The sequence below is a fragment of the Lissotriton vulgaris genome, chromosome 7 (genome assembly GCF_964263255.1).
Source record: "Lissotriton vulgaris chromosome 7, aLisVul1.2, whole genome shotgun sequence".
Taxonomy (NCBI): Eukaryota; Metazoa; Chordata; class Amphibia; order Caudata; family Salamandridae; genus Lissotriton; species Lissotriton vulgaris.
The window spans coordinates 34475478-34619656 of record NC_141695.1 but is presented as its reverse complement, the minus strand read 5'-3'; the positions used below and the strand labels follow the sequence as shown (position 1 = coordinate 34619656).

Here is a 144179-nt window from a genome sequence, read left to right as displayed (position 1 = left end):
TAGAGCATCCAGGCTTAGGGTTGCCTTGAATTGTCCATAGGGATGTGATATTTAGTGGGGTGAATTTATACGGCATGTGGCAGTCATGGCAGTTCCAATTGGTAGCACAACCTGCAGTGGGCTCCTGAATACCAACTTGCGCCCTGGGTCCTATTAATTTACAAATTAAGCCCTGAGCTTCTCCGATGGACAGTCTTTGATGGTATAACATTCAAAAAGAACTGTTCTCTTATTCCGCACCCTTGATTGTAGCAGGACTTATAACTTCATTTGAGATCCTTCAATAGTAAAGTAAGTGTGGCAAGAGTCATAGTCATAGTGCAAAAATGGAAATTGGGTACCGGCACCCCTCTGTGGGATCATAATAGACTACCGGTCCTAGGATGCTTGAGTCCAGGGAAGACATGGTTTGGCAGTTCAGGCTGGACTGTTCCCATGAGGCACAGGGTCAGACTGATTTGCATATGGCCATGTCTGAACTGGGATGGCTTGGTGAGCAAAATAACAATGGATTAAACCCAGATCTGTGACTGGGGGTGAATGTTTTGCCATTGTGCAACATTCCGTCCATCATCTTGTGTGTTTTGCTGTTCACACTATGTGGGAAGGGTATGCCCAGACGGGGGTCCCGTGCTCACTACGCCACTGGAGTCAAGATATCCTGGCTGAAGACGGCTGATAGCCAGAAACCGGGCCTAGGATGCTTGATTCCGGTCCCGGGAAGACATGGCTTGGCAGTTCAGGCTGGACTGTTCCCATGAGACACAGGGCCAAGATTGATTTGCATATTGCCATGTCTGAACTGGGATGGCTTGGTGAGCAAAATAACAATGGATTAAACCCAGATCTGTGACTGGGGTGAATGTTTTGCCATTGTGCAACATTCTGTCCATCATCTTGTGTGTTTTGAGGATCATAATAGACTGCCATAATTGAGTTCTAATGTGCTCCTCACACCATTGGTGGCCTGGTACCCCTGTAGAAGTCACATTAGTGATAGCTATGCTTTTGGGGGCCTTTAACGTCTGGTACAACCGTTTACAGAAGGATGTAATGCTGTAGTCAGAGTGGACTGCTCTAATTTGAGTAATTAGGGGAGTACATATTGGGCTACAATAGCCTCTTGTCACATTTCCAATTCCAAACAGTGAAGAAAAACATTTTAATACCTATCGTTTTTTAAAATATTTATGATTGGATGTTTAAAACAATATTTGTGTATCTTTAGGATTCAGAGAATGGTCATACAGTTTGATTCCCAAGGAAGAATATCTATTGTATCTCATCCAAGATTGCAGCAATTCATGACATTGTCTTTTTTCTGATTGACAATGGTTTGCAGCAATGTATACATATATCACTTCAAATCATTACATCTCTAAGAAAGTCAGTTAAACCTGTCTACTTTAATTTAGTGGTAGCAGATCAGTGACAACATGAGGGTGTATTGATAATCAATTTATCAAGGATACTTTGTGATCACATAACTACAGGACATGTTGTTCCAGATCAAATAAAGGAATCAACAACTTGCTGTTCTTCCTCTACTTTATCAATCACAGCAAGGGGATTGAAGTTAAGGCACCAGATACAAGGATTCCTCATTCAATGTGGATAAAAACAATCTCAAATCAATGCAACATCTTTAAAATGTATTTTTGAGCAAGCAGGCAATGCAATGCAATGCAATGCAACCAAAGATAAGGGAGGACAGAATAATCACCGTTATTCAAGGCTAGTAAGTTAATGCCTCTGATTTCATAAAAATAATGACAGACATCCTGATTCTAGAAATATGTTTTATTTTGTTTCTCTTAGTTTTTTAAATATTTTAAGACACCAACTGCAAAATGTAACAATCAACTTTAGTGTTGACTATGAAATCCTGAGCCCCTTATCATCAACCTCATCACCTCGCATTGCTATCATGTCAGAATATTATTAGAGTTGCTATGTAGTCAGAATTTTGTCCCCATCAACCAAGACACCTTGGGGCTAATCTTTATGCTGAGTCTGTTTAGTATTTAGGCATGCACACATCTCCACTATCCAAGAATCTACACAACCAAATTATAGCCCATTAATTGCAAAATTAAAAAACTGTTTGAGCAATGGAACAGTTTTCCCCTATGCCTTATTGGGAGAAATAAAATAATGAAGAGGTTGATTCTTCCAAAATATTTGTGTTTATGTTTACAGCACTACTGTTATACCTACACGCTATTTTCTTTCGCAAAGTAGAGAGCTCTTAAAGCAAGATTATTTCGCAATATAAATATCACGGATGCTCAATTTCCTTACTCCAACTACAATAACCTTAATAACACAGTCCTAAGCAAATAGAAAATGTAAGTGCCAGTATCATGTATAATCATTAAACATCAGATTTTCTTTAGTAGTTTTATGTTCAGACTTCTAGCCCGTTTTTTTTAGCCAACACGCGTTTTGCCTCATTGGGCGTCCAGCTCTGTGACTTTATTAGGGCAAAAAACTAAAAGACAGAAATTATCTCTATTGTAAGAAAAACTACAGTACAAATGTATGGCACACAACAATGTTATGGTGACATATGTGTATTTAAATTGCACTGAAGCTTAGATTGTGGCATGCAAGTGGAAACCCATGTATATTAGTTTCTAAAAGATTAGAACAATCAAATTTCAGAATGCCAAATATACAAATGTAGTTACTTGTATATCAATGTCACCATCTCATATTAAGATGCGCTGTACAGAATACAAATATGACTAGAGTACAATGCAAAGGACATTCATGGATAGAGTCACTGTATCATGCACTATTCAGCTACCAATCACACCTAGGGGCCAGTAAAAATACAGACAAATTGCCAAACCATGAATTTATTGTAAAGAGTGGCATCTTAAAAACACTTCAATTGCTCTCCCTTAGAAAACAGGCATCTAACACATCAAGTGTTGTTCCCAGTAATAGCACCAAAAATGCTTGTCAGTGCCCACAGTTATATAAATTTCTCTCCAAAACTAAAGAATATGTAATAAATCCAAATGTACACTTGATAGTGCCCACAGCTAAGTTCATCGATGCTATATTACGCATTTCCTACCTAATAATTGACATTTTGGACCCAGAGTATATGAATACATTATTAGCACCATTCCATCCAAATCGAAATAAATAAAAAGGATGCACATAAGGTCCTATTGTAAGTGTTGCTTATCAGTGTTTCACACAGAGTCTTGGCCATAGGTGTATAGATTGTTTTTTCAGAATATATGAGGGAATATACACTTATATGCCCCCAATCTACGGTAGTATTATCAGGTACTCATATTATACCAAAAATTGAATCTACCCATACACAAAAAAATAACCTATCAATCCACCCGAATCTGGGTGAAGACTCATCCAAAGAATACAAATAAAAAGTAAAATTAACAGAGCAAAGTCGCCCGTTCTCTGTGTAGCCACTCTGAAGTTTTCCATGTCTCAGTCATGTGCGGAATAATGCTCAAAATGTCCAAGTCCATCAAAGGACCCCATTAACCATTACGTATATAAACGAGAAAGTCGGCTGAGTAAAAAATGTGAGGTGTCTTGAAGTAAAAGCAAACGGAACAGTCACACACACACCATGTAATCACTCTAAAAAAACTTCCCAGTGTCAAAGTTGTGCACACTGACACCCAAACAAAAGTCCACCCATGGACGCCATTAGTCGTTACATGCATAACCAGCACTTGATACACCTAAATATGTAAATGTAAATTGATATGTAAATTGATACTTGTATAGCGCACTACTTACCCACAAGGGTCTCAAGGCGCTTGTACGAATACCGCTGTGGAACCCATCCTGGCTTTCCCTGTGAGGCGTCCACTCCTGGGCACCCCCAAGGTGGAAACCAGGCATCCTTAGCGTTGTGCGGGCCATTGTGGAGATTATGCAAGCTATTGCCCAGAGTTGCAGAGTGGGACTCCATGATTGGAATAGGCACCGAGGCAAGAAATATCAGGTCCATGGAATTTAGAGCCCAAGACCCGCCGAGGCGGGGAATTGAACCCTGGTCCCAGGCTAGACCTCTGCATCAGGGTCTGCCGCTCCAACCATTGAGCCACACTTCTCCACTAAATATGAGGATATGAACCCGATAAGAAACAAAAGGCCAGAGAATATATTGTGATAAATGTGAAAAAGTGACGCCCTAGCATCCGGGCTTGGTCACATCATGATGGTCCCGAAATCCATAAGCATTATAACCTGTAGTTTGCATGTGTGTTATGTAGTGATGTCTTGCCACATCTCAAAATCAATCAATGATTTGTTTTTAAAACAAAAAAAATATATAATGGGAAATAAGCCGAAAGTCATAGGCACTAGATTAAGAATACCAATTACATGATGAAGAAATAAACTGAAGCTTTCACAATGTAAGCCAATCTTAAGGGTGATTATTCTACAAAAAAGTACTAAAAATCGTGATCTATATTCAAACCTTCCTCTACTGCTTTTAAGCGCATAATCCACATTGCCTTCTTTCTTCTCAGAGTCAAATCTCTTTTACCTCCCTCGCGGTCCCTGCACTATTAATCAATCCCATACATTTTGAAGCATTTGTGTTGCCCTTGTGCAGCGCAATTCATGAAATGAACTACTATGGGAAAAATATCTCATCACCTTGTTTAAATGCCCACATGTGTTCATCCACACTCTTTCCAAGCTCTTATAGTGCTCTATACATAAACGAGATCACCTTGCATACCATAATCATGTTTACTTTGTCCTTTCCAAGCCATTTGTGTCTTGTCCAAGGCCTATTTGCACATTCCACAATGGCTGCATTTGAAAAATCTTAAAGCATGGTGCCTCATCTAATTTTTATGAGGATTTGGTGTAGGATAACAGGGGCTCAGAAGGGCTCTCAACCACTTACCCCTATGGAAAGTTATCTCTGTTCTACTTAAGGCAAAATCTTCCAGTGTACATCAGCCTGTACAATACACAAGGGTTCTTGCATACTTTTCTGTAACACAGCAGACATCCAGGTAAAGTCAGGCACTAGTCTGACATTTTCTGATTTATCTTTTTTATTTATCATTTTCTTCACCATGTCTCTTCTGTTTACCTTTAGAATTCTAATTCATGCTGCTCTAATGACCTCTATCCCATAACCTCTTTGCCCAAATCTCACTCCCATATCACATATGCAATCTTGAAAAGCTAATTTATCACTTCAATGGTGCCTTGCATGCATCATTTCACCTTATGGGATTGCTCTGATCTGGCAGTTGGGGTGTGCACTAGATGCATGTATAATAGAAGTACAAAATATTGGTTTACGGTATAGTCTTCTATGTATAGTGCTATCCTTAATTAACAATTACACATCCAAAAACAAAATCGTCTCCCCACTGTATTGAAATGTGAATCTAATATTTGAATTGATTATATTAAGATAATCACAAAATATAGAAAGGTGAGCATTCAAAAAACAATATTTAGAGAATCTTCTACCTAATAGAGCAAAATGCTAATAAATCAAAATATGTTTTTGGAGTGACAAGCCTCCTTATTGTTAAACAGCATTTCAGAATTCGCTAATTAAGAGTATGAGCTCCAAGAAGAATACAGAGACTGAAAAGGTGTCAATTTGGCTTCTTTTGTTTTTTCTTTTTTAATAACCTTCAGTATTAGAGAGACTTCAGGAATTGTGAATATCTGTCTCCACTTACAGATGTTAATTGAGAGCCCCCGCAATGAAATAATGATAATCGGTTACAGCCCCATTTCTCATGATAGCTAAAAGAGACTTAACGGCTACAGATATAGAATTATAGGTATGTTATTTAGTATGAAAAATATTTTAATTTGGGTCAGTTAATTTTCTTAGTGGCCCAGATTGCTAACCTGTTATATATTAGTGGGTGATTAGAATGGTAGAGCAAACCTGTAAGCCTAGAGATACCATGTAACACTGTAAATCATTTAGAAAACCCTTTTTTAGTTTTTGATTTATTATATGGGGATGTACTAAGTGTCAATTAGAATATCTTAATTCCCCTTTAATATCTTGACTTATGAGAAATAATTGTAATATGTGCTGCTTAAACATATTCCTGCCTCTGTGAATAAACTTCTTGAATAGAGAATAAGAAATGTTTATGTGTCTAATAAAGTTGTTTTTTATTTAGAAATAACACTCAATACTTGTCCTGAAGAAGGTGACGAATCATAGTAAGCACCAAAGCACCGCATCAACAGTTTTCTCTTTTTTACTTTGTATTTTGTGATGTGATTATAAATTGCAAAACTTTTTTAAAATGTGTGTAACACAATGTGATTTTATGAAACTGATTCAGGTAAATCTTGTGAATGGATTGTAACTGTTATCTAATAAATATATGTTTTTATATAAAATTTCTTTAATATCTTTATGACAATTTTATTGTTTGGGTTCAGAGGATTATATTGTGAGCATAGTAACTTATGTTACTTTTTGTGTTAAGTGATTGATTCTCAGTAATTTTGATCACAGTTTCATTATATCTGGCGTGTTTTTGGTTTGCTAAAAGTACTAGTGACATAGTTAGATTGATGAGAAAGGGGAACTTGGTGTGCTGTTGTTGACTAAAGTTGTCTTTACCCCTGCGCTGATGTGACCAAACCCTCTTGCTAAGTCTATCCAGGTCCCCACAAATGAGTTTGTAGAATTTGTTTATGTTGATACCGCTAGTGAGGTTGGGAATCCATTGTAATTTACTTTTACGTCCATTTGTAATATTCGTATCTGTATATACATTCAGGTAATCTAGTACTCTGGCTTCAAAGTCTAAGATGGATAGTAGTGTCACCCTGTCCGGTATATCCTGCATTGATAATTTACTGGACACCACATCCAATGTAATCAATGCTGGTCCTTTATTATCTTGAGGATTCAATTTAAAGAATTTCTTCAGTATCAGACGTCTGATATATTTAAAAGGATTTTTTAAAATCTAAAATGTTCACCACTTTACCCCTACAGGCAAAATCCCATATCTTTTTTAAGGAGTGACTTAATATCTGTAGTTAATGCTTCATTCGATATTTTGATTATTGATACTTCCTTATCAGGGCCTGAACCAGGGTCTTAGTGTACCATGACTTTGTTTTCATGCCTTTCCTCTCTACTTGTGCTCCCTCCTTTTTTTCCCATTTTTTTCTATCTTCTTACTTGCTCCTAATTTTCAAGTTTTATTCTTCAATCAATCAATCAATCAATACACTTGTAGAGCGCGCTACTCACCCATGGGAGTCTCAAGGTGCTGGGGGGGGGGGAATGGGGAGTGCCGCTACTGCTCGATGAGCCAGGTCTTGAGGTGTTTCCTGAATGTGAGGTGGTCCTGGGTCAGACGTAGGTGGGCGGGGAGGGAGTTCCACGTTTTCGCCATCAGGTAGGAGAATGATCTTTCTCTGGCGGTGGTTCTGCGGATCCGTGGGACGGTGGCGAGGGCGAGGCTGGCAGAGCGGAATTTGCATGTTGGGAGTGTAGAACGTGAGGCGGTTGTTGAGGTATTCAGGGCCTATGTCGTGGAGTGCTTTGTGTGCGTGGGTGAGGAGCCTGAACGTGATCCTTTTGTTGACGGGGAGCCAGTGCTGGTTTCTCAGATGGGCTCATATGTGGCTGTGGCGGGGGATGTCGAGGATGAGTCATGTGGATGCGTTCTGTATGCGTTGGAGTCTTTTCTGAAGTTTGGCTGTGGTTCCTGCGTATAGGGCGTTCCCGTAATCCACTCGGCTGGTTCGGAGGACCTGGGTACCCGTCTTTCTAGTTCCGGTAGGGATCCATCGGAAGATCTTATGGAGCATGCGCAGTGTGTTGAAGCATGAAGATGAGATGGTGTTGGCTTGTTTGGTCATCGTGAGAAAGGAGTCAAGGATGAATCCCAGGTTGTGTACGTGGTCAGTGTGTGTCGGTGGGGTGCCCAGTTCTGTGGGCCACCAGGAGTCATTCCAGGCGGATGGCCATGGTCCGAGGATGAGGACCTCTGTGTTGTCTGAGTTCAGTTTCAGACGGCTGATTTTCATCCATTCAGCAACATTTTTCATTCCTTCCTGGAAGATGAGTTTGGCGGTAGCTGGGTCTTTGGTGAGGGAGAGGATCAGCTCGGTGTCATTGGCGTATGAGATGATGTTGAGGTTGTGATTGCGTGCCATGGTGGCGAGGGGGCTCATGTAGATATTGAAGAGGGTTGGGCTGAGCGATGAGCCTTGGGGCACGCCGCAGATGATCTCAGTGGCCATGGAGTGGAAGGGAGGGAGGCGGACTCTCTGGGTTCTGTCGGAGAGGAACAAGGTGATCCAGTCCAGGGCTTTGCCTGGCGTTGTGGAGGCGGGTTATTAGGGTGCGGTGGCAGACTGTATCAAAGGTGGCTGAGAGGTCTAGGAGGATAAGGGTGGTGGTTTCCCCGTTGTCGAGTAGGGTCCTGATGTCGTCGGTGGCTGCAATGAGGGTGGTCTCGGTGCTGTGGTTAGCTCAAAATCCGGACTGTGATGGGTTGAGGGATCCGTTGGCCTCGCGGAATGCGGTCAGCTGTTTATTGACGATCTTCTACATCACTTTCGCCGGGAAGGGAAGGAGAGAGATGGGGAGGAAGTTTTCAAGGTTTTTAGGGTCCGCTGTGGGTTTCTTCAGTGGGGCGTTGATCTCTGTGTGCTTCCAACTCTCTGGGAAGGTGGCGGATGTGAGGGAGTTGTTTGTGACGTTCCGTAGGTGGGGAGCGATGATGGTGTCGGCTTTGTTGAAGATTTGGTGAGGGCATGGGTCAGATGGAGAGCCGGAGTGGATGGTGTTCATACCGTGGGCGGTGTTTTCGGTGCTGATGGGGGTCCAAACGCTGAGAGTGGTTGTAGGGGGCGTTGGTTCTGTGGCTGGGGGTGGAGTCTGGGAGTCAAAGGTGTTGTGGATATCGGCGATCTTGCGGTGAAAGACTGGGGTGAGGGAGTTGCAGAGGTCTGGCGACGGTGTGATGTCGTTGCTGTTGGCGTTGGGGCTGGAGAGCTCTTTTACAATGCTGAAGAGTTCCTTGCTGTTGTGTGTGTTGTTGTCCAGCTGTTCTTTGAACAAAGTCTTTTTGGTGGTGCGGATCAGCTGGTGGTGCTTGCGGGTGGCATTCTTGAGGCTTGTCATGTTTTCTGTAGTCTGCTCATGGCGCCAGGTTTTCTTGAGGGTTCGGCAGGATTTCTTCGATTCTTTGAGGTCGTCGGTGAACCATATTGTTATCCTGTTGCCGCAGGGCTTGCATGGAGTGTTCTTCAGTGGTGCAAAGGTGTTGGCGCAATTGATGATCCACTGTGTGAGGTTGCGGTCTGCGTCGTTGGCGTCAGTGCTGGTGATACGTGGGTTCTGGCTCAGTGATGTGGTTAGCTGGTCTGCGATGACTTTGCTCCAGAATTTACCGGGATCTTTTGTGGGCAGTGGTGGGATGTGATCTTCTTAAAGGTGAAGTGGATGCAGCTGTGGTCGGTCCAGTGTAGTCCGGTGGAGTGGCTGAAGGCAATGTGGCTGCTGGCAGAGAATATGGACTGTATAAACATTATTCAGATTTATTAAAAAAATAGTAATAAGACAATCAACACACTGTAAATTAATCAAAATGAGTAAATAATACAATTTATACATTTCGGTAACAGTGCCCCAAAGGAAAAGAAGTGAAATAGCGTGATGCTGTGAAAAAGGAAGGGAAGATTGAGAAATGATAATAGTCGTGACAAATAAGTATATCCAATTTCTTGAGATTTAAACACAATAATTGGCTTCAGGTCTCTGAGACAAAGAAAGGGTTCATAACATATCCCATTATTTATAAAAATTGTCTATATTGACACTGGTATGTAAATATCCAAAGAAATGCGGGCGGTGTAAACTGAGGAAAAAAGGGAGGTAGCCGTTGACGTTTCGACCCCACACTACAGCAGTAGGCGTACTTGTGGCCTTACATCGGGGTCTTCATCAGGACATGGGTGTAAACGGGGTGCACAACAATTTCTGTAGAAATGTAAATAATATAATATAAGTGAGAGATCCCATTTGAATTTAGGGAAAAGCGATAATAAATATCAAAGACCGTAGTGAACGGTAGAGATTATTAGACGCCTCTTGTGCCTTACCTGCAGGTATGTCTTCTGATTATCTGACGAATGCCACATGTGAGCTCTATTAGATCTTGATTCATGACGAATGCCACACGAGAGTCTTATTAGTTCTTAATTTATTGCGATATACGTCCACAAGGATTAGAGACAGGAGGTTCCGATTGTTCTTTAACCAACAGGGTCCGATGTATTTCCTGGTTTGAGCACCATCCAGTATAGAGTCATTTGCCGAGTAACACCTTCGGAAACCGTACTCATCATAGTTTGGTGCATTGCACGGTATATAATTCTTCCTACTCATTATGCCCTAAATATGACATTCATGACCATAAGTATTGGCTAAGATAGAAATTTGGTTTCTCCTGGTCCAAGCAGGAGTGTGTGTGTGTTTTTTGATGTTGGTAAGACCTTACTGATAGAGAGATGCTATATAATCGCATTTTCTTAACTATGATGTGGTATAACAGCACTTAGCAAATGATTGTTCATTTTCTAGATTTTGATGAATGAAAAGTGGATTCCTTCAATTGATTACCATATGAAAATACCTCTACGTACCATGGTAATTTCTGAATCAGTTACTCTACCGTTCACTACGGTCTTGGATATTTATTATCGCTTTTCCCTAAATTCAAATGGGATCTCTCACTTATATTATATTATTTACATTTCTACAGAAATTGTAGTGCACCCCGTTTACACCCTTGTCCTGATGAAGACCCCGATGTAAGGCCACAAGTACGCCTACTGCTGTAGCGTGGGGTCGAAACGTCGACTGGTACCTCCCTTTTTTCCTCAGTTGACACCACCCGCATTTCTTTGGATATTTACATACCAGTGTCAATATAGACAATTTTTATAAATAATGGGGTGCCGCTCGAGTTGAGGAGTTTGTTCTGCTGCTTTGCTCGCCACAGGAGTGGCTGGGAGCCAACGCCCACTTGGGGGAACGTTACTTGCAAAGTCCGGCCGCAGCGGAGGTGAGAGGCGCAGGCGAGCGGGACTGCGAGGACCAGCATCCCATCTGTCATCGCCAGCTGGTTCCTCTTCCCGCCGCGCCGCGCCCCCTCCCAGTGCCACGCCCCCCTGCCTGGAAGTGTACTTTACTCCTCGCGGCCCCCGCTTCGCGGGAGCCGCTCGAGTTGAGGAGTTTGTTCTGCTGCTTTGCTCGCCACAGGAGTGGCTGGGAGCCAACGCCCACTTGGGGGAACGTTACTTGCAAAGTCCGGCCGCAGCGGAGTTGAGAGGCGCAGGCGAGCGGGACTGCGAGGACCAGCATCCCATCTGTCATCGCCAGCTGGTTCCTCTTCCCGCCGCGCCGCGCCCCCTCCCAGTGCCACGCCCCCCTGCCTGGAAGTGTACTTTACTCCTAGCGGCCCCCGCTTCGCGGGTGCCGCTCGAGTTGAGGAGTTTGTTCTGCTGCTTTGCTCGCCACAGGAGTGGCTGGGAGCCAACGCCCACTTGGGGGAACGTTACTTGCAAAGTCCGGCCGCAGCGGAGGTGAGAGGCGCAGGCGAGCGGGACTGCGAGGACCAGCATCCCATCTGTCATCGCCAGCTGGTTCCTCTTCCCGCCGCGCCGCGCCCCCTCCCAGTGCCACGCCCCATTGTCATACTTAGGAGAACCCGCTCACGCGCATCGCGGGACGCGCGCGGGGCGGTCACCGGGGCGAAGACCGGGCAAAGAGCGGGCCGTTTGAGGCCGTTCGAGGACTGAGCGGACTGGACTGGCCCATCCTCTTTTGCCCCGCATAGTATCTTAAGCTCCAATCCAGGACTACAAACCACTGCGACCCCTTCTCCCTCCCACTCCTAGCGTTACTAGTTTTCTCCTTTCCCTTAAGGTATGAGTTCCAGGATGACTAGGAGCAAAGCCTCCAAAAGTGGCCATCCGATTAGTGGCCCCATGGATGACTTCATTACCCGCACCAACTTCGCTATAGATCAGGAAATATCGAAACTTCAAGCCCGGGTATCCCTAGAGTTGGGCGCTGCTAGAAGACTGTCGGAAATTATTGCTACTTCCAAAAAATCTTCCCTAGGCTCCATAGCTGTAGCTATTACCCCAGAGCGAACTACCATTTCCAGATGTGTAGTCACACAGGTCGAGGTCCATCCGACCCCGCTCCCTCCGACTCCCACTCCACCCCCCGCCCAACTACCCAATCCAAACGAAGTGAGTGTACCCGCCACTTCTTGCATTCAGAATGCTAGCGCTAAATTTCCATCTCCGGTGACATTTAATGCCCCTGGCGCTATCTTACCTAAACGGAAACATCGTTCTCGTTCCGCTTACTCGCGGAAGAAGGCGAAGATTGCGGTCTCACATGATTTGGTAAGACTAGGTGACGTAGCCAGCACCACTCAAGGTGTACAGGTCCCTGTGGTACAGCCCGTAATGGAGGGGGGGGGGGGTTTGGGTTAATCACCAAGCCAGCCACTGAGCAGGCCAACTTGATTTCTGAAGTTGAGGGCCCGCGGGTGGATGGGTTTGCCAATAACGATAGAGAATTCATTGATCTAGTGTGGGAAACTTTAAAAAAACTCCTCTCCCCTCTAGACCTCAGACTCTCACGGATCGAAAATAATTTACTTGAAATGGAAAAGAGCATTATTGCTCTTGCCACTCTCGGCCTGAGAAGTCTTGAGAATAAGGATGTTCCTGGCACTAACATAGTACCTTTAGTACCAACACCACAAGCTCCTCAACCTCTCCCTATTATCCCTACCACTCGCCCGGTCCCCAAACCAAGGACAGTGCCTGTGGATCAAATTTCAACTGTTACAAATCCCAAGGCCCCTAAACGCGCCCCTTCACACCACCCTGCAAATCCCAAACCTGGAGTCACCCCCAAAATTCATCCCGGTGACAAGGGCTACCAGCCTACCCAGGATCCCCCAGTCAAGAGCAACTTTAGAGGGGGTTACATTGACCTCCCACCGGAGGCTAATGATTTTGTGGTTGTCTTGACGGGTGTTCCCCAGATTGGTAACGACCAATATGAGAATCATTGGTCCTTGAAAAATAAAATAATGCATTGGCTTAATGTCAATAGACCAATTCCCAATGGCCATAGAAGTAGAGTCTTGATGGTGCGTAGAACTCCATGGGTGGGGCCAACGAGAAAGAGCAACCCTGGGGATTGTATAGTTGTAACATTTGACGATCCTCACACAGCGCAGCATATATGCTCGTGGCCCTGTAGTGAAGGATCTTCTGTCATCCCCAGGCCATTGTCCTTTTTCTATCCTCCACGCCCTACATATAACCAATTAAACAACTGGTCATTTGTTAACTACCAAGCTAGGAGAAGCCGCCCTAACAATCGTGTGGATCCCTACTCAAACTGGAATGGTTTCCCTACTTCAAACAGATTTGGAGGCCTTGAGGAAGTAGACTGACTCCCCAGGGTCCTGGGTTTCCATACATTGAGGAATGGACAACCATTGGAAGCTGAAGGGCCCCCTGATTTTCCTTGTGGTGGTAGGGATTCCCTAGTTATCGACCTCCCTTCTGACCTGGCCAGAACACCAAGCAGCCCATCCCGGGAGGGTGGGCCGATAACTACGAGCAAGGTAGTTCCAGCCGATCTGACTCCAGGTGTTTTTTGCCCAGGTGGTAGGGAGGTCCAGTTGGCTCCCTCACATACTTCACCTATGCCTCCAACCCAAGCCATGCCAGCGCTAAACTATGCGTTGGAGGATACTATGACCTCTAACATCCTTCAAAACGAGCCCCTAGATAGTCTTCCTTCAGAGGCTGTGTTTTCCACATTCGAACCTGCCCACTCCGCTGTTCATTCTCCTATAGAGGCACCACTGTTAAAGATTGTAAGCTGGAATGTGGCAGGGCTTGTCCGCAACCTTGATAATCCAGAATGGAATGCGTTTCTTGAGCCTTATAACATCTGTATCCTGCAAGAAACATGGACTCAGGAACCAAAACATAGGGTAGGCTTTGCAACCTACTTTGTTCCAGCTCTTCAGCAAAGTGGATCCAAGGGCCGTCCGTCGGGAGGCCTTTTAATATGGATCAGCATTGCTTTGGGCCTAAAAGTAAGTTCTAGGCCCACTAAATCTTCTCACCTACAGAGAATCTCAATCCACTGCGAAGGGGGGAGGACGTTAGAGGTTTTTAACCTTTACCTGAGAGGCGCCAGGAATGGGTCATCAAATTTACCATCGACAGGCCTAAGTAACGACCTGGCTGTTTGCAAAATTGACTCCTATGTTCTCCTTGCAGGCGATTTCAACTGCTGTTTCGAACCATTGGCAAAGGAGGACATTTTGGAATCTTTCGATGAGGACACAAAAAGAGGAATTCCGATATTGACTCTCGATCCAATCCCAAAATGGACGCAAAGTGCGATAGACATAAATGCACTTTGCATGGAGCACAATTTGCGCTCGACGAATGGTCGTTCCAAATCGGATCCTGGAGGTGCCCATACTTACAACAGGACGGGCCACACCTCCAGAATTGATTTCATCATGCTGAATTACAATCTTTGGCCTCTCCATAAAGACATGGAGGTTATTGTGTCTACTGACAGCGACCACAACCCCCTCTCTCTAACCCTTACTTCCCCGTGGCAGACAAAGAAACAGGATAAGCCCCTTCATATCTGGAAATCATCTTATAATGTTGCACCGACAAACTGTAGCAGGCGCTTGAAGTGGGCTAAAGTCAAAGCAGACGAGGGTAGACTGATGCAAGCTGGGGCCATTCTGTCTGTGGTGGAGTCCCAGCTTGATGTCCTATGCTTATCCAGCCTAAACGTGTTACCTTTATTTACAGAGACCATAGCAGTGCTGAGCGAGCTGTTTGTTATCCCTCAACCTAAGGTCAGGACTGCTGCTAATAGTGTCCCTAAGGCTAAAGATAAATGGTGCTCTGCCAAATGTAGAGCTGCGAAGAGGGAGCTCATCTCTGCAGTAAAAAATAGGGACCCAGCGACTATCAGCTCCGCAAGGAAATCTTATAAAAAAGCGGTGACTGAGGCGAAGGAGATTCATGAAAATCACTTTTGGCGGGAGCTAACTGAGGCAAGTAATAGGAAGGACTCAAAGGGGTTCTGGGATCTCTTGAGAGCAAGAAACAAGCCCATTGATCAGCAGTTAACCTGCAACATTCCCGGCGATGTCTGGTTTGCCCATTTCTCCAAATTATACTCTGTTACACCGGGGGAAACTCCTTCTCAAGGCACCATGATCTGCCCAACAACTATTCCTCTAGTCATCGACGACCCTTTTACCACTCAGGAAGTCGAAAGGGCAATTGGAGGTATTGTTTCCAACAAGGCTCCAGGTCCCGACGGGATTCCTGGTGACCTGCTGAAGTCCCACCCAGCAGTATGGGGCAGATTAATTGCCACACTCTTAAACGAGGTTCTACTGGGAGGCTCCTTTCCTGACTCTTGGAGAGGCGCTGAAGTAGTGCCAATCTTTAAGAAAGGCAGCAGGGATGATCCAGCCAATTATCGCCCCATCAGTTTGCTGGATTCAACCCAAAAGGTGGCAGGAAAGGTGGTACTGGGCAGGATTTTGCAGTGGATCGACGAGGAAAAGATTCTGTCTGACTTCCAGGCAGGATTTAGATCAGGGACAGGCACCATCGAGCAGACATTCCGTCTCCTAATGCTATACTGGAAAGTAGTGGTGCTGGGAGGGGGCAGTTGTATTTAGTCTTTATAGACTTGCGTACTGCCTTCGACCTGGTCCCAGGGGCACTACTTTGGAATGTCCTCGATGGTCTAGGCTTACCCCCCTACCTGCTGTCACTGCTCAGAAAATTCCATGAGGATAATTTCGCCCAGATCAGATGGGGTGTCCAGGGAGAAAAAACATCTCGAATCCCAGTAGACAGGGGCGTCCGCCAGGGATGCGTGCTCGCCCCCACTCTGTTTTCTCTTTATGTCAACGGAGTGGTGGAGCACCTGCTACAACATCCTGCAGATGCACCTACCCTGGCGGGCATAAAAGTTCCCACGCTCCTGTTTGCGGACGACACCCTTCTGATATCCAAATCACCAGCGGGCATCCAGAAACTGCTCACTTCCTTTAAATCCTTCTGCGACTTCAAGGGACTTGCAATAAACATAGGCAAGACAAAATTCCTTGTCCTCAACCCCCCCAAGAAATCCGTTACTCCTCCTGTCTTAGACTCTATCCCTCTGGAAAGAGTCAAAGAATTCGACTACTTAGGAATACGTCTCAGCGATACCATGACCTGGAAAGCACACCACCAGAAGGTATTCCTGACTCACAAAAGGGCTACTGGAGCCTTGCTTAAAGAACAGCGAGCCTCATCTCTAAAATCAATTGGGGCACTGATTGATATCTATAGAGCAAGGGTTGTGAGCGCAGCCCTGTACGGGGCTGAACTGTGGGGCTTGCAGAGAGTTGATACCCTGGCCCATCTCGAAAACAACTTTCATAAAGACCTGATGAGGCTACCCCACAGTACCCCTACAATCCCTCTCTTGTTAGATACAGGCACACGTCCAATCTGTGAGCAAGCAAAATTGCGTCCCTTGCTACTCTGGTCTCGGATATGGAATGTCCCTGAACTCTGTAGCTATGCTGATGCCTTAAGAGATCTTCTGTCGCTTCCAGGCTGTAATAAGGTACCCTGGTTGAGGGAAGTCAAACTCCTGCTCTATGAGCTGGGTTTGGGAGATGCCTGGGTCAACAAAACTGCACCTCCCAAGCAGCTACTTAAGAAGGTGTATTGGCTCTGGGTAGATAATAAGCGAATGTCCAACCCCAACCACTGTAAATCTGTCGTCCAGTTCTTGCTAGTTAAGGAGTAACCTTATAGGGAACCCTATCTGGACCAAATTCATAAGTCTGGAGACAGATCGCTGTATTTTAAATTTAGGGTGGGTGTGCTCCCTTTAGGACTGTTTACTTCCTCTTGGAACCCTCCGCTCCAAACGCTTCCTTACTGCCCGTTCTGTGTCACAAAGGTTGAGTCTGTCGCCCACTTTTTGTTTGAGTGTAAAATTTATGCAGCGCCAAGATCGAAATGGCTAAAGCCCTTGTGTAAGACTTTGGGAACAAGGTCACATGTTGAAGCCCTACGTATATTGCGCTCAGATGCACGTCCGTTTTTTGCATGTTGCATGGCGAAATTCTTAGGTTGGGCTTGGCGCTTAAGAACCTCAAGGATGTTGCTGCTCCAGTAAAGTGTCCCTTGATAAAACCGAATTTCAAGCTGGTGTATATATGGAAAAGGATATTATTATCTGCACACTTGTTTTCATCGCTTTTATTCTTCGAATCTTAAAGTACTATATTGTATATTCTGTACTGTTTTTAATTGATGTTGTACTGCTTTTTATGATACGTACTGTATCGAAATAAAGTTACTACTACTACAAAATAAATAATGGGATATGTTATGAACCCTTTCTTTGGCTCAGGGACCTGAAGCCGATTATTGTGTTTAAATCTCAAGAAATTGGATATACTTATTTGTCACGACTATTATCATTTCTCAATCTTCCTTTCCTTTTTCACAACATCACGCTATTTCACTTCTTTTCCTTTGGGGCACTGTTACCGAAATTTATAAATTGTATTATTTACTCATTGTGATTAATTTACAGTGTGTTGAATGTCTCATTACTATTGCTTTAATAAATGTGAATAATGTTTATACAGTTCACACAGACCCTCATTTTGTACACTACATAGCACCCAGGTCCCTTGTGGATTTTCTTGGGTAAACCCCCCCCTTTTATTAATTAGGCAGAGAATATGGGGTCAAGCATGTGGCCGGAGTGGTGGGTGGGGGTGTTCACCAGTTGCTTGAGTCCGAGTTTGTCGAGGTTGTCAAGCAGGGTGGTGGTGCTTTTGTTGTTGTTGTCATTGTTGTTCTCTAGGTGGAAGTTCAGGTCCCCTAGGAGGATGTAGTCTGATGAGGCGAGAGAATGTGGGCTGATGAAGTCGGCAAAGGCTTCACTGAATTGTGTACGTGGGCCCGGTGGTCTGTAGACGAGGGTTCCTCCGATGGTGGTCTTGGGGTCGGTGTGGATTAGAAAGTGTAGGTGTTCGGCGGTGGTGAGGGCATCTTCGGAGTTGGGGATAGGGTCGTCATAAAACCCGTCCCTATCCTGTGCAACCATCACTACTGTATATGTGCCCTACAACCAATATAGTTAACGTGATACAATGTGTTACGTGAATTAGGATTTAGACATATATTATGTAAAGGTGCATGTTACCTCTATATTCACTTGTATATCGGATCACGCACTCTTGGCTCTCCTAACTTCAATCTCATACTTTGTTATTGGTGCGCTAAAAAGGGTCTCACTCTTTGATCATAGATTGTATTTGGAAATATTCATGAAGCAGCGTTCCCCATTTGGTGTCTGTCCCCTTAAGCACTGCTAAGTGTCCCTATGACATGGGAATATTATCTTCCTTCAGATAAAGTCACTTTTCGTCTTGCTTCATTTATGGTATTGTATTAAGTCAAGGTGGTATTCAATTTTTCGTCATCCCACCTAGTTAATAATCATGAATCTTCATGAGGTACTTTTCTTTGTGACGTTAGTTTCCACAATAGAAATATTACATTGTCATCCCATCCCAATGCATTTCGGGCCCACGAGGCCCTTTGTCAGGGGATATCAATTCTGAAAGACATGTATATACAAACCATGAAGAGATAACAAGTCTCAGCCAACTTCTGGCTGTTTCATATACATACATAAGGGTGTGTACAATACATACACCAACTACTGTCCAGTACGAAACCTATTGCATATCACCTGTGTGAAACAAGGTATCAACGTACATTATTTGCCAGGTGAGTGTCACCATTCCAAGCAAACGGAGTGTCGATTCACAAGTGTGCCCAGCTGTGGCTGCTGCAGGTAAGAGCGGTGAGGCCGTGGGGCTAGGTGAGGGTTTTTTTTAGAGAACCGCAAGGGGAAATACATTATTTATTTAATTTTCCCTTGTGGTCGTCTCTCGAAATCCACCCTCACCTGGCCCCACTGCTCTTACCTGCAGTGTGCATCCAAGCACATCATAACTCTTATCTGTAACCGCTTGTGTCAAAGTAACCAAATATCAAATAAAGGCAAACACAAGAGTCAAACCCTGTGAATGTTTCAGTGAGCAAAAATGTTATAGCCGGTTCTGATGCGTGGAAACGGGGTGAAAGTTAATGGCCGCACTGAAAAAAACAAAGAAAATCCACTCATATTTTACGCGCATCTCCAAGTGGTGCAAATTGAATCCAAGTGTTTCCCGACAGATTGAAAACAACGCCTATGAGAGCGTGTTCTGAACGCTTCCTTTTAATGATAGACAACAACGGTCTAGTGTGAAATTAAAGGGGCAATGTTGGCTGGTGGTGACAAGAGTCAAGACAGTAGAATCCTAACAAGGGTTCAAGTTAACACATTACTTGCATCAAATTGTAAGCCAAAAAATCTAAAAACGTAAAGAAAATTTTACAATTTCAAAAATATGGAATATTATACCAATGAAGACACAGAAAAGGAAAAAGGAAAAAGAGAATGGATGAAAAAATAGAAAACCCATGTTTAAATATCTACAATTCATAGAAAAAGTTTTATTAACAATGGTAAATAGTTCAATCTTAAAACATATAAGACAACAGGAGCTCAAAACAATACACAAACACAGACCTATAAACAGTGCAATGTGTAAACGGACAAGTGGCTGAGGAAAAAAGGTTTACAAAAATCTGAAGTTTAGGACAAAACTGATATAACACAAAGCACACAATGTGTCCTCTTCAATTTTGACCACATATGTGCGTCGATGCTGTTTTGACCATAGTGAAACTAAATGGTCATCATCAGGACAGATGGTCATTATATGAGCATCCGTACAAGTTGTGTTAACTTGAACCCTTGTTCGGATTCTAGTATTGTTTGCCCCTGGTTCAGGTTTTCATGGCTGCCCTTTTGTTGATAACTTGTGGGCTCATTATGATGACTCCCATTCCCTTCGGCCACATTAGGATGGCGGGGGGAATCGCTTTGTGACCGCAGTGGTCGCAAAGACCGCCCTCCACGCTTCTGCCACGGGAAATCATCACGATTGCCTGGCAAAGCATGGGTGAAATGGCGGCAGTGCCTAGCAGGCACCGCTCAGCAGATTACAATGCTGGCATTAGCCAGCCTTTCCATGGCGGTGGAACTGCCATGAAAAGGCTGGCGGAGGCTGGGTTCGGGGGCCAGTTGCGGGCCACCTCTGTGTGGGGGAGGATGTATGTGCTTTTGGGGCTACTAACATTTCCGTGCACAAGGTGGCAGGCACCGTGGTGTGCCTGCCATGTTGTGCATGGAAATGCACAAAATGCAATTTCCAACAGTGCGGCGGTGCTGCAGCCAGCAGCACCATCTGCAATGTAAAATTGCAGGATGCGACCGCCACGGTGGTGGTTGGATCGTGATTTGGAGTGCAAGACGGTGGCCTTACAGGCGGGTGGTCCTTTAGCCGCTACCATGGCAGGAGGTCTGAAGTCCCCCATTGGAATCGTCCCCCAAGAGTCAAGATAGTGGGAGCCGTCTTGTAAGTGTCAAAGAATACAAGAGTAGGGGACTTTATTTGGAAAAGGTGCCAGAGTGATATTCCTAATACTCGCGGGTGCAGTGTAATCAGAATATACTGACCTTTAGTGACAACCCAGGGAGAGCGTATAAAATTCAGAGATGGTGAAGTGAACACACTCCCCATCGGGGAAAATGGGGGCCATTTTGGAATGTATGCATGGCAAACCAATTGGTAAATTGTTGATACCAATGTAGGACTGTAGGCCTCCCTAATCACAGGTAGCAAATGAATTCCACCCTGTCATTTAGACCTTTGCGCCAAGTGTCCAATCGTTTTATTGGAAAGTTCTCTCTTTGTAATAAATATCTGTTAATATCTTATCCTTCTTTTCCTTCCACTACTTCCAGAATAATTTTTTTTAACTGGCAAATGTTATGGCCATGTTCCAAAAAGGGGCTAGCAATGCCAGATTTCATGTTTTTAGTCTGACTGTTACTCTTATGCTCATCGAACCTGGTCTTCATTTTTTATTCAGTCTTTCCAATATAAACTAACCTGCATGGGCATTTCGAAAGATAAATTACATTTGTGTTGTCACAATTGGCTGGGACATTTTGGTATAAGACGTTTTGGTATGTTACCGTCATACCATACGAGTAATAGGCAAAAGCACATTTGTACTTCATTTGCTTGTTAGCGTGCACAGAACATAGCAACAGTCTGTCTGTGCAACCAAGCGTTTGGTTTTATAAAACATGCGTTCAAATCGCTCACTTGCAGTTTGTTCGTGCTTCGCCTGCTCCTCTATCCAATGACGTAATGACAACATGGACAAATGTGCGGGACGCGTAAACAATGCGTCAGAACGTTTAGCAGCCATGTCGGGTGTTACACCACTGTTTAATGCCACACCCGCTTACCTGACTAGGAGGGGATCCTGTTCTCTTGCTGCCTGGATCTGATGTTGCAGTAAGACAGACTCTGCTATTTCTTCTTCTGGCAAGGAACCTGAAAGAGGAAAGCATTGTATGTTAATCCGACTTGGTACCCAGCTCAAGTAAGATTATACAAACTATTTAATTATAAGGAACAATTTTTGGAACTGCTGCAAGCATACAACTTTAAGCGCTTGGCGTTCACAATGTTTGTGATCCAAGTGAATTGTAACATGTGAGAATCCAACACAACCTTGTAAAGGAACCGGGTTAAGTATTTATGTTACCATTCAGCTTCAGTTTGTGATCTCAACCACTCAAGATTACTTAGTTTTCTATAAAGAATCACCCCAAGGTCACCAAGAACACAGAATGGAATAAATAAAATGTGAGTATACTAAAACGTGAGTATACTAATAGTGTGAGAGCTCTATTAATAGTGGGGAGTGGGAAGAGTGATAGAAGATAGGATATCTATACTACTAATAAAAAGAGCAGGTAAGCTCAGGAACTACAGCACCAATCACAACACCCAATACAGCATTGGAAAGGACAGTTGCAGCAGATGGACATAGGCTATACAGCAGCCCACCATATACATTAGGGGGGAAAGAACGTTAGGGAAAGAGTAGTCAGTTGGGGGCATGATGGGCGTCTGCATTCAGGGATATGGGCGCGGTGTTGGGCTGATGAGCGTCTGCATACAGCGATGGGCGCGGCGTTCAGATTATAACGCTTGCGAGAGGCGTACTAGCGTTCCAAGAGTGGGCGGGTTATGCAATGGCGTGTGGGCGCGGCATTCGGTAAAAGATTATGACGCTTGCAAGAGGGGTACTAGCGTTACAATACCAGTGGGCATTGCATTTACTATTGTTGGGGGCGTTGGCCGTTGGCGCAATGTGGGGCCTCTAAGTGGCGTCATGTGGAGCGCACAAACACCTTCGCCGACATCTTCACAAATTTCATGAAAGAAACGGCCTCTGAGTGCACACATTCATCAGCAGGTGCTGAGGCGGGTGCAGAGGCGAGTCAGCGTCGCAGCGGCGTGAACACACATTACACGGACTGCTCATTTGGGCACGATGTGGGGCCTCTAAGTGGCGTCACGTGGAGAAAACAATCGGCTCCGCGGCTGGAGCACAGACCTTACAGTATTGCATCAAACACACAGCCTCGGAGTGCACGCATTCACGTTACCGTCTATGCACACCTCAACTGGACATGTAAATAACGACGTCCCATATTTGCTAAGTGAGGAGTGTTATTCATCAGACTAAAACAAGAAATGTTGTATACTGTGAGGTTTTACAATAAATTAGCATTGCCTATTCCAAACATTGCACACATTCTATTTCATTCACGGACAACGTCGGGATGTGCTGCCAGTATATATATATATATATATATATATATATATATATATATATTCACTGAAAAAACCATAAGTTTCACACCAGTTATAGTTAGCTGGAAATTTTACTGACATAAAATCAATGAAATTCCACGTTATAGTTAGTTGGACTCACTATAACTTGCGCGTGTAAATCACTGCTGATGACATCACTTATTACATCACTCATGACATGGTCAGTGACATCACTCATGACATCATTTGGGGGGATTCGTCAAGTGGGGCCGAGATAAAAGGGGGGTCCCAAACGTGTTTTCCCCATGTTAATTTCCTTAGGGCGGTCGAACTCACTTTTAGCCCGAACGGATGAATGGATTTCCACCAAACTTGGCAAAATTGTAGGGACTGGTAGCCCGATGTGCCTTTGCTATGTCTCAAGATATGTGCTCCAGTGGATTTTGAGTAATTTGGGTTCAAAAAAATATATATATCTATGGCCGCGCCCCGGTACGCGCACCGGGGAGCGCAGCGGGCGTGACACGCGAGGTGCGCACGCAAAGCTGATTGGCTCTCGGGTGTCTGTAAACATTCGAAACATGCCGGACCGGCCGACATCTTGTGTCTCGGTAGGATAGAGACACAAGAGGTGGAAAAAAAAAGGGGGAAATGACCATAAGGGGGCTGGGTAGACCCCCCCTGACTCCCTAGGTTTGATGTGGGGGCTATAAAAGGGCCCAGCGGTGCAAAATATATATATATATCCGCGCGGGAGAAGCGCCCGGGGAGCGGACCGGGGAGCGGCCCATGGGGAAAGAAGAACGACAGAGTTATTAAAAAATGTAGCCTTTTTTTTATAAATTGCAGGTAGTTCTAAAAATAACTGTTTTTCTTCTTCTTTTTGTTGTTTTATATTTTTTTTTTGGGACATTTTGTTCTTTTTTTGGCTTTTATGAACTATTTTATTTTTTTTGGTATTTTATGGGGATAAACGAAAAAACAGGGAATTGACAATGGCTCAATTGGAGCAGAAAAAAAAAAAGAAAACATTTGGGTTTTTTGGGGCATTTGTGGTTGTCCCCAGCAAGGACGATGAGCTTTATGCTCAGTTCACCATAGGAGATGGTCTTACCACAATGTATACATGTTATACGGAAATTCCCAAACCGTGGCTAAATGCAAGGGATCGTCTCCCTTGCCTCTGGTCCTGTTGGAGTGGGTTGATTTCTTTGGGAGGTGGAGCTTGAAGATTGGGGAAGGTTACTGGCAAGTTCCCTCATCTCTGCAGCAGAATAGTTGATTGGATGCCTGCGCTGCATGTGGGGAATCATGGTGTTGTTTCCAAAAGAGTATTTCTTATTAGGGTTTCCCCTGGAAAGTTCCATGCCACAGATTAGGCAAGTCACCTTGGCCGCATTTACTTTTTTCTTGCCCTCTGGGATCGAAAAAAACTCCCATACAATGTGGTATGAGGTATTGTGTTCTTGCAGCCATCTTCTCCTCCCCTCCTCCTCCTCCTCCGCCTCCTCCTCCTCCTCCTCCTCTTGTTGACCACCAATGTAATCTTGTGGTGGTCCTCTTGGTGGTTGTGGTGGTGGTGGTGGTGCAGATGCTCCAGCTGCTGCTGTTATTGAAGCCATTTCAAAGTACAAAATATACCTCAAAGATTGCAAAACAGGTCTTCCTAAGTCAAAGGACAAAGTCAGAATAAGGAAAAAAAGTAGAGTCTTTCATCATTTGGAAAAAAAAAAGGCCTAAACCAATGAGAAGTGTTATTTTCAGGTCACATGACCGACCCGCTTACGCGGCGCAACCCCAGGCGCGCCCGGGGGCGCGCCCCCTGGTGCGGCACGTAAGCGCGTCACATGTTTATGTTGCGAGATCGTATTCGCTCGAGTGCTTCCGGGTGCGCTTACGCCGTGCGTATCACGTGGACCCGGCTACGCGATACGTCCTGATGATGTTTTCGTTCGCGGCAATAGCGCTAACGGGACGCTCTCCGGAGCGCACCCTGGGGCGCTTCAAAAGACTACGCTTTCCGGGGCGCTCACCGGGGCGTGCCCCGGGAGTGCTCCAGGGTAAAAAAATAAAAATATATATATACATTGAAAAAATTGTTTTAAATACAAATAAAATATAGGATTCATTCTTTTTCAAAAATATTACATTTTATAGCTATAGACATTTGCTATTAACAAAATTTTGAAATTCAAAGAAAAAATATAGGTTTGGGGCCTTATATATAGTTAGGAATTAGCATTTAAAAAACCTATGAAATTCAGTGAAAAAACCATATGTTTCACATCCGTTATAGTTAGGAATTAGCATTTAAAAAACCTATGAAATTCACTGAAAAAACCATAGGTTTCACACCAGTTATAGTTAGGAATTAGCATTTAAAAAACCTATTAAATTCACTGAAAAAAACCATAGGTTTCACACCAGTTATAGTTAGCTGGAAATTTTACTGACATAAAACCATTGAAATTCCATGTTATAGTTAGTTGGACTCACTATAACTTGCGCGTCTAATGCACTGCTGATGACGTCACATATTACATCACTCTTGACATGGTCAGTGACATCACTCATGACATCACTGATGACACCATCCAGTGAATGTGTGCCTTTCTGAAAAATAAATATGTTTTATATATGTATATGTAAAGGTCAATGGAAGAATACATGTTTAAATAAGTGTCTTAATGGATGTTTTAAAAAAAACAAAATTAAGTGTATTTTAGTGAATACATATTATAGTTATGAAGTATTCCCATTGGGGGATGTAAACGTAGCATTGGACGGGGTGACCAGAGGTAGGGCTCCAGGAATTGATGGAATACCGGCAGATGTATTTTTATCTGACCGGGCTAACTGGTGCCAATATTTTGTTTGGCTTGCAAACTCCATCGCTCAAGGAGCCGTGCTACCAGTTTCATGGAAGGGCGCGGAGATCATTCCAGTTTTTAAAAAAGGGGACAAGGCTTTACCAAGTAATTATAGACCCATCAGCCTTATCGACTCAGCACAAAAACTGATGGGTAGAATGATACAAAATAAAATACAAGCCTGGATAGATGGTAAGGATATCCTCTCCCCGTACCAAGCTGGCTTCCGCCCCCTAACTAGCTCTGTCGACCAGGTATTCCATTTTTTAACCCTTTACTGGAAAAACGTGACCTTGACAAATGGCCCATTATATGCCGTCTTTGTCAACTTTAAGTCAGCATTTGACTTAGTACCTCGTCAAAAACTATGGATTGTTCTTAGCGAGCTTGTAATTAGCCCCGAATTATTGACATTGTTAGTGCGTATGCACGAAAACAACTACGCCAGGATTAGGTGGGGTGCACAGGGGGACGTCACAGATTCTTTCCCCGTGGAGTGTGGGGTGAGACAGGGATGCGTCCTGGCCCCCGCCTTATTCTCCCTTTATATCAACAGCGTAGTAGACTATTTAAAGAAATCACCAACTGATGCCCCTATGCTAGATGGTGAGCGGGTTCCAGTATTAATGTTTGCTGACGACACTCTACTGATCTCGCGGACCCCTAGCGAATTACAAAAGACAATTGATGCATTTGGAGATTTCTGTCGGATTCGGGGCCTGGAATTAAACACTACAAAGACCAAGTTCATGAACTTGAATCCTGCTAAGCAATTCAAGGGCAAAATACATTTTAATGGGTCTGTTTTGGAAGAGGTGAATGCTTTCACTTACCTTGGTATTTCCTTGCAGGGCAGTATGAATTGGAAATCTCACATTGATTCTGTGGTTTTAAAGTTCCATCAGCTGGCTGGGGCCATAGCACGAAAATATAAATCTTCGTTAACAAAACCCATCCAGCCTCTTATGGAGATTTATAGTATGAAAGTGCTGGGTGCCTGTCTTTATGGATCAGAGCTATGGGGCTTCGCCAATCTGAGTGTCTTGGCTATTGCAGAGAACAAATTTCTTCGCCGGTTGGTTGGTGTCCCGCAGAGCACTCCATCGATCCCACTCCTATATGATCTAGGGAGGAAAAAGATCGAGGACATGGCTCGATTGCGCCCACTTCTATATTGGAGGCGCATAAAGACAACACCTGAACTGGGCCATTATGCATCTGCTCTTATGGACATTATTAGCTCTGACCGGTTCCATAAAATAGCTTGGCTCAAAGAAATCAGGAACCTGCTACAAAAACTGCATTTAGACCACTTATGGAATACTACCGACCCTTCCGCCTTTCCATCTAAGGTGTTGTTGAAAAAAATGTATTGGGACATGGTACACCAATCTGTTTTAATTTCCAATCAACCCTCTATGTTGACATCCCAGTATTTGGAGTCCAAACTAGCCCCAAATTGCGAACAGTACTGGGATCTGATCACAAAACCCTTGGACAGAAAGCTGTATTTCCAGTTCTGAGTTGGCTGCCTACCTCTAAATGCTTTTACTTTAAAATGGTCACCAAGCAATGTTAATACATGTTGCTACTGCAAGGTCCACGTTGAGGATATTCCACATTTTTTGTTTGTATGCCCCTTGTATGCTGCTCCAAGAAGTAGATGGCTAAAACCAGTGTGCAAGAACTTGGGGATAAGAAAATACCTAGAAGCACTAAGAATATTAAGATCAAATTGTGCCCCCAATCTTGCAATTGCCCTAGCCAAATATTTGGGTTGGGCCTGGCTTATCCGCACTCGCACTTTAACTGCGATTAATCATGAATGATGAAAAGTATTTCGTTTTAAGCTAGACTCATTCTTTATGTATTAGGCATAGTGACCCTGTATTTTTAAACTGTATAAATTCTTTTTAGTGGAAAGAATTCGCCAGCATTCTGTATTTAATGCGTATCTTAAATTGATCTTAAATTTAGTATAGTATTTATTTATGTTTAGAACAGGGATAAAATGCTTTTATGACAATGCTGTCGAATAAAGTATTGAAACTTGACTTGAAATATATATATATGTGTATATGTGTGCATGTAGAGAGAGGTAGAGAGGTAGAGGTGTAGAGGTAGAGAGGTAGAGGTAGAGAGGTAGCGGTAGAGAGGTAGAGACTAGTAGAGAGAGAAGTAGAGAGAGGTAGAGAGTAGAGAGTGAGTAATAGAGAGTAGAGAGTGAGTAGTAGAGAGCAGTAGAGAGAGTATCAGAGAGTGAGTAGTAGAGTGAATAGTAGAGTGAGTAGTAGAGAGTAGTAGAGAGTGAGTAGTAGAGAGTTGAGTAGTAGAGAGTAGTAGAGAGTAAGTAGTAGAGTGAGTAGTAGAGAGCAGTAGAGAGTGAGTAGTAGAGAGTAGTAAAGAGTGAGTAGTAGAGAGTAGTAGAGAGTGAGTAGTAGAGAGTGAGTCGTAGAGAGCAGTAGAGAGTGAGTAGCAGAGATAGAATAGTAGAGAGTAGTAGAGAGTGAGTAGTAGAGTGAGTAGTCGAGACTAGTATAGAGAGAGTAATAGAGAGTAGTAGAGAGTGAGTAGTAGAGTGAGTAGTAGAGAGTGAGTAGTAGAGAGAGAGTAGTAGAGAGTGAGTAGTAGAGAGTAGTAGAGAGTGAGAAGTAGAGAGTGAGTAGTAGAGAGTAGTAGAAAGTGAGTAGTAAAGAGTGAGTAGTAGAGAGAGTAGTAGAGAGTGAGTAGTTGATAGTGAGTAGTAGGGAGTGAGTAGTAGAGAGAGAGGAGTAGAGAGTAGTAGAGTAGTAGAGAATGAGTAGTAGAGAGTGAGTATTTGAGAGTAGTGGAGTAGGAGAGAGTAAGTAGTAGAGAGTAGTGGAGAATATTCCAAAGTTTGGCACAGCACCACTTGCACAATAAGTCCAATCAAATCATATCACTTAGAGTCCTTATTGAAGCGCTGAATCTTGGTGTATATTCAAATGCTTTTATTTTCCTTAAGTTTATGTACCACAGCCAGCCGAAACCGTTAGTTCTGTACAACAGAACTTCTTCAGGGCGTTCTTATTTCCTTCAAGTTATGTCGGTATCCTGTTGTCATATAACTAGATATTTCTTCCAAATGTTAGACGAGACATAAGTACATTCTTATTCAAAGTGACTAGGTATCAATTTTACCCACACAATTCGGGCAGACTTGAGTAATTTATAGCATCCTCAAAGTCAGTCTTTCAAAAATTACAAAGTATAGGACATGGTAATCCAAATGTTTCTCAAGCAAAGTCATTTTCAATTGTTTGGAATATCGGTGTTTGGACAGATATGACCCAGGGACCCCCAGTATGCAAGGGGAATTAGTCCCCCTCTGCAAACGCGGCAGGGGGCTGCATTGCAGAGAGGTGTAACAAGGGGCATAGCCTCATTACACCTCTGCAATGCAGCCCCCTGGCGCATACTGGAGGTTCCAGGTGGGCTAGTTGGCCCCCAGGGGCCCCCAGTATGCAAGGGGAATTAGTTCCCCCTCTTCAAACATGCATGGGGGCTGCGTTGCAGAGAGGTGTAAAAAGGGGCGTGGCTTCATTACACCTCTCTGCAATGCAGTCCCCTGGCACATACTGCAGATTCATGGTGGGCTTTCAGGTCTTATATAGTTAGGAATTAGCATTAAAAAAACCTTGCAAATTCACTGAAAAAAACATAGTTTCAGGCCTTATATAGTTAGGAATTAGCATTTAAAAAACCTTTGAAATTCACTGAAAAAAAACCATAGGTTTCAGGCCTTATATAGTTAGGAATTAGCATTTTAAAAACCTTTAAAATTCACTCAAAAAACTATACATTTTAGGGGTGTTATAGTTAGCTGGATATTTAACTCATACAAAACTATTGGAATTGCGCCTATATAGTTAGTTGTACTAACTATATTTCGCGCTTATATCGTATGCACTCGGGTGCTTCCGGGTGCGCTTACGCTGCGCGTATCACGCGGACACGGCTACGCGATACGTCACGATGATGTTTTCGTTTCAGGCAATAGCGCAAACGAGACGCTCACCGGTACGCGCACTGTGGCGCGCTGCAAGACTGCGCTTTCCGTTGCGCACACCGGTACGCGCACCAGGAGCGCTCCAGGGCAAAAAATAAAAAAATATGAAGAATATACATAAAAAAAAATAGTATTACATGAATATACAATATAGGATTCATTATAAAAAATAATATATTTGATAGCAATAGAAATTTGCTATAAAACACCTTTGAAATTCACTGAAAAAAACATAGGTTTGAGGCACTATATATAGTTAGGAATTAGCATTTACAAAACCTATGAAATTCACAGAAAAAAACATAGGTTTCACACCAGTTATAGTTAGGAATTAGCATTTAAAAAACCTATTAAATTCACTGAAAAAACTATAGGTTTGACACCAGTTATAATTAGCTGGAAATTTTACTGACATAAAACCATTGAAATTCCCACGTTATAGTTAGTTGGACTCACTATAACTTGCGCGCCTGCAATGCACTGCTGATGACGTCACATATTACATCACTCATGACATGGTCAGTGACATTACTCATGACATCACTGATGACACCATCCTTGTGTCAGACCTCCTTTCAGTGTAATGTAACCCTTGAAACACATATTCAAAAATAGAAACTAAAATTTTCAAAAAAATAGAGATACCCATACCAGTTACAACAACCAATTCAGTGATACCACCATCTATATACACATCCACTCATTCACCAACAGTTCTATAAAGTCACTCATACATATATTCACTCATCATATGTAGTGAAACACCTATACATCCTGGACAGTCATGCAAAAGTTACTCACACACATAATCACACATGCACATAAACTATTGAACATCCATTTATTTGCATATACAGCTATACACACACTACCACCTTACTTCTAAGGAAACTTACACATACTTACTCTCTTAAACAATCACTTATAGAAACACATACTTATTTAAACAAGAACTCTTTTAATCTCTCACTCTCCCATATACTCACTTATATACATCAATACTCACATATACTAGATTAAAACATATGTAGTAACTGATAAAGACACTGGAGAGACAGTCATGCACTCACTAACACACACATTTACACACTCATCCACCCATATAGTCCTGCACATATGCTGTCTTCAAATCACATACAAACAGTGAGTCAGTCATTGATGCATCTATGTGCTAAGTAACACCCCCACCAAACCATACAGACACTCATACTGATACTAAAAAAAACATCTAATAACCCATATACACACACATGTAGCTACTCACCAACCTATGCAGCCACTTATACACAAAGTGAAACACTGATACAAACATTTAAATATTTAAACAATACTCGCTAATATATAAGCCAGTTAACCAATCAATTTACTTTAAAAAAAACATCCATTAAGACACGTATTTAAACTTTTATTCTTCCATCGACCTTTACATATACATATATAAAACATATTTATTTTTCAGAAAGACACTCATTCACTGGATTGTGTCATCAGTGATGTCATGAGTGATGTCACTGACCATGTCATGAGTGATGTAATATGTGACGTCATCAGCAGTGCATTGCAGGCACGCAAGTTATAGTGAGTCCAACTAACTATAACGTGGCAATTTCAATGGTTTTATGTCAGTAAAATTTCCAGGTAACTATAACTGGTATCAAACCTATGGTTTTTTCAGTGAATTTAATAGGTTTTTTAAATGCTAATTCCTAAATATAACTGGTGTTGAAACCTATGGTTTTTTCTGTGTATATATATATATATATATAAACTTCAACCAAAGTGTGTCCCAAGCTCGGGGATGCACTCCATCACAGGCAGATTAATCAAAATCCTTGCATTCAGGGGAGCCAGCATTCGCATTGCTGAGTTAGTTGTCGCCTTTGTCGCCTTTGAGAAAGGAGCCCCCAGCTCCTTTCTCAAAGGCCTTACCCAGCCCCACAACAAAACAAAATGCACTTGTTTTTTCCCCTTTTCTTAAATACCTTTTAGTAGGAAACAGCTGAGTCATTTTGCTGAGGATTCTGGTATCCATAGTGCATTGTGAATTATTTTCAACCCTCCAGTGGGTGTTGTGTGGCTGAGGAGATTGTCAATAGTTTCAAACCCTCCGGTGGGCCTCAGTTCCTCAACTGCGGACGCATTTCAAAGCGCTGTGATGTCGCAAACAGGTAACAGTTCAGTCTTCACCTTGCGCCCCATTCACTTTCTTGGGTGGTGCTGTCCCCCACGGCTTGGACTGCTGTGTAATTACTTCAACCAAAGTGTGTCCCGAGCTCGGGGATGCACTCCATCACAGGCAGATTAATCAGAATCCTTGCATTCAGTTGCATTTGAGAAAGGAGCTGGGGGCTCTGAAACATGTTAGGTGACAACTAACTTCAGATACCTAATAAACCTTATTAGGTATCTGAAGGAATGTACAGTTAGCAAAGTTTTGTACTCTGTTTAGTTTTCAGCACCTGAAGAAGGGCCCGTTCGGGCTCGAAATGCATTGGGCATTGTTTAGATTCAACAAAAAATGTTGTTAATTTTATTTATGTATCTATGAGATTTGTAATTGTTATATGTGATGATTTCACTGAAATAACCAGGATAAAAATTGAATTCCGAAGCAATTTTGTGGAATGAATAATAATTTCAGTTTGTAATTTTTGTTTGTGATTTAAAGATTGTTCTTTCAATAAACAATTGAATAAGTTGTACATGAACAAATCATAAAGTTGATTTAACAAAGCTAGAAAAACACTTCAGCAACAGTGCACAGAGGTCGACAGTGACTATCTCGAGTTAGGAAGGTTTCAGAAGAGGCACGGTTCAGGACAAACGTGCTACCTCTGAGCACGCTTAGAATAAAACTACATTACTATTCAGAAAATAAGAAAAGTAGGGAGTGCTTCTCCGATTTACTTAAAATAACAGTAACCATGAGCACAAATACAGACACATTAGAGATACATGCTAGAAAGGATAAGATTCAACATCTATAAAAGACAACATTATATATAATAAAACATGTACATTCCTGAAGTATTAAAAGGACTGATGATGAAATACTGAAGTTAGGATGCTAGAAGCTAATATCTAGATGGTTTTAATACTCATTTTTAGAATTACAAAGATTCTTCTCCTGCACGCTAAGATGAGGCCTAGCATATATCTCATAGTGCTACTCTTACTTTGCCAAGCCTAAGGGCAATTTTATTAGACTATATATAATTTAGTCAAAAAAACATTACATAATAACAAGGATGAAAATGGGGATGTGTGACAAGAAACATACCCGAACCCTGTCAGTAATAAATAAAGTGGATAAACAGGACCTGTTATTTAGTCTGTAAGCACTATTTACTTTATTGAATTGAATTTCTTTTACTGCAGGCCGGACATGAACTGCTTCAGCTGAAACCGCTTGTGTTTTTTAAGGAGCACAGCCACCCCGTAACACGAGCGCCGTCTTTCAATCAATTGAACGCTGCATTGTCTAATGTCTGTTTCAACCCCCACCCCCAAGTAAAATGGATTTAGAAATGATTAGCAAATTAAGTCATGTGGATACAGGTAGCACATAATACTGTGCTAATGGGCGGAAGCTGACAACAGCACATCTGTGTTACATGTCATCTGTACTAAAGCCACCTGAAGGGATGTTTTCAAAAGCTTATTTTATTAACTATAACAACACCACCACCACCACCTATACCACCGCCAATACCACCACCAATACGACCACCACCTCCAATACCACCAGCAATACCACCACCCTGGCCAATACCACCACCACCCTGGCCAACACCACCAATCCCACCACCAATACCACCATCAGAAATACCACCAACTCCACCACTACGAATACCACCACCACCAATACCACCACCAATACCACCACCACCAATACCAACATCACCACCATCAATCCCACCACCTTCACAACCAATACCATCACCAATACCACCACTACCAAGACCACCAATACCACCACCAATACCACCACCACCCCCAATACCACCACCACCAATACCACCACCACCAATACCAATACCACCACCATTACCACGACTACCAATACCACCAACACCAATACCACCACCAAATACCAATACCACCAAGACCACCAATACCACCACCACCAATAACCCCACAACTGGTACCACCACCAATACCACCACTAATACCACCACCTCCATTATACCCACCATCAACAATACCACCACCAATGCCACTCATACCACCACCAATCCCACCACCACCAATACAACCACAATACCACCACCACCTATACTACCACCTATACAACCACTACAATACCACTATCAATACCACCACCACAATACCACTACCGCCAGCAACAATACCATCCCCACCAATACAACCTCCACAACCACCAAAAAAACCACCAATACCAATAACACCACTACCACCAATACCACCACCACCACCACCAATACCACCAACACCATCAATACCATGACCTCCACCACCACCACCACCACCAATACCACCACCAATACCACCATCAATACCACCAACAATATCACCACCAACAATACCGACACCATTACCAATACCAATTCCACTACCACCACTAATACCACCGCCACCAATACTACCACCAATGCCACCACACCACCTATACCACCACAACCAATATCAATACCACCGATACCAAGACTAATACCACAACCCCCAATACCACAACTACCATCAATACCACCACCACCACCAATACCACAACCACCAATTCCACTAATACCACCACTGCCAATACCACCACAACCAATGCCACCACCACCAATACCACCACCACCAATACCACCATCAACAACACCACCAATACCACCACCACCAATACCACAACCAATACCACCACCACCAATAGGCGATGAGTCTTGCTTGAACATTCTTGTTATTTTGTTCACAAGTCTGTTGTTTTTCCCTTGCATAATCTTCTGACCGTTGGAAAGGTAGTTGAGGATGTTTGCCTTCATGAAGCTTATTATAGGAGTTAAGCTTAGGCCAGATAGCTTTCTTGCAATTTCAGTGAGTGCTACTTGGATTGTCAGGGCTTTAGCTTCTACCTCGTCGCTTTTGTCCGTGAATACCCCTTAGTACTTATATGAGGTGGCCCTAACAATGCTTTTACCGTTATACTGCCATCCACTACCTTACAGACCTCCAGGTGCACGATCTGAGTTTCTGTCCTCCTTTATGTCATGGATGGAACCATTGGCAATTGATGACACCTTCATAGCCCTGGGAGATCTAAACTTCCATCTAGAGAAAATGGAGGACTGTGAAACTCGATCTCTACTGGCAGACTGTGAAACGTTGGGACTAAATCAGTTCATAAATGTACCAACACATGAGGCTGGACATACATTAGATGGCATTTTCTCTAACATTAATGAGTTAGTAATAGGTGATGTATTGCCCCTTACCTGGTCCGATCATTATGTTATTCTGTGCCAAATTCCTATTACTCGGGTTACTACCCCTAGAGGAGCCCCTCCAACACAGGAAATGTTTAGAGTCTGGAAGGACATTGATTATGAGATCTTTAGAATGTCATTGACTAATTCCTGTCCCGTTATTCTGGCAGACCCTAACGCAGCAGTGGATCAGTTTTTCACCTGGTTGGGAAATGCGGTGGAGGCACATGTGCCATTTAAATCCATCTCTAAAAATAGGAAAGTGCCCTCGGCCCCGTGGTTCTCAGAAACCTTAAGAAAGCAAAAACAGATCCGCAGGAATCAGGAAAGAAACTGGCGAAAGACTTATGATAATAAAAGCAAATCTATATACAAAGAAACATTAGCTGTCTATAAAAAAATGATTCAGGAGGCAAAAAAGAAATATTTTGAGCAACAAATCGAAAATTCCAAAAACTCAAGTAGACAATTGTATGAGGTGGTAAAATCATTGGCAGGGAAATCGGCAGATCTGGGCCCTCCTCTTTCACAGGAATTCTGCGACGCATTGGCAGGCTTTTTCTTTTCAAAAGTAAATGACATTTACTCTGAGTTTTCAGTAACGAAAACCCCTATTAAATCTGAACCTATGTTTCCACGCAAACCCCTTGAGTGCTCATTCTCTCAATTTATGGAAATAAAGAAGGAGGAGACAGCGGATTTAATCAGGCTTATAAAAACGGGCTCAGCCTTAGATCCTTGCCCCCCCCCCAAAATGTTTCCCCCAATAACTGACCTTATTAGTGAAGTCATAACACGAGTCTGCAATGTGATGTTTCAATCAGGGGTCTTTCCAGATAGGTTAAAGAATACCCTACTGAAACCTCTCCTTAAAAAAACTGGTCTAGATAAAAATACATTGAAAAATTATAGACCGATTGCTAGCTTGCCGTTCCTAGCCAAAGTAGCTGAGAAAGCAATGAATAAGCAGTTGTCAGAATATATCGAACAAAACAGCCTTCTTGACGACTCTCAATTTGGGTTTCGCAAAATGCATGGGACCGAGACCGCACTTATCAAGGCCACTGACGATATTAGGACCTTTAGGGACCAAGGAGGCACAGCGGTATTGGTCCTGTTGGATCTATCTGCGGCCTTCGACACGGTCAATCATTCCATCTTGAGTGACCGTGTCGAAGAAATGGGCATTCACTCAATGGCTAAGGCTCTGCTTGCTTCTTTTCTGTCGGGTAGAACGCAGGCAGTAACATTGGGATCTTTTAAATCTGCTGATCTTGCCCTACCATGTGGCGTTCCGCAAGGCTCATCTCTAAGTCCGACACTTTTCAATATCTATGTGTTGGACTTAGCTAGGGTTAATAAAAACTACCAGATGAGCCTTACCACATATGCCAATGACACCCAGTTGGTGCTTGCCATCAAGAATGATGGTGAAGAAGTAGCGGCTCGGTTTCAGGAAGGCATGTTGGCAATAAAGGAGTGGATGGCGGAGAATTGCTTAAGACTCAACTCAGAGAAGACTGAGGTAATTATCTTTGGAAAGTTATCTCCTCTGTGGTCTTCAGTTTGGTGGCCCTCCTCACTTGGAGTTCTTCCAATTCCCGTTCAAAAGGTTAGGAACCTAGGGATAATTTTGATGAAAAGCTGAATTTTGCTAACCATGCCAATCAAATAGCATCTTCAGCCTTCCACAAACTTAGACTCCTAAGAAAAATCTTCCAGACAATGCAAGAAAACAGTGGTGAGCTCCTTGGTTCTTTCATCCTTGGATTACTGCAATGGATTATTTGCAAATGCTCAATCTCGGGTGGTGACCAAATTACAACTTATCCAAAACGCAGCAGCAAGGCACTATCTGGCACTCCCAAATTTAAATCCCTTAAGCAAGTAATCAGGAACTACCACTGGCTAACTGTAAGAAATCGGATCAGATTTAAAACCTTATGCCTCACCTTCAAAGCATTACATGGTCTTGGCCCGGTGTTTCTTAAACAGAAGCTTTTTTTCTATCAACCTAACAGATCACTTAGATCTGAACATCTGCACCAACTGACAGTGCCACAGACCAGGACTGTCACTTGGGGCGACAGATGTTTCATAAACACCGCCGCCAGACTCTGGAATACCCTTCCGATGATGATTAGATCTACACCTTCATTACTTCAGTTTAGAAAACTGCTGAAACTTGGTTGTTTGACCAATAATTCTCACTGTACCACTTTTTGAAGTTCGATAATGTTATCAGGGAGACAATAAGCGGAGTTACAGCGCCAAGACACCCACGGGTAAAAGTTGCGCTTTATAAATTTTAAAAATAAATAAATAGTTCCTTGCCCCATATGTGATTGCCCTTGTTTTTAATAAGTTTAGTTCCAGCTTGTTTTGGGTGGTATAGAGAGATAACTGATCGAGTAGTCATTGCAGCCCAACTCTGGTGTGCCTGAGCAGGAGGAGATCATCTGGGTACAGTAAGTTGCTGATTCTGATTCCAGTAAGTTTTGGAGGAAGAGGTTGCTGTCTTTGAGTAGCTGCGATAAATCTGAGATGAAAATATTGAAGAGGAGGGGCGCAAACACACAACCTTGTTTTACTCCAAGCAAAGTTTGTATCTTTCTAGAGAAATGGGTTCTGTCTCCAAGTTCAATACGGATCCATGTGTTTGTGTGTAGCTGGATTATAGCTTTTAGGAGCACAGGTGGTATCCCCATTTCCGCAGTTTGGACCATAATTGGCTTCTGGGCACACAGTTTAAAGCAGCCTTTAAGTTGATAAAACAACAGTGAATTAGTATTCCTGAGGCTACTGCTTTGTCCAGCAGGACCAATATTGCAAGCAAGTTTGTGATGGTTCTTGATTTTGCCACAGATACTGTCTGGTTAAAGCTTATAAAATGGTTTTTGTGGCCCAGGTTGACAGGTCTTGAAGGAGCAACTTTAGATTTGACATCTAGAAGGTTGATCATTCTGTAATTTTTAGGGTCTGACCTCTTGCCACCTATATAGATTGGATGTATATTAGCTCTGCACCAAGAGTCTGCTCTGAGGTAATTATCCCAGCAGTAACTGTATAAGGGTGCCAGGTGTTTGGCTCAAAAGTCAATGTCTTGTTTGAACAGAGCCGGGGGTAGACCTTTCAGCCCAGGAGCTCTGTCTGAGTGGCCATGGTTTATAATTTGAGCTGTTCTGATTGTTAGAGCTTCTAATGTTTTGCATACCTGTTAAGAAGAAACTTCTTTGTGGGACGGTTTTTTGATGACAATTACTGGTGGCATCCTGATGTTCAATTCTACAGATTGCTCAGGTATCTCAACTTGGATTATATCTGAAGGGTCTGCAAGTAACTTGTGTTAGTTTGGAGGGCTGAAGTTGGAAATTTAACGGGTGAGCCTTCTTTCTTTTCTGGATTTTTGAAATGGGTCATTAAAAAAAACATTTATCTTCGTGAATATTTGCACTACTTTGTCCCCCCTGATTACATGTTTTCCCATTGACAAGGCACCAGAATAAGTTAGAGTTATGGTTTTTACTTGTGTGTACCAATGTCATACAGAACTGCTCAGAGCATTTTCTATTCTCTAGAAAGATTGCTTGTCCGAGTGCCTTTTGGGCATGCTTGTATGTGTTAAATGGGTGATCTTCCCCTGGATGCCTACGTACTTGTCTAAGTGCGGAATTGCGTATGGATTTAAATTTCTTATTTTCCATGGTTGTTGTTATATTACCTTTTTTGGTTTTTCGCGGAATACATAAAACAAATGTAAGCAGTTGACTTGAGAAAATCTCTCATGATGTAGTGAGCGAGATGTCATTGACTTATGCCTTGCAGAGCTCTACATTTTGTCATTATTGTTGGTATTGTGGAGTCAGACCATTTTAGCCTTTTGAGGTTCTCTGTGTAGATCCCTCTTGTTGTCTGGCTTGTCACGCATGCTGTGCTACATTGAATGTTATGGTAATCACTTGGCGTCAGTGATCGCTGTCTCCTCGTGCAGCAATGGAGTAAATTTCAATCAAGGAGAGCATTTCCTTGTTGCAGATGGTAAAATAATGAAAGGAATAAGTGCGCCCATTGGTTCTTGACTTGTTTGGAGGACTGTCCATGGGGAAACAACCATTCAGAATTGTATAGCTCAAGATGTTAAATTGTACAACCATATATTGGCAGAGTTTAGCGTATTTATTGTCAGTGAGCTTTACTTGTTCCAAGGTGTGTGGGCATGTTACATTGTGCTCTTCAGGGAGTTCTTGGAAGAGATTTGTGTTACAATTGCCAAATATTAAACAGGTAGTTCTTCCATAGTCACTTGGTAGATAACACATAATCTGGATCAAATGGTCAAACTTGGATTTTTTCTCCCTAGGGCTTGGTGAGATGTATACATTAATCAAGAGTAGTAGTTTGGTCAGTTTGGATTTTCTGATCATTATGCCAGAGATGCAGTCTTCCTCTAGTGTTAATTGGTCGGTGTTGGCATTTAGCTTGCCAGCTTCAAAGACTGAAAGACTGCCACTAGGTCTACAAAACTTATGCGACCACAGGGCGGGGGACCTGTATTCCAGGTATCCTTCTATGGGAAGGCTAACCTTGGACCATGTTTCCTGCAGTAATATGACTTCATGATGTTTTAGAAACTTTATCAATTCTGGTGATTGGAGTTCCGTGATAAGACCATTCATATGCCACGAACACACTAAGAGGTCAGGTTGAGCGCTAATTCAGTTATGGTTTCCCACTGGCAGCCAAGCCCAATCAGCATTCATGGTTTTAGGCTCCTCTATTTCTGGAGGTCGACTTTGAGCAGATTTTAATATTGAAAATGGTGGCAGTCCTGTGATGTCTAGTGAGGCCAGAGTGATTGCAAGTACCTAGGGGTACCATGGTTTTGTTTGAGAAACTATTTTCATGCCCCATTTGCTAAATTGGTCAGACCTTGATATTGCCTGTTCTTTGGTTACTACTGATGCAAAGCTGATTAACATTGATTCAGTGGATTGTTTAACTCTGGTTTGAATTTGATGAATGTAATGGCACAGGGCTCAATATGGAGAAGTTCAGAAATGTATTTGAACAGTTTAAGGATATTCCCTCTGTTCAATATGTCATGTGGTCCTTGGGTGCGATATTCTGGAATAAGCAACAGTTTGGCTTTTAAATTTGTTGAAGTAAGGTCCTGGCCAACGGCCATGTGGTTACTTTTGTCCTTTGTCTGGGATAGGTTGATTCTCCTATGATTAAAGGTTAATCCTTACATTTGTTAGAAGTGTTCACCTTGAAGTTGGTAAAAAACTTTATTGGAGGTAAATTTGCATGTGTTTACTATGTCCAAGTACTTTACGAGTGTTTTCTGGAGATTCTGCTTACCACTTAACTTAGGTTTGTTGTTGTACTTCTCTGTAACTTCCGTTTTTTGTGCCTGCTCAGGAGTATTCACCGCACGTGTGGAGGTTATTGGGGCTTCTAGTTCAGGCACTGTAGAGTGCGATGGTGGGTTTAACTCTGGAGTCTTTTCTGTTGTGACCAAGGTGAGGGTTGTGATTTCTTCGCTGGAACCTCCCGTCTGGGCCCAGGTAAAGTCCTACACTTTTTATGGTGGCAAGATGCTGGTAACGCGTTATGTGTCTGCCCTACTAGTATTTTTGATGTTGATTGTTGGAACAAAAAGGAACTGCTGTCAATACTTGCGGTGATGGTCGAGCCATATCATGTGTTACTTTTTTGAATTTGAGGAGGTCCACGGATTATATTTTGAATCACTGTACTGCGCTTATTACAGATTTTACAGTACTTTTTTTCCTTCTGCTCGGATGTTGTTTGTGGTAAGATTTCATTGTGATTCCCGTCTCTAAGCTGGGGTCCCCAATGTCCATAGTTGGCATTCTATTTATCTTTGAGACAATCTGTGGTTAAATGTTTGACAGAGTTTTATTCTTATTATACAATTTGAATTGTTGAGGGGTTCCATACGTCTTGGGTATCGATTGATTATCAAAGAACTGCTGCTGATGCATCGGACAGTGGGGCATCAGCATTTACTGTTGGGTCTTTGTGTCTTTTATTGCTTTATTTTGCTTTGTGTTGTGCTCTTTATTAACTGTCTGAACCTTTAGGTCAGTTGAATGTGAACATAGAGGCAGTGGTTGATCATGCAAACTTTTTGACATACATGAAACACACTTACCATCAGTTTATGTAAAGGCAACATTGCAAATGAACAAAGTCCAAAGTGCACTCCAAAGTCACTTTAAAGCTTTTGTCCACCTTTGACAATTTTACAATTTTTATTGACTGTTTAATTAATTAAAATCATTACAGTAAAGTCAACTATGAAACAATTTCGTGTATATAAAAAGGAATAGATACTTTAAAAGCTAAAGTTAAAAGTTAATGCTAAAATCTGGGCAGTCCACCTGGTTTTGATGATGATTTCTACAACTAGTTCTAATCAACTAGGTCCCACATGTTCAAGAGGAGATATTTTCACATGCTTAAGACTGTAGAAGATGGGGTACATCGCATTACCCTGCATTTGCTGCTGGCTAGCAGTAGGTCCAGAGGTTTCAAAACAATGGATGAGATCTTTAGCGTGGCCCTTTGCTACCCAAAAGGGTGCTCAGAAGCTAATACAACATCTAAAAGGCAGAGGCCACACAGGACTCATCAGATTTGGATACCTGCCCTTGAGGTTTTTCTGGAGAATGGTTAATGAGATGTTATTCTGAACATTTCAGTTGGCATTTATTTCAATGCTTGGCTGCCAAATAGGAAAAAAGGATGCCTGCATAGCCAAGAGCGGAAGAACTGCTCAATATTGAGAAGCTTAGGGTAGATCAGGTCTCTATTAGAAAGGTCTATGAAAAACATTGAAAGAGCTTTTAAAAATCCTGGGGCCTCATTTATGAGGCCTTGTTTCAGTTTTGCGCTGCTGATGCGTCACTTTTTGTGACGCATCGGCGGTGTAAAACATGCGCCTTGTTGCGCCATATTTAAAAAGTGACGCATCTAGGTAGATGTGTCACTTTTTAAACCCCTGCGCCACATTATACCTGCTTCAGGTATAATGTATGCAGAGGGGGCGTTCCCCCGCAAAAAGCCTCGTAATAGTGATGCAGTGAAATCTATGAGATTTCACTGCGTCACTTTTAGGACGCTGTTGCGTCAAAATCTTGCGCCTGCCTCACAGCAGGCGTAAGACTGACGCAAGCCCTTTCACATGGGGCTTTCCCCATGTGAAAGGACGCATTGCTGGAGTTGCGTCACTTTTGTGACACACTCCAGCAATGCGTCACTTTTGCGCTTACAGATGCGTCAGAAATACTGACGTATCTGTAAGTCCTTGCGACATGATGCGCCATACATTAAATATGACGCATCATTGGTGTCGCAAGGAGTGCGCTGTGAAAAGTGACGCATCGTTGTTTTCACGCAGCGATGCGTCACTTTTCATAAATAAGGCCCCTGGTGTGAATAGTGAGTGAATGAAGCTCCTTAAGATGGTCTGATGATGGAGAAGATGCCAAATTAGTCACAGTGCGGTATTCTGGGCAGTCTAAAGGCACCATAACAGGTACTTGGGAAGTCCTATGTGTAGAACTAGTCAATAAATAGCTTAGCAGAAGTCATTGTCAAACAAGAGCTTCAACTTGCTATTTTAAGCACCACTGACCCAGTGAAGGATTTGGCCAGTCCTATTCTAGAAGTCTTCTCAACCGTCACAGTGACCATCCAGAAAGATAGCATGTCATTGTCAAGTCCTTGTTTCAGATAGAAATTTCTGTATGCAGTTACCAGATGACATAACTTGTTCCAACTCTCCAATTGCAGAAATCCTTACATAAAAAGGGGGAAGCAGCTTTTTGGTCCACAGATTTGAGCTTTGTTTTCAAGCGAATGTTGTATTGTCTCACCGATCTGCATGCGCCATTTTTAATATGGGAAAAAGTGATGTACCTTCAGTGCAAGGGGCTTGTGAATATGCCACAGAGTTTTTAATTAATGCAAAGTTGTGAGGCTTCTAAGTTTAGCTTATTCCCACTATTGGAGGTGCAGGTTGGACATAGAACTTTACAAAACATTGCTGAACTAATTGTAGGGTTTGATTTGCCAAGCTATGGGAGGGAGAAACCTCAGTTTTGATGTGGTCTGATGATTCTACAAGACTCACACATTCTGAATCACAAAAGTTAAGATGCTTTCTGTGAGGAATTCCACTTCTCACTCTTGGCAGCTTGGCTACTGCAGCAATTTATTTATTTATTTTATTTTATTTTAAAGGTTTTATATAGCTCTGGCTACACCCAAGGGTATCAGAGCGCTTCACATCAGCATTGAATATAGGGAGACGAAAATAACAATAAACAGTATATGAAGAAAATTACATCAGACATCATATGAAAATAAAGGCATAAGTAAAATAACAATAAGCAGTATATGGAGCAAATTACAACAGATATCATACGAAATAAAGGGCATAAATAGAATACCATACTGAGTGTCATGCATACATCATAATAGATAGCAGAATACTATGAATAGTGTGACAATGGGGAAGGTAAGCTACACAATGTAGAAGGGAGGACATGGTATACAGGTTCCTGGGGGGACGGTATGCAGCAGGGGGATCTATGATCTAATTAGACCAAGAAATTAGTGCGGAGGTGGATTTTAAGGTCTTTTTTTAAGCTGTCAAAGGAGGGGTTGCATCAGAGGTCTTTGGGGAGGGCGTTCCAGATGGTAGGGGCCTTGCCTGAGAAGGATCAGACTTTCAATGCGCTTTTTTTTAGAAGAGGTAGAATGAGCAGAAGGGTGTTAGTGTCCTCAGTGATCTGGTGCCACCAGCTTTTTTGAGTTTCGATGATAGATATGTTGGAGAGTTCTGATAGAGGGCTTTGTGTGTGATACACGCAATTTTGTAGGAAGATCTGCCTTCGATGGGGAGCCATTTGAGGGTCAAAACGTTTACTGTTGGTTGTTAATCTAGCTGTGAGGTTGAGGTCGGATTTGATGTGGATTTTGGGAGTACCGGACAGAAGGGCATTCCCATAATCAATTTTGGATAGGACCAGCGATTGGATAATTAGTTTGAAGTCATTGGCTGGCATAAAAGGGTTGACTATTTTTTAAGGTGGCGAAGGGTGAAGAGTGCACTTTTAGCTGAGTTCTTTACATGAGAGTTGAGTGTGAGTTTATTAGTGATGGTAATACCGAGCGATTTGACATACTCGGCGAGGGAGAGAGGGCAGTTTAGGGCGTTGAGGTCAGCGATCCATGTTTGGATGGGGAGAGAGTTGTTTTTGGAGAGAAGAAGATTATCTTGGTTTTGTTAGGGTTGAGTTTAAGATGATTGTTATGAAACAAGGTTTGGATTTTGTTTAGTGTAGAGTTAAGGTGAAGGATATCAGCATGTGATTTAATTTTATAGTACAGTTGAGTGTCATCCGCGTAAAGGTGGTAGTTAATATTTGCTTGTTTGAGTATAAGGGTGAGGGTTTCCATAAAGCGATTGCAGAGGGCAGGGGAGAGGATGGATCCTTGAGGGACACCTAGGGAGTTAGGAGTAGGTATAGAAAGATTGTTCTGAATTTTAATTTGTTGTGTTCTGTGCTGGAAGTATGATGTGAACCAGGTAAGGACAGCTCCATTAATGCCGAAGCAATCTTTGAGTGTGTTGAGTAAGGTAGGATGGTAGACTTTGTCAAAAGCAGCAGTAAGGTCAAGGAGAATAAGTAGATAGCACTCCCCTTTGTCCAGTGCTAAGTGAATGTTGTCTACTATGTTTAGCAGTGCCGGTTCGGTGCTACAGCCTTTGCGGAAGCCAGATTGAAGGGGGTCAAGAAGGTTGAATATGCCAATGTGATTGTCAAGTTCAAGTTCAAGTTCAACTTCAAGAATTCATATAGCGCACTAGTCACTCAGAGGGTTTCAAGGCGCTTGTGGAGGGGGTTCATTATTTATCGAATAGCCAGGTTTTAAGTTCTTTTCTGAAGGAGATGTGGTTCTGTGTGAGGCGGAGGTGAGTGGGGAGTGAGTTCCAGGTCTTGGCCGCCAAGTAGGAGATGGATCTGCCTCCCATGGTGGATCTTTGGATACGCGGAACTGCGGCAAGGGCTTGATTGGCGGATCTTAGTGTGCGGGAGGGAGTGTAGAAGGACAGTCGGGTGTTGAGGCATTCGGGTCCGAGTTTGTAGAGGGCCTTGTGTGCGTGGGTGAGAAGACGGAACGTTATTCTCTTGTTGACGGGGAGCCAGTGAAGGTCTTTCAGGTGGCCGGTAATGTGATCTTGGCGGGGGATGTCCAAAATGAGTCTCGCTGATGCGTTTTGGATGCATTGGAGTTTTTTCTGTAATTTGGTTGTGATTCCGGCGTAGAGGGTTTTTCCGTAGTCCAGTCGACTCGTGACCAGTGCGTGGGTGACAGTTTTTCTTGTCTCGGAGGGAATCCAGCGGAAGATTTTTTTGAGCATACGAAGTACGTTGAAGCAGGAGGAAGAGACGGCGTTGACTTGTCTGGACATCGAGAGAGAGGAGTCTAGGATGAAGCCAAGGTTAAGTGCGTGGTCTGTGCGTATTGGAGCAGTGCCCAGGGCCGAAGCCCACCAAGAGTCGTCCCAGGCAGAGGGGGATGATCCTAGGATGAGCACCTCCGTTTTGTCTGAGTTAAGTTTTAGGCGACTGTTTTTTATCCATTCGGCTACTTCTTTCATGCCTTCGTGAAGATTGGTTTTGGCGGTGATAGGGTCTTTGGTGAGGGAAAGGGTCAGCTGGGTGTCGTCAGCTAGGGAGATGATGTTAAGGTTGTGTTGACGCGCGATGGATGCGAGTGGACTCATGTAAACATTGAAGAGGGTGGGACTGAGTGATGATCCTTGTGGTACACCGCAGATGACTTCGGTGGCTTCTGATTTGAATGGGGGAAGTCGGACTCTCTGAGTTCTCCCAGATAGGAATGAGATGATCCAGTCCAGGGCTTTTCCTTGTATGCCGATGTTGCTGAGGCGTTGAATGAGTGTGATGTGACAGACTGTGTCGAAGGCGGCGGAGAGGTCAAGTAGGATGAGGGCAACTGTTTCTCCGTTGTCCAGTAGTGTTCGGATGTCGTCTGTAGCTGCAATGAGGGCGGTCTTGGTGCTGTGTTTGGCTCGAAAGCCGGATTGTGAGGGATTGAGGGAGTTGTTGGATTCAAGGAAGCTGGCTATTGACGGCTTTCTCAATGACTTTGGCAGGGAATGGGAGGAGGGATATGGGGCGGTAGTTTTTAAGTTCAGAGGGGTCTGCTGTGGGCTTCTTCAGGAGGGCGCTGACTTCGGCGTGTTTCCAGATTTCTGGGAAGGTAGCAGAGTTGAAGGAGCAGATGATGACCTCACGGAGATGGGGTGCGATGATGGAGTCTGCTTTGTTGAAGATGTGGGGACAAGGGTCGGTTGGCGAGCCAGAGTGGATGGAGTTCATTAGGCGGATGGTGTCTTCAGTGGTGATTGGGTTCCAGGCGCTGAGGTTGTTAGAGGGCGGTTTAGGTTCGGAGGGGGGTGGAGAGGATTGTTCGTTGGAGATGTACTCGAAACTGTTGTGTATGTCGGCAATTTTGTTGTAAAAGAAGGAGGATAACGAATCGCAGAGGTCTTGGGAGGGAGTGATGTCGTTTGAGGCTGCGGTGGGGTTGGTGAATTCTTTGACTATGTTGAATAGTTCCTTGCTGTTATGGGCGTTGTTGTCGAGTCGATTTTTGAATGCTGATTTCTTGGTGGATCGAATCAGTTGGTGGTGTTTGCGGGTGCCTGCCTTGAAGGTGGTCATGTTGTCGGTGGTTGGGTTTTTTCTCCATGTTTTCTCGAGAGTACAGCATAGTTTCTTGGATTTCTTAAGGTCATCGTTGAACCAGGGGGCCTTTTTGCTGTCCTGTTTGGTGTGATGGTTTTTCAAGGGTGCTAATTCATCAGCGCTGTGAGTGATCCATTGTTTGAGTTTGGTGGCGGCTTTGTTTGGGTCCGGTGAGAGGGCGGGTGGGTTTTGGTTGAGTGATGTGAGGAGTTGGTCGGTGGTGATTTTGTTCCAGTTTCTTCGAGGGAAAGGTTGTGGGGGGTTGTGGGCCGAGGTGGTTTTGTAGCTGAAGTGAACGCAACTGTGATCCGTCCAGTGGAGAGCTGTGGTACGATCGAAGGAAATGTATTTGCTGGAAGTGAAGATTGGGTCGAGTGTATGTCCGGCTAAGTGGGTAGGGGTATCAACAAGTTGTTTAAGTCCGAGATTGGCCAGGTTGTCAAGGAGGGTGGTGGTGTTGCTGTCGTTTTTCTTTTCCAGGTGGAAGTTGAGGTCTCCTAGTAGAATGTAGTTCTCGGAGGCGAGGGCATGTGGGCTGATGAAGTCAGTGATGTCTTCGCTGAATTGTTTACGGGTTCCTGGGGGCCTGTAGATGAGGGTGCCTCTAAGTGTGGTCCTAGGGTCGGTGTGGATCTGGAAGTGGAGGTGTTCGGCGGTTGCAAGGTTATCGTTGAAGCTGGTCGTGATTTTGATGGTGTTCTTATGGACGATGGCGATGTCTCCTCCTGTTTGATTGGTGCAGTCTTTTCGGGTGATCTTGTAATTGTCTGGGATGGCTATGGCGATGTCGGGTGTTGATGAAGCGTTCATCCAGGTTTCTGTAAGGAAGGCGACGTCCGGTGAAGCAGTGTCGAGTAGGCTTTGGAGAGGAGCGGGAGATTGGAGATAGGGCGGAGATTGTTAGGGTCATTGGCGTCAGCTTTAGGGTTTTTGGGGATGGGGGTGATTTGTCCGAGTAGAAGTGAGTTGGGAACATTTCCTGTAGCTAGGGAGGTGTTAATGATGTTGGACAAGTAGGGGACAATAACGTGTTTGAGATAAGCATGGGCGGATTTTGCGGATTCGCAATCCGCGAATTTGCGGATTTGCGAATTTGCGGATTGCGAAAATCCGCAAAATCCGCGAATCCTCGCGGATTTTGTGGATTTTTTTTGTGTGTTCGCACGGGTTTCTGCAAGTTCGCGAGGGTTTTGTGCAATTTCGCAAATTGCGAACTTACTTGTCAGGTCGCCAGTTTTGCGAACTTGTTGTTTCTACGTGCCCAGCCTGTTTGCAAGCCTGTCTTCATCACTGCCACCCTCTGTTACCACTGGCACTCTCTTTGTTCACCCATGCCACCCTCTGGCTCACCCATGTCACCCTCTGTGTCATCACAGCACCCTCTGGTTCACCAGTGTACATTATTGGGGCAAAGCAAAGCACTGCCATCCTCTGTCAACACTGGCACTCTGGTTCACCCATACCACCCTCTGGCTGGCACACCCATGTCACCCTCGGTGTCATCACAGCACCCTCTGGTTGACCAGTGAGTGTACATTATTGTGGCAAAGCAAAGCACACCTGCTATTTGCTTTAAGTTTTGCAAAATTAAATTACAACAACACCTGCCCTGCCCCAACTGACATTAATGAAGGCTGGCACCTGCTTGTCTGCTCCCTTTCCTTTCCTTTTCCTGTTTGTTGCAATGTAATTTTTTTTAACAGGAACCTAACCGAATTCTGGAGGGCCCCTTCAGGAAGCACTACAGGGAATGGTTACAAATGATGAGGTTGAACTTTTGCACCAGCTCATTGCTTTTGCTTTTGCAAAAATCATTTTTTCTGTAATTTCGCGCTATTCGCGAGGCGCGGCGATGTGCGAAATCGACCGTAGAAGCTGCGAACTTGTGCGAATTACCCCAAGGTCGAGTATGGGCGCCACCATTTTGTTTGCGTGACGTATTTCCGTTTCCGCCCGCGAAGTGTAATCTCGCGGAATGAGCGCATTGCGAATACAAGTTCGCACGAGTTCACGAGAATAATCGCGTGCGAACTTACTTACGCTCACGTGATCGGGCCGCCATCTTGTTTTTCATTCATTCCTGTGTCTGGGCTAGGTGGTGTTTCTAATCCTCTCTATATCTCTGCCATCTTTTGCTTGTTATAATATTTTTTGAATCTATTTAAATTATTATCTATCCCTCTAGTTTTCTAGCTTTATATTTTTGTGTTTTAGGCTACTTTTGTTTACTTTTCAACTACTTTTTTAAACTTTTATTTTCTTCTTCCCTAGTCTTATTCTTTTTCATTTTTTCTCCTTGTTCCTACCACCTGCCCAGACCATGGTGAAGCCAGCAGTGAAGCTGCCCAAGACGGGCCCCGCAGCCCGTGCCCGGCTCCCGTGTGGCCGTTTAAGGGCGGAAATGGTGGTGCCCAGGGAGATCTTCAGCCCTGAGGAGGTGGGCGCACTTGTTTTCTATGTACAGCGCCGCCTCCCCAGGACCATCGCGGCAGGCGGCAGGATCGCTGCTGGCTACACCAACTGCCAGGAGCGACGGAAGCGGTGGGAGCAGGTGTGCCGGGCCCTGTTTGACATCTCGGGGGTCCAGCGCACCTACAACCAGGTGACCCACCACTGGACGGATATCCTGGACAGGGAGCGCGACCTGCTCGACCTGCTGGGAGTGGAGGTCCCCGGGCTTGGTGAATAGTAGTAGCAATTTTTTCATCACTCTCTACTCTGTTTTTTCCCCTGCTCTGTGTGTTATATTGCAAATGTTTGTTTTAACTTTTTTACAAAGAGCAATAATGCTGCCAATTACATTGATAGTAGAGGTAAGTTAATATTTCAAAATCTTCTGTGCATTTCAGGTGCACTGCTCTCCTTCTCTGTGGCGGTGCCACTGCTTATTTGTTTTCTATGTTGTGTTCATTTAATTGGGCTGAGTAATGTATGAGTGTACTTTACAGAACTGCGTAATGCTAGACACAAAGGGGCAGATTTACAATCCCCTTGCGCCACGTTTACGCTGCCCTACCTGGCGCAACAGCGACGTAAACGTGGCGCATCCCTGCGAATTCATGTACAACGTGATGCATCTAGGGAGATGCGCCATGTTAAGGCCTGGGCCTGCGCCACAATGGGTGCGTTCCCACGCAGGGGGGGGGGGGCGGTCAGGCAGCTGTGCGCCTCGCAAAAGTGCCTGCGTGAAATCTACAAGATTTAACGCAGGCACTTCCGCGACGCTGCTACGTCAATTCTTTATGCCTGCTTGCTTGAAGCCGGCGTAATGACTGATGCGGTATTTTGAGTATTGGGCAGCCCTGAGCATTGCTAGAGTTGCATCGCGCCTGCGACGGGACTCTAGAGATGCGCCCCTCTTTCGTCACGAGATGCGTCACGCATCTGCCTACCCTTGCGCCAGGGTGTGCCGCATTGTAATTGCTTTACAAAAGGGGGTGGTGATGAACAGAGTGTCTGAATTGAGCAGACCACTCTTACCCAGTCCAAAGATCAGGGCTTGATCCATCACCGTTATTTATCTCACTGCCCCATCCCAGCTCAGAACCTGGCTATATGCAAATCAGTCTGTCCCTGGCCCAGTGCATCATGGGAACAGGGCAGACTAAACTACCAAGCCAATTCTTTACCAGAAAGGAGACAAGCTACCGGGGACCGGTTTCTGGCATTTCAGCCTCTTCGGCCCGGCTTGCTTGAATCCTGATGGAGCAGTGAGAAAGGGACTCATGTCTGAGTATACCCTGCCACACCTATAGTGGCCAAAATCGATTTACAAAAGGGGGTGGTGATGAACAGAGTGTCTGAATTGAGCAGACCACTCTTACCCAGTCCAAAGATCAGGGCTTGATCCATCACCGTTATTTATCTCACTGCCCCATCCCAGCTCAGAACCTGGCTATATGCAAATCAGTCTGTCCCTGGCCCAGTGCATCATGGGAACAGGGCAGACTAAACTACCAAGCCAATTCTTTACCAGAAAGGAGACAAGCTACCGGGGACCGGTTTCTGGCATTTCAGCCTCTTCGGCCCGGCTTGCTTGAATCCTGATGGAGCAGTGAGAAAGGGACTCATGTCTGAGTATACCCTGCCACACCTATAGTGGCCAAAATCGATTTACAAAAGGGGGTGGTGATGAACAGAGTGTCTGAATTGAGCAGACCACTCTTACCCAGTCCAAAGATCAGGGCTTGATCCATCACCGTTATTTATCTCACTGCCCCATCCCAGCTCAGAACCTGGCTATATGCAAATCAGTCTGTCCCTGGCCCAGTGCATCATGGGAACAGGGCAGACTAAACTACCAAGCCAATTCTTTACCAGAAAGGAGACAAGCTACCGGGGACCGGTTTCTGGCATTTCAGCCTCTTCGGCCCGGCTTGCTTGAATCCTGATGGAGCAGTGAGAAAGGGACTCATGTCTGAGTATACCCTGCCACACCTATAGTGGCCAAAATCGATTTACAAAAGGGGGTGGTGATGAACAGAGTGTCTGAATTGAGCAGACCACTCTTACCCAGTCCAAAGATCAGGGCTTGATCCATCACCGTTATTTATCTCACTGCCCCATCCCAGCTCAGAACCTGGCTATATGCAAATCAGTCTGTCCCTGGCCCAGTGCATCATGGGAACAGGGCAGACTAAACTACCAAGCCAATTCTTTACCAGAAAGGAGACAAGCTACCGGGGACCGGTTTCTGGCATTTCAGCCTCTTCGGCCCGGCTTGCTTGAATCCTGATGGAGCAATGAGAAAGGGACTCATGTCTGAGTATACCCTGCCACACCTATAGTGGCCAAAATCGATTTACAAAAGGGGGTGGTGATGAACAGAGTGTCTGAATTGAGCAGACCACTCTTACCCAGTCCAAAGATCAGGGCTTGATCCATCACCGTTATTTATCTCACTGCCCCATCCCAGCTCAGAACCTGGCTATATGCAAATCAGTCTGTCCCTGGCCCAGTGCATCATGGGAACAGGGCAGACTAAACTACCAAGCCAATTCTTTACCAGAAAGGAGACAAGCTACCGGGGACCGGTTTCTGGCATTTCAGCCTCTTCGGCCCGGCTTGCTTGAATCCTGTTGTAAATATTTTTGTCCACCCTAAGCGTGGAAGGGTATACTCAGATGTGAGTCCCTTGCTCATTGCACCATCAGGATTCAAGCAAGCCGGGCCGAAGAGGCTGAAATGCCAGAAACCGGTCCCCGGTAGCTTGTTTCCTTCCCAGTGTAAGAATTGGCTTTTGTAGTTTGGTTTGCCCTGTTCCCATCATGCACTGGGACAGGAACAGACTAATTTGCATACAGCCAGGTTCTGAAACTGGGATGGTGCAGTGAGCTAAAAAACGGTGTTGGATCTAGCCCTGATCTCTTGACTGGGTGAGAGTATTCTGTTTAATTCAGAGACTCTGTCCCTCACCAACCCTTGTTGTAAATATTTTTGTCCACCCTAAGCGTGGAAGGGTATACTCAGATGTGAGTCCCTTGCTCATTGCACCATCAGGATTCAAGCAAGCCGGGCCGAAGAGGCTGAAATGCCAGAAACCGGTCCCCGGTAGCTTGTTTCCTTCCCAGTGTAAGAATTGGCTTTTGTAGTTTGGTTTGCCCTGTTCCCATCATGCACTGGGACAGGAACAGACTAATTTGCATACAGCCAGGTTCTGAAACTGGGATGGTGCAGTGAGCTAAAAAACGGTGTTGGATCTAGCCCTGATCTCTTGACTGGGTGAGAGTATTCTGTTTAATTCAGAGACTCTGTCCCTCACCAACCCTTGTTGTAAATATTTTTGTCCACCCTAAGCGTGGAAGGGTATACTCAGATGTGAGTCCCTTGCTCATTGCACCATCAGGATTCAAGCAAGCCGGGCCGAAGAGGCTGAAATGCCAGAAACCGGTCCCCGGTAGCTTGTTTCCTTCCCAGTGTAAGAATTGGCTTTTGTAGTTTGGTTTGCCCTGTTCCCATCATGCACTGGGACAGGAACAGACTAATTTGCATACAGCCAGGTTCTGAAACTGGGATGGTGCAGTGAGCGAAAAAACGGTGTTGGATCTAGCCCTGATCTCTTGACTGGGTGAGAGTATTCTGTTTAATTCAGAGACTCTGTCCCTCACCAACCCTTGTTGTAAATATAGCATTGTAATTGCGGCGCATCTGCTGTGATGCAAGGTTAGTTTTGCGTTACGCATTTGTTCTGGTGCACCTCTGGAGGTGTGCAGCCCAGAACTCGTAAGTATGCCCCTAAGTGTCAGATTTGCAATTACCTGCGCATCCCTGCAAAGTGTGCGGCACGCCAGCACCACCCATGGTGCGCAGTACTTACAATGCGGCACACCATGGTCCCAAAACGTCACCGAAGCGTTTACGCATCGGTGCCGTAAAGGCGGCTCATTGATGGAGCTGCGTCGCAACGATGGCGCAGCTCCAGCAATGCTGCGTCAAGCCGTACGTCTGCTTCATGCAGGTGCAGGGTTTGAGTGACGCATCATTGTCCTAAATGACTGATTGAAATTTTATATATTCCCCATAGCCACTTTTAGCATGCGTTCCTGCGCAGGAACGCCCTCCCTTGCGCTGGAACGCTCCCTTATGGCGCAGGGCTTTGAAATGGTATGCATCTCCCATATGCGTCACGTTGTTAATATACGCCACACCATGGCGCCTCTCTTGTTGTGGCGCTGCGTCACAAAAGTGACGCAAGAACAGAGCAAAAGAGCTGCAAGGGGCTTGTAAATCTGCCCCTAGAGTAGAGGCTCAGGTGCAGTCCTTCCTTTGTAGCCCTCTTTTTGGCTGAAATAGTTGGTTCTTGTTCTTTCTAATGTTTGATTTGGTTGACAAGGACATCGACAAGCAGCAATCATCAATGTTTTCTGTTCTTTCTTTCATGTTGTACGTCAGGTCCCCCCAGACGGAAGTGGAACAGGAGGATGCTGTGGCTCCAGAGGAGGAGGATGCAGGCCAGGGCGGCGAGTGCTCCTTTGCTGGCCCCAGTTTTCATTTAAATATAGAGGACCTACTGTTGTCCAAGCGTTCCTAATTTAATTTTTTCGAAATAGTGTTTAGATAGGAGCACAATCCATAATACTACTGTTGCAGGGACAATTCTCCACAAACCGAACTATGGACACTAAACACCAGAGTAATATTATTTCAGAGTGGCGTGTTTGGCACACTGTATAAACCTGGTAGTGTCAGCGGCACGGACTCCTCCTTGCCAAAATTTGCAAAACCTTTTGCTCAGTCACTCTAGTCTGGAAGACCAAAAACCACAGAGTCTATTCAAGTTTAAAAGCTTTATTAAAAGTAAAAGTAAACACATATATTAAAATTAAGTTAGCTGGAAATGGAAAAGTGCTTGGTGCTGAGTTGATGAGTAATGGAACACATTTCTTGTGGTCAAGCCGAGCTTTCACCTGGTTTGAAGTTGATGTTGCTCTTGTCCTTAGAAGTCCAGCTTCTGTCTGTTCAGAGAAAAATGGTGTGTGTTAAAATTAAGCAAGCATTCATCAATTGTGACAAAAAAGTGCAGCAAGACAACAGCCTTCCGTGGAAGGAGGGACATTTTTACTTTAGACTATAGTAGACAATCAATTACTTTTTCTGTTGTTTTCACATTTCTTCATTCCTAGAACAAATACTAGTGAGTGGTGTAATCTAACATTCTTAAATCTACTTTGTAGGTGGAACATCTGGTGGTGGGGCCAGCTCGGATGTGGTGGTGGTGGTCGACTCCGAGTCTGAGGACAACTCTGGGGAGGAGGCGGCGCAAGTGGCCAAAGAAGAGACTGTGAGGAAACAGACAGTGGTGCTGGCGGGTGGAGGTAAGCTGGATCATGGTACTATCTGACTCTTAGATAGCATATGATGTGTATCTACAGAGAGTAGACGGTCACTGGATAAACTACGAAAATACTATGAAATGTTTCCGGGGGGTGGGGGGGGCAACATCATCACCATCTCCTGAGTCCTGACATGATTTAGCACAAGTATTACATACATTTTTTTTAAATCTAACACGACATAGAGCTTAAATAAACAAAGAACCCCATAGGGGGAAAAGAAAAATCTTGTGCGGCACCACAGCAGACGACCTGGCAACTACATTAAAACAGAGGGAAAAACAAAAAATGCCAGAAAAAAAACAATTCAATCTAAATCAGGAGGATGTGGTTATAGAGCATGGGTCCTCACAAACTTTCTCTCGGGGCCAAATTGACAGTGTGGTTTGTGGCCAAGGGCCGCACTGAAGGGGGCAGGGTCAGTGGGGGAGGGGGGTGGATCTAGAGCAACAAAAAAAACAATGACCATGAGGTTGAACTCATGCCCCTGCAGCGGATGCCTTCGTCCACTGAGCCACCAGACCTGGCATATACATTACACACATCTTTCTTTCTCTCTCTCTCTGTCTCTCTATCTGTCTCTCTCCCTCCCTCTCTCTCTGTCTCCCTCCCTCTCTCCCTGTCTCCCTCCCTCTCTCTGTTTCCCTCTCTCTCTCTCTCTCTGTCTCCCTCTTTCTGTCTCCCTGTGTCTCCCTCTACCTCGCTGTCTCTCTCTCTCTGTCTCCCTCCCTCACCCTCCCTCTGTCACCCTCTGGCTCCCTCCCTCTCTCTCTCTCCTTCTGTCTTCCTCTCTGTCTGTCCCTGTCTCTGCCCCCATCTGTCAGTCTGTCCCTGTCGCTATCTGTCCCTGTTTCCCTCCCTCGGTCTCCCTCTCTGTCTCTCTGTCTGTCTCTGCCTGTCTGCCCCTTTCCCTGTCTCTGCCTCCATCTGTCTCTGTCTGTGTCTCTCTGTCTGTCTCTGTCTCCCTCCCTCCCTCTCTCTCTCTGTCTCCCGCCCTCTCTGCCTGTCTCCCTCTCTTGCTCTCTCTCCCCCTCTCTCTCTCTCCCTCTGTCTCACTCACTCTGTCCGTCTCCCTCTCTCTCTGTCTCCCTCCGTCTCCGTCTCTCTGTCTCCTTCTGTCTCCGTCTCTCTGTCTCCCTCTGTCTCCGTCTCTCTGTCTCCCTCTCTGTCTCCCTCCCTCCGTCACCCTCAGTCTCAATCCCTCTCTCTCTCTCCCTCGCCATCTCCCTCTCTATCTCTCTGTCCCTGTCTCTGCCTCTATATGTCTGTCGGTCCCAGCCTGCTGTAATTACCATATTGTAATTTGTCACTGGGCCAGCACTGGATGGACCTGCGATCCGGGGGGGGGGGGGCAAGTGCCCCCCCTTGCCCCTCCCTGCAGACGCCCATGATACTGGCCTCAATAGTTTTGTACTGCGCTGGCTAGTTGCTAGTTGTACTGTGACACAACTTTCTGCTGAATCATTTTGTGTTAATCATATTCTTAAAGAGCATTGGTTACAGATTATGTCTTTCTTTCTTCATATAGTTGGTAATACTAAAACATCAAAACCATCAAGAAGTATGAAGGCTCTACTGGCCCGGCAACGGAGGCTGGATGCTACTGTTGCCCAATATCGGCGGCTGGTGGAACTGGAGGGGGAGGACACGCAGTCCAGTACATCGAATGGGACACCTGCATCCTCCTCCGTGACCCCACGTTCTGCCGGTCAGCGCAGTGCTCCGGCGATACGGAGCCGGGCTGGCAGACGCCACCGCCGAGCAGCAAAGGCTGCCCCTCACAGTACTCTAAAGGCTCGCTTGCGCCGTGCAATGCACAGAGTGTCCGACCTGGAGGCGGAGGTCCGGAAGTTGAAAGAATATCAAAATTTGTTGGAGGGCCTCCGCTTAGACCACGCCATCCTCCGGGAGCAGTACGAAGCCCTGGCCCTAAGGCCCTGGAGGCCAAAGTCCACACCATGCATCCCTAGAGTGTCCCTTGCCCCTTTTTTAGAGACTTTTGGGGGGTGGGAATTGGAAGTTGGGGTTTTTGGGGACTTTTGAAGGACTATTTATTTGTTGGGGTTAGGGAGGGTCTTGCGGGAGATTATTTTGTTAGGGATATAAAAATATACTTTTTCAAACTTTATCTTAGCAAACCTGTTTTTTACTACTTTTGAGCCTGGTGGGTGGTGGTTTTGCAGTAAGTTCGTTTTACTGAACACTGTCATTGTGTTGGTTCACGTGTAATTGGCCAAATGTTTTCCAAAGTTAAATGCCTGTCACAGAGTTTCTTAAATCAAGAGTCCTAGGACTTTACTAGTACCACTGTCACTCTCTCACCTCTCCTAATACTCCATTATACTACCTCCCATCCAAACGCTTATCTTACCTGTAATTTGTGTTTGAGGGCTGTCTACTCTCCACCTGGAATTCACAGTGTCCTAAAGCGTTCTGCAGCAGGGCCCCAACTGGAGTTTCCCGGCGTGGATTTTCTGCAAAACAAAAGCAATCAACATTAGAAATGTGGCAGCCGTGCTCACAGACCCCAAAACCCTAGAAGCCCCACAGACAGCAACCCTATGATAGGCAAGCGAGCAATAACACCTAAACGTTTTCACCTCCCATTTCCTCCTAACCAATTTCATCCCTTAATAGACCTTGCCAGCAATGGCCCAGCCAAGACCCGTTAACCCAAGCGCAAACAAGTTTGACACCCCCCAAACAGCCAAAAAGCAAATCCGGGAAAAAAGCCACACTTAGCAAAATGTATTTAAATGAGGACTCACTACTTCCAGTACCTCTTTAGGGGACTCGTCAACGTAAATTTCTTCATTGTGCGGAATCCAGGCATCAGCATTACGGGAAATGGATAGGGTGAGTCTGGAGGAGGAGGATAGACGACCAGGACTGAGTTCTTGGCAACTAACTTGTGAACCTGAGGAATGCTGCGGCATCAAAATCAAGACAGTTCTGCTGATGGGCTTGTTGTTTGATTGGGTGATTACAGTTTTGTTGTGAATGGGATCAAGCACTTGCTAAACAAAGAAAGACAGACACACAGGAATAAAAGTGAATAAGGACGAAAAATAAAGTTAATGAATCGCTGACTCATTTTCAGAACTCGCTGTCAGGGAAGCAGAACTCGTCCTCATACTCTGCAAATTCAGTCGGTAGTACTTCTGGTAACTGAGGAGAACTTTCCTCAGGTAGGTTGGTGTCCTCTTCTTCCTGCGTGCATTCTCGTACTTTGTAATCTGGTGGTATGAAGTGCTGGTTCATCTTTATCATGTGGAGCCGCTCCACATTTGCGGGCAAGAGGCGGGACCTTTTGGAAGTCACAATGCCACCAGCAGAACTAAAAACACGTTCTGAAGACACGCTTGCGAGTGGGCAAGACAAGTAATTGATAGCCAGGTTGGTGAGCTCTCGCCATATGTTTCTTTTCCCATGCCAATATGCCAATGGGTCCTCAGTAATATTGACCGCTGTTGAGTCATCCAGGTAGGCCTGCACCATTGAAACAATGTTCTCCCGGATTCCTGCACTTTGCACTTCTGTGTCCTTTCTGGGACAAGGAAACCCTAGCTGACTTAGCCAATCCTCTTCAGACATATCGCCTGTGCCTGGTGCAGATGATACGGTTGCTTGTGTGGTTAAACGGCTCAGAGGAAAAGACACTCACTTCTGCCACAGGTACAGAAGTGCTTTTTTGGGACGCCTGATGGCCTGCTGATTCACTAGTACTGTCTTCTCCTACAGTTTCCTTCCGCTCTCTTTCAAAACGAATGGCTGACTGAGCTAGCCAACCTTTGTACTCTGTAACATCTGAAGTTTCAAAAGGAATTAATACTTTGCCAAACGATGGCTTTTTGTAACGTGGATACAGAATAGTAGCACAAATGTAGTGCTGTTGTTTCTTGATATTTACAAGCCGTTTATTGCTAACTAGGCGTTGTAATAATCTCTGCGCCAACTCATATGCTTCATTCTTTCCAGCATCCTTTAATTCTGAAGACACCACCTTGACTTGGTGCTCGAGCTTTAGCAACAATGGGATAGCTTTGCTCAAAGAACAGTCCTCCCTGCTGACTTCACGCGTGAAGACCTCAAAAGGACGAAGCATGTCTGTCAGGCTTTTAACTAGCTGCCATTGCTCCACCGCTAGCATAATTTCTGTCGTATCACCACCCAGGTTGTAGAAATACTCATTGACTACTGGAAACAGGTCATGCAGACACTCAAGCATGTAGAAGGTTGAGTTCCAACGTGTTGCCACCTCCTGGATAAGTGCTTTCACTGGCATTCTACGTACATTTTGCTGGCGCCTCAGCTCCTTCCGGGCCTTAAAAGAATGGTTGAAATGTGTGCATATTCTTCTGCAGATGGTCAGTATTTTGTCGACTGCAAGTTCTTTTTTCAAGAACTTTTGCGCGACCAGGTTCATACAGTGCGCCAAACACGGCACTCTGAAATAGTCACCGTCCGCCATGGCCTTAACTACATTGCTGCCATTATCAGTAGAAACATAACCAACCTTGCAATTTCTTGGGGGCAGCCATTTCAAGACCTTTTTGTTAAAGTCATCCAAAATGTTCTCTGCAGTATGAGTTTTCTCCATGCCAAACATGGCTAATGTTGCATGTTTACGAGCACCCTTAAAAATCTCGACCAAGTCACCATCTGCATTTATCTGTTTTGCAACCCCTGAAAAAGAGACCCAGTGTGCAGTGATGCACATGTAATCAAGGGCTTGGCAACTGGTCCACATGTCTGTTGTCAGGTGTATAGTGTGAACAGCACTCTTCTGCAAAGCTGCCCCAACCAACTCAAGCACCTCTGTATGTAGTGCTGGAACAGCAACCCTGGCAAAATAGAACCGGCTAGGAACCTTCCATTTAGGGGCCAGTGTTGCCACGAGTTCAAGAAAACCCACACCTTCGACAAACGAAAAAGGGAGAAGGTCCACCGCTAGCATTTTAGCCAGCTTAGTGTTATACAGGTGCACAATTGGGTGGTTGCGTTGAAATGGCGCATCTGCGGAGAACATGTCTGTAATGGTGCGCTGGACAAATTTACTGGATGATGCTGATGCCTTCTTCGACCCACTTCTGCTCAGTGTTGACATTTTCCGCATTGGTGTGTCTCCCAGACTCTCTGTGTGCCTCCTATGTGTTCTGGAGGGTGTGGTGCTGCCAGGGGTACTGGGTGCGCCCGGACAAATGTCTGACGCTTCTTCTACCTCCCCGTCATCTCCAGATGAAACACCTAGTACGGGTATATTTTGGCCACTTGCCCTTTGGGATTGCTTTCCCTTGATGTTTGCTAGGTGCGCAAACCATTCGACAGCGTGCCTTCTTTCAAGATGACCTATCTGGCCTCCGGTACCATAGTTGGTACCAATCTTACCACGGCTAACTGTAGTCGTACAAATGGAACAAATGGCTAGGTTATCATGCTTTGCATGGACACTAAAAAAGTTCCAAACTGGGGACTAGAAACTTCTGGTTTTGCCGCACGAGGTGATACTGCCAATGCCAGATGAAGCAGTGGTGGATGAGCCTTGCAGACATCTACTGGGTTGTGCAATTATTGCAGCAACCCTACTTGAGGGAGTCGAGCTGGATGGAGGTCCCCTCTGGGGAGAAAATATGGGAGCTGTAGGTTTTGTTGGCCTTGTTGTACTACTTGACTGCGTTGGTGGTGCTACCAGTGCCACGTCGCCAGGGTCACGCTCAGCATGATGTCTGTCTGCTGCACGGCCGGTGTGGCTGGAATGACGTGTGTGATAACTAGGTCATTGCTGTCATCCTGTTCATCAACATCAGAATGCACCACTTCATCAAGTCCGACGTTCGGATCCATAAGCTTTCCGGGGCCCTTCCTTTTAACATTTGATACCTTTCTCAGCTCATGGTGTGCCTCCCTCTCAGACGTCGGAGATGGTTGCCATTCTAGATCCAGATCATCTGATGGAGCGGGGCTTGAAGAGGAACTTCTACACACCCTCCTTGATCTTTTCCTTGCTGGGGAGCTGGGAGAAAATGAATCATCAGGAGGAGTGGCTTCGTCTTCCTGACATGATACCCCGGCTCCAAAGTCAATTTCCTCCTGTGCCCCTACTTCTGGAAGAACAACCATTGTGGCCACTTGCACCGCTCCATGCGCCGCTACATGGGCCTCTTCACTGACCTCTACTTGCAACTCTCCATGGACCTCTCCTTCTCGGCCTTCTCCTTCTCGGCCTTCTCCTTCTCGGACAGCTCCTTCTCGGACAGCTCCTTCTCGGCCTTCTCCTTCTCGGCCTTCTCCTTCTCGGCCTTCTCCTTCTCGGACAGCTCCTTCTCGGACAGCTCCTTCTCGGACAGCTCCTTCTCGGACAGCTCCTTCTCGGCCTTCTCCTTCTCGGCCAGCTCCTTCTCGGCCTTCTCCTTCTCGGCCAGCTCCTTCTCGGACAGCTCCTTCTCGGCCTTCTCCTTCTCGGCCAGCTCCTTGCGCATGTACTTGTGCTTCTACTAGTAGCCCATGCAGTTGTTGTTGCGGCTTTGGTTGTTCATTAGTACTTGTGAGATGAGTTACAACCTGTGTTGATTGTGTGCTGCTACTTTCTTGCGATGAGCCAACATCACTGGTCGTTGGTGATTCAACCACTAAACAGGCTACCTGTGCAGCACTCATGGTGGACTTTTGATTTTTCCACAAAAATGTAGTGGTCGAGGCACCAGTCTCCTTGGTAAGTGGTGCCACTTGCTTCTTCTTCTCCTTAGTAGAGACATCTTTCTTGCAAGAGGAGCTACGGCCACCTCTTTTTGGACCCATCTTCTTCAGATGTCGGAACAGCAGGCCGCAGCAGGACTTCTTCCTGGCACTGATGCTCAACGATGATGCGGAGTTCTTGACTTTGTGCACCTAAAAGCAAACGAAGACAGAGGAACATCAGTTAAATATATGTTGCATATGTAGCGCTTCAATTAATAGTTTGCAAGTAGGCATTTATGAATACACACGTGCACACCACAATATGGAAATATCAAAAATAAGAATTGCTAAATTTTTGGGAAACAGGAATTTAACATTGATCCAAGAGAGCCCACAGAGAGGGTTGTAGTTTCATGTACCACTGACTCAACCTAGGCACAATGGGTGAAAGCAAGGCAAAATGGGTGCAGGCCTATGGCACAAAGCTCATTGCCTGCCTTCAAAATGGCTGCTTGACCCCCATCCACATGGCCAGGACCATGCCTCAAAATGGCCCCCACCAACATAGCCAGCCCCCAACCCCTACTCCAAAAAATCAAAAAACACAACACAAATCACCACAATCCAATGCCATCCATCAAGTTTCAGAAGGTTTATGCTGCCTGCTGGTGGTTTTCTGGTGCAGAATTGCAATTTTTGCAATTTTGCGAGTGCGAGATTGTTGCTTCACGACGCGAACGTGGCGAAAAACCCGCAAAATCCGCGAACAGACCGATTCTGGGACCACTAGGCATAATGAATTAAATCAGAGCACACTGGGTGCAGGCCTATGGCACCCCATTTTGTGGGGGTGGGCACCCACCCCCACAAAATGGACTCCTTATGGTTCCTGCTGATGGTTTTCAATTCATCATGTGCAGAATTGTAATTTGTGCAATTTCGCGAGTGCGAGATTGTTGCAGCGAGGGACGCGAGCAGTGCGAACACAAGCAAAAAAATCTGCAGCTCGTGAACTTGCAGATTTTCGGTAAATCCGCGGGAGTTCTAGGGCCCCAGGGCATAATGAATGAAATCAGAGCAGACTGGGTGGGCCTATGGCACAAAGCACACTGCCTGACTTCAAAATGGCCGCTTGACCCCATCCACATGGCCAGGACCTGCAGGACCATGCCTCAAAATGGCCCCACCACCAACATAGCCAGCCCCCAACACCACCCCAAAAGTCGAAAAACACACCCAAAAAATCACCACAAACAACATCAACTTATCAACTTACTTCTGAAATCAAATTTCGAATCCAAAAGTAATCCAAATGGCCCCCCACCAACATAGCCAGCCCCCAACACCACCCCAAAAGTCGAAAAACACATACAAAAATCACCACAAACAACATCAACTTATCAACTTACTTGTGAAATCAAATTTCGAATCCAAAAGTAATGCAAAAGGCCTCAAATCCAAATATCCAGCAGCATCCACAAAAAGTAATCCTTCCCAGGCAAGATTAAATCCAAAGTGGCTAGGAAACAGGAACAGGAAGTTGGAGACTGGGGCACTTCCTTCACCCCACCCCAATGGGAGGAGCTTGCTGGACAGGACCAGGAAGTTGGAGACTGGGCCACTTCCTTCCTTCACCCCTCCCCAATTGTAATTTTTGTAATTTCGCGAGTGCGAGATTGTTGCTGCCCGCGCCGCGGGCCGCGAGCAGTGCGAACAAAAGCAAGAAATCCGCAGCGCGCGGATTTGCGGATTTTGCGGGAAATTCGCGAATCGCGCGGATTGCGAATTTACCGAAAATCCGCAAAATCCGCGAGCGTAAAGGATTTTCCGCCCCTGCTTAGTTTGAGATCTGGGATGAATGTGGACGTGAGAGGGTCTTTAGTGTGGAAAGATGGTTTGAGTTTAGTTAGGATGCTGAAGACTTCTTGTTCAGCGACGGGGAGGAAATTGTGCCATGAGGCATTATTTTTAGGTGGTGGGATAATGGGGAGAGGATCTGGAGGGATAAGCTATGGGAGGGAGTGGAGGAATCCGAGGTGAGTTTGTAGGGAGAGGAGGATAGAGGATGGGAATTTAGGGGAGTTGTGGGGTGGGTGGGGGTAGAGGGTTGAGGGAAGCGCGATAGATTTTGGTGAATTTTTTGCTGAAAAAGTTTGCGATTTCTTCGCATTTAATAATGGAGGCCACCGGGTAAGACATTGCAGGGGAGATTTGATTTCTAATAATGTTGAACAGTTCCCTGGGTCGATTTTTGGCACAGGAGAGTTAGAGACGAAAGAAAGAGGCTTGTAGGACGTTCTGGCATTTCTAAGGAGAGCAAGATGGGAAGGGGAAGGGCGTTGTCTCCAAGTTCTTTCAGCCAGTCTCCGGGAGTGCCTTTCTTTATTAAGGTCAAGGGCGAACCATTGTTTAGAGGGGAAATTTCATTGCGTTTTCATTTTTAACCTCATGCGCGCTATTGTTATTCTGCTCATATGCTGAGTTTTTAAAAAACCCATGTAACATGACGAGCTGGGCTCGTCATCAGCGTGCTAGGAGGCTACACCATGACGAGCCCAGCTCGTCATGAGTGTGGAAGGGGTTAAGGGGGCGAGCTTGTCTTAAACCACTGAGATAGTTTTATTAAAGTGCTCGGTGAGTTCATTTGCATTGGAGGAAGGGGCGGTGCGACCGAGATGGGATTGGAGCTCCTGCTCTAACACTCCAGGGGAGATTTGCCTAAGATTTCTGGACACAGTTGTAGTCTTAGTGTTTTGCTTGGTGGAGGATGGCACTGGGAGGGAGATACTGAACAGGATAAGATGATGGTCAGACCAATCAATGGGGATGATGTTGGATAAGGATGTTAGATCAGGCTTTGCGATGATGGTGTCTAGAGTAGCTCCTTTAGTGTGGGTGGGGACATTGCAAATCTGCTTGAGTGTTAAGATAGTCATTGCACAGGGCAGAGGGATCAGGGGCGGAGTAGGTATTTGAGGTGCGGAGAGGTCTGTCAGGGCGGGGGAGCAGGAGCTTAGTCGACCAAAGGTTGGGGTAAGGGTGTTTTCTGAGCCTAGCAATACTTTCCACAAGTGGTACCACCACAATCTAAAACAGCAAGCAGAACAAGAAGAAGAACATGATGAACCTGTAATGTGCAATTTATGTCTGCTACAGAGAAGTAATTACAACGAGTGTCCTGTGCACACGTATACCTTAAAATCGGTTCTCAAGTGAGAACCCAAAGTACTTGGTAAGCGTTCAATATATGATTTCAGAGTCCATCAATATAGAGTATATATATTTATTGGTTCAGTGTTGATCAGTACATACAAGAGCAAATAGCTAACACTTATTTCGTCACACAGTGTTGGGTTTGTGGCGCTATCCACTACCCGGATGATGAGACATGCCGCTTGCACACACCTGTGTAAGCAACTTACTCCGACAGCACGCTGTTTAGGACAGACCCGTCCTGAGACGTGCCCTTTCATCACAAACGGCTCGCCGACCTGGCAATTCCTTTGTCGCTGACAGACGCTGGCCCGTCCAATGCTGGCGCGCCTTTGAATACACTAGATGCCTTATTACCACACACAGCCCTGAAGAGTCACAACTCCAACACGGTGTGACGAAACACGTATCGGCTATTTGCTCTTGTATGTACTGATCAACACTGAACCATTAAATATATATACTCTATAATGATGAACTCTGAAATCATATATTGGACGCTTACCAAGTACTTTCGGTTCTCACTTGAGAACCGATTTTAAGGTATACGTGTGCACAGGACAGTTGTTGCATTTGTTTGGTAGGGGATACGTCTCTTTATCTTAGCAGGGGCTGTTTTTTGCTGGGTTTGTTCCCCTGGCCTGTTTGCACCGGACCAACTCTATCTACTAATACCTACGTATCAGGTACCCGCTGAGCGCCATTTCTTCCTGACACTCATCCAAATCCATTCTCTCCTTTTGTACAGAGCAGTAATTAGTTCAATGAAAACTAAAAAATGAAGACATTACGATTTAGTGATCAAACATTACACCAAACATGCCAGGAAAAAATAATTAATAGGCAGCAACAAGTCCATTTAACTTGATGACGTTGTTTTTGAAAAGTGGATATGTTAAGTTCTGCTCATATGCAGTAGAATTTCTAAACTTTACAGGAAAAGGTTTGTTATAATTTTTCTTTTTAAAAGGTTTCCAAAGTTTCAAGGCCAATTCTTCAGGCACTATTTTAATGCCTGGGGGCACCCCCAACTCGAGGTCAGGCCCACAGGAAACTGTTAGGTCCATTTGCCCCCCAGGTTTACTTTCAGGACCCCAAGCTCTTTCTGTGTCAATAATCTTCAATACTTTCTAGACCTATATCAGATGTTCTTTGGGGAAGGCAGGCATAGATTTCAGTTTACGTTTGACTACTGGATGACCAAGCTTTCTTCGTTGGCAAGCGCTTGTGCTCTCTAAGCAATCAAATATGAGTTCCCCATGACCCCTCTATCCACGGGGTCAGCAATAGGCTAGGGATGTATGACGTTACAATGCATACTTTTACCACGCATGCCTTTACAACGCGGTTTTTACAACGCATGCCTTTACAATGCATAGCGCTTTGGGGTGCTGGATAGTGAAAAGTTTAATTTACTATTCCAACTCCAGTCCCCGTGGACACTAGGGAAGGTGTTGGATAGTAAATTAAACTTATTCCCTATCCTAGAGCGCCCCCCAGCGCAATGCGTTGTAATTGTTTGCGTTGTAATGACTGCGTTGTAATGGTAGTGCGTTGTAAAAGTTTTGTTGTAAAGGTTGTATACCATAGGCTAGCACCACATGCCCAGGTACATTACCAGTTCTAGACGTTCAAGATAGTACTGGCGGCAACTGTGTCTCATGGGTGTGGCACAACTAGGGCTTTTTAAATTATATAATAAGGCAAGTAATAATTGAAGTAATAAGTGAACTAAAATCCCCAGGTTCCATCCGCATTGTTCTATTCTTCCCAGTAGAAAGCTATTGTCTGGTCCTTTAATTACATAAAAAGCCCTCGATGATCTTTTTCCTTTGCTTATAATGTGTTCTTGAATTCTCCAAACCCTGCCTTTGGCCAGCTCAGTTACCGACACCAACCTATAAAGGAAAATCTCACCTCTAAGCCCCCATTTGCTGCAGCCTCCATGTGTAACTGGTCATCTGTGTTTCATTCACTAGGAATGGAAATGGAGTACTGTGGCTCTTACTTACCTAAAGAGTGGCTTACTTAAGATGTTAGGAAGGTGCAGAGATTAGTGAATACCATGATCCCTCACATTGCAGCTGTGGTTAAGAGAAATATTATTTGTCTAGCTTCATAAGTTAAGTATACTAGTGTTATGACCTGATTTGTAGAGGGGACTCTGTCTCAAAGCTCTTTTTTGAGTCAGACAGATTGTCTGTTTACCATTGTGATGCCATCGGAAAACTTAATATAAGAGTACTGCGATGTGGTGCCCATTGGAGATATAGCATTAGACTGCCTGCCCAATTTGGAGTGGATGGCCTGATGCCTATTCTTTTGGTTTACTACTGCCATGTAAAACTGGGGAGTTAGGAACAGAAAATAAATAATGCTACAATAGCTGAATAGTATTACTGTAGTCTCCTGATTAAACCAGAAGACATCCTTAGCTTGCTCAGAGCTGAACACTATATTTCCTTATTACCCAGGTTGCAGGAGCATTTTAGATGAATGGAAGTACTAAATAGTGTACCTTTCTTAATTTTGAATACTTTGCAAAGATCAAGTAGAGTAAAAAAATACTACTTTAAGGTAGCAATATCTTTCCTTAACCCTGTTAATTTTCCAAAGATTTTGCCATCTGCATGCAGGAGTGAAGACACCTATAACTTGCATGGCCACTCCTTCAGCTTTTGTTTTATGATTGTAATATAAAGGCAGATTTGCATGATGGAGGAATAAATCCTTTTGATATAACTGTATTCATCAGTTATAGATGTACAGAGCTCCAAATGTACATATTTGATGTAATGATGTAAGCCTGGGCCCTGGACCTTCTTTGATTTCTGATTGCTGGTTAATTTTGATAAGGTCTAAAGGATTGACCCTAGCATCATTTATCGAAGTATTCTACTAAACCTTTCCCAAGTGAAGCTCCCTTATTCTTGTAAAGTTTTGTCTTGTTTCCAAGAGAATTAGATGAAACCAACCTACACAATTCCTTTTGTTACTCTTGGACATCACTAGTAACTGCCTTCATGCTATATGATGGCTTCCCACTTCTTTACCCTGATGTATTCCTGATACCAGGATTTACAATAAATCAATCCCTTCTTTAACTTTTCATTATTTTTACAGTCTTTCTTTATATAATTTAGCAAATTGTTTGCAATCAATCACTCTCATTCTCTGATATTTTCAAAGATTCCTTTCTTTGGGATTGCTTAAACTAGTGATTACAAATGGTTGAATGGTCAACACCAGTTCCTGAAAATCTAAGATCTGGATATGATTGTTAACACAAGTACTATTTTGCTTTTTTATTATATTTAACGATCCAGTAGTAATAAAAATAAAAAAACTGATTTTCTTTTTTAAGGGAAGACAATATTTGTTTATTTTGAACTTAACCTATGCACAATCTTAATAGCTAAAACACCCCATAGACAACAAAAGTAATAGAACTACTTGTCCTGTTTCTATCTACATGTATCAAGTGCCTGCCATTCTTTCATACTCATCCAGCCCTAGTCAGCTGTTGTGAATGACATCCCGTTTCCAATCCACTAAAACCCTCTTCATATTTCCTTTTTCATTTAGTTAACAAGGCGATTAGATAATTGTCATTTTTGGACATTTCCTACCATAGCCTGGTTAAAAATGATACAAGATCACAAAGTACTTTCAGATGATGGCCATAGAACAAGGTGTACATAGAAATCAAGCCCTCCAATAATTTGTAATTTAGCAGCCTGATTCATCAAAGAGCCGTTTTGTGAGTCTGTAATAGCGATTCATAAGGAATCGCTATTACAGGCTCGCAAAACGGGATTCATGTAGGAATCGCAAAATAAAATGCGATTCCTACATATTCCTTATTTGCGATTAGAAAATTGCTAATCGCAAATAAGGAATAACTCCCCATTCATTCCTACGGGCCAAAAGGCCCATAGGAATGAATGGGGAGTATTCCTTATTTGCGATTAGCAATTAGCTAATCGCAAATAAGATAGCGATTGAAAGGGTGCCAGAGGTGTCCAAAGGACACCCTGTAGCACCCCTTAAATGCAAATTTAAACAGGTGTTGCGCACACACATGTCCAAAGAACATGTGTGTGTGCAATATGCAACTTAGAAAAATGCTTTTAAAAGCATTTTTCTAAGTTTTCGCTATTTACCATGAGGTTTGACGTCACGGTAAATAGCGGCCCAAAATAGCGAATTCGCAATTTGAAAATGGATGATGAATTCCATTTAAGGAATCTCAAATAGAGATTCCTTAAATGTAATTCCTCGCAAATTTGCGATTTCGCTATTACTGATTTTTGCATTTGGGATGATGAATTCCAAATGCAAAAATTGCGCTTGCAAAGGGCCAGATTCTGAGAATCTGGCCCTTTGCTAGTGCTATTCACCTTCATGAATCTGGCTGAAAGTGTTTTTGTGTCTTTGTGGAAAAGGCAATAGCCCAGAACATAGCAAGCAGAACAAAAGAAAGCTATTTGTAGGGAGCATGTCCTCAAACTGTTTATTTGTGAAAATCTAATCTCATGGTCAAAGCTTTACAAATGTTGCCAACTTTATACATTTGTAAAATTGCCAGGTTTGTGATATTTGTAAAGCATCCTTGAGCAGAATTGCATTTTCACAAAATGTTCTTTATGTACCAGAGGTCACACTATATCTAAAAGTTAATCCTGTTTCCATGTACCTACCTTTAATCTAGCCCACTTTGCATATCAACTAGCTCTTAGATTCCCTTGCAGCAAGGTCTGCCAAGCACTAACATGACAAATTACCCAAGTTGCACAAACTAAATAATTATCTCCTGGGAAAGTGAGCAGATGCAGAAGACCTTGAATGACTAGCATTAATGTATTTCACTGGTATAAATACTCCAGCCTTCTTCAGGCATTTCCATCCCCTGTTCAGTAGACTCCCAGCAATCATGCATCTTTTCCTGCTATTCGCCTTCCTGGGAGCAGCTGGTGAGTTAACTAACTATTCAATTTTATTATTTCATGAAACAATTAAATTTGTCACCTTTCTTTCAAGATGACTATTCACTCTAATATCATACTACTTGCAGAAGAATACCGTATTAAGTAATGATAGGAGGTTTCAGTCTGAGATTCTCCATCAAGCAAAGAGGTGTTCCCTACTAAGGATTTAGAAGGCTGGAGCTGCTGTGCGGTGATAATGGACAGGTTAGGGGTATTTGTTTTCAGTTCCCTGGAAAAGTAAGGTTAGCTCGTGTAAGACCTGTGTGCGGGAGTCTGGACTATATTGTCCACTCTAGTACAGCTCCTTCTCAGAGCAGTGTAGGGTAGAGAACAGAAAAATGTGTTTACAAGCTTCCCACCCACACAGAATAGGTACAGAATGCCGTCAGCAATGCAAGTTCCTATATCCTATATATAGTGGAGAAGTGTGGCTCAATGATTAGAGCGGCAGACCCTGATGCAGAGGTCTAGCCCGGGACCAGGGTTCAATTCCCCGCCTCGGCGGGTCTTGGGCTCAAAAAATTCCACAGACCTGATAATTCTCGCCTCGGTGCCTATTCCAGTCATGGAGTCCCACTCTGCAACTCTGGGCAATAGCTTGCTTAATCTCCACAACAGCCCCCATAACGCTAAGGATGCCTGGCCTCCACCTTGGGGGTGCCCAGGAGTGGACGCCTCACAGGAAAAGCCAGGATGGGTTCCACAGCGGTATTCGTACAAGCGCCTTGAGACCCTTGCAGGTGAGTATTGAGCTATACAAGTATCAATTTACATATATTTGATGCTTCTCACATTCACGAGGGGATTCAGATTGAGGAACACTAATTCTGTAGTGCCCATAATTTAAGAGCCAACTTCAATTGGTGAAGCACTGTGTCCCAGGTGTGCAAGCACCACGGTGAGCAGCCTTTACAACGCGGGCATTACCAGGCGCTGCTATTACTTCCTGCTATTACAACGCAAGCCATTACAACGACTTGCGCTGGAGGGCGATGTTGGATAGGGAATAGTTTAATTTTCTATTCCAACACCTTCCCTACTGTAACGTGGGCTGGAGTTGGAATAGAAAATGTAACTATTCCACTATCCAGCACAAACACCGCAAGTCTTTGTAACGACTTGCGTTGTAAAAACAGCGTTGTAATGTCACGTGTGGAAATAGCCCGCGTTGTACTGACATATAACCAAGCACCACACGTAAGGCCTAAGAGTGGCATAACTCTCCAACACTGTGCACTGATTGGATCACTGTGGTCTTGATCCCAGGCAGCCAGTGCTTTAAGAGGGATTACAAAGGTGGGGGGTCTCTACAAGGGGCGTGGGCAAGACTTGTAACTGGAAAATCTTTTCAAGAAGCTGGTCCCATTGAACTTTAGGATGTAGCCTAAAACATGGAAACTAGGTCAGTATTTGGATGCTTCTCTGTTAGTTGTATGTTAGTGCATCCATAAAATAATACAACAGGCATACTCCTAAAAAACAAGACAGACCTTTGGTTTTGGCAGTGTTTGTTAACAGTATCACATAAATGAGTAAAAAAACGACTTTGTTGTGAATAATAAGAACTGAAACTGTTTCAATTCTGTAAATGTGAGACAGATTTAAACATTGCTAAGATCTGTAGAAAGGGAAGTGGTCTTGAGAGTGACTCATTCACTTTGTTCGCCTTCATTCCTCTTTCTTCTGAGTCTCTCACTCTATTAGACACTTGCTTCCTTTTTGTCCTCCATCTTTATATAATCTTCTAGCTCCATAACTCACATATCATCATTTGTTATGTTATGTTATGTTAAAATTTCTTATAGAGCGCACACACACCGATTGGTTTCTTGGCGCTGTTTCTAGGATTTGCCGGAGCCCTTTTGGTTTATTTGTATGCTTGAGATTTAGTTATAAGCTTGGGTAAATACCCAAGTCTTGAGAAACCTACTAAATCTCAGAAGGTCTGTGCAGGCTCCGATGTCAAGAGGAAGTGAGTTCCAGAATCAAGGAGCCAGCACTGCAAATCCGCATCCACCTAGTTCCTTCAGTTTGTAGGAGGGTGTGACCAAGAGATTCATGTGTGCTGAGTGCAGGTTGTGATAGGGTATATACTTTTGAACAAATACATTTTGGGCTTGTGCCGGCAAGGAATTGAAGATAAGGCAGTCAACTTTAAATGCACATCATTGTGGGATGGGGTGCCAATGTAGTTTCCTCATAAGAGGGGAGACGTGTTGCCATCTGGGCTGCTGGATGATCAGTCTAGCCGCCTGATTCTGCAACAATTGCAGTCTTTTAATAAGATATATTGGTATGCCGAAGTATAAGGAATTGGCAATATGTGATACAACCATGGCTAGGACAACCTGCACCAATACTTCCCTAGTGAGTAGTCTGCTGATCTTCCTAATCTTTCTTAGTTGAGGCAAACAGGAGGAGATTACTGATCCAAGTGTGAGCTCCATGGGTTATGAGTGCCCCCTATCAGAATGAGTTTGGTCTTGTCCGGATTAGGTTTTAAGTTCATTATCCACTTCCCACCCCTGTGCCACTCTCTTCTACTCCAGGATTTGTTCATCCCCTCACGTCATCATCCCCCCCACATACATTCCACCAAATCAGTTTTCGGCACTGCATTTTATGTTCCTGTGGTGCTATCAATATTTTCACTGCTTTGTTACTCCTTCACTCAGTTCATTATTTATGTGACCATTGCTAAGAGTGTTCTGTAGAAAGGCAGAGGAATGCATGTTCAAGAAGACTGAACACAAACAGACCTTGACATGACAAACAACAAGTATTGTGAATTAGATCATTCGGTAACACCACGTGATTCAATGTAACACAGTGCACGTGATTACTCTACTGGGAAACACAGACCCAAGGATAGGTGAGAATTTTCCCATAAGTTGTCGATCTGTTCCGCCACTTTTACATCATATGGGTTCACCTTACCCAAGAGCTAGTGCGATCACAGTCACAAGAGTGTAGAAGGACTCTGAGAGCCAGAAGACCCTTTGTTAATGTCTAGTGGGTGGTGTCAGTGTAATAGGACAACTGAAAAAAAAGCAGTGCAAATATGTGATTAGTGATGGAATAAAATTGGGTAAGACTGAGTAGAGTCCTAGTCTGACACCACCCACTAGACATTAACAAAGGGTCTTCTGGCTCTCACAGTCCTTCGACACTCTTGTGACTGTGATCGCACTAGATCCTGGGTAAGGAGAACCCATATGATGTAAAAGTGGCGGAACAGATCGACAACTGATGGGAAAATTCTCACCTATCCTTGGGTCTGTGTTTCCCAGTAGAGTAATCACGTGCACTGTGTTACATTGAATCACGTGGTGTTACCGAATGATCTAATTCACAATACTTGTTTTTTGTCATGTCAAGGTCTGTTTGTGATTATAGTTCTCTTTTTTTGACTCCTAGATACTTCTTTTGTAATTCATGACTGTGTTAGGGGCGCGTATCTAGTAGTGAGTCTTTAAACTAGCCCTTGGACCCTCTTCTATGTAGTGTGTTTTATACAAGAAGACTGAACACCTTTATGGCAAACTGACAGGCACTTTGAGAATTTCACTCTGCCTTCAGATTCCTCTCCAAAGCTCTTACTCATGTCCCATCATGAAAACTTATCGACAACCAAAACAGACCCAGATACCTAAAGCCAAGTCAGTTGACATAAATGTCCATGTTGCATTAAAAAACTACATACCATATGAAACAAAACAAAAACTCTTAAGGAGTGCAATATGATGTTAAAGTTTAATCAAAACAGGGACTGCAATGCTTTTATGGAATATTTCAAGGATTTCCACAGTTGGAAATTCAAGCATTGTTTTTTTGCCGGTAAAAGACATGAATTTAGGATCATTGCAAATTTTGCGAATTACAGCCGCATCTGAGATATGGTGGGACCCAACACGAGTAATGAAGGTATCCCATTGATGTGGAGTGGGTGATGTCAAGGACCCAGTGAGGTCCATACCCTCGACCCGGCTGACACATCACACACATCTTTGTAGGTTACTCTGCAATCCCAGGCCCTGTCTTAGAGCTGGGTGAGCTACTGAAAGCCCAAGCCAGATGCCTGACTCTGCCTCATCGTGTGGTCATCTTGAACCCAGAGAACAAAATGAACAGAGCTTTCATGTGGCATCTGCCAGCAGAAAAATCCTAACCTTATGTACCAAGAATTAACAACAAAGCAGTGACTTTTGATGTAAAAGAGATGAGAGAAAGAGATACTCATCTAGTAGCTAGATTGCACAGTTTGAAACTAGAGAACTGTGGGGTCAGTCCCAAACCATGTGATCCACGATGTTCTTTGCATGATTTATATGACAAATATTCCGAAGGTCTGAAGTCATGCACTTCCTTTAGACCAAGCCTGATGGCCCAGTTTTGGCTGGACTCTCCCTGTTGATATGTTTGCTCACCTCCCTCTACCCTGTCTGCAGGACTCGTGACTTAATTTTGACATTGCTGCAAACAGCCGATCCAACTGACAGTGCCAGGCCAAGACCTAGAAGCCATGTCCATTACTACTTGCCAAAATAAGCAACACATTGATAATCAACTCCAATCAACTACAGATATTTAACATGGTTCAGAAAGGGAGTTGATGCTTGAGGTCCGAGGTCTGCCCCAGCTCATCCAAACCCGGCAATCTGCAGCTGACTTAGTCACACACAAGAAACCCATCGGACTCTCTCCTAACTGTGAGGCCTCCACTATCCTACATTCGCTCTGGCAGTAGGTATCTGCCCTGCAGTCCTTAGGACATTCAGAGTGCACAGATTACAAGTTGATAATTCAGTGAAGAGGTCTCAGCTACGCTAGGTTCTCAGAAGAGTAGATGAATGACCTGGAAGGATGAGGCAGGACCACAGGTGGATCTACATGGGGTGCTCCCACATTAAAACATCCTTTATTTGGTGGGGATAGGAACAAGAAGGAACAGAGGTCCTGGTGAGGAGTGGTCCAAGCAAGTGAATGACACAGAAACCAAATACATATATCATATCCATTGGCAATAATTACAGAGGCTGAGACTTAAATCTTAGAATCCCTCAACTAGCCAGGACACCAGATTGCAATGTCCCTGATGCGGCACTAGTTCTCAGGCCTTCACCATCATCTCTGTAATGAGCTGCTACTCCAACATGACATAGATGGAACTTCTTCCAGAGTGACCATAGTAGCTGCAAGAGGCCATGCTTGAGGCTGGGAAGATGCCATCACCATATAAGATACTTAAATTCTGCCTGTGGAACCTCGTATGGTTGTGCAAGATCAATATCTCCCACAGAGCAATGCATGTAGTTGCATACTTGGATTTACTTGCAAGTTGAAGGATGGATATTTAAATCTAAAATGTACCTAGCGGTCCCCTTGATTTATAGCAAAAGGCCTTTTATGGAACATGCAGGTTTACACTAGTAATTTGTTGCTAAAAGCTGTTTGAAAAAAGATGCCCTATGTTTCTAAGAACAGCAGATAACAGTCTATGTTCAGAGCAACTGTAGCCAAAATATTGACTATCAAACTAATACCAAGGTTCCTATATACAGCTACGCATAGATTTACTTTTCTGTAATCAATATTTATGTACCTTGAAAATATGTAAATCTTCAAGGTACAAATAGATGTAATTACCAGTATATCCTTACTGTCACTATATCTTGGCATTTAATAACTCGGTTATGATACTATTGTATTTATTTATTTTATTTATTTTATATTCTTCTATAGCGCCTGAATAGACCCCCGAAGGGGTATCTCCGCGCTTAGTATTTTCCCCACAATCATTCAGTACTACACCGGCCAACGATGCTTTGACATTGAAGGTGCTCTGGTTGTGTTTTCAGGAGGGAATAACAAAGATAAATTCCATTTGAGGGGATAGGTATTCAAAATGGTAAGAGTTTCCATTTATGATAGTACAGTTTCTTTTTTTCTGTATATTGAATTGTATTGTATTAAGCAGTGAACATAAGAGGAAACCAAGTGGAACAGTATGTGAAAATAACTAAAAATTAGAATGAATTTTAATGAATTGTAATGAATGTCCCGGTAACTTTCTCTTTATGCTATTATTTCTTTCCCGCTGTATGGTCAAATAATATATGTATTTTTAGTATATTAAACTGTTCTTTTATGGTGTTTTGTATAATACCGAATAAAGACTGTTGAAGTGAAGTGAACTAAAAATTTAAAAAATATATTTTGGGATTAGGAATATAAAATGGGTTGTCTGTGTGCATAGATTCTTTATCTTGATTGACTAACTGTACATTCTCACGGCTTTTGTTTCCAGTTGCCTTTCCAGTGGACGATGATGACAAAATCGTCGGAGGGTACACCTGCCCTCAAAACTCTGTCCCCTACCAGGCGTCCCTGAACTCTGGCTACCACTTCTGTGGTGGGTCTGTAATTAACAATGAATGGGTGGTCTCTGCCGCTCACTGCTACAAATCGTAAGTCATCTGGCCACTTAAACAAATTTGGTTAAAATGATGTTTATTTTTCAAAGGCTTTTGCTGTCACCAGTCCACAACATCTGAAAAGCATGAGATACCCTCAAGCACATGATAAGACAGGTGGACATCTTTTCCAGAAAAAAAGACAATTGGATTCCCCCACTTAGTCTAGTTTTTACACTATTGAACCAAAAATGAAACTGCACTGCAAGCCCATGATGAGTCCATTGTTTGCTTGTAGTGCATTGTCATTATGTTGGTTTGCAAATTGGGCAAGTTAAAATAATGCAAAACAATGTGATTACTCCATCATAGTTAATATTAATGCTCGCTGCATTTATACCACAATCCACCATTAGAGTATTAGATGGCAATATACACACTCATTTAGATTACATTGAGGAGGAGGTTCAGAGGTGAACTTTACTTGTGTTGCTGCATAATTGATATTTTGGGAAACAAGCCCAAGAGCCGCAAAAATCATTTCTCCCTCTAAAGATGTATTTGAGAGGAAAATGTGATTTAGCCCTTTTGTGAGGAAATTCACTATCTCACATAGGCATGCAAAAATGATGTTGAATCATGATCATCGATGGTCGGCCTTTTCTGAAGCTTAGTGACCTTAGGTCTCTCCATAGTCGGTGCCCGGATTTAATGGCTCTTGCATCCTATTCTTCTCACTGACTCCCTGAACAATTCTCATAATGACCTATGATTAGAAAGTATAAAGGACTATGTACTGTGTACTTTTAATACAAGCACATTTTATTAGAGTTGTACATTTTTATGTTGAAGCTGCACCCCATCAACATTGTGAAGGACATTTTAAACAGTCGGATCTTACTCAAGAGGGACAGTGGCAAAAACAAGGGTTGTTGTAGCTTTTAGACAGTCTCCTGACTTGAGAGGGGCATCTAATAAAGTTCTGCAGGGATGCAGTCTTTTTAAACACTTCACATTGTTTTTGCTGACTGGAAAGGGAACTCTAGTAATTTATTGAGGTAGCTGAAGCTATGTGAAAGGCCAGACTGAGCTGTTTGTCAATTCTTGTTGTACTATGTAGCAAATACAGGGGAGATGGGCATTATCCTGAATGTTTGCACAGACCATAAGGAAACATGTCAGGGGCACTTTCCTTGACATATATACACACACACACTGTTTGGCAGTATTGACTACACTATCTGCAACATGTCCGAATGTCATAATGGCATGGAGGGGTCGGAGGATGGTTCTGATAACATGCTCTATTTTTCGTGGCAAGGCAATCTGGCACCCATGGAGTGTGCCACTGCAATCTGGCATATTCTTTTTACTATAAGCCTTAGGAAAATGCTAATATCTAGTTTGGCAACACTCTTCAAATTTCCTGGGAAGAGATTTCCTCATTTTTAATAACCTTGCATATAGAAGGGCCAGATTATGTAGCTTACATCAGTGCCTGTCCCTTTTTTGTACCAACCTTTCCTGATGTCAATGGGAAGAGTGTCTGTCTCACTCCATAACATTACATACACTCTTTCCTGCCCTGGGCTTCATGCATCCATGTAACTGGTATCAAGTGTATTAGTCTAATTAGTTCATTGGATGCAGGAAAACACTACAAATCCAAGAATGCTTTAGGTTGTCATATAAAATTCCAAGACTGAATCATTGTCTTTAATGGCATCTTATCAAAGGCTGCATTTGTTTTTTCATTAATTAGGAGTAAAATGTATCCCACCTGACAAGTGCAAATGCTAAGTCTAAGGTTGGTGTAAAATTGCATCCCCACATTTTATCTCTAACACTCCAAAGCTATTCATACATTTTTAAAGACTAATGAGTGTTTTCCAAAGCTATCCAATTGATATATCAAAGAAATATTCATAAACTTTCAATCTTGCCCTTACAGACGTATCCAGGTCAGACTGGGGGAACACAACATTGAACTTATTGAAGGGGGTGAACTGTTCATCAATTCCGCCAAAGTGATCAAGCATCCAAAGTACAACTCCAGGACCATCGACAATGACATCATGCTGATCAAGCTTGATTCACCCGCCACCTTCAGCGCACGCGTCCAGGCGATCCTGCTGCCCACCAGCTGCGCACCAGCTGGAACCGACTGTCTGATCTCAGGATGGGGCAACACCCTCAGCAGTGGCAGTGAGTACACCCTACCTAACCTTATTGTGCAGAGTATCTCTTTAGAAATAATATTATAATTGATATTGTTTAGTAGATACAATATACATTAAAATATTTTGCAACATTGCAATTCTACACCTGAAATTAGCAAATACAAATATTCCCTGCCTGAAAAGGGAGTATGTCTGAGCCGGTAATGTTACTAATTTGTTTCCCATCTACCAGTGACTGGAGTGATGTCTGGATAGGCACAGGTCAGACAGACAACCACAGCATTTGTTGTGATGTAAGAGAACATATTCTTTATCCCACATCACGTTTTGTCCAGAGTGGTTCCCTGCTCCACATTTTTAGCCCAATTACCTCACATACCAACAGACTCACTTGCCCATATTAAGAAAGAGTCCACTGTTTCAGGAATTACCTTTTGTCCCGAGACCTGGTTTTAGGGTTGGGCATCCCCAGTAACGGGGTCAAGCTTTGTAGCTCTCAAGCAGCTCTAGCTTGGGTATCTCCTTGACCCCTCTCCTTCCCCCCACACCCACATTCAGTGGTATGAGCCAAAGCTGAGCAGCTGGCCTGGAATACTGGGGGATCTATAGAGGGGAGGAGGAAGGTGTGGAGGGGGATACAGGGGAATCGGTGCACTTAGCCTCTCCTATAAAGGTGGATGGAGTAAGCTGCATCCCCCTCAGCAACTTCTTCCTGTCACTTGCCTGAGACTGGGCTTGATCGTGCAGCACACTGTGCACAAAAAGCACTGGCATTCACCAATCTTGTTTAATGTCCACACATATGTAAACATGGCTTCATATTATTTGACCTCCCATAAGCCTGGCTCAGCTGACATTTTGAATGAGTACTATTTGCCCTAATTATTTCCAATAATTAACCATATGCATCAGATTACTAAATAGCTGTTTCTTTAACATTGGTGAACAATGCAAACAGGTTATTGCTTGCAAGGTTTAATGCCCTCAGTTTGTATAACTCTACCACCATGATCTTCTGCAGGTAACTACCCAGATCTCCTCCAGTGCGTCAATGCTCCCATCCTCACTGACAAACAGTGCCGCGATGCATATCCTGGTGAAATCACCGATAACATGATCTGCGTTGGATACTTGGAGGGAGGCAAAGACTCTTGCCAGGTAACTCATCTGTTTTCAAAGCAATATTAATTTTTTTGACACTATTGCAAAGGGGTTTTGACTCCCAATGTTGATGCTCCTCCATTTCATTGTATGTGTTTGAAAATCCAGGGATGTTTGGGGGGATTTGTGTGTGTTCCTGCAAAGGGGCTACCACAATAGGCAGCCAGTACCCAAAATACTGTAAATTTAAAAGTTTATTTTCTCTCTGAATAGACTTGCAACCTCAGAACTATTAAGGGCAGTAGTAAGTACATTTTTATTTTGGGATAGAAGAGGTACCACCTGATTATCATTGGGGGTGTGTGGGTCCTGTTCCTAGCGGTGGGTATGTTTTAAATAACACGGGCAGAATCAGTGAAGTTTCCAGAACTCTTCCTAGGTCACCACAATTATAATCGTCAAATCTCTACAGGTGGTTTACCTGCTCAAAATGGACAGTACTATAGGCTGCAGGGATTTGTGAATTCCTGATATGAGCGGGGCTATGGGTAAACACAGAGGGGTATATTTACTAGGGAATAGCACCACCAGAATGTCACTTTTAGAATATCACTTTGGCGCTGTGCCTTTCTTCATATTTACAAAGTGGCGCTAAGCCACTTTGAGTGGCTCAACGTCGCCTTGTAGATAGGGCCCGTTCACATGCATCACTTTGCGTGAAAGGAGCTTGCAATGGGTGTTGCTGTGGGCATTCCACCGTAACACCAATTGCATTTCGACATTGCCCGAGGTTTACCAGGATGTGTGAACCTGAAGCAGTGCCAAAAAATCATGCCATGCAATAGAAGGAGTTAAATTTACGCAACGTGAAAAATACTTTTATTTCTCCTTGTTTTTGCTTTTCGTGTCTGATGCATTCTGCAGCACACATAGAGAGAGCAACACGCCATTAATGATTGTTTATGTGCAGGAAGGTGTCCCTTTCTGCACATAAACAATCATTAAATTAATACACTTTGCTACTTCTATGTGTGCTGCAGAATGCAGCACACATAGAAGTAACAAATCGCCATTTTTGATTGTTTAGAGGCAGGAAGCGACACCTTCCTGCACATTAACAATCATTCCCTGCATCACAGGCACCCTTGCACTATGGTGAAAGGATACCTGCGTTGGCGCTAGGCAGCTAATATTAGGTCCAGTGCTAGGGAAAACACAGGGGTGAACTGTATGTGGCACATTCCTGTGTTTTGGAAATGTCGGAGCACGGCACTGCCAAATTTGGCGCAGTCCGCACTCCAACATTTAATTATATATATACCCCACTGTCTGCAGCTCCACCACGCCATCTACTTTTCCCATTCCAGAGAATTCTATCTTAAGACTTTTGGTGAAAGGAGAAGAGAAGGCGTGTGGTACCACTATCATAACCATTAAGTGGCAGTCACATTTGGCCCTGTACACCTTAAGGATGTTTTTGATGGAGCACAGGATCTCTTCAGCAAACTTTTTTTTTAAATAAATGAATGAAGCTTCAAGCCACCATGCTTACAGCTTCCCATAGATATATCATTTAGCACTTACAAGAAAGGAGAAATATATCAGTCCACACTATTGGCCAACACTGTTATGTATTGAGCTGCAAAATTCTTGATTCCAATCTGGAATGTGCACATAGGATATGTATAGAACAGGCGGCTTGGAGCATGCCCTTTCCAAGATGGTGGCCGAGGAAACTCTAAACAAAAAGGGTAACTGATGACTGGAAACCACTGTGGCCACCATTTTTATATACTGCTGGGCATGCACTGGTTTGGCTGAGAAATGTATAGTCCTAATTCATATTGTGTGATTGAATTCGAAGCTGGATACATCCAGTAATATTTTTTTGCTCTGCCATATTTTGTAGATGTGTGAAATATTTTTTGACCAATACCTCTATAAACCAATGGCACATATTGTTTTATTTGGATCAAGCGGTGGTAATAGGTGACTGATAAAACAGTTCCCTGGGACAAAAATGTCATGCTGCCCAAAGAAAAGGCAATAGTCATCAGATGCTAAGGATGACACCCAAGCACTCCGCCTACTGGTAGCAGTTAAAACAGCTTCCATCTCATTAATAATTTAGCAGGCAAGGGTGAGCTGGGGAGACGATAGGTGGGGTTAATCACATTGATTTTGGTGCTATGAATAAAGTGCATATATTTTCTATCTAGGGTGATACAGATTCTGGCCAATGACTTACCTCACAACCTGTATTCCAAGTACTGTGATATCTTTTTAAAAATATTCTATTCTGTAACTTTTAATCTATAACCAATGTGACTTAAAAAATACTCTACTCTGTAACCTATGTTTATCCAACACTGCCTGTGAAAATGTTTAACATCAAATGTTTGTAAAGTCCTGTGATGCCCTTGGGTCTTGCCAGCACTATATAAAACTCTTTGAATAAATTAAATTAAAAGTCCTGTGATGCCCTTGGGTCTTGCCAGCACTATATAAAACTCGTTGAATAAATTAAATTAAAGAAGAGATGATCCTAAGTGATTCGATGCAGATTATTTTGGACCTGTTTTATTTAAATCCCAGTTTCATGATCTTCTGAAGATCCTCCCCAACTGTGTTATTGAATTTGAAAAAAACAGTTTGAGAAGAAAGACAAAACAAGAGATGACCAAACACCAGTAACACAAAAAACTGAAGGCCAAGACCTGTGTTATGTATACAGCGCACTGTCCTGGTCTCCATCGTGGTACACGTTTAACTGGGTGCACTGTGAGCCATCCTGGTCAGTGCACCCTATTAGAGTTAATGCACTGCCCTCAGTGAAGCAACAAACCCGCAAGCCTGTCCTCTGAGCAGTGCATTAGTGAATGGTGGAGAGGCTGTTTGAAGCAGCCAGTACATCATACACTTTGTAGGTGGCTACACAGCCTGATTTTCATAGATGGACAAAGTTCCCCCTGCAAGAGGGTGCAGCCAATGACTGCATCTGCCTGCGTGTAGATTTCTGGAAAGGGTCCATAGGCCTCCCTCTATCGTAAAGGTAGCCTTCAGGGGTGCACAGACTGTGCACCACTTCTTTGTGGCACACAGTCAGTATGTCTCATAAGTAGAAGTGTTATTGTTTGTGAATATTTTATGAGTTTCCACAATCTCCAAGTTTTACAGCGAGTACAGGTGAGTATTGCATTAGAGCATGGACCTTGGGCTATTCAACTTCCTTGGTCATTAGGGTCTGTTCTGTGAGGATACTTGCAACTACATTGTTGATTACTCCATTTGTAGTACAGACTAGTATGATAGGTTGATGTTCAACATATGTTTGTTTTAAGCATCAACATATCCAGTACTGTGTAGTAATAACTGTTTCTCTCCATCAGGGTGACTCCGGTGGCCCAGTGGTCTGCAACGGCGAGCTCCAGGGTGTTGTCTCCTGGGGATACGGCTGCGCTCAGAGGAACTACCCTGGAGTCTATGCCAAGGTCTGCAACTACAACCAATGGATTGAAGAGACCATGGCTGCTAACTAAATTTAAGTGATTCTAAGATATCTTGCTTAAAATATCAATACTGTGAATGAAGCATAAGATTGAAATAAAACACATCAACTCTTACTTTTGTGTCTGCTGTCTTCACTATTAGCTTTTTTGTATTTTGTTCTGATTAGACAATGGAGGACTGGGATTTCTACTTCTAATCCACAGTGTACTGGAATTTGACTAAGAAAACTGCACAAATTCAGGGAAATTATTGCAGTTGAGCAGAGTTCCTATTGGCTGCAGATTTCCTTGATCCCACATTTCAAACAAGGATTCAATATTTGTATTGAAAAAAATATACCGCTGCTCCACCTGTAGCCCAACCATGCCAATTAGTGTATAGACTGCAAATGTTTGTAATATAAAACTGTAACTGACCCTGACTAAATCACTGAGGCAGTACTCCATCCCATATGTCAAGATCACACTGTGAGGGAAATTGTAGACAGAGGTGTTACCTTATTATAGTTATACCAGTGTGCCACTGATGAAAATCAAGTACATTTAAACTTATAATTTCAGGTGTATGCTGTAGCAAGACCTGCAAGAAACAAATGGAGGATGGGCACTGTATAACTGATATAATCTGTACAAATCTGGATTTGGTCTCCAGATGGGGATCCAGTATGGCTTTTTTTGGGTTCTGGCAAGACTACCTCTCATTCGATTGGGTAAATCAGTTCAACAATCATGGGGCTTTTGAACTCCACATTTTCAGCAGATCCTCCAGTCAAGCGCATGTAGCCCTTACAGAGTGGTACCACTGCAAGGCTTGTATCCTACACAATTTCCATTTCATGAACACTCTGGATTCCAGAAGACATCAATTTGACAAAAAACTGCAAGGTACTGCTAGAAAACCAATGTTATTAGCCCTCGTGGGATCCTCCACAATCTCCATCTGGCTTTTTGTATCAATCAACACAGGTTCTGCTCTGTTCTTGAAAACACTCAGATCCTCCTTAGCCTTTTGATACTCACAGACTGTAGTTTCCACACAGGAGATCTTCTCTACCTCTTGTGGTTCCCCCTCAGTTTTGATCAATCTTTAGTCTATGCAGGAACTAGAAAGAGTCCATCAAAGTTACCTTACAGTCTATGTTGGCAATTGTGTTTTACAGATTCTTGAATGCTACTACAGTAAGGGAATTAATTGACGAAGCCCTTTGCTTCTTCTCTCCAGTTTATAAACTTGCTGCATCATCCACTGATTCAGGTGGCTGCTGCATCTGGAAACAACAGCCTTTCAATTTCCCCCATTTTCCTCTTTCAGTTCCCCTTGTGTAGCCTGAGGGCCATCTTTCACGAGTGACTATCCCACCTCTGAATATGAAAATTATTGGTGTATGCCAACCATTGTGAGAAATTAATGCATTCAACATGCGGTAGGCAGGTCTTGTTTTTCTCATGCCCCATCTGTTCCACTTACACCTTTCTTGCACCATTTCTCTACAATAGAGCCCCACTCAGGGCCCACTGCAGTAGCTGACATCCATTCAGACTTGGCTCCCACGATTTCTTCTTGTGCACACCTTTCATCTGATGTTTCAACGGCCAGTGTATGCTATATCAATGTCTGCTGCTCAGGCATGCACTTTGTTGTTTCTGGATTCCACAGGGGGGAGCTCAACAGCCACCTTGATGTCAGCCAGATAGTCCTGGGCACTCATGCAGTCCTGGGTCACCCCAGACCTAGAGAGAACCACAGAATCCCTAGGGACCTCAAAAGACCTGCCTCTTTGTCTACAGTCCCCGGAATGGAACACCTCAAAAATAAGTCAATGCTGGAGCTCTGTGACCACTATTGCTCTATAGCACAGCCAAGCCCCTCCTCCTCAAGTTTCACTTTAGAAAAATAGCAGCTTGAAGCATTGCATATTTCATGTTCACATTTTCAGCAACTTTGAAGAATTTGTGGTACATCATTGTCCATGCTAAAGAAAAAAAGGAAAAATAGAGCGTGAAATTTATGAAAACAAATAATTGATTTTTATTTCATCACTTATGGCTCACTGCTTCCATGCATACAGAAAGGAACACTGAAATCTGTTAAAGCTTTACATATAGTCCAGAAGTAAAGAGAGGCTTTACATCATCCAGATGAGGTGCATTAGTATGGCAGGTGACTCTAGATGTTTTCATGCAAGATTTCGGAGAATAGTGCCAAAACTAGAACAAATAAATGTGAAAAGAGTGAGGTTGCTAAATAGCTGAAATTGATTTTGATACACACACACACAAACTCACAGGCACCCCTCCCCCCCACAATCTCCTCTTCATCCCAGCCGACAGGTACTCTGCAATGTGTACTTTCTAATGTTTATTTAAGGTTCTTTTAATTTCACTAGTACCTAATACAGAACATCATGCCCTCATGAAAATGAACTTGAAGGCATGCCATGGAGAGACACAACATGAACTCCTATGGTACACCTACTTGAGCCAATCTAGAGATAGGTAAATCCCCAGTAACAGATATGCACTTTTCCTAAAATACCCAGAACAGGGCTTGGCAATCTATTAGCTCTACTTTGGATGATAAAATGTATATTATAATAATGGAATGCTGTGAGCTGCACTGAGGACAAGAGTGTGCCAGAGAGACAATAATGACAGGTATGAAACCTCTGCTTCAACATTGCAATGAGTGTCCTTCTGTTTCGTACATATACAATTCGGAATATTTTACCCTCTGTTGGTGGAATGCTCCTATAGCAGTATAGCCATTCTGCACTGTGTATATTGGTCTTCATCAGTTCTCTCCCTTTTCATATTTTGTTGCCTGTCCTATTGTCCTGAAATTCGGGGAGAGGTTTTTCATGAACCAATGTATTATACCCAGTGTTCCATAGTGCCATATCGGAAATTGGATTGTTGGGATCTCATATAAAGACAATGGCATAGCCAGTGTCTAATTTAAGCTGGTATTTGCCAATGCTTGGTACAGAGTCCTGATTGTTAACACCGCAATACCAAAGTGTATGATGGACAGAGTATTTGAGCAAATCAAACAATCACCACCAGTCAATTGATCAGGGTTTAATCCATCATCATTCTTTAGCTCACTCTACCACATTACCAATCCCAAACAGTGAAGAAAAATATTTTAATAATTATGTGTATTTTAATATTCATGCATGGATGTTTCAAACAATCTTTTGTATCTTTAGGATTCAGAGAATGGTCAGATGGTTCTATTCCCATGGCAAGATATCTGTTGTATCTCATCCAAGATTCCCGCAATTCATGACGTCGTTCATCTTTATTCTGCTCTATTGACATAATGGTTTGCTGCAATGTGTACATACATCACTCTGAATCATGACATCTCTAAGAGTGTCAGTTAAACCTGTGTACTTTAAGTTAGTGGTGGCAGAGCAGCAAGAACATGAGGATTCACTGATCATCAATGTATCAAGGATACTTTGTGATCACACAACTACAGGACATGTTCTTACAGGTCAGATAAATGAATAAACAACTTGCTGTTCTTCCTCTACTTTATCAATCACAGCAGGGGGTTTGAATCCGAAGCACCAGATACAAGGATTCTTCATTCAATGTAGACAAAAACAATCTAAAATCAATGTCAAATCTATAAAAAATAATTTCAAGCAAGCAAGCAATGCAATGCAACCAAGATAGGGAAGGTCAGAATAATCACAGTTATTCAAGGCTAGTAAGATAATGCCTCTCATTTCATAGAAATAATGTCAGGCAACGTGATTTAAGAAATATATTATATTTTGTGTCTCTTATTTTTTTATTATTTTAAGATACCGACTGCAAAATATTAAAATCAACTCTCACAATCAACGCTATCTCCTCCCATTGCTATTATGTCAGAATATTATCAGAGTTGCTATGGAATCAGAATATTGTCCCCATCAACCAATACATGTTGAGGCCAATCTTTATGCTGAGTCTGTTTAGTATTTGGGCATGCACATATCTTTTCTTTCCCAGATTCCATAACATCAAATTATGACTCATTAATAGCAAAATTAATCAACTGTTTGAGCAATGGAACAGTTTGCTATTGGGCCTTATTGGGAGCTATGACATAATAAAGATGGGGATTCTTCCAAAATGTGTGTGCCTGTTTCCAGCAATACTGTTATACCTACATGCTACCTTCTTTCGCAAACTAGAGAGCTCTTTAAACAAATGTATTTGGCAATATAAATGCCCCTGATGCTCAATTTGCTTACTCCAACTTTCAACATATAGAGGTGGCTGGTCTCTACCAAACCTTATTAACACAGTCTTAAGCACATGCAACATTTAAACAATAGTACAATGTATAATCATTAAACATCAGATTTTGTTTAGAAGTTTTACTTTCAGCCTTCTTGCCCCTTTTTTAGCCAACACGTGTTTGTCACATTGGGTGTGCAGCTATATGAATTCATCAGGGCTAAAAGGACAGAAAATATCTCTAGTGTAAGAACAATTACAGTACATATGTTTGCCACACAACACTATTATGGTGACATATGTATATTTAAATTGCACCGAAGATTATATTGTGGCATACAAGTGGAAACCCATGCAACTTGGTTTCTAAAAGATTAGAACAATACATATCAAATGTCATAATGCCGAATATACAAATGTAGTTACTTGCGTATCAATGTAACCATCCCATATCAACACATACAGTACAGAATGCAAAAAAGTGTACAGTACAAAGCAAAGGACATTCATGGACACAGTCATTGTGTCATGCACAATTAAGCTACCCATCACAACCAGGGGCCAGTGAAAATATAGCCAAATTACCAAACCATCAATTCATTGCAAAGTGTGGCATCTTAAAAACCCTTTAAGTGCTCTCCCTTAGAAAATATGAATCCAACACCTCAATTGTTGTCCCAAATCATAGCATTAAAAAATACATCTCAATGTCCACACATATGTAGTTTTCTTCTCCTAAGCAACAGAATATGTAATGAATCCAAATAGCCTCCTAATAGTGCTGACAGCTAAATTCATCAATGATATATTGCATATTTTCTTATCTTATCTCTCGGGTGAAATTTAAGACGTAGAATAAGAATTCATTAATACCATCACTCAATCCCAATCGAAAATAAATAAAAAGGACCCAAATCAGGTTCCATTGTAAGTGTCCCTTATTTGAGTTTCACACCCAGTCCTGGTCATTAGTCCATGCAATGCTCACCAATAAATAATCTACTACTGTGGTATATAAGCCACCACTACTATCTGCCTTGTTAATGCGGTCTATCCAAATGTCTGTTCTTTTCCTTTAAACTGATGAGAACATCACACCTGTAATCACAAAAGTATTAATACGTGGTTTGCCCCCAATTATGTGCACCACTCCATATACAGGTCAACCCAAGCACTATCCTGACACAACATGTTAATATAAGTGAAAGCAATAACATACTAGAACTGTGTAAACCTCACAGTCGAAGCACCCTAATATACTTCAATCCATGGCCACCAGCTTAACTTGGACCGCCGGAAGTTTGTAGCATGTTTTTAAAACTGACCCAAGCCGCATTTACGAAATATTGTCTATTAGAATTTAAATTGATTTTATAGTCATGATCGATAACTTTTAATCAAATGAAATATATAGGCTTTTTAACATTGTTTTATATGTGCTTTTATGGTTGTTTTACTATAATCGAAGAAAGCTTATTGACTTGTCTTGAAAATGGTATTGGTGTGTCAAAGGTTTCAAATATGGTACTCCATATTTTATAATGAGTGTTGAAAGGTTATACTAGTGTATGATAAGATATATCAGATTGTCACGTGGATGATGTCATCAGTGATGTCATCAGTGATGTCATTTCAGATGTCATCAGTGATGTCACTGACCATGTCATGAATGATGTAATATGTGACATCATCAGCAGTGGATTGCGGGCGCGGGAGTTATACTTAGTACAACTAACTATAACAGAGGAATTTCAATGGTTTTGTACGAGTGAAATGGCCATCTAACTAAAACACCCCTAAAACCTATGGTTTTTTCAGGGCATTTCTAAGGTTTTTTAAATTCTAATTCCTAACTATAACATGTCTGAAACCTATGGATTTTTTTCAGTGAATATATACACATATATATATATATATATATATATATATATATATTTATTCAGTGGGTCCTAACAGCCACTCCCCACTCTTCACTTATCCTCCCACCTATCCATCTTCTCAAAGAAGGCCACTGAGTTATTCCATGCATTCCAGGAGAGGGCAGAGGTTTGGGTCCATAACTTACAGATTTCCATTCTAGAGATCAAAATTTGGTAGAACATCAAATTTCTCTGTTTTTTTGTACAAACACGAGCCCCTCAAGTCTTACTGTGTAATCGCAAACATAATTAGGACAGTGCTTACCTCCACCTCGGAGTCCAATACATCAGCAATGGCCTTACCCACAGCTGTGTTTAACCGAAATAACCCCAGGGAAGACCTAGGGAAGGGAACTAGAGGCACGGGGTGCTAGGAGTAGGCAGCCTCCAACCTATAATATTTAACACAAAAAGAGTCGCTCCCAGTGTGATGACCTAAGTGCTACAGTGTTATCTTGTGAGTGCAGGCATCTCACAAAAAGTGAAGGACTGGTCTCACACACCACCTGATGTCATGCTTCATCATTGTCCTCACCCTCTAAAAACTTGGTTTGGTAGAGGGCGGACATACACCTGGAGACAGGGATGCACTACTAAATCTAAGTGGGGGCCCTTGCAAAAAAGTGAAGTTAAAAGGCCATTACAGATGTCATACTCATTTTAATGTAACTGGCATCTTTATGGTATTTAAAATGAATGGTCGGTGTGTTGGGGATTCTATTGTCCCCCCACTGTGCTATGAGTGGTTGACATGTTTCTGCCTACTGGCCCGAAGGGTCCGTGGCATTCATCAGGACCTATACTACACAATCGGGCTCCACCCTTACCGTACTGTGATGATGAGGGTGGGGTGATCACTATTACACTCCACCGTTTGTGTGGCTAAAGTATTCACGCCTGTAAGAGGAGAAATTTAAAACAATGTGAAATCCAGAAGATAGCGGCACATTAGCTAGTCTGTTGAAGGTCATCGGTATGCCACCTACACATGCAAAGCTAAGTGAGTGGCTATAAGTGCATCAACCTGTGTCATTCAATTGTGCACTTAATAATAAATGGGGAACAAGATCCCCAATGCTTATCCCAACAGATGGAACCTACTAGCCCCATAGGAGAGTGAGGAGGGGAGATCCATTTGGTCAAGCGCTATATTGAGAGGAGAGAAAAGGAAAAATCCAGGAGAATCAGAACATGTCCAGGGAATGTTCAGGGTAATGTAGTGCTCAAAAAGATGTTATGTACTACAAGGAAACCGGGAATTCCAGGAGAACACTACCATGAAGGACAAACACACTCATCCATCCACATCATATACACTCTTACTGTAAAATGGAAGTTCACCCGCCTCTGCACCTACATCCACATTCCTGGCCTCCTCGCTGGTAAATGAGGAGTGTTGCTGCACGCTATTTACAGTGCTTACGCCGATTTGTGAGTGCTAATTAGGTCTAATTGGCGGTGATTCAGTGTCGGGACCGAGTCCTATTTAAATGGTGCCTGACTTGCCTGTTTATAAGTTAAGGAGTATCTAGGTCCTTAAAAGGAATTTTCGTTATCCCAGTCATTGCTTGCCTGACACTCGCGGCATTGCGGAGATCTGCTTCTGTTGCCAGCACCCATCTTACTCTCACCCATGTGCACCACCACTCTGTGAAGAGGGGGCGTAGTCCTCTGTTGCTATGGTTTTGTGCTACTGCATCTTTTGTAGTATGGCACATCTTATCATTACGGGGTGGCGCCCGTCTTACTCTCACGCATGGGCACCATCGCTCTGAGATGAGGGCGTGATCCTCTGATGCTATGGTTTAGTGCTACTGCGCTTAGTGTAGTATGGTTCATCTATCATTACGCTGTGAGCCTTAGAAAATGACACTTGTTGCATGCACTATTTTAGCGCAACAACCTGTATCTAAAAAACAGGGGGATAAATTATTGCCACCAACGCCAAAAGAGGGGCCATGTAAGCCCTAACTGCCTTGTAAACAAAACTATTGTATTAATGTATTAAGAATGGCATTTGTGCTGTGGTCATGGGAGCTGTGGAAAGTTCATATAGCGTCTCATAAAAGGAAAGTGTGATGTTTAAAAAAACTTCCAGTCTTACAAGAACCACTAAACTGGTGCGATGTCTCTCATACCAAAGTAGCAGTGTGCTCAAATATATAATGTCATACTGGGGACTATGTAAAGGTCCTTTCTTTGCAGGTGACATAACAATCGGTCTAAAAAAGGCTCAGATGATCACTTCTGAGGTTACATGTTACTCGGGTCAGGGTCAGCCAAAGCCAATACGGACCACGGTGTGGTTGCGTGAATTACCCACAGCTAACCAGAATTCTCTGGCATCGAGCAAGTAGCAAACATGGATGTATTTTCTGCCTCATCACTTCCGCACCACTTACATTTGGAGTCGCCACTTCCCCTTAGTTTTGCCAGCCTTTAAGGGGTCCAGTAGAGTCTATAAAGGGTATAAAAGTGGTTCTCACTTAATGCAGCAGATTTAACGACTTTGTAAAGTGTAGAAAGAGATACTTGCCATAACTCTTCCATCTCTGTGTCTGGCAAGTATCCATCCTATGCAGAAGAGGGTGCTCTCAACTTTACATTGACCGCTGTGATTAAGTATTGGTACCATAATGCTACTTCCGTCTTCTTGGGCCGTGGATCTTGGAGATCGATTTCCATTTGGTTAGGTTGCCCTTTTGTCCAGTCCTGGGTCCATAGCCACAGTTTTACTTGGATTATTTTAAATCTGGAGATTTTCCCTCCTGTCTTCTGATTCCGGTACTCTCATGTCTGATTCTGTCCGCCATCTAGCATCGGTCCCCATCTACTTAATCAACTCTGTCTGATGGGATCCGTGTCAAGCATAAATTTTGGAATACCAGGAGAATCCCATATGGGAGACAACTTGCTATCGTACGCAATTCCTAAAAGGGATCTAATCTCAAACAAAGTTCTGGCCACTGCTTGTAGACATTTTAATCTGACCTTCTTGAAGTATTTTGGAGCCCCTAATTTATAAAGAAAGTCTTCCTTGGATAATCCATCAAGCATTACTCTGTACATTCCACCCACTGGGGTTTCTTCAGGATTTGATAGTGACATTCTGCTGATTAAAGATGAAAGGCCCAGCAATATATGTGAAAATCTGGTAGCCCCAGCCCCCAACACCCACCTTTCTGGCTTCTTCCAAGGTATACGCACACACTTATTGGCCCAAATAAAGGTTGTGATCTTCCCCTGTAAGGCTTAAATTATTTTTTTAATCAAATTTTCAGGGGGTATTATCATCAGAAAGGTAACTTTAGGTAAAATAAACATTTTCAGCATATAAACCCTGCCGTATATGGAAAATGGAAGATTCTGCCATCTTTTCAACAATTTCCCCACTTCTTGGCTGGTTTTCTCAAACTTTGATGCATCAAGTTTCTCTATATCCCTGATTATATTTATTCCCAGGTATCTCATGTCTGTAGCACTCTTTATTTCCTCTTCATTTGACTTCTCTTGCCTCTTCCTGTACCTTTCTTTCTTTTTTTTTGCACCTCACTTGCTTCTTTCTGCATCTCTCGTCCTTCTTTCCGTGCCTCTCTTGCTTCTTTCTGCACCTTTCTTGCTTCTTTCTGTACCCTCTCCCTTTTTTGTACCCCTCTTGCTTCTTTCTGCACCTCTCTTGCTTCTTTCATCACTTCTCTTGCTTATTTCTGTACATTTCTTCCTCTTTCTGAACTTCTCTTGCCTCTCTCTGCACTTCTCTTGCTTCTTTCTACACTTCTCTTACGTCGTTCTATACCTCTCTTGCTTCTTTTTTCACCTCTCTTGCTTCTTTCTGTACTTCTCTTGCTTCTTTCTGCACATTTCTTCCTCTTTCTGCTCTTCTCTTGCCTCTTTCTGCACCATTATCCCTCTTTCTTCACTTCTCTTGCTTCTTTCTGTATCTCGCTTGCCTCTTTCTGTACCTCACTTGCTTCTTTCCACACCTTTCTTACTTCACTCTGCACCTCTCTTGCCACTTTCTGTACCTCACTTCTTTCTTTCTGTACTTCTCGTGCTTCTTTCTGGGCATTTCATCCTCTTTCTTCACCGTTCTTCCTCTTTCAGCATCCTTCTTAATCTTTTTGCACTTCTCTTGCTTCTTCCTGTACAATTTCTTGCCTCTTTAAGTACCTCTCTTGCCTCTTTCTGCACCTCTCTTGCCTCTTACTGCACCTCTCTTGCTTCTTTATCCACCTCTCTTGCTTCTTTCTTCACCTCTTACTTCTTTTGGCATTCCCTTGCTTCTTGCTGCACTTCTCTCGCTTCTTTCTGCACCTTTTTTCCACATTCACCTTTCCTCCTCTTTCAGCACTTGTCTTCCTCTTTCTGCACCTCTCTTGCTTCTTTCTGCACTTCTATTGCCTCTATATGCACCTCTCTTGCTTCTTTCTGCACCTCAGTTGCCTCTTCCTGCACCTTTCTTCCACTATCTGCACTTCTCTTGCCTCTTTCTGCACCTCTCTTCCTCCAGAGTGAACACCACAAATGCTTCTGGCATGGCGGACTCTGGTTTCTCTACCTCTCTGGCATCTTTTTGCACCTCTGTTGCCTCTTTCTGAATCCCTCTTTCTTCTTTCTGTACCTCACTTTCTTCTTTCTGCACTTCCCTTGCTTCTTTCTGCACCTTTCTTCCTCTTTCTGCACATTTCTTCATCTTTCGGCATCTTTCTTCCTCTTCCTCTACTTCTCTTGCCTCTTTCTGCACCTCTCTTTCTTCTTTCTGAAATGCTCTTGCTTCTTTATCCACCTCTCTTGCTTCTTTCTGCACCTCTTACTTCTTTCTGCATTCCGTTGCTTCTTTCTGCACTTCTCTTGCTTCTATCTGCACCTTTTTTCATCGTTCACCTTTCTTCCTCTTTCGGTACTTTTCTTCCTCTTTCTGCACCTCTTGCTTCTTTCTGCACTTCTCTTGCCTCTATATGCACCTTTATGTTTCTTTCTGTACCTCTCTTACTTCTTTCTGCACCTCTCTTGCTTCTTTCTGCACCTCAGTTGCCTCTTTCAGCACCTTTCTTCCTCTTTCTGCACTTCTCTTGCCTCTTTCTGCACTTCTCTTCTTCCAGAGTGAACACCACAAATGCTTCTGTCATGGCGGACTCTGGTTATTTGAGAAGGTCAATGATTTCACAGAAACCTTGTAACCAGATGCATGTTGGAGTCACCTGTTTCCTCTGATTTAAACCCATTCATTTTCCCTGCACCATTTTTGGTGACATCTTGATTTGGCTTTTCCTGGGTTCCAGCCCGATGACCCATGACTGTTGCATGTTCTGCTTTTATATCCATAGTGAGAAAGTCCACTTTAGCATTCAAAAATATTTCAATCCTGAAGGGAAATATTAGTCCTCACCTACTGTGGAGAAACTCAAAATAGACAATAAAGTAAGAGGAGAAGATAAGGAAAACATAAGTGATACCTTAATTGGTCACCTTTAGGCTTGAAGAGAAGAGTAACAAGCTATTTGCCCATACTATTATAGTTTCACAGAGTGGTTTTCGAAACCTACAATCATAATCTTGATTATGTTATGAAATGCCTTAATAATTACATTCAAATAACGTTTTCCTCCTTAAAGAATTTGGTATATTTGTATCTATCTATCTATCTATCTATCTATCTATCTATCTATCTATCTATCTATCTATCTATCTATCTATCTATCTATCTATCTACTTACCTATCTATCTCTCTCTCTACCTCTCTGTCATTTGAGATGTCATCAGTTATGTCATGAGTGATATCACTGACCATGTCATGAATGATGTAATATGTGACGCCATCAGCAGGGCATTGCAGGGGTGCCGCATTTTATAGTTAGCTGTTCTAACTATAACGGCTGAATTTCTCTGGTTGTGTACGAGTGAAATGTCCAACTAACTATAACGTCCCTGAAACCTGTGTTTTTTTCAGTGAATTACTAAGGTTTTTTTAATGCTAATTTCTAACTATAATGTTCCTATAAAGCCCCCGTAAATCCTACAGGTCCCTGTGGGCCAACTAGCTCACCAGGTTCCTCCAGTAAGCGCCACAGAGCTGCGTTGCAGAGAGGTGTTCCGAGGTCATGCCTCTTTTTACACCACACTGCAAACATGGCTTCTGGCCCAATACCTGTGATCTCAGGATACAACAAAACACAGACCAGATGGAAGGTGCAAAGTGTTTATTACACTACACGTTTCAACCGCGTCCGCAGCCTTGATCACTGTGAAGTGCACACCAATAGAGTGTCCTTATCTAAACATGGTAAAAATAAATGAAGGGCACATGTATAATACACACATAGCGGCCATACTGGAGTGGTAAACATAAACTCTGAGTGTTACCAAAAGCATATACCGGGACTGTTGTTTGAAAAGGATTCCTGTAAGGAAAGTCATGCAAACATAGAAGTCAATCTAGTAATAAAAGTTATAATCAAAATGGTATGTAAAGCATTGCTAAGCATACTTGACATGATATCTTGTCGCTAAGAACCCCAGCGTGCCCTATCCTTAAGTCCCAGATGCTTGCATGTGCATGCAAGTGTGCAATTCACCGCACACGGGTCAGGTCTTTTCAATCTGGGAATGTGGCAGCCATGCTGCAGTCCCCCACCCTACTCCAATAAAGTAATGGGATAGAGTGGCAAAAATTATAAATAATAAATATAATTGATAAATGCAAATGTGTCTCCTAAGCCGAACTTGAGGAGCAAAGGAATGCCTGTCAAACATAAGAGAAGTATCTCTGAAGTGTAAACGATATGCATGCTAGAGGCAGGTGCAGAAGCCAAAATAGCTAGCACAATGCAAGTGTCCGACGTCCTGCATGATCCATGATCAAGTGTATTGCCATATTGGCAAAGTGCCCAACTACTGCCTAAGACCAAGAGGACAAATGGTAAAAGGATCTGTGCATCAGCACAATACCTTACTAATTAACCCCAAGTGGGTTCTGCCAAACTGAAATCTGTACTACATGGCATAGTGTCTCTGAATGACAGAAGTGATAAACAGTAAAACACATGCATATATATATGTCTGAGAAAATTGGCAACCTATAGACATGTAAGTAGGAGATACATCCAAATGATATACAGTCCTATCAGGAGAAAAAAGAGTCAACATGGCTCTGCTTATCAGCCCTTTGCATATTCACAACCATGTAAAAAGGTTACCCACCAAGTGATTTTCTGCAGTGCCGACGAAGAAAAGGCTAGGGGACCCGTCAAGGTGAAATAAGGTGTATGGGCCCATTCCTTTCCTACTGCAAAGGAAAAAAAAGAAAAAGAAACAATTACCATTAGAATAGTGAGATATCCATTGTACCAGTATACTACGCATGGTATCACTGGTAGCAACATAAAAACAAGTATAGAGTTTCTTATGCACATAGACTGAAAAAAGAGAAAAGAGATAAAATATATGCTGCATCAAATGCAAGGGATACAAAAGGAACGAATAGAAGGAGAAGATAGGTTTACTCTTCTCTGAGAAGTATGGCAAGTTCCTCGTCCTGGTTGAGTACACTTGGGATTTTAGTTTGAAAATCGACAATGTAATTGTACTGCCTCTGTCTTAATTTGAAGACTCTAACCCCACCTCTCGGATTATTGTGGATTTTCTCTACTATAAAATAACTCAAGAGGGTTCTATCTGAGAAGTGTTTCTCCTGGTAGTGGCGTGCAACCGGATATTTGGGATCTTTATTGGCTATCGCTCTCATATGCCGCAATATTCTTTCTTTGGCCATAAAAGTGGTACTGCCAATGTACAATAACTTGCACGGGCACTCGATGACGTACACTAGAAACGTGGTGCTACATTTAAGGAACTGTGTGATGGCTTTTCTGTTAGATCAGTGTGCAAACTCATTACGAAACATACTGTTCCCGCAGGCCTTGCAGTGCTCGCAGGGGGAAAAGCCCTGAAGGCCATGCTCGTTCTCAGTCGGAAGTACAGTAATGTTGCTGTGAACTAACATGTCCCTCACATTCCTACCTCGTCTGTAAGTTATGTTGGGTAAATCAAGGATGGTGTCTCCTATGATGTTGTCACATTTGAGGATGTCCCAGTTTTTGGCTATGATACGCTTGACACTATCTGAGTCAGAGTTGTATGTCAGGATGATTCTGGTCCTCTCGCCTCGAAATCACCCTCAGATATGTCCTTGATAGAGAGTGTTTGGACCCTACTTACACCAAGGGATTTTTGTATGGTGTTGCCTGCTGTACGAGTTATTGCTTAAAAAGTCACTGTGCAATACACAAACCAAAGGGCCATCGTTTGATTAAACTGGTTTGATTTTTGTATGCAGATGTGCTTGTCATTGGATGACCAGTCACTTTGAAGTATGTGTGCTTTCATGCACAAACCAAAGAGGAATTGTTTGACCAATCTGGCTTCATTTCTGCATACTGGTGGACTTGTTTTCACCCTGCACTTTGATAGTGTATTCACCTTGATGCAAGAAGAAAGGGGGATTGTTTTACAAAACACACTTGAGATGTGTATATTGCTGGATTGCTGATTGTTTTATTATGCACATTGAAAATATTTGCACTGTTTTCTGTGCTTCACCAGCTACAGTTAGTATAGATTCTGTCATTAGGTATTTATGGTGTTGTTTGCACTTGTCTATAATATGTGCTCTTTTATCTGTAATTAACATTCTTTACACTACAGAAACGTTCTGATGCATCCAAGCAGTTTCCATCCTCAGCCTTGTTTAAAAAATATATATATATTTTAAAAGGTTTTATATAGCGCTGGCTAGACCCGGAGGTATCAGAGCGCTTTACATGAGCATCAGATCATAGTTAATTGTTACATTGTTACAAATGATACACGGTTCTTAGAGCATGGCAGCATAGTTACTTGTAAGGTCGAGATAAACAATAAGCACAAATACATAAGGGGAAAAGCAGGAAAGGTGAGAAATTCAGGGGAGGGGGGTTGGAGCAGGGGAAGTAGACAGATAATGAAGGCGGGATAGAGGAGGGGAGGGTGAGAGACACAGCATGGGGAGAGGAGGGGAAGGGTGGCGGGGACACAAACCGGTCACCCCCTTCATGATGGTAGAAATTGAAAGTGCTTTCTCAGTTCATTTTAAATACTATAGAGTGGTTATTATCATACACAGCCCCTGACAGATGGAAGTGTGTGGCATGCAGATAATTCATACCAGTTCATTTCTCTTGGAGCTGGCTGGATATTGAGTTATATATGGTGTACTCCTCTTGTATATTGTCGGTCGAGTCTGTGAAATTGCAGGTTTGGGTTTTTCTTTCAAAGTTTAAAGTTATTTTCCATCAATGGCAATTCTAATTCAGACCCTATGTAGTTGTTCTTTATTCTTGAGCATTAGGCAGTTCTTGAGACAATAAGCCAACTTCTTGGCATTTTTCTGATTGCTGATATTCTGCTCTAGACAACAATGTTACAAATAGCATATATGCTAAGAGTGTTGCTCACTTTCTTATTCAAACATTGAGCAAAGCAATATAGAGGCATTTTAATAACTGCTGGCAGTTTCAATTAAAAATATACAAGATTTTTTGGTGGTGAGGTAAAGTGGTTTGGTGGTGGGTCGGGGCATCGTTGTACTTTGCAGGGGGGCACCCCTCAAGTTTTGTTATGCCACAGTGTTAAGATGAGGTCTAAAATTTGTTTTATGGCGTTTCTCTCACATTGCCAAGCCTAACAGCAATTTTGTGACGCAGCGGCGGCGCAAATCCTGCTCCATGTTGTGGGGGTACTTACAACGTGAAGCATCTGGGAGATGCATCACGTTGTAAAGCCCTCCGGCACATGTAGGCATTCCTGTGCAGGGGGGGGCCGTTCCGGCGCAACGTCTAGTAATACAGCTGCTGCCGGAAGCTCAGGGTCTGAGTGATTTAACACAGCAAATATTGTGCGCAAATTATGTGTTTTGGATCTTTTGGGTATAAACCCAGACTGATCTGGTAGCTCCAGATTGGGAAGTAGAGGTTGCACTCTATTAGCAATAATTTTGGCAAGTATTTTTGTGTCTATATTTATCATAGCGAGGGGCCAATATGACTCACACCTGTTAGCTGCTTTATCAGGTTTTAACATTGTGACTATTAAGGATTCCTGGATAGAGGGAGGGGAGAATACCTGCATCGTAAGCTTCAGCATATATCTCCACTAGCCTGGGGGCCAGCAGGTCTACATATGCCTTATAAAATTAGCTAGGTAAGCCATCAAGGCCAGCAACTTTACCATTGGGTAGCAACAATATAGCCTCTTTGACATCCTAAACCATCCCTGTATAAATGAAGTACTCATGTTGTCCAGGGGATAGCCATCATAACGCAATATCATGTACACATCATGTCAGAGTAAAACCTCATTAGCATGTGACTAATATTCTGAGTGGTATAATGTGTCTCAGTATTTCAAGGAAGCATTTCTACAATGTGATTTGGACTTGTCGATGATCAGAGTTTTTCAGCCAAAGGGCTGCTAGGCCTGCCTCCCTCGCCATTATGCCTTGCTACGCACCTCCTAGATCCATGCTGCGACTCTTGAGGCGAAGTGTCATCATCATATTCAGAAATGAGATCCCTAGTTTGGGCCAGCAGTGCAGGATCTGGCATCCGTATGTATGCACATTCTAGGTCCCTTATCTTATCTTCTAATGTGCGCCCTCTGGACCCTAGTGACCCTGCCTGGGCCCCAATGAATTCCCCATGAATTGTAAGAGCAATAGCCTCCACAATCTTGATCCAATAATTTAGTCGGCTGAAGATGCCATTGGAAAGCTGGTTTCGAGAAGGATGGCACAGTCAGTCCCAGTAGCACAGGGCAGTGGTCGGAGAGTGTCCTAGCAAGATGTCGGACTGTCATGATCCATTCAATTACCTCCTTGGACACTAACCAAACATCTAATTTAGACCACGATCCATGCACAGTAGATACCAATGTACCCTCCCTACCAGCCAGATTGCGGCTATGCATTACATTCACTAGGCCTTCCACCTCCATTATTTCATCAATCATCTGTACAGCCAATTTGCCATGCCGTAAAGGACTTGCAGATCCATCCTACTGTGGGTTCAAGTAAACAGTGAGATCACCGCTCCAGATTACTGCAGCAGAGGGCAATGCCGCTATTTGCCTCCAGATATCATTGTAAAATGTGGGGCCATCCACTTTGGGGCCATATAAGTTTACAAATAGAAGTCTTGTGCCACCATGACAGCCCTGTAGAAGAAGCACCCTCCCTACATCATCTGTTTCGGAGAGAGTCAGTGTAAATGGAGTTCTCCACCTTATGAATATTAACACCCCTCTTGAATTTGAAGAATATGAATATGCAACCCTGATCGCGGCCAACGTGTTCCCACCTTCTGTTCTGTGTGCTTGGAAAGGTGCGTTTCCTGTAAGAAAGCAATCTGAATATCATGCCGGTCTAAGTAAGCTAATAACTTAAGGATTATTTGAGGGTTATTTAATGCCCGCACATTCCAAGTTAACAATTTAATAGAGCCACCGGAGTTTAAGTGTATCTATTCATAGCCATCTATTAAAATGTTTCTAGATGATTTTAACATTTCTGAACATTGGATCTACTTATACATGCAACACATACTGCACATGCTTCAAAACAAAAGTAATTAACCCTCCCCCTCCCCACTTCGGCACCTGCAAATTGCCAAAGCCATCCCTGACACAAAAAAACAAATCCCATTTAAGGAACAAGTTCCAGAAGTAAATTCGGGGTACACCCATGTGGGGGCACTAGAGTGCAATTAACCTCCCAGATGTAAAGGGAGGTGGCCAAACTACACAGAGATCTAGCTCATCCATTGCATATCTATGCTTAGGAGTGTAATTGTAAACGTAACATGTATCAACAATATAATACCAAGCTTGCATATTTGTGTACTGTCGCCAATGAGACGGACAGAGATAATAACGTTCAAACAATTTGTACATGCACTCAAACCTATAGGTAGACCTCGGATATTGGCCAGTGCCATACTGAAATTAGGCATGGGCGTAAAATCCGTTCCGCTCGCGGATTTTGCGGATTTTCGGTAAATCCGCAATCCGCGAACTCTCGGATTTTTTGCTTGTGTTCGCACTGCTCGCGGCCCGCGGCGCGGGCAGCAACAATCTCGCACTCGCGAAATTACAAAAATTACAATTGGGGAGGGGTGAAGGAAGTGGCCCAGTCTCCAACTTCCTGTTCCTGTGTCAGAGTGCCAGTGTTGACAGAGGATGGCAGTGCTTTGCTTTCCCCCAATAATGTACACTGGTGAACCAGAGGGTGCTGTGATGACACAGAGGGTGACATGGGTGAGCCAGAGGGTGGCATGGGTGAACAAAGAGAGTGCCAGTGGTGACAGAGGGTGGCAGTGATGAAGAAAGGCTTGCAAACAGGCTGGGCACGTAGAAACAACAAGTTCGCAAAACTGGCGCCCCGACAAGTAAGTTCGCAATTTGCGAAATTGTACAAAACCCTCGCGAACTTGCAGAAACCGTTGTGAACACAAAAAAAAATCCGCAAAATCCGCGAGAATTCGCGGATTTTGCGGATTTTCGCAATCCGCAAATTTGCAAATCCACAAATTTGCAGAGTGCGAATCCGCAAAATCCGCCCATGCTTAACTGAAATACCAAATACGGTCCCGCAGACATAGGGCACCATGCAGGCTGTCAACCTACTAGTCCTCCTCCTCCTCTGGCATTCCTTAGAGTTCCCGTCTGGTTCGTTTAGGCGATTTTGCATAGTCCATAGCTGATTTGGGAGTAGTGTAAATTCTGGCCTTGCCCTCAGTGGTGATGCGAAACCGGGCCCGGTACAGCAATGCGTATGGAATATTCTTGGCCATCTGTATTTTTTTCACAGGTTGAAACTCCTTCTGAGCCGCCTCAACCGATGCAGTAAAGTCGGGATAGAACGCCAAGTTATTCCCTTGAAAAGTTATCGCTTCTTTCTCCTGGGAGAGCCTCAGTACAGAGTCTTGATCCCTATAATATAACAATCAGGCAATAATTGGCCTCCGCTGGGCACCAGGGGGCAGGCGAGGAGCCAGGGTTCGGTGGGCTCTCTCAACAATCAGCATTGCAGATAGATTCTCAGGTCCGAAGATCTAGAGCATTTCTTCAACATAGGTCTCCAATTTTCCAATGTTAGTTGATTCTGGCATCCCAGTAATTCGGAGATTATGACGCCAGGACCTGGCCTCCAAGTCTTCATTCTTCACTTGAATCACTGCAAGCTTTTTCTCCATGTCAAGGGTTTTAGATGCAACATATTGTAAACTGTCTTCCGCATCGGCGATCCGCTTTTCAGCATCCCCTAGCCTTGCACTATGCTTATCCAACTTCGCAGACTTATGGTCTATTCTGAGGTTTAGCGCATCAATTTTGCTGTCTATAGATTGCAGGCTGCTATGCATGGCAAGAAGCATGGCCTCAAGGGAAGAAGGGCTCTCAGAAGAGGCATCGAATTCAGAGTCTGATGTGGCTCTGTGTTGCAATTTGCCTGAGTTATGGGACTCAAAGCTGAGGTTGGGCTGATTTTTGTCCAATTTACCCATTCTGAGACCCAGATGGTAACACAACAGTACCCTGGTAAGACGTAACAGGAGTTGACTCAGCGGCCCACCACCCAGTAAGCAGGAGGGTAGCCACAAGCAGCGAGGGAGCATGGCCAGTCAATCAGACCTCCCATCACACCGCGATGCATAGCGCTATCGTCGCATCGTCCACTCTCCACTACATTTTTGATCAGGCCAATCCGCTGTATCTAGAGTCACCACAATTACAACCGGGCCAGGACCATGTGTCCAGTGTCTTGAATCCTGCGCCCAGCTCGCACACCCTCCGGGGAGCAATGCGGGCCTCCGGGCGCGACCCCAGCAGCAAGGGCCTTCAGCTTCAAAACCTCTGAGCCCAGGACGACCCGAGACAAGATGGTTTGGTGGCTATCGATGACTAGTGTGCCGTAAATCAGCTCATGGGAGTCGGGTGCTCATGTGGCGTAGCGTTTAGGTTTAAGTGTGTCCTGACACCTCGAGTGTCAATCTGGAGTTGCCTGTTTCTGCACAAGGGGATCGCCTCATGGGAATTTCTAGTTTACAGTAGGCCGCACAGCCCAGCTGCACCACCAAGCCCCGCATACACTTTACTTATATCTCCTGGCTCTGGGGCCACCTCCCTTCTCTCCCAGCGGTCTCACCATCCAGTCTCCAATAGAGGCAGTGCTCAGGACCTCCGGCTGTCTCAAAGTATTCAGCGCAGCACTCCAGTAATGTGAGGGGGGAGTGCGCAGGCCTCCCCACTCTGTCGTCTCCGCTCCCAGTCCTGCGCTCGGTAACTGCTGCAGCACACCTAAGTCACACAGCTCCGGGAGGGTCTGCACAATGTCTCCCCAGCAGTTCCACCTACCGGGCTATAATCAGGGCTGCTATAGTGTCACGCGGCAGCCATGTTTTCAGCGAGCCTGCAATGGTGGTGGAGCAGAGGTGCTGGTATTCGAGCAGTGCACCGTCTTGATGCCTCTCCCATGCCACACAATGTCACGGCAGCGTCACCCAACAAACCTGGGCGGCTAATATCAAGATGAGAGCAGGATTCTGTTCAGTCGGCGGAGCTGCACTAAGGCGCAGCCATCTTGCTGTGCACCCACTAGCACCCACCATGGGATATCAATGTTAATGTCTGCTGATCTCTAGATCAAGCCCTAGCAGATTATTTTAAGAATCAATCTATATTCCTTTTTTCAGGTTGTATATTTCTTCATGTCCCCAGGAATCCATCACAGAAAGTCAGCAGTGCAAGGAGTCACTATGCATTTTTTCACAAACCAAGATGGGAGATTCCTTTTTACCTATGCCCTTCCCCCAATTCACAATGGAGGTTCCAAAGCAGAGTGGGATCACTTGCTGATCTTCCACTTTAATAGGAGAAGGTAGATCGAGGATCCTGGAAATGCGACACCTCCTGAAATTATTTATTCATTAGGTTTATTGCCCCCTCCTTTTACCTAGATTTATCCCTTTAGATTCTTTCCAGTAGATTATTTTCCCTTGCTTTCTGTGTTTCCTGCTGAATCATTTGAAGTCTCTGTATATTCTATTTTCTAGATAACTGTTTCAAAGTTCTCCAGGAGGTGTTTTATGCCATAGCTTGTTCCTCGTTTTACTTCATTTTTATTGTGAGAAATCAAGGCAGTGTCATCACCATGGCTACAGGAAATTTTCACCCTTTCCTCTTGCTATCTTTGCTAGAAAGCAATTTGTAATACTTATCTCCAGCCATTAACAGGCTGTGGTGCCAATAAACTCTGAAGCTAGATATAATTATAGGCCTGACTCAAGGATGTTTTTTGTATCCTTCCCAAAGTTTGGCTCAAACGCTTAAGCAACAAAAACATACATTTTAATCATAGTGGGATGAACATTTAGCCTCAAGGCCATTCTGTAGCCTCTTTGGAAGCCTCTGGATATTCTAAATACCCTCTCATGCTAAAGGAATTTTTAGTCTTTAACCTGCGCAATATATTCAAGATCGATCTAAGGTGGGATATCTTCTCAGTTCCTTTGATTTGTGCTATACTAATGCCGTGCTCTATGATGTTGGCTTTGACGTGAGCTATGCCATTGATAACAGTAAATGATGACTGTAATGTTCAATGACCATGTAATGAATTTCATACTCCTTCCAAGCAACAGCTTGAAAGGACTGTTAAAGAATACCTTCAGAAGAAGGTCCATGCAGTATCCGGCAAGATAATGCTGCTGTTCGTGCATCTATGACTGGATTTTGGGCTAAGAGGACCCTAATGACATCCCATTGAGAAAATTAAAGATTAGTTAATATATTCTTCCATCTCTCAATCATTTCTGAAATTGTTGATGTAGCTCTTGTTATAAGGTAGCAAAAGCTTGAAAGGCAAAGGCCACTATTTCTACCTGCTATAGGGTATTTTAGAGTATTTTCATCTGAAAAACGTTTCTGAAGAAACTTCATTCTTTTCCTAGCAAAAGCCAAATCGGACTGTTCCTTGACTCATGCAGAAAGGAGTAAATAAGCAAAAGAATGGTCTTTGCATGTGGTTTGGGATAACTGGCTGCCTGTTTTGCTCCTGTGCAATTGGACCTCAAATAGCTTTAGGAGACATAAGAACCTGTTTTATGTGAAGGGAAAAAATGGGTACGGATTGATGTGTTTCCCTTTTTCCCTTTGTTGGATACTCTCAAGAGAATTAAACTTCTCATTCTCCTTTGTAGTACAAGTTATGTCTTGTTGATGGAATTCCTTTGGTACCATTGACACAAATGACTGTTCTATTAATGCATTAATGGCATCTTTCAGAGACCTTAAAAAGGTGTTATCCTTTGATAGTATTGCTTCACCTAACTAAAGACCTAGTTTACAGTTTGACAGATGAGGGACTCAGTCATTAAAATGACAGATATCCCATCTCTCTTGTTACAAGTACAGTACATCCTATGGTGCATGTAATTAGGCAGACTGGATATCCACCATGTTTGTGAGAGAGTAACCCATTTGCTAAACTTTAAATAGTCCCTAAGCAGTCATTAACAGCATGTCTGTTTGTAAAGATCTTGGCACTACAACATTTTTCAATTGTAATTTTGCTCCTTGTTTATAATGTTGACACTTCATTTTTATCCTTCTTTCTTCAGAGTTACCCATCACAACTCTATTTATTTTCTTCCTGTTTCCTATGGAAGCATTTACAACCTGTCTGTACTTCATCTTCCAGAGACTAGTTCCCAAATTTTTCAGGAAATATCCTACTCCTTGATCCTTTTTCTTCCTTTTGGGGCTCATTCTTGGAGGCAATACTGATTCAAAGTGTGAAATCAAGGCTGTATTAATTCATTAAGGTTATCTCAGCAATAGGAAAAGGTGTTACCATTACACCCAGACCCTGACCACAACCGTTTATGTTAGAGAGTGGTTATTTACTTTAGATCGTGGTCAGGAATGCCAAAACTGAGTGCAAAGAAACTTGTGTTTCCAACACTCAGCACCCACACATAGCACAAGAGAGTGCTTGCTTTATACCAATGCTAAATTCCTTAAATGTGCTTCATTGCATTACTCCTATGTTTAGAGCAAATGTCTGACATGTATAGAGTTCATAAAGGTTTCCTGGAGCAAATTTTGTAATCTGACTGTTGTTCCAAAAGAGAACAAGTGTACAATTCTGCGCGTCGAAAGGTAACTTGTGTTTGTGTGTGTCAAACTTTTTATTGTTTCATGACTGTTAAAACAGTTTTATCATAAAAAAATTCTCTTCTCTTGAAAGCTTAACAATGTTGTGGATTTCCCATGAAAAATGTACCTACTCTTGTCTTCCTTGGAGTACACCTAGATACCTTTTCAAGGTGGGAAATATCTGTATATCAATTGTGAATACCAACAAACTGGCAAATTGAGGATGTTCCCCAATTTTTGCATCTAGACTGAAGCATAAAAAAGCCTGAAACTCTCTTATAACATAGAATTTGTAATGCATTAATTTCCCCATAGTAAAAGACTTTTCATACTGACGAATAACATTTGAAAGAATAAATATCCACCATTCCTGGTTAATGGATGTGACTTTATACTTAAATTGAATGATTTGAGATGCAGGTCCCACAAAAATATGTTCTACGTTAAGGCAAAATGGATTTACTTTTCTTCATCGTATGGACACATTTTCACTTTCAAAATCTATTTCACATTTGGATCAAATAACCCTCTAGTTCACAGTTTTTCTTGAATTTGAAATGGGCTTCATTTTCACTGGTTTGCCAAAATGGGAGCGTCATAGTTCATGCATTCCTACCTGAGATATGTTCCTCAGGTCCCACCACTTCCATTTATTTATTTGTATCTTACTTTGTATATTCAACAATAATGATTAGCATTTAAGTTTATGATCAAAGCTCCTGAGAAATATCCTACCTAAAAAATTGCAGGTTCTTTCTTAGCAATGTATTATAATTGCAGTGCAGTTTTCATGTATATATATTAACAGCAACATATTCGCCATATAAAGTAATCTGAAACAGATGCTTACCTTCTCAGGTCAGGCATCCAAAGCACACTTCCTTTGTTATTTATTTAGCTTTGTGCTATCAATACCTTCCACGTGTACACATAGTGCATGGTCTTTAAAGAGGAATTCTCGTTTAAAACACTTTCCTTTGGTATCACAGCTTTACTTTCCTTGCAGTTTAATCTCCTTCAGAATAGGTCAGACTGTTGATCTATTATTAGATCCAAGACAGAAGATGCCAGCTGCAAGAGATTAGCTTTTATCTGCCTTTAATAATTAACTCAGGATTTGTAAGTGAAAAGCACCTGGTTTAAACAGTGCAATTTGGTTATTTAATTATATTTAATTAGAGATTTTTACAATCCCAAAGATACATTTCAGCAGTTTCAGAATTCTATAGATCTCTGTTCCTGATGATTTTAACCAGGAGAAGAGATGACAGTGAGCAGACAGGAAGAAGCCTAGTGGTACCTACCTCCTCTTCCTGTGGGATACACAACCAACCACGGCAATGGCTGCTCATCAGACCTCGTGCATGTCCTAACCACGCGGAGAGGTGGAGACTGGTGTGAGGGCACAAATAACCAAAAACTTGGGGAGAAGTGTAAACAACAGGGCTAGAGTTAAATATTTTCTGTTTATCTGTTGTCACTCCTGCATTTTAAAGGAGAAATCACTTTGGTGGCATGCTTTATCATAGGGCTCCTCCTCACACCATTAACTATAGGGTATAAAGTCTCCAGGTTCATGCCTACTCTCACTGCCCTTGGCTGGAAAGAAAGATAAGTAATATGTCACTGCTGGACGCTCTGCCTGGTAACGTTATGGCTTTAACTTTAGTGTTTAAGAGGGAGCATTTTAAATATTTTTTAAATTCATGTTTTGGAATTTGTGTAAACATCTAAGTCCACCAATGAATTCCTTCCCTTTATTACTAAAATGGATGGAATTTGTAGTTGGTCCTCAGCCAGAAGCACAGGGGCTTTTTTAAATGTTATGGAGTGATTGTCAATTTAAAATTAGGGTAGGTGTGGTGTGTAGGACAAGACGCCTGCATTGTTGTTTCATTTGTAAAAGTCTTTATTAAGAGCAGTCTGCTGAAATAGAATTAAAAAAACATTTTTAACTTATTTTGGGACTAGCCATTTGAAATGGGTTGTCTGTGTACATAGATTTATTCTCTTGATTGACCAACCCTACATTCTCACGGCCTTTGTTTCCAGTTGCCCTTCCTTTTGAGGATGACGACAAAATCGTCGGAGGGTACACCTGTCCTGAAAACTCTCTCCCCTACCAGGCGTCCCTGAACTCTGTCTACCACTTCTGTGGAGGGTCTGTGATTAACAGTGAATGGGTGGTCTCTGCCGCTCACTGCTACAAATCGTAAGTCATGGGGCCACACTAGAGAAAATTGATTAAAATTATGTTCATTTTTAAAAGCTTTTCACACCCACCAGCCAACAAAGACCTCTTGTCATGGAATACTATCAAGCACAAGCTGGGGCAGTTGGAAGTTTTTGCAGAAAAAAAACAATTAAAAGACATTCAAAAGAGAAAAAGGCAGTTGGATTAGCCCTTTTTGGGAAAATATTTTATTCTGTACAGTGATAAGCCAGCCTGTCCTTCTGACCTCATTATGTGTTTACACTGCATTTAGGTTACGGTGGGTTGTAGATTCGGCAATTGATTGTGCAGCCAGTTCATAATAAGTGCAAATTCTATGTCACCATTCCATACTAGTCATGAGTAATACTCATTTCAGGTCAGATTTGCAAATTTGTCATGCAACACAGGATGTCAAGCAAGGTTGCAGTGCTGTATTGCTTGAAAGGCTCCATATCAAGTAACATATAGGACATTTCTGCTGTCTCCTACACCCTGGCACACTGTATGCTGCCTAGCACCAATGCAGGCACCCTCGTACCATGGTGCAAGAGTGTCTGTGTTACAGAGAGGATTGTTTTTGTGCAAGAAGGAACCCCTTCATGCACAAAAACAATGCTTAAATGCATATTACTCCTTCTACGTGTGCTGCAGAATACCGCATGCAGAGAACCAGGAAGTAACGAGGAGACACAAAGCTATTTCTTCTCATTATGCCTGAATAAGAGAGGAGTAGCTTTGTGACACATTACCAGGTTTACTAGCTTTTGTAAATCTGAGAATGTGCCCAAATCCTTGCTTGGGTGCTTGGGAACGCCCATGCTTCACCCTTGGAACGCCTTCCCAACTCAAGGTATTCCTAGGCATGGCTATGAGCTGCCTTGCATCACTTTTTGGGGAAAATCCCCCTCAAAGCCACAGACGTCTGATTTGCATGGCTTTCTAAAGGAAAAATATAACAACCTCTGTGGTGCATCCACAATGCAAAATGTTAGTAAATCTTCCCCTTGATGTATACTGAACCCACTGTTTCAGTAAGTATCTTGAGGGTAATGATCAATCTAATTTAGATAATATCAAGGAAGGGGTTTAGAGGTGACATCTACTTGTTTGTCTGCATAATTGCTGTTTGGCAAATAAGCCCAAGCATTGCAAAGATCTTTTCTCAATTTAAATGTGTAATTCAGAAATAAATATGATTTATCACTTCTGTACTACATAGAGAGGTCGTAGAAAGTCACTGGCCAAATGGCCAAGCAAAAACAATGCTAAACCATGATCAGCCTTGTAGGAACCATGGTTACCCATGGTCTGGCCATGAAATCAGACACAGGGGAAAGGCAGATTATGGCTGCCTCTCTAGGTAGCAACCCAGATGGTCAGGTTGGTGGTACTATCTACTGTACAAACTAAATAGGAACTGATCAAAGCTCCTGCATGTTTCAATATGGCCACCTTAAAGCTATTCACATATTGAACTGTGATAGGAAAGTATTATCCACTGTATGCTGTGTAGTTTTAATACAAAGGCAAACACTTTGCTTATTGCAGTATGTGGTAAACACAGAAGGGCAGGACAGTAACCCTTCAAATGCCAGGGTGTCTATGTACTCCCCCTGCCGCTTTACTGAATGTTTGCACAGACACTGAATAAACATGTCAGGGACACTTTCCTTGACATTTGTGTCATGTGGTAGAGATATTAAACACACACACTCTGTTTGGGAGTATTGGGCAGAACCTCTGTTAAATATACACACTGGTCATAATGGCAGGGAAGAGTTTAAGGGCGTTTCTCCTGCTAACATGCCCAGTTATTTATGCTCAGGAACTTGCTACGAAAATCCAACATATGCATTTTTACAACCAGCCTCAGTGCTATGTTAATATCTAAGTGGGCATGAGCCAACAATCTTCAAACCTCTGGTGTGCAAATCTGAGCATATTTCTTCATTTCATTACAATCTTGCTTAGGAGGGGAAAGATTGTGTAGATTTTATCAATTTCAGCCCACATTGCCATATGTCAAAGGTTAGGGCGGCCACCTCACTCCATGACTTTGCAGACATTATTTTAAGTTCTGCGCTTTTCACCTGCAAATAACTGTTATTAAATTGTACCCAAATGTGTTACTGCAATTAGTTCAATGAATTTGAAACAACTACACTACCTAGAATGCATTAGGTTGTCACACAAAACCCCAGGACTTGAATCATTGTCCACAATGACATGGAGTGTAGTTGTAACCTTATCAAAGGTGCTATGTGTCTCCATGTAATTTACCAACAAAACATAACCCATCTGACAAGGTAGAACATGACCACTGCAACTGTGAGTGTAACATTGCACCCCTATAATCCAGCTCAACAGGTCCACAGCTATATATACATTTTTGAAGGAGAATGATAATGTTCTACCTTATATAGCAAAGGAATACCTTTTAAGCTTTCAATGCTCCCTCTGTAGCCGTATCCAGGTCAGACTGGGCGAACACAACATTGAAGTTATGGAAGGCAGTGAAGTGTTCATCGACTCCGCCAAAGTGATCAGGCACCCGAACTACAACTCCTGGACCATAGACAACGACATCATGCTGATCAAGCTGTCTTCACCCGCCACCTTCAGCGCACGCGTCCAGTCAATCCCCCTGCCCACCAGTTGCGCTGCAGCTGGAACTGACTGTCTCATCTCAGGATGGGGCAACACCCTCAGCAGTGGCAGTGAGTACACCCTACCTAACCATGAGTACAGAGTATCTCTTTAGAAATATTATTTGAATTGGTAGTTTTAGGCTGGTAAAATACAGAACTGCAAAAATGCTAATGATTCTGTACCTAACATTGGCAAATGCAAATATAACATACCTGAACAGAAAATAGATCTGCTACATCAAGTATATCTGAACAGATATTGTCAGGGTTGTAAGTGGGCAGATAATCACTAAAGTGTTGACCTTCTGTCAGTGGCTGAAGTGATGTCTAAACAGGCTCAGGTCAGAGAACTGCCAAAGCAGAAGTTGTTATGTATATGAACATGTGTTTTTTTTTCCATCACGTTCCCTTCAGAATAGTCACCTGCTACTCATGTTTCTCTGATTCCTTAAGATTCAAAAAACCTCTTTTGCCCACATTTCTGATGTGTCTTATGTCAAAGAGTCCACAGTTCCTTGAGTACCCTTCTTGTTTTGAGCCCTGGCTTAAGGATTAGGGATCCCCAGTAATTGAGCAAAGTTCTGAAGCTTAAGAAGCAGTACCCAGCTTGGATATTATCCTTGATGCCCCCTCCACAATCAGTGATACCAACCAAAGATGAGCGGATGGCCCAGAATAGCCACAGACAAGAAGGAAATTTGTATACTTATGACCTCCTTATAAGGGTGCATTGAGTACACCGCACCCAAAGCAGCGACTCCTTCTTGTCACCTGTCTGCAGTTGTTCATGCAGCACACAGTACACCAACAGCTCAGGCATTCACCAGTCTCTTTCAGTTTGTTCACTTCTGTGAGCATGGATTTATGCTCATTTGAGCTCATACAAGCATGCTGGGTGGTTCCTCCCTTAGGGAGTTGGGCTGTTGCCCGCTGATATTTGGCCCCCTGACCCCCATTACATGTTAATAAATATAATGTAAAGTACACTTATAATAATTGAAACTGATTCAATAAGTGCAACTCACAAGTCAGTATTCAGCCGTGGGCATGTCAGAATCTCCGAAGCGGTTGGGGCTTCAATTAATTGGATAGCCAGGCACACATGATTCACAGGCAGGCAAGTGTGGATGTTGGGTTGGACCGCTTCCTTTCTCCATCTAGCCCGACATGCGCATTAGAGGATTCTCCACTCAGCACATTAGTGAGCTGGGTTGCTCAAAGCCACAGACCCCCCATCTCTTCATGAGCAGTGAGTTTGTCTGCACAAGCCAATCCTGCACTGATCACTTGCTGTGTAACAGCAAGAGATCAGGGTCAGGATTGGCTGAGAGATACAGTTGCTGGGGCATAGTCTAGGCCTCTGGTGCACAGTTTTTGCACATGGCACCACAGAGGTGTGAGGTTCTGCCCATGAAGAAATGATTAATCACTATATTGTTTTATTGTTAATCCAAGCAGTGATTGGCCATTTCTGCCATTGCTGGGCTGCTCTTGGCCACTACCTGTCTTTCCCTCTCGCCCTCTTGGCGAGGGAGCAGGACAGAGTCAGACCACATCTGTGACCTTACCGTTGCTGTGGCCAGGCAGGGTCAAGTCGAGCCTTATGTGTGACTTTGATCGCCAGCACGATGATCCTGCTCCAGAGTCGAGTGGACAGTCGGTGGACTTGAGTCACTAGCAGCCAGCCAATGTCACTTAACCCTGAGCAAAAGTAGGTGGCAAAAATTATTGTGTAAAAATTTAATATTGTCATTGTGTATGTTAAGTGGAAGAGGAACTGGCTAAAGGAAGGCAGTAATGGTGTCTCAGCAAGTGTTTAGTAGTGATGAGGAGGAGAAGCAAGGTGAGGTTGGGTTTGGTAACGTTCTGTGTAGTTGGTTGTTTGGTCGGGTCATCAATAATAAAAATTGTGAGTATAGAACAGTTGAAGAGTTGGTTTAAACCCTCCTCCTGTGTCTCTCCAGCTGTACAATTGATGTGCCTTTGTGGCTGTTTCCTCTCCTATCTGGAATCTAGATACCTGTGGCTTTTGTCACCCTATAAATTATAACTCAACTTCAGTAGACTGAAGCAGCCTCTAACTTCCACAATGGGTCAGGCTTGTGCAATGATGACATACCAGGATTTGTAGGCCAACCATATTTACCATATCTGTCCTTTTTAGCATGTTATAGAGTGCTAATCATGTGACAAAAGGAAATTACATATCCAAAATGGTTGCCAAAATAGTCTGTTCACTGTGCCTCTTATTTCAGCAAACTGTGAACAAACCACAAAAAAACAGCTATCAGTAGCACAAATATTCTCTGTGCCCTGAGTTGACATTTATGCTTACTGAAAGTTGTGTGTACGTTTTGTAGTGTGGAAATCCCAGCTCTACTGGGTTTAGTATAGATCAAAGCGTAATTTGGGTAACTATATATCACACTGCACAGCTTCACCATTACAGATGATTACACAAGGGGAAAACCCAAGTAGAGCGATATCTCCTCAGGTTGACCATCTGTTGGTATCACCCCCTGGGCTGGTGCTCCAACAACAAATCTGTCTTGTTGCGCCTTGCTGGATCTTAGCATGGGCTGCTGCGTGCCAGTTTTGCTTCCTTAGCACCGGAGCAAAGACAAAGTAAATCCAGCCTGGGTACCTAAAGACATGGAGCGAGGAGTTACAAGGGCCTTGGAGGCTTTTGAGGTTTTCAATATGCTACCATTGCCTTGAAGAATCTCAACCAAGTGTTTTATATGTGGTTCTTCAGTTCTAACTGAGCTGAAGGTGATCCAAGGTCATATGATCATTCATTTTGCGTCACATGACGTGCATAGAAACATGGGTCCCCATTTGGCCTATCTCGGAAATGGAGGGTTAAATAAACTAGACTGTGCAGTATGCCCTACTCTGCTGAGTAGATTTTCTTTGACAAATGTTTTAGAGCAGAGGGACGCAGTACACATGAGCACTGACTGCACACATCAATGTCAGGAGGCTGCTTGGTTGGTTGCATTTTCATTAATATACTTGGGACATGAAACTAAAGGTGCTATTGTAGTATAGCAACTTCATTTGGACAACAAGAACAAGGATGCATGGCGTGACATGCTTAAGAGCTTGCTCACAGGAGACCTTGCTTTGTGCTTTTGTTTTCATTATCATATGAAATCTCTTTATTAATGTCATACCTACACAGTCTCAACTGCCGTATTAACCTTCTTGCTTTCTCAAATTTGCTTGAAAACTTTTATCAGGAGGGAGGGGGTGAGGGGGACTCCCTGCAAAACCACCTTATGACAGTCGGGCTCGCTCACTACGCTCACTCACAACAGGTCACTCATCCTGAACTTTTACACTCACCAGTTTCAAATGTCACCAGTTGTGCACTGTGAGCATGCCTCAATCAACATTATGAATGGTAACATTTGCATTTATTGTTTTAAATATTCAGCCAAATGCATCTGGTGAAGAAGATCAAAAAAACTGCAGTGTGTTTTCACTAATTTTCTCTTTCTTTCAAATGAATGAACACATAAACTAAGTAATTGCTTCCAAGGTATAATGCTCCCAGATTGAGTAACCCTACCACCATCCTCTTCTGCAGCAAACTACCCAGATCTCCTCCAGTGCGTCAACGCTCCAATCCTCACTGACAAACAGTGCCGCGATGCATATCCTGGTGAAATCACTGATAACATGATCTGTGTGGGATACTTGGAAGGAGGCAAAGATTCATGCCAGGTAAGAGGTACCCTAGTGGGGTTTGGCTTACAATGTAAGTGGCCCCCACTCATCATTTGGTTCACATAATCAGGAATGATGAATTGTTTGTTTGAGAACACCAAAACTTCGCCAGGAGTGTGGAGTTTAGGCATTTGCAAATCCTAGGCTAAGGGTGTATTTGTGGATGTTTTGGCAAAAGGGCTGCTGGAAAAATCAGTAAGTACCCTAAAACTTGTGCATTTGAAGGTATATTCCCTCTCTGAAATGATGTGCAGCTTTAGCCCTGTTACTGGTAATAGCAAGTATATTTTTTGTTGGGAAATAAGAGGGAACATCTGATACTTAGTGGAGATGTAGTGATATTTATTTCTAAAGGTGGGGACATGTTAAATAAGACAGGCAAACTCAATGACATTTCAAGGACGTTCTCTAGGGCAGCACCATTATATCTCTGCTGGTGGAGCACTGTCTCAATAAGGGCAGGATATTAAGATGCAGGGATCCGCGAAGTTCTGCTGTCATTGTATAACAGCTAAACAAAAGGATGCAACTCTACCACATCATCTCTTTTCCCACTCGAGAAAGTCCTGCCATAACCTTGGTACGAACTTTCACCTGTCCTCTGTGCAACTAATTTTTAATAGGCAGACTGGCTGATTAAAACAGCCGGTCCATCTTTAACTTTGTCAATGGAAACAAAGCCTCAATTTCAAAGCTGGACAGAGATCCCCTTGCAGGAGTGTGCAGTGAGTGACTGCCCCCATCTCCAGAGGGGTGTCTGGGAGGAAGGGGTCTATAGATTCTATTCCACCCTGTAAAAGGACACTTTTACCGGATGCACTGTGGACTGGAGCAGTCAGTGTGACTTCAGCTGTTCCTTTGTCTGTAATACTCCACAAGAAAAGAGGCAAAGTGTTCCATGCAAATGAGGGAGCAGTCCTGGAGACCATGCTGGCACTACATTTGCACTGGACCAACCTGTCCTTCAGAAGAGGTTGCATAAGTGCCTGCAGCTCCTTCTGTAATACCATAGTCCTTGGGGTGCAGAAGAAGGGTGCACACCCCCCTTGAGCCTTTGGGGCTTCAACTGTATTGTGGCCCCAAGCCTGGACCAAATATGTGGTACAAGTCACCACGAAGGCATAAATTTGGGTTACTGTCTCACATGGGTCTTGCTGAGTTTGAAAAGTGGAAGACTTATCCTTGAGCCTAATCCATCCAGGACACTGCTTGTCTTGTGTTATCCACCAAACAGAGCATCAGCTTGGAATTGTGTGTCGCCATTGAAAGGGTTATTATCCAAGAGTGTAAAGAGCAAATTAGTGCTATTTTAGGTGCAATAAGAAACAATGCATTTAATTTCGAATTTAGAACACATGCTTGTTTCCATTCGGCTCTATAAGGGCTAGAAAATTCTTTACACTCAAGTGTTGTGTTGGTCTTCGTTTTCTGAGTTTCCACGGGGCATAATATCAAGGGCTGGTGATAACATTATTGCCGCTGTAGTGTCCGATTTTGAGCGAAAAGCAGCGATCATTTTATTGCTTTATTAACAAGGATACGCTGGCGCGATTTCCTTGTCTTAGCGCCCGGTTTCCTATCGCCCCGATTCGCATCGCTAATGAGATGCAAGGTAAGCGTGCCCCTTACAACTACATTATAAAATATCACTAATGGTGCTTCGCTGTATTTACAACAAAGCCCCGTCCGGTTTAGCGCTGATTTTTTTCACGCTAACTGGGCCTTTATGCAGGAATTTAACGTCTGTTAAATTCCAGACTAAGGCATAGCTAACATGGGCGGTGGATTGTGTGGCTAAGACCACAGGCCCTATCATCAAGGTTATCGCTGTTTTCCATGGAACTTTATTGGAAAACCATTGATGTTCCATGGAAAACACCGCTATCGCTGGAATAATTATCGCCATTGCGCAATGCCTTGTTAGTACAATGCTAGCATGGCGATAATTTCCAGCGATAGCCGGCGATAAAAAAACTCACGGTAAGCGCGGCCAGTGATAATTATCGCTGCCGCTTGATAATATGCCCCCACATTCTTAAACTTTGTCAGTACATGTGATTATTGAGCGAGCATGGACTTTGGGATATTCGTCTCCCTTGATCATTGTCATCTGTTATGTGGAATAATTTCCATGCTAGCAAATTGTTGATTACTTTCTTGCACTTCTGGCTCTACTGAGAAAATATTACCACTTGTAAGATAGAGTAGTAAGGCTGACTGATGTTCAACATGTTTATTTAAACTCTGTTGAAAGCATCAACATATCCATTAAAATGTTTTTCATTTAATAATTTCAGGGTGACTCCGGTGGCCCAGTGGTCTGCAATGGCGAGCTCCAGGGCGTTGTCTCCTGGGGATACGGGTGCGCTCAGAAGAACTACCCTGGAGTCTACGCCAAGGTCTGCAACTACAACCAATGGATTGAAGAGACCATGGCTGCTAACTAAAACTTTGTGACTTTATGATATCTCACTTAGAATATACTTATTGTTAGTGCAGCAGATGATTGAATTAAAGCATCTTAACACTTATTTTTGTCTATGCTCTCTTCACTATTAGCTTTTTGTAATTTTTATGACTAGACCTTGGAGGACTGGAATTCCTATTCATATGTTGTAATGTACTTTTATTTGGCTAAGATAACTGCAAAGATTCATGAACATTTTTGCAAAAATATGGAGTTCCAACAGGCTGTAGATGTTCTTTTTCACCACCTATTTTAGGAATAAATATTTTATTGAAATAAAATACAGCTGCAGCCCAAGCGTGCCAACGAGTGAAGGCACTGTGAAAGACTAAAATATAGAACTTTAACCAACACTGAATATATCACTGAGAGAACACTCCAGTACATATGGCAAGTGTGCAGCTGGGGAAGATTGAAGAAAGGCACAGAGGGTTAACTCTATATAGTTATAACATTGCAGCAACAATAGCAATCATGAAGCCTTTAAACGTCTAATTTTTATCAGATCCTCTTGTAAGGAGCCAGAAGGCATTTCAGTCTATAACCCCAGCATAGTTGCCATCCTGCAGAAGTTATTTCTTATCTAATGGCAGCCGTGGATTGGAATAGGAAGATATCCACTTGACTAAATTTTTCAAAATACTCCAAGAAAACTAATAACAGCAGTCCTCATGTATCCTCCACAAACTCCTGCTGTGTTATTTATAAAAATAAATGGACCATCTCCTCCCCCCACTTTGATCCTATTGATAGTATAGAGGGGCTCCCCTTTAGTATTAACCTTTCAGCGTCTGTCTCCTTTTCAGGCCTGCTGATATATCGCCCGCCCAATTCTAGCCCTATTCATCTCCGGCCATTATTGGAGTACATCACTCAAGCCTGCACTATCTACGCCAACTATACTGTCCTTGGAGACTGTAACCTGCACATAGAAGATCCTGCCTGCTCTTTGAGCTCAAATCTTTTATTTACCCTCTCGGCCTGGGATATGTATCAGCTAGTGGCCCTTCCTACTCACAGAGCCGGCCACACACTGGACTTAATCTATTCCAATCGCACTGCGATGAGAATTGAAGATCCTATTCCGGTTACATGGTCAGACCATTTTCTAATTCCTTTCACCACTTCCATGACCCGCTATGATAGACCCCCCCTCTTCCCCCAGAGAACTTGGCAGAAATTGGAGCAAAATTACATCATCCACGCTTGACGCCCACCTTAAAGATGGCTGCCCCCACCCGTCTACGGATTTAGATACCCGTATCTCTAATTTTAATGAATGGATTTGTCAGGCTATCGACTCCCTGGCACCTCTTAGGCCTATAAAAACATTCAGATCCTCCACAGCGGCCCCCTGGTTCTCGGAGGAATTACGTCAATTAAAATCTGCTTGTAAGGTGCTGGAGAGGCGCTGGAGACTGGATTATTCCTGTGACAGTAAAACTAACTATCGTCAAGCTCTTAAAGAGTATAGGAAGCAGATCATAAAGCATAAAAGAATCTTCCTAGCCCAGAAGAGTGATAGAGCTAGCAACGCCCCCAGAGAAATCTTCTCGATTGTTAGATCATTCACGGATCCTCAAGCTCTTATTCGAAAGCAGCCAGCTTCTCAAGAACTCTGTACCCAACTTTCAGAGTTTTTTGAGGACAAGATTGCCCAGATCCATGCATCCTTTCCGACTAGTGGTGAAACTGATTTGCTCACGGCAAAGGCCGTGTCCCATATTGCTAGCCCCACTCTCATAGAATTTACAGAAATTCCTATTGAGACTTCCAATCAAGAGTTACTTAGATGCAGATCAGGCAGTCCTGGGGATCCATGGCCTGCTAAACACTATAAAGCGCTGGCCTCCTTCCTCAACCCCTACCTTAACTCCATTTGGAATTCCTCTCTAAGTTCGGGGATTTACCCGGGGGCCTGGAAACATGCGTTTCTGGTCCCTATCCTAAAAAAGGCTAATGCGGATATCCCTTCTCCCCGCTCCTGCTAAGATTCTAGAAAAGCTAGCCCACCAGCAAATTGTCTGCTACTTTGAGAACAACGGACTCTATCATGATTCCCAACATGGCTTCCGTAAGGGCTATAGTAGGAGTCGGCCCTCATTGAGATGGCAGATTCAGTGCGCTGGACACTGGATCAGGGATCGAGGGCGGTGTTGGTGCTGCTGGATTTATCAGCAGCATTCAACACTGTCTCTCATTCTCTACTGCTGAATAGACTGGAGGAGATTGGAATTCAGGGCAAGGTCCTTAAGTGGATCGGCTCGTTCCTATCCAATCGGTCACAACAGGTCCACACCCCCCCATTCACCTCTACACCTAGGCCATTGAAATGGGGTGTTCCCCAGGGCTTCTCTCTTAGCCCTCTTTTGTTTAATGTTTATTTTTCCCCATTGGCAAAATTGATTTCCTGCTCGGGAATCAAAACGACGTCCTACGCGGATGATATTCAGCTTCTTTTCACATTTAAGGAACCGTCCCTCAATGCCTTTGAACCCCTCAAAACCTGTCTGAGAGACATTGCTAAATGGATGGACCTTAATTTTTTACAATTAAATGCAGGTAAAACTGAGGTGCTCTTTATAATCAGCCATCCCCACTTAGTTTGAACCTATGGTGGCCGGAAGATCTGAGCCAAGCCCCCACTCCTAAGGATTCTGTTAGAAACCTAGGAGTGCGTTGGGACGAAAAACTATCCTTTGAAAACCAGGTCGATGCAGTTTCAGCCGCCTGTTTTTCTAAAATAAGAACCCTAAAGAAATTAATAAACTATCTCCCATGCGCTAATAGAAAACCCATTGTTCATGCCCTTATCATTTCTCATCTCGATTATGCCAATGGATTGTATTTGGGTCTGACCAAAGGCCTCTGCCTGAAACTTCAACTGGTACAAAATGCCGCTGCGCGATTAATTGGAGGCCTCACACGTAGGCAGCATGTCACACCCTATTTGAGGGAATTGCACTGGTTACCCATGAGCAAACGAATAGAGTTCAAGGCCTTGACACTGGCCTACCGATCCACCAAGGGCCTTGGATCTTCCCACCTATGCTCTACTCTCCGGCCCTACTGTAACTCGAGAGCCCTTCGATCTAACTCCAAACTCCTGTTGGCCACTCCAAAATTCAAAAGAGCTCGTGCGGGGGGCAGAACCTTTGAGCTGGGAGCCGCCCAAAGATGGAATAAACTGCCTCTAGAGCTGCATAGGAGTAACTCTGAATGCGAATTCCGTAAATCTCTGAAAATGTTCCTATTTTGCCAGTAATTTCCTGTTTACAGAGACTGTTTCTCATTCCTCTCAGCGCCGGGACACCCCATTGGGGTAGCTGCGCGCTTTATAAATGACACAATAATAATAATAATAATTCACATATGAATCAATGCAGGGTTGGCTCTTTTCTTGCCTTTTCTTGAATTCCTTAACCTGTTCATACTCACAGACCACAGAATTCACCCAGGAGGTCTTCGCTATCACCTCTTATGTTTACTGTTGATTTTCAGGAATCTTTTTTTTAAAGGCACTGGAGCTGTGTTTATCAAAATTACCTTGCAGCATACATTGAAAGTTATTGTTTAGCAGGTTTCAGAATGCCATCAGATTAAGGAGTCTGTTATCCAACCTCTTTACTTACTTCCCTCTAGTTATCATGCATCCTGCATCATCCACTAATTCAGTCTGTGGTTGCAATCGGCAACCAATGTCTTTCAATTCTCACCATACCTTTTTCTGTTTATCCTAGTACAGCTTGGGGAATTTTCTGCATGTAACTACTGTAAATTGGAATATTAAAATTATTTTTGTGTGCCCACTTTGAAAAAATAAGTCATCCGGCAAGCAGTGATAGGATTTATTTGCCCAGTCTACTACAGTGGTGCCCTCATCCCATCACCTCTCTGCACCACAGGCCCAATCCGTTGGCCAGGCTTTTTAGGATCCAAATGTTAGCTAGGAATTGTTGTAAAAGGCACCTTCTGGTTAGCTGAGACAATATCCCAGCCTGGCAGAACCTACCACTCCTATCAGGGGCGGATGATTACACACACTGTATAACCTGCACTCATCCAGTGGCGAAGTGTGGCTCAGGGGTTAGAGGCGGCAGACCTGGAAGCTGAGATCAGCCCTGGACCAGGGTTCAATTCCCCGCCTCGGCGGGTCTTGGGCTAAAAAATTCCACGGACTCGATAATTCTCGCTCCGGTGCCTTCTCGACTCACGGGTTCACACTCTTCGACTCTGGGCAATAGCTTGCTTAATCTCCACAACGGCCCCTCGCGGCGGGATGCCTGGCTTTCACCTTGTGGATACCTTGCCGGGGTTATCTCACAGGGGAATACCAGGACGGGTTCCCTAAGCAAGCGCCAGGAAACCCACTGTGGGTAGCTGTGCGCTATATAAGCTCAAATACATTTACATTTATATCCTTGGGTAGCTTGGCACTGCGCAGTCAGTCTCACCACAGAGTTAATGTGCAAAGCATTGGCACGGCACTGAGTCACAATAAATATCTTGAGCGTCACAAAAGAGGCTTCACAACCGATGTATGTAAATAATGTTTGCATTCAACCCACATAAAAATTAACACACATGGTAATCACGTATTTCTGGGCATAAATCACACTTGGAAGTTTACTAGCAGTACTAGGCTCAACTGTGGTCGAATTAATCAGAAATATGCACACTTGGGAAAGATCCTATTTTCTACCCCCTGAACCCTTATGTGGTGCAACACATTGTCCATCTTAGGCCCTCCCCAGAAATTTGTATAATTCAACACTACACAGTTAGAGGGTACACACTATCAGACATATGTACATACACAGAATTATACCAGCTTTCACCACCACCGGGAGCCCAGGCTGCACAGGGAAAACCAATGTCAAACAAAGTGGTCTTCTGGTAAGAAATCAACCTTCTTACTGGGCACTCAGAGGTGCGATCCCTCAACCAATAAAGTGACCACCCTATCCTGAGATGGGTATGATGGGTCCATGTACTTTCCCACTGCAGTACAACAGGAAGCTAACAAAGTAAGGAGAGAGGAGCAAGAAAGAGGCAATGACATGCTAAATGAGGCTTTCTACAAGCCTCAAGGGGTTACAGAAGCAAAAGCAGAAGTCTGAAGTTTCTCTTGTTTATTGGTCACAAAGCTGACAGAAGGCTTATACATCATGTCCACAATGGAGCACTCCAAGTGTGCTAAGTGAATGATCTATAAGTTGTCAAGTGCCTGCTGTACACACCCATATCACCAAAAATCCAGTAGTCAATTAAAATCTCAACCTCTGAAATCACACACCAGTCCCTGAAGAATAGGGCACTGATGAGGGATTCAGATGAGAAAGGGGAATATGCAAAGAAATATGTTGTCTGAGTCATGAATCATCATGTTCACCTTGGTGTCCTCTCTGTCCACACTAGTTCAACTGGACAAAACAGCAATCAACTTATATCCATAGACTCTGATCTAGTCAATGTGTTAGCTACCTGACACACATATCTTTTGTATGCCTAATTCCACTTAATCCTGTGCCTGTTGGGATCATGCTTCTCTGTTGTCACATTCAGAAACATGATCATTAACCTCCCCTTCTTAGCCAAAAAGTGTGCCCTGCTACAACTCAACCAACACAGAGAGAAATTCAACTCGACAACACATTCATATCAGTTTTCAGGAAAGGCAGCATCACAGAAACCGCCATGCTCAATATTTCAGACAGCATACACAGATCTCTGGACGAAGCAGACTCATGCCTCTTAATCCTACTTGACCTGTTGGCGGCATTTGATATAGTAAATCATCGAGCTTTACCTGAACCTCAAGACCTGCCCTGGCATTGATGGCACTGGTAGGACGAGATAGTTCTTGTCCTACCCGCAACATCGTTCTCAAAAAATAAAAATCAACAATTGTCTCTCGAAGCCAGCACCTGTTCCACAAGGTGCACCTCAAGGCCAAATCCTCTTGCAAGTCCTATTTAGTCTCTTCATAGAACCACTAACAACTATTCTGAACCAAGCAAGGATCTAAACCACCCATATGCTGAAGACACATAACTCTACTACAAAATAACGCAACCCAGCATGTAAATGCCACACTAAATAAGATAAAAACCTTTTTAAACACCAATCAGCTAAAGCTGAACACCAACAAGACTAAACTACTACTACTCTCCCCAAAAATCAACCCTCTACCAATCCAAGAAGAGCTCAAGAATCTGAATACGCTAAACGGCTCTTTCTTACTTTCCAAATATGTAAAGTCCCTGGGTATCACCTGCCAGTGAAGGAGCATATCAACAACTCACCCAAAGTGTCTTTCTTCACACTAAAACACATCAAGAAAATCAAACTATTTATCCCCAATCTCAAGATGGTATTACAATCACTTGCCCTCTTGATACTTGACTACAGCACCGCCATCCTCACCGGTACTCCACAATGTTACTTTGCAACCCTGAAATCAATCCTCAATGGTGCTGCCAGACTCCTCACAGGATGTAAATGGTTCAATCACATCTTAACTTCCCTCAAGAGTCTTAATTAGTGTAATAAATGTAAGAGTGTTTTACTACCAGGACATGCAAAACTGAAAAGTACATGTCGTACTTTTAAAATACATTGCACCCTACTTTCTCGGCTGTAAGGGCCTAATTTAGGATAAAATATGAATTTAAAAGGATGGTTTGGGCCTGGCAAAACGGTTACTTTCCATGTCAAAATTGCAGTTTAAACCTGCACACACAGGCTGCAATGACAGTCCTGAGACCTGTTTAATGTGCTTCCTATTTAGGTGACCAATCAGTGCTGCAGGCCCACTAGTAGCATTCAATGTATGGTTCTCCATACATGATGTACCATTTTGCTAGGGGCTTACAAGTACATTAAAGATGCCAAGTGGGTATAAGACAATTTTACCATATTAAGAGGAGAGAGAGCACAAGCCCTTTAGCACTGCTTACGAGAGGTGCAGTGCACAGAGTCCTAAAACCAACAAGAGTCAGAAAACAGGATGGTGAAGGCAACAAAAATGTCTGGGGATGACCTTGCAGAGAGGGCCAAGTCCAACACTGTATATTCTTCAAAGATGTCTAATATAGCTCTTCTAAAGATACTAACTTCGACTATCAGGGCTTCTGTCATAGATCATGGTGCCTAAATTCACTCTATCTCAAATATTAGCAGAGTAACTTAGGAGATCTTTACTTCGTTAAGATTTTCATTTTAGAAATCTTAACGTTATGGGACAATCTCTGAATTACACCAAATGGCATTAATTCAATTCACTAAGAATTGTGCTGGGATACAACTTGACCTGGGAGACATTTAAGTTGTGAATTTCACATTACTCTTATTGCATGAAATTGCAGAAATGTAGCCTTCCGATTTAATTATGAGTCACTTGCGGTAAAAGATTTACAATGACCGCATTAGAACAACTGAGCAAGAGCAGCTGTTGTTCACTAATTATTTCGTTTGAAATGTGATTTTGGGTCAAAAATTGACATGAAGAGGCATTTGCATTTCATCATTTCATACTAAAATAAAATGCTAAATGACTAATTAACATTTGGTTGTCCTTAACAGTCCTTCGTAGGCAATTGCACTGGCTTCCAGTCAAAAAAAGCACCTGCAATTGCTCATTGTGCACTCCACCCAATCACTTGAATACAATGATTTATGAATACTTCCCCCCAAGACTTTTGTGCTCCTTGAATGCTAGATGCCAGACTGTCCCCCTCTTTAGGAAAAAGACTAATTATGTATGTGTCTTGTAAAGCGCACTGCTGCCCTGAGGCGTCGTGGCACTGTAGACCGCTGGGGAACCCATCCTGGCTATCCCTGTGAGATGGTCCCTACTGGGTATCTCCAAGGTGAATCCAGGCATCCCCGGCGAATGTGGGGGCCGTTGTAGAGATGAGGCAAGCTAATGCCCAGAGTTGCCGAGTGTGATCCCTGGTTAGAGTAGGCACCGAGGCGAGAATTATCGAGTCCGCTGACCCTGGTCCATGACCCTTCCACGTCCACGACCCTGGTCTACTGCCCTGGTCCACGACCCTGCCGCGTCCCAGGCCGTTTTCTGCTTCCGGGTCTGCCGCCTCTAACCAGTGAGCCACACCACTCCACTCTAAATATGCAGTCACAAGCGAAGTTATCTATCAAGTGCTAGGGGCATGATTTCAATAGTGGAGCATCTGCAGTGGCAACGGGCCCAATAGCTCAAGGAACCCACTAAACATTGATTATTGCTATATTTTACAACTACACAGGTAATCATAAGTGTCATTATTGTTCAGGAACTAGGGTCACGATTCAAATGGTGCATTAGGTGCAGTGGCACTGAGCTAAAAAGCTATCAGAACTCCTCTAAAAACCTAGTATTGCTAAATTGTATTACTAAACAGACAGTCCCAATCACAGTTACCTTGCATTTGAAAGGGGCTTGATTTAAATGGTGCAACAGTTAACACCATCATGTGACCCCAGTCCTGGATCCTGAGCTAACAATCAACAGCCAAGCTACAGAGGTCTCAGGTCTCAGTGGAAGAGGTCACCCTGGGACTAGGGCACAGGCTTGGGCAGGTAGGATTCATTGGACGGGTACTGTGGACCAGCTGGGGTGAGCACATATTGGGAGTCTACCATGAGTCCCAAGAAATGATGGGCCAGGTATTGACCAAATTTTGGGAGAAGAAGACGCTGCAGAAGGACATTCCCCAGGAGCTGGCCCCTCACTACACCAACATGGCCTCCCTAATCGGGGTGCTCCAGGATATTAACATAACCAGGTGCAGGTCTTTTCCACCACCATCTACCTCTTTCTGTGGTCCAACTACATCCAGCCCATCTACATCTGTGGCAACCACAGAAAGGGCAGCCCTTTCAAAGGAAGACACACCTACAGACACCCCTGTGCCTGCAACAGTGGATCCCCATGCGTTAGCAAGCAGAAACATCCACGCAAAACATCAGGAGGTGCAGAGGCAAGACGCCCACTACTGCCAGCAAGAAACGTCAATCTTAATTTCCTGCAGTGTATGTAACACATGCGCTGTGTGGATTATTTTTGGACACATTTCCCTTTGTGATGGGAGTAGTGTTTTGGACTTTGGACTTTAAACAATTTGAAAGCTACAACTATGGCTTAATTTACCATGACTGACTACTTCAATTTTATTTTCGGTTTGCTTTCGCATAATGTATCTCTTCACCTTAACCACCTCAATAAATACACAAATCAGAAACTGATTGTCTGCTGTAGTATTCTCACATCTAACAAGGTATATATGTATTCGCATCTGAACTTTGCAATGGCAAAATAATCTACTTGGGTAAGCATGGATATGTTGACTGTGTACAAAGTTCAGCTCAGGATCACAACCATGTCAAACCAACACATACATACAACTGTCTTGTCCTGAAAAATCTTAATTCAATTGTTCCACTCAGTGTTAAGACCAAATATCAAAATACAAATATTATGAAACAAAAATATCATGTCAAGTATATCTTGACACATAAATCCCATATTTTAAATTGTTGTCAAAAATATCAATTTAAGGAGTTGTATTTAATCTTGATGTATTTAATATCGATGTAGGTAATATCTTTGTCTATATTATCGTTTTAGTCATAAATAGTGTGTAATGTAGTCTAATTTTTAAAACTTTTTTATTCATAGTAATTGATTATAATTGTTTTAGTAATTTGTTTTAATAAGAATCTTTTTTGCAATGTAATTTGTTTAATTTTTTATGCTTTATTTCTTAAGTAGTATATTTTGGGAGCAGGATGTTGAGTTTATAGTTGATAAGTGGAACGTATTTTTAAAATATTGTATTAGAGTACGAATTGTAATGTTTATTTTGAATTGTTTTAAAAATAAAGTAAAAAACTAGAAGCAGGATCTTGGGATTTAGAGGGGATATCGGTGGAAAGTATTTTTATAAATGTAAGTATTATTGTGTATTTTTTATGTTAAAGTAATAAAAAAAAATTTTTTTTAATGCAGAACATTTAGTAGCAGAATGTTGAGTTTATAGGGGATAAGGTTGGGGAGTATTTAAAAAGAATATCTACTGGTGTTTATTTTAGATGTGTGTTTATTAAAACTAATAATTTAAAAACAATTTTGAAGTGGGTGTATAACTTGTATTGAGTAAGGTTTTTCGTAATGATTAAAATAATAGATTTTTTTATTTGAATTTTGCTACAAATGTATTAATTTTTTTTAAAACTACAATTTAAGGGGGCGCTAGAGGGCGCACTGCGGAATGGCTGGCTAGTGTGTCAGCTCCGCCGGACGGTCGCGAACCTAGCGGCCTTTAACCCCTTCAATCCCCCGCTAGCGCCGAGTTAAACCGAGAATTGGACATCGGAACTCAGGACCCACGTCGCCATGGCAAGGAGATGACACCAAATGGGCTGTTTGGAGGAGATCCGACCCAAATAGCAAAGAGCTGACTGCGGCGATCCAAAATGGCCGCTCGCGAGGATCGGCTGATCGGAGCTCACGAGACGCGTAAGTAAATTGGGATCGGGTGCCTACCCGGCGCCGCAAGGCATGAGGGCGCTGACCACCATACGAGGCGGAGAGATGATCGGGAACCGCGGCTGGGTGCGGGAGCGCTGTGCTTTGCTGTGCGTTCCACCAGAGGCAAGATGGCGGCGCCCTTAAAACGCAAATGATCGGCGGCGACGGACGAACGAGGCAGACACGGTGATGTTTCCCTTGGATACCTGGCGACTGTGATTAGCTCTGGAGGTGTGTGGGAACGGAGGACTCCCTGCCCTTGTTGCTGGCTGAGCTGCGCAGCGGACCCCTAGACGGCGTTCCTGTGGCGGTGACAACGAGGTGAGCGAGGTGGACTGTGACTCGCACGGGGCTGGGGGAGTCCACGCTGAGGGTGTTGCCCGAGGCCGCGCCGCAGACCTACGCACTCTGGCCCTAAAAGCACACCAGCCCCGCCGGAACAAGAGAGTTTCTATATACAGCGAGGGGTGCGGAGGTGCGGGGATCTGTTTCTGCTGTGCCCCATGAGGTCCCCAGATAGCGACACCCATTGAACCTATAAGGCGCCATACCATCACGGGCCCAGCAATACCCACACTCGCAGTCACCGGCTGATGACTACGCGCACAGCAAGGTGGGGGGCCACAGCAACAACTCATCGCGCCAACTCCACGACCAGTGCGACGACCGCTAGCAGCCCTAAGACAACCGGGCGCAGTTCACCAAAGCTACACCACGAGATGGGGAAACCGGACAGGCAACAGACCAAGCTCCAGTTTGAAACTCGGAAGCAGGGCAAAAATACCGCGACAGACCCCGAAGCGGAAGGGGGCCAAGAGCTGTCGGAGAGCACGGGCATGGAATCGGTGCTACGGGCGATCCAGCAGAGCCTACAGGAGATGAATGGTAAACTGGATAACGTGGTACAGAGGGTGGACAATATGGCGGCGAAAATTGAAAAACATGACGAACGCATAGTGGAAGCCGAGCAGCGAATCTCAAAGGTGGAGGATGACCACAGAACCACGTCGAAGACCTGCAGTGGCCTTGTGAAAACAGTGGAGAGCTTACGAGCCAGGGTGGAGGACCAGGAAGCCAGGTCCAGGCGCAACAACGTCCGGATTTCGGGTCTGCCGGAATCCACAAACACAGGGAAGATGGAGACCTACGTCGAGGAGCTGATGAGAGAGATCTTTGGCTCCGAAAAACTGTCCCCAGTGTTCCTGGTGGAGCGTGCGCATCAATCGCTGGCACCCGTCCCAAAGCCTGGCGTTGCCCCACGCATGATCATTGCTCGCATGCTTAATTACAGGGATAGAGACACGATCTTACGGCTGGCCAGAGAAATGGGTAAGATCACTCATCAGGGTGACACTCTGGAGTTCTATCCTGATCACACCATGGCGGTACAACTGGCTCGGAAGGAATTCGCTCCGGTGAAAAAGAAGCTGAGGGAGCTGGGTCTGGAGTACGCCATGCTATATCCGGCGAAACTCAAAATCACCAATGGCGGGAAACCGGTCATACTTCAGACAGTGCAGGCGGCACAGGAGTATATCAAACAACAAGGAAAGCGAAGGAAACCCCAAGATCGAAAGGAACCAATGAACGATGTTGAATGATAAAGTTTGATTCGAGGCAAGGCTGGACTGAGCGACAGAACTCACATGAAAGACGCAGGCTGGCGGATGCTGCAACCGACTGTGGGAACTGCTACGTGACTAGGTGACTGCGAATATATTGGGAGATGGCTTGGCGATGCACTTATGAACTTACTGTGAGTACGAAACTTGATAACGATATGCCGCTGCAGAGACACTCAGGATGTGAGTATCAGGAGTACTGACAGTGATGGGGGGTGTTAGGTAGGCCAGCCGTTGGGGGTGTTGGGCCGAAAGCCCCTAGCAGGAACTTTGGCTGGGTCTGTCGTCGTACAGCTTGTCTAGCATGAGGGACAATGTCCGTGGCACAGTACCGCATATCTGATGTACTAAGACACATTATTGTGGTGGGTATGAAAGTCTGTATTTGTGCCATTTCAACGCCGTTGGTCATAATAAGGGGATTGGGGGGTTGGAGAAGGTTACACGTATGTTGTATATTGATACTTGCACAAGCGTCTGTCCACAACCACTATGTGGATGGAGATGTGTGAACCTGGTGACACCCCCATGAGGGTGTACCCCGAGACATGTTTGATACCTAAGTTAAAAGTTGTTCAGGGATGGCTTTGGCAAAGTTTGGGTGCTAAAGTGGGTGGGGGGAGGGCAGAGAATTCAGGAACTATTCAACTACAACCTTTGTGTCTGAGAAGCATGGCGAACTCCTTAGTCGTGTATTATCATGTGGACAATGTTTTCTTTCAACATATACTAATGTCACCTTCGATTGCTATGAGGTGTATCACTGCGCACACACACTGTAGGAAGCAGGCTCAATGCCTGGCGTATATAATCACCATCCACACACATACTCATGTCACGTAATAATATGCTGAAATTCCTCACTTGGAATGTGCGGGGTCTAGGCAACCCGAAAAAGATTAGGCGGTTGTTTGCTTATTTTGACCGCTTAAATGTTAACATCGTTTTCTTACAGGAAACGCACTTGGCACGCGACGGCACATCCACACTAGGTGCTAAATGGGCAGAATCTGTAACCAACTCGAGCTACTCGTCTTACTCTAGGGGGGTGAGCATCCTAATACGAAAGGGGACAAACTTTGAGATTACAAACATACACAGGGATACAGATGGGAGGTGCGTTGTTGTAGCAGGCACGGTTAGACAACAGAAGGTACTGTTGGTGAACACGTATGGCCCTAACGTAGACGACCCGGGGTTTTTCAGTAAGGTATGGCACACCATCGCTGACCTACAGACACATCACATAATATGGGGGGGAGATTTCAATGTCACCCTGCGCGACACTCTGGACAGGGCAACACATACTTTGGAACAGCATGGGAATGCCAGGACAATGCTGCAGGACGCCATGGAGGACCTGCATATGGTGGATTTGTGGAGAATGCGTAACCCAGGGGTGGCAACAGCAACACACATACACGCGGCGAACAACAGTTGGTCCAGGCTGGACTACTGGCTGGGTACACAGGAAGTACTTTCATGGGTTGTAGATATCAAACACTTACCACGAACACTGTCCGACCACAACCCGGTGCTGCTGGAGGTTGTTATCCCACAATATGACCCACCACCCTTCGCTTGGCGCTTCAATGCAGCTGCGTTGCAAGACCCTGTATACGTCACCACCATACATAAGGCAATAGTAGATTACTTTGACCTAAACGGCCCGACAACTGAGGACCCAGGTTTGTTATGGGAGGCCTTTAAGGCTACGATTAGGGTAGTCTGCATTAGCACAACCTCAGGCATCCTCAGAGATATCCGACGGCAACTGCACACACGCGAGACGGCCATTCAAGCACTGGAACAGACATACACCCAGACAGGAGACACTAAAGTACTGGGGGACATTCAAACGCTACTGACGGAACATAACAAATTTGCAACAGACAAGCTAAAATATGTAACCAAGCGGGCAACTGCTAGGCGTTATGGTGAGGGGGGCAGGCCGGGCAGGGAACTGGCCGCTAAAATATGCTCAGGGAAACCACCACAAACTATAGCGTCCATTTGTACTGCAACCGGGGAGGTGATTACGGATGTTAAGGGGATACTAAAAGAATTTATGAACTCGTATGTCACACTCTATAAGGCACGCCCGTCACCATCACAGGCTGAGTTACTGAAGTACATGGAGGATATAGAAATGGTGTGGCTAGCAGATGGGCATAGGAAATACTTAGAGCGCCCTACAACAGTAGAAGAAGTTACAGACACCATTAGGCGTTTACCTAATAACAAGGCGCCGGGGCCAGAAGGCTTCATAACGGAATTTTATAAAACGTATGCTGATTTACTCGCCCCGCACTTAGTGCAACTATATGGGGCGGCACATGAAGCCCAGACGCTGCCGGCATCTTTGAGGGAAGCCTTGCTCATCGCATTACTGAAACCGGGCAAGGAGGAAGATAAATGTGACTCGTACCGCCCCCTTTCGCTGTTAAATGTGGATACAAAAATCATAGCTAGTCTGCTGGCAGATAGGTTGGAACCGCTTATGCCGTTGTTAATAAGGCCTGATCAATCCGGATTCATCCCTGATAGGGCCACCACGCATAACACCCGCACATTGTTCGCATTAGCGCACTATCTGGATCCGGAGACGAAGGCTGTGGCAGTGTTGCTTGACGCTGCTAAGGCGTTTGACACTATTGGCTGGCCCTTTATCCAAGCAGTACTGGTGCGTATGGGATTTCCGCTGATCTTTCTGGGATGGGTGTCGATGCTATACACAAACTTAACTGCACGCATCAGAGTAAACAGGTACATCTCGGAACCCATTCAAATATGCAGGGGTACTCGGCAGGGGTGCCCACTCTCACCGATGCTCTTCGCGTTAATCGTGGAGCCGCTGGCCTGTAAAATCCGGCAACACCATCACTACTCGGCGCTTCAAATGCCCTCCCGGCCCATACACATCTCGCTTTATGCGGATGACATGGTGTTGTATGTTAAAAATCCTGAACAGCACTTGAACCCGCTCCTAAGAGAATACATAAAATTTGGTCAACAATCCAGATTGCAGATAAACTGGAATAAATCCCTTCTCCTATCACTGACGGACAGCACACGTCCGACACAATTGGACTACCCGCTGGAATGGCAGGAGGAACCAACAAAATATTTAGGAATATGGTTTCACAGAGACCCTGAATTGGTCATTCGGACAAATTACGGGCGAACCATAGCGTCCCATGAAGACAAAATTAAAAGATGGAACAGACTTCCTCTATCCTTGGCGGACAGGGCCGCGATCGTCAAAATGGTACTTCTACCGAAGTTCCTGTATTTATTTAACAATATTCCGATAAAACCTCCAGCTGAAGTATTCCGTAATATCAATACGCTGGTTCTTAGTTTGCTTTGGGCGGGGAAACAGGCGAGGATGGAACTGCGCACCATGACACTGCCATACGCTAGGGGGGGTTTCAAAGTTCCAGACTTCTACCTATACTACTTATGCGCTCAGGCGCAATTCGCACACTTCTGGTACCACGACATACCCTTCTTGACACATGTGGCTGTAGAAGCGGGCGATGCTGACCCGATCCCGCTAGCCAGCATAATGACGCATAAACGCCCTAGGCTACACGACCACGACATAAATCCGGTTAACGCTACCTCGGAGGCATGGAGACTGATGGGGAAAGCAGCAGACAGCCTACCACTCTATGCGCCCACGCTTCCACTAGCGCATCACCCGGCCCTTTCGGTAACACAAGAACAGGTTGGCATGGATCTGTTTAAGCGGGGTGGCATAGACACACAGGGGGACTTGTATATAGATGGTGAATTCCAGACCCTGGATAAGTTACAATACATCAGCAACCCGTCCCCACTTTTCAGGTTTAACTACTACAGGCTGCAGAGGGCACTCCAGGAACACTACCCTACACACCCAGAAGAGCCAAAAACACTTGAACCCCTACGGCTGCTCCTCACTACACCCACAGCGTCTCACCTAGTATCCAAGCTGTATGCAAGTATACAGGGGCGGTAGGGGGCAATACACACAAGGCTAGGGACAAATGGAGCGCTGGGCTGATAGAACCCCTAACTGACGAAGAATGGGATTCATCCTGCATGCTTACTGGCATGTTGACACCAAACGGTAACCTGAAAATCATTCATTACAAGTATTTACATCAGGTGTACCATACGCCTCAGCGACTGTATAAATACGGCTTGAGGAAGGATTCACAATGTTGCAGATGTAAACAAGAGGATGCGGACTTCATGCATCTAGCATGGCACTGTCGTGAAGTGGCGGGATACTGGGAACAGGTTACGCACATTTTGAATGAAATGCTCGGCGTTTCAATGCTGTGTGAGGCGAAAGTATGTCTGTTAGGTATTGTTCCGCAGCTTAGAGCCTTGAAACGCAAATTCTGCGCTGTTGCACTACTGCTAGCCAAGAGAAGGGTGTCTCTCCACTGGAGCAGCAAGAGAGCCCCGGAGGTAAAGCACTGGATTGAGGATATGGTTTATTGTCGGGACACACTCAACACATATGAGGAGGAGTTGCCAGTCAGATCTAGGCCCAAAGACTATTGGGGGTACCTGCGTACCTATTTACTAGAACATGGAACGTCAGAAACGGAAGCGGACACTGAGTAATATATACATCTGTAGGTGAAGACATAGAGCGAAAGACTGTATAATATTGGTACTGAGGAGGGAGGATGCTGTGATGCAAAGTGTTTGTAGCAAGAGGAGAATTACAAGTTGGGTAGTATATCGTTATGTTTAGTTCAGTTAAACAGAAAATGTGAAAATGTAAGACTACTGACGAATAAGTAGGCGAGTACAGCACTGACGACAATCTGTGGGCTATCAGATAACACGCCGCCGGTCCGCTGGATGTCGGCTGATGGGCTGTGTACAACGAACGCCAATTTTCTCTGTTGTGGGAACATGTAGCCGGCCCACTGCGGTTGTAGGCGTATACAATGTATGTTTTTTTTATGTGATGGAAAGTGCAATAAACATCTTACACCAAAAAAAAAAAAAAAAACTACAATTTAAAAAAAAATATATTAAAATATGTTCTTTTAAAATCAATAAATAATATTATCAAATAAATTGCTTTGTGTGCTATTTGATGATACATTATTATTACTTTCTTGTATTTAAAAAGAAATTTACAAAAAAATACAAACATTATTAAAGAATGGAATACATTTTGTTTTAAGGTTGTAAAAATTGGAAATATTTATGAACATTTTAAGGTACATCGAAGGGGGAATGGTAAATGTTGCCCCTTAAATGTTCAAAACCTACCCTGTTCTTAGTTTAGTTGCAGTGGGAATTATTCATGTGGCCTCTTTAGTATCTAGCACCTTCCCTGTGTTAAGTTAGGTTGGTGTGGGAATAGAAAATGTTGCCCCTTTAGTGTTTAACACCTTCCCTGACTTATTTTATCTTGGAGTGAGAATAGTCTATTTAACCCATGTAGTACCCAAAACATTCCTTAACATATGTTTTATTGCAGTGGGAATGTATAATGTTGCCCCTTTAGTGTCCAGCACCTTCCCTGAGGTGAGATAAATTTGATGGGGAATGGTAAATGTTACCCTTTAGTGTCAAAATCCTTCCCTGAAATACTTTTTTTGCATAGGGAATGGTTCATGTTACCTCTTTAGTGTCCAGCACCTTCCCTGTGTTAAGTTAGATCGGAGTGGTACTGCTGCGTGTATTAATGGGCCGTGGTACAACCATCCTATAAGGTGATTGCCATTAACTATACTGAGTGGACAAATCTGTGCTTGGTGGGTTCGGAGCCATCCAGGGCCCAGTGTAGTTTAATGTATTGTGTAACATTTGCATAATGTAAGGAATAGTGAGTCTGGTAGGCCCTGCTCATGTATGAAGCCAACACATGCCATCTCCAAACAGTGCTCCACCCATTGTTACTCCCACCTGTTCCTAAGTGTGCAATCTTCATTATGTCAGCAAGCCTGTTGGAGTGGGGAGTCCCAATAGGGGTTTATCAGGGGCATAAGGAACAGTCTATTCACTATAGTTCAAGGACTGCTTCCAGTGCTCAATGTCAATTTTTAGTAGTAGGGTCGCCGCCGCCGTTGCATACAGAACCCTGAGCGAGCATTCGGGCGTGAAGGCTATTTCATGCAGGTTTTGGCCCGCCAACCATTACGCAGACCATTGTAATTGGGCAGCCTTTGAGTATGACTTAAAATCTGGTGCTTCCACACTGCCCTCTCCAGAAGGTAGCTGCAATTTAGTTAGTCCTACCCACCTCTGGCTCGCACCATAGACCATTTCTATCAATAACGTATTATGGAGCATATTATCAAGAACAGCGTTAAAATTATCGCCGGTTTAGCGGCAGAAAACTGCAGCTAAAGTGGGGATAATGGGCTTGATAGTATACCCTTGAAAATTCCAATAGAAGCACAGGTTCACACCAAAACATGGACTTCTATTGGAATTCTCAAGGGTATATTATCAAGCCCATTATCGACGCTTTAGCGGCCATTTTCTATCGCTAAACCGGTGATAATTTTTAACGCTCTCCTTGATAATATCCCCCTTAGTGCTTTGAAGAAATGCATCTGGACCACCATAGATAGGTTGGCAAAGTAATACAATACATGTAGGATCATTACCATTTGCAATATTGTGAGGCGCCTTGCAATCGAGTGAGGGAGGGTTGCCCAGAAGGACACTTGTGAATGCAATTGAGGCGATTGCTTTCTGAAGGCATCCTTCTAGAGGTCAAAGGTATCCCTATATACTTGTATCCCTAGATATTTAAAGCTAATAGACGCGGCTTTAAGTGTACGCTCTCCGAATGCAACTGTTGGGGGCTGTAGGTCGCTCTTGAAGTAAAAGGCATTTGATTTTTCCACATTTAATGCCAATTTAGAGATATGTTCAAATAATGAAAAGTTAATAGCCACTGTGTGTAAATCTTCAGTGAGGTTTTTGACATACAATATTATGTCGTCATCGTATGCCGTCACTGCGTGTGTAGTAGGGCCTACTGGGATTCCCCACCCATTGGCCCCGATGCATGTGCTGCATAAGAGGCTCTAATGCCAGAACGAACAACATTGGGGATATCAGACAGCCCTGTCTCCTGCTCCTGTGTATTGAGTATGCATTAGATAAGTGGGCTACCGTACGTGCACATGCCATAGGAGAGGCATATAATACTTTAATCCAGCGGAGCTAAACTGTATGGATGTTGTATTTGCAAAGGGCAGCTAGCATATAATCCTAGTTCAGGGAGTCAAACGCCTGGCGAGGATCAAGCGAAATACACCCTGACATAGGGAGCCCGCCGGGGCGTCATCCATTACCTGGTAAAGTCTCCGTATATTCAGGAAGGTACTCCAGCCCAGAACAAACATGCATTGATCTGTGTGTAGGACTTTTGATAGAAGTGGAAAAAGTCAGCGGGCCAACACCTTAATCAGTATTTTATACTCCATGTTTAGTAATGAGAAGGGCTGCAAGAAAGTAATATCAGTGTAGTACCAGTCAGGTTTTGGCAGAAAGGTCCCCAGGGCGAGCACTGTAGTGGGGGCAAAGAACCTTTATACAACGCTGCCTGGTCTATTCATTCTAACTGGGGGAGTAAATGGGTAGTGAAGGTAGCATAAAACTCAACCGATAAGCCATCTAGACCCGGGGTTTTATTGTGGGAAAGTGCCTTGATGGCCTCTGTTATCTCTGTAGAAGGCACCAGTGCGGCCAAGGTCCATCTGTTCTAAGCCGTGACCCGCGGGAGCATGAAGCTGTCTAGAAAGTCACCAATTTCTTGGGGTACTATTGCGGTTGGGGCCCCATATAGGGTCTCATCCTAGTTACAGAATAGTTACGCAATGCAGTATTACTCTCAATCTGAGTAGTGACATGGGCCTTTGCTGGTGTATTCATTTCTAGTATATGGACCGATGGTGGTAGAATTTCTTTGGGGCAGGCAGGCTCACTTTCCAATTTAAATTGCACTGCTTGCAGGCCACAGCTCCCTCTTTTGACAAAACCTTGTTCACTCAAAGCCACCAACTACGTTTCTCAGGACCTCTCTTTCCTTGGGAGTCAGCAATAGGCTGGCACCACAAGCCCTGGCACATTACTGGTCCCAGATGTCCAGAATGGTACTAGAGACAACTCTCTCATGAAAGTGGCACACTTAGGGCATTTTAAATTATATTATCAGGCCAAAAATTATTTATCACTAAGAAAAGTGAACCAAAATCTCCAGGTTTCCTCCTCCCCTATTGTTCCAGTCCTATGCTTCCCAGAAATAAACTATCTTCTGGTTCTTTTAATTACATAAATGATCCGGGAAGATCATTCCATTGCTTACATTGGTCTTCAAATCTCCAAACGCTATCCTAGACCAGCCATGTTGCCCCTACCAACATACAAAGGGCATTTCCTCTGCTGAGCGCGCATTTGCTGCAACTTCCATGTATTACTGGTCATCAGTATTCCACTGGCTAGGAATGAAATTAGATGTACCAGAGTACCATGGCTCTTATGAGCCTGAAGAATGACTTAATAATGAAGATATTAAAATGCAGCAGAGAGCAGTAACTACTCAGCACCCTCATATTGCACACCTGATTAAGAGCAATGGAATTCACCTAGCTTCATAAGTTGATCCAGCTTGTCAGAAAGGAGTGCAACCTCTTTGGTGTTACACCTGCTCTTTATCCTACGGACAGCCAAGCAGAGCATCACAGTGTCAAACACAGTGGACAAATCAATCAAGGGAAAGAGCTCAAAGGCATAACAAGCATGAACTCCAACATCAGTTTAAAGAAGAGGCCCTTAAAAAAAACAAGTTCATTTTCATATAAAATAATGCTGGATATTGTGTCACAGAAAAATTAAATGACATCATTCTCCGCTGATTAAGATGTGAAAGGTACTTTTTGGCTGACCTCCTGCAGCTGTGTCTGACTTTTTTCCTTCTCACCCGGCAATTTATAAATGTAGTCAAAATACATTATAGATATATATATCAATATATGAAATGGGGATGTTTGAACAATAGCAGTAACAGGACAGGACAAAATATATAAATTGAAAAAATGATGTGAAGGGAGGAGCAAATATAAGCAGACTGATTGTGCAAAGGACACAATCTTGGACGACGGTCTACTCTGAGGGACTGCTCACAACTAACACAAGTCATAGGGCCTGATCGAAGTTTGACAGACAAGGTACTCACTCTGTCACAAAGCTCTTTTTTGAGTCCCTACTTCCTTCGAGCTCTACCTGAGTTACTTGAGTGTCATTTATTGTTCCCATGCTAGTCTTTTACTACAAGTTTGTGAAGTGCGGCACCCATTTGTTTTCTGTTTTGGGTTTTCCCTTGACAATTAGATGCAATCAACCTATAACATTCCTTCTAATTGTTGCTCTTAGATGCCACTGATACCTGCTCCTAAGCTGCGTGATGCTCTCTTATTTTTCCACGGTTTGTATTCCTTGTACCAACATTTACAGTCAATCAGTTCCTTTACATTCTCATTATTTCTAATAGCTTTCTTCTTCATATCACTTAGTTAATGTTTTGCAAGAAAAACACTGTCATTCTGTGATATCTTTAGGATTGTCCCCTTTGGGATTGCTTAGAGCAGTGGTTACAAATGGTTAAATGGTCAACACCAATTCCTGAAATTCTGCAATTTTTATGTTTGTTAACAAATGATAACTTTACGTTTGTACTTTGTTTCCTTTTAAATATTTGTGACCATAGAACCGTAATGAAAAAACAAAACTGACAATGTTTTCTCTATGTGGTGAGGCAATGGAATGTTTGTTTAGGCAAACGACTGTAATCCAAAGCAACCTAAGCATACCACTCTTTCAAAGTCAACAAGTCTTAGTCAACTGTTTTGAGTGTCATCTTGTTTCGAATTCGACAAAGCCCTCTCCGTGCTTCATTTCTTTTTCTTGTACAATGTCCACAGCAGAGAGGGGATCCCTCGTTTGTTTTGATTTCTTGCAAGACATCCTTGAGCAGAACCGCCCTTGTTTATGCACCAGAGACCACACTGTATCCGACATTTAATGCTGTTTCCATCAGCTGCCTTTACTCTAGGACATTGTGCACATCAGCTACTTCCGGGGTCCTTGCTGCAAGGTCTTCCAGGCGCTGACAATGTACACAAACGGCATTATCGCCTGGGAAAGAGAGCAGGTGGAGAAGACCTTGACGGACCAGCATGGGATTATTTCACGGGTATAAATGCTCACACGTCTTCAGCTCCCTCCATTCCCTGCTCCCCGTCCCGAGCCATCATGCATCTTTTCCTGCTATTCGCCTTCTTGGGAGCAGCTGGTGAGTTACTTCGATGCTATTATTTCCGGAAACTTTTAAAATGTTCTCCTGTCTCTCAAGATGGCTGTTGACTCCATTCTCGACCTGCCTGCCAACATATCCCCGACATTGATAATGAGCCGCGATAGTAACCCTACAGTAGGTTAAAGTGTGGTCTAGTGACAAAAACCGTGTTTTTTGGAACCTAACAAGGGGGCTCTGTATGATGGTGGGCGGACATCAGTCCGCTCGCCATCATAATGGTGATGGGACCGACCGACAGACGTGCGGCGGTCCCACCGGCCCAATTAAGATGCGCCCGCCATACTGGCGGACGCATCCTGGCCTTTTACCATTGCGGACGGTGCAGCTGGCTGCATCACCGTCCGCGATGGTAACAGTGCATGCACAGCATTTCCCTGCACCACTTGGTGCCTGCCACTTGGTGCAGGGAACTTCAGGGGGGTACCAATGCACCCCCGCCACCTTCTGACCCCGGGCAGCACGCAATGGGCCCCCAAAGCCAATCCTCTCCAGCCTCTCTCCGCCATGGAAAGGGCTTTAAACCACCCACATCCTAATATGGCTAGCGGTGCCTGCTGGGCACTCCCACCATATTAGTGGCCCAGCTCCATCCGGCCCACAATTGTAACGATTTCCTACGTGCGGAAAAGTGGTGGACAGAATTTGCGTCCTCCACAATACCCACCGCCATCATAATATGGCGCAGGGTAATTCACATGAGGATGGCGTAACGATCGCCATTGCCAGCCAGGCAGTGGCGATCGTTATATCATCCTGATGAGCCCCAAGGTTTTAATCCCAGCATCGAACCTTGACCAAAACATCAGTGTGATTCTTGTCACTTAGAGTCCCTGTGCCTAGAAAATGTGTTGAATATAATGTCGTTGTGCAATCCTTACTCCATGTACAGGTTCCTGTATGTTCTCCAAACCAACCCATATAATTTACTTATCTTATTTATTGGCATTTGCGGCAGTTTTATATGGCACAGGCAAAGAAGTCATAAAGTGTCAGAGCACTGAACATGGGAGTGTGGGGCTGTGCGGCAGCATCATACATATTTGTAGTGATTGGTGGTCCCAGCCCCTGGTGGGTTTCTGCTGCCTGCAGAGTACTCTGGGATATTTACACTGTATACAGAGAGCAGGGATCCACAACAGGTGCCATGGGACACAATGGAGGTCCTTTGAACATGATTGGATCATTAAGTATAGGGTGTACCTATCTAAAGAGGACTCCAACACGAGAGTAGTTTCATGTACCTACAGATATTCTGTGTGGTTCACAAGGAGAGTTGTTGCTTGAGGTCTGGGTCCTGCCCCAGCTCATCCAAACCAGACAATCTGCAGCTGACATAGTCACTCACAAGAAACCCATTGGACTCTCTCTTAACAGTGAGGAATCCACTATCCTACATTAGCTCTGGCAGTAGGTATCTGCTCTGCAGTCTGTAGGACATTCAGAGAGCACAGATTACAAGTTGTTAATTCAGCAGAGAGGTCGCAGCTGCTCCAGGTTCTCTGAAGAGGAGATGAATGGCCAAGAAAGAGGATGCAGGACCACAGGTGATTCCACTTGAGGGCTGCCTATAATATTCAACCCTTTATTTGGCAAGAATGGGAAAAGCAAAGGACAAAGGTCCTGGGGAGGAGTGGTCCAGGCAAGTGAATGACACAAAGCTCCGACACATGTCACACACGCTTCTTGTAAATACAGAGGCTGGGACAAACAAATGAGATCACTCCGCTAGTCATAAGCCCAGATTTTAATGCTACTGCTGTGCCCCTGGTTCTCAGGCCTTAACCATGTTCTCCTAATGATCTTCTGCTCAAACTGATTCAAATGGAACTTCTGCCAGACTGTCCACTTTGAGACCTGGTGCCTGCAGAACTCAGTGCTTGAGGCTGAGAAGATCTCATCACATGAAGACAGGCATATCGGACCCTCGAAGGCCCCCCGTTCAACCTCCAGCGCTTATCAAGCTCAGTCCCTTCACTACAGCGATGCATTTAGTTTTTTACTTGTGTGTACTTGCATGTTGAAGAGGGGACATTTACATCTGGATCTCACCTTGGGCTCACCTTGGCTTTAGCAGGCGTACACTAGGGAATAGCAGCAGGCAACAGTCTATTTGCAAAGCGACTGTATCCGAAATATCGTTATCAAGCGAACATCAAGTAACCTATGTAAAGTTATGCATATATTCACGATCCATTGCTCAATATGTATGTACCGTGAAGGTATGTAAATTTCAAAGGTACAGTTCCCAGACCCAGCTCTCCTTAGCTGCTGCACTGCTCAGCTTCCTCTTTGTTTTTCTGAGTTCTTTCTCTTGCTTTTGTTTCTTGTTTTACTGCTTTCTCCTTCCTTTTCCTCTGTTTTTCTCAGTGCCTAATCCTGCTTTCGCCAATTTTGTTACTGCTTTTTCCTTGTTTTTTCCTCATTTGCAGCTTTTGTCCTTTTTACACCATTCCGCCTTTACCCCACCCACCAACTCCCAGAGCCCCTCCCTCCTCCAAGGACATACTTAATGGAGGCCGAAGCGCAACCCCATACAGCAGGTTCCATGCTCAGCTCTCCCATGCTGCTGCACCACTCTGCAAACTCCCAGTTTTCTTAGTGTTTTTTCATGTTTTTGCCTTGTTTTTTTACTGTTTTTTTCCTTACTTTCCCGTTTTTCTGATTGCTTTCTTCCGCTTTTGCCTTGTTTTTACTGCTTTCTCTTTCCGTTCACCGTGTTTTTCTGAGTACTTTCTTCAGTTTTTCCTTTTTTTTACTGCTTTCTCTTTCCTTCCCCCCATTTTTATTAGTTTTGTTTCCTGCTCTTGTTAAATATTTGTATTGCTTTCTCCTTTCTTTTCCCCATGCGACCAAGTGCATTCTCCTGCTGTTTTCCACTGCTTCTCCTTGCTTTTTCCTCATTTGCAAATCCTGCACATTTTCCAGCCTCCCACCTAGCCCCGCCCACTGGCTCTCAGCACCCCTTCTTCCTCCCAGGACCTACTTAAAGGAGGCAAAAGCGCAACCCCATGGGGCAGGTCCGAGGCTCAGCCAGCGCCAGACTTGTCGTAGCGGGCACCAGATGCTTTCCAGGTGGCCTGGAAGGATGGGAGCCAGTTCTGGCGCTTTGGTGGCCGGTTTTGTTACAGGGACTGGTTTTACAGCAGTGCTGTAATATTGCCTACCTGTAACAAAAGTGGATTGGTGCAGCAGGGGCGGTGCTTCTCACTAGCAGCCCCCCCTCACTAGCTACAGGAGGCGGGTCGAGCGCATTGCCCGGGCTAGTTGCTGTTCCCAGGGTGTCACTGGGCCCAGCTCTCCCATGCTGCTGCACCGCCCTGCTTCCATCCTGTTTTCTGATTGCTTTCTCCTGCTTTTGCCTCGTTATTTACTGTTTTTTCTTCCTTTACATCTTTTAGTGCTTTCCCTGATTGTGTCTCACTTGTTTACTGCTTTCTCCTTCTCCCCCCCTTTTTTCTGAGTGTTTTCTCCTGCTTTTGGTAGGTTTTTTTTCTGCTTTCTCCTTCCTGACCCCTCATTTTTCTGAGGGCTTTCTCCTGCTTTTGCCTCGTTTTCTACTGCTTTCTCTTTCCTCTACCCTGGTTGTTTTGAGTGCTTTCTTCTGCTTTTGCCTCTTTTTTTACTGCTTTCTCTTTCCTCTACCCTGGTTGTTTTGAGTGCTTTCTCCTGCTTTTGCCTCTTTTTTGTTTACTGCTTTCTCTTTCCTCTACCCTGGTTGTTTTGAGTGCTTTCTCCTGCTTTTGCCTCGTTTTTTACTGCTTTCTCTTTCCTTTCCCCGTTGCTCTGAGTTCTTTCTACTTTCCCACCAAGTAGCTCTGCCTTGAGACCCTCACGGGTGATCTGCAGCTCTTTATAAATCCTGATTGATTGGTTGACTTGTAGATGGAGTTAAGCTTAGTAAACCTGTAATTACCTATATGTACATGCTGTCACAATATTTTCATAATCAATGTTTTGTTATGGTGCTAGTGTGCAGCAAAACCTGTCCCAGGATATTCCGGTACTACACTGATGCTATGAGATTGCGGGTGTTCTGGTTGTGGATGGGGGTGGGAAGAAAATTGGTGAAGTCTGTTTGAGGAGACAACTATCCAAACTAGTGAGATTTTCTAGCCATGGTTGAAGAGCTTCCTATTTCCTGCAGATATAATTCCAACAAAAGAAGGAATGAATATAAGAGGAACACAAGAGGAGTTGTACATGAAAAAA

General features: G+C 43.7%; 3 protein-coding genes and 2 long non-coding RNA genes across 5 annotated transcripts in view; 3 read left to right on the top strand and 2 right to left on the bottom strand.

The window, feature by feature from the left end:
• The first annotated feature begins 69622 nt into the window (after positions 1-69622).
• Positions 69623-83122, top strand: LOC147700607 (trypsin-like). Its single transcript, XM_086929708.1, has 5 exons — positions 69623-69790; positions 76113-76272; positions 78170-78423; positions 79420-79556; positions 82889-83122. The coding sequence occupies exons 1-5, from the start codon at positions 69676-69678 to the stop codon at positions 83036-83038; spliced, it is 816 nt and encodes a 271-aa protein (XP_086785834.1). The 5' UTR covers positions 69623-69675; the 3' UTR covers positions 83039-83122.
• LOC147700609 (uncharacterized) lies at positions 69722-75113 on the bottom strand. Its single transcript, XR_015297393.1, has 3 exons — positions 73330-75113; positions 70578-72548; positions 69722-70206 (listed from the first exon to the last, which is right to left on the bottom strand). It is a non-coding gene; the product is annotated as an uncharacterized LOC147700609 (long non-coding RNA).
• LOC147700608 (uncharacterized) lies at positions 75892-83120 on the bottom strand. The gene is made up of 4 exons (XR_015297394.1): positions 82001-83120; positions 81318-81935; positions 77999-79788; positions 75892-77955 (listed from the first exon to the last, which is right to left on the bottom strand). It is a non-coding gene; the product is annotated as an uncharacterized LOC147700608 (long non-coding RNA).
• A 19645-nt stretch (positions 83123-102767) lies between the features above and the next one.
• Positions 102768-117486, top strand: LOC147700606 (trypsin-like). Its single transcript, XM_086928374.1, has 5 exons — positions 102768-102789; positions 108460-108619; positions 111086-111339; positions 114863-114999; positions 117300-117486. Exons 1-5 carry the CDS (start codon positions 102768-102770, stop codon positions 117447-117449), a joined length of 723 nt encoding a protein of 240 aa, XP_086784500.1. The 3' UTR covers positions 117450-117486.
• Positions 117487-139842: 22356 nt separating this feature from the next.
• Positions 139843-144179, top strand: part of LOC147700605 (trypsin-like) — a 12772-nt gene continuing 8435 nt past the window's right edge. Inside the window, exon 1 of the mRNA XM_086929707.1 lies at positions 139843-139946. Within this exon, the coding sequence (XP_086785833.1) occupies positions 139907-139946 (40 nt within the window). The 5' untranslated portion in view covers positions 139843-139906. The remainder of the gene's footprint in view (positions 139947-144179) is intronic.

What these genes read in the sequence shown, in the direction of transcription:
- LOC147700607 (XM_086929708.1), top strand. Translation starts at nt 69,676, where the DNA reads ATGTATTTCACTGGTATAAATACTCCAGCCTTCTTCAGGCATTTCCAT. An exon ending in CGCCTTCCTGGGAGCAGCTG is followed by an intron (nt 69,791 to 76,112) that starts GTGAGTTAACTA and finishes TTTTGTTTCCAG; the next exon opens with TTGCCTTTCCAGTGGACGAT. An exon ending in GAGGCAAAGACTCTTGCCAG is followed by an intron (nt 79,557 to 82,888) that starts GTAACTCATCTG and finishes TCTCTCCATCAG; the next exon opens with GGTGACTCCGGTGGCCCAGT.
- LOC147700606 (XM_086928374.1), top strand. Translation starts at nt 102,768, where the DNA reads ATGGTAACACAACAGTACCCTG. An exon ending in GGTAACACAACAGTACCCTG is followed by an intron (nt 102,790 to 108,459) that starts GTAAGACGTAAC and finishes CTTTGTTTCCAG; the next exon opens with TTGCCCTTCCTTTTGAGGAT. An exon ending in GAGGCAAAGATTCATGCCAG is followed by an intron (nt 115,000 to 117,299) that starts GTAAGAGGTACC and finishes TAATAATTTCAG; the next exon opens with GGTGACTCCGGTGGCCCAGT.